The 144179-nt window shown below is 44.4% G+C and overlaps 2 protein-coding genes across 4 annotated transcripts in view; both read right to left on the reverse strand.

Moving 5' to 3' along the window:
- Positions 1-1726: 1726 nt before the first annotated feature.
- Kcnk9 (potassium two pore domain channel subfamily K member 9) lies at positions 1727-41674 on the reverse strand. The gene is made up of 3 exons (XM_035439168.1): positions 41392-41674; positions 1891-2793; positions 1727-1773 (listed from the first exon to the last, which is right to left on the reverse strand). Exons 1-3 carry the CDS (start codon positions 41672-41674, stop codon positions 1727-1729), a joined length of 1233 nt encoding a protein of 410 aa, XP_035295059.1.
- Positions 41675-86441: 44767 nt separating this feature from the next.
- Positions 86442-144179, reverse strand: part of Trappc9 (trafficking protein particle complex 9) — a 473194-nt gene continuing 415456 nt past the window's right edge. For all 3 annotated transcript variants that reach the window (XM_027403774.2, XM_027403775.2, XM_027403773.2), the window contains 2 exons: positions 87472-87695; positions 86442-87005 (listed from right to left, as the gene is read on the reverse strand). In XM_027403774.2, coding sequence (XP_027259575.1) covers positions 86838-87005; positions 87472-87695 — 392 coding nt within the window. In that variant the 3' untranslated portion in view covers positions 86442-86837. The remainder of the gene's footprint in view (positions 87006-87471; positions 87696-144179) is intronic.

Here is a 144179-nt window from a genome sequence, read left to right on the forward strand (position 1 = left end):
AAGGTCCCATGTCCTAGACGAAGGGGGATACTTCAACAGGGGCGTAGCCTTAAGTGCATGCATTGACTTTCCAGAGGAGTCCTGGATGCTCCCGGTTTCAGCCCAATGGCACACATGCTTGGGACTGGTGGCATTTGGGTGCTGTGTCCTTTAAGAAATCTTCAAGACCAGTAAGTGCGTTCCTTGTGCATGCGTAGTGTAGCCAAAGCCCATTTCCATCCAAAAGCCAGGAACTTCCAGTGTGCGAAGGAGTGGAAGAATGAGTGAGTGGGTGACTTTTAGAGATGAAAGGGATGGCAATGAGAGAAATTAGAGTCCCTCTGTGAATGTGGAGGCTGAGCTGCCCTCAGACCCCTGCGATTGAAAGGGTCTACATACGATGTGCCATATACTCTAGCCTAAACTAAGGGGTTACCCTTTATTGAAAGTGGGGAAGAATTTCTCCACTACCTAGACAAAAGCATCCCCTGAGATTGACAATTTCTCAGTAGGCCAAGATACAGCCTCTAAACTCTTCCTGAGACCAACGTGAACTTCTCCCTATTTATAGAGCAAATGCATTTAGAGAATCTTCCCTAAAATATATATCTCTATATATCTCTTTCTCTCTCTATATATATATATATCTTTAAACAAGGAATGCCCTGTCACTTTGTTATTAGGAAAAGAAACCACATTGTCATTCTGATACCCATTCTCATCCAAGCATTCCAAAACTAGAACTCTTATCCATGCAGGTAGAGGCTTCAGAGTCATCATCGTCATAGTCATCATCGTTAGGAAGAGGGAAATAATAAAATAGATACTTTTGGGTCCCAACAATTTTCCTGTTTACCCTGACAACTCCAGCTGCAGGGAAAACTGTTGGAACTGGAAATGCTGAAATTAAAAATGTCTTGAGTAAGTTGACACTGGTGGCTTTTGGCTATTCCTTTGCAACCTTTGCTTTCTTGTGTCAAATGATGCATACGTGCTTCTTAAGATTTAATTTTAAACTGGAAATCTAACCTGATCCCTGTGGTCTTGCCCACCTATACCCTAAAAAGTAGCGAATGATATTCAGAAGCCATCCATTTGAAACTATGGCCATATGACACATCTTGGGTCAAAAGTGCTTTTATGGGGTGTGCTCAATTTGGCAAGGTGATCAACCTTGCAGGATTTAGTTTGTTTGGAAGCAGCCTCGAGGAGACTGTTAATGAAATTGTATGAGTGAGAAGGGAAGTGAATACCTGATACTTTCCACCTTGTCGCACAACACACCTGCACACAGAAGCATACATACTCATTTTGCACATTCGCACATACAGCCACCCAGTCCTTGGGGAAGAAGAGAGGAGTTAGGTCTGAGACATCACTACAGGTAGGCAGTCAAAGGCTTCGGGTTGGGCATCCTCTCAACTCTTGGTGCTCTTGTTCTAGGAAAGCCATCCCAGGGTAGGCAGAAATGTAAGGCATAGCTCTGCTGGGGAGAAAGCAAGGAATCCATGCTACATGCTCAGGTGCAAGTTTCAGAGAGGATTTGGGCCTCTATTTTCCCTTTGGACAGCTCTGCCTAGCTGGAAAGGTGGGAAGGAAATGAAACCAGGAAAGGAGGGAAGAAAGGAATGATGATGACCATAATCACAAAAGAGAGTAATAATAAATAAGGAGGGAAAGAGGAGTTGGGCCAATGGAACTTACATCTGCATGACAAATGACTCTTCTGTTTACTTCCCTCCCACACTTAGATGGAATTGCGACGAAAGGCCAGCCTGTGGTTCTCTCCGCAGATGTGCATCCCGTGCATCCCGTGCATTCCGTGCATTCCGTGCATCCCGTGCATCCCGTGCATTCCGTGCATTCCGTGCATCCCGTGCATCCCGTGCATCCCGTGCATCCCGTGCATCCCGTGCATCCCGTGAGCGATGGTTCCAAATTGGGTACGAAAGCAGGTGTGCATCAGTGCGTTTGGGGAGATCTCTTGAACTCTGCAGGAAACGGAGTGGACAATGGCCCGGACTTGTCTGGTATGCACAGCAGGAGCAGGAGCAGGAGCAGGAGCAGGAGCAGGAGCAGGACCAGGAGCAGGACCAGGAGCAGGAGCAGGACCAGGAGCAGGACCAGGAGCAGGACCAGGAGCAACAACTTCTTCATGGACAGCATCTTCATCATCCTGGTCACCAACACCAAATGGGAAGCAGAGATAGCACAGGGTCCTGCCATATCTCTTCAGGAACGACTGAGCCTGGAACCTACGGCGGGCGCCTGGCACACCGATGAACATTCTGGCTGGGTGTCCAGCAAGTATCTGTGCAACTTCTCCCTCCAGCAGCTCCTCATCGGTGTTCATAGTCAGGAATCGCAGGACCACGAGATTGAGAAAGGCACCAATGACGGTCAACCCCACCAGGATATACATGAAGCTGAAGGCCACGTAGAATGGCTTCCTCTGCAGGGCACCTTTGGCTTGCAGGGCCACAAAGTCCCCGAATCCTATAGTAGTCAGTGTAATGAAGCAGTAGTAGTAGGCGTGAAAGAAGCTCCAGTCCTCGCACTTGGAGAAGGCAGCGGCCCCAAGGCACAGGGTGCCCATACAGGAGAAAAAGCCGACGGTCACCATGTTTTCCATAGAAACATCAGTGTTGCGCATGCCACAGCACTTCTTGAAACGCTTCAGCAGGCAGCGCACGAAGGTATTCATGCGCTCACCCAAGCTCTGGAACATGACCAGCGTCAGGGGGATGCCCAACACAGCATAGAACATACAGAAGGCCTTGCCAGCATCTGTGCCAGGTGCAGCATGTCCATAGCCTATGGGAAGGAAAATAAGAGTGGGGACAGTAGTCAGAAAAAGTTCTGTGAGGTTCGGGAATAAAGATGGAAATGTCAGGCACTTCTAACAGTGAGGAGATTGGAGCATAGAAAGACAAAGAACCAGTTCAAAAGTCCCATGAGCACTGGGGTAGGAGAGATTTGCAGACATGTCAATACAAAGGGATTTGGCATACAGATTAAGCACCTCCCTGAACTCCTGATCCCCCTACCTCCACCTTCCAAGTGCTGTGATGACAGACAGGTAGGTACTCTCAAGACTTTTGGAGTATCAGCATGATGCCACAAATAGAAGATTCCATACAGCGAAACTTTGTGCTTGATCTAAAAATCTCCCAAAGTGCTTGCATTTGCAATGGAGTCACTTCTCTAAAATAGTTAATCATATAGATACAAATATCCCCAAATCTGAAAAGATCCCAAACCCCAACCACCAAAATGGGTAAGAGGATTTTGGATAAGGGATGCTTATTAGCCTTAACTACTTTACCACCTGGGAGGCAAGGAAGACTCATTTGAAAATTATCTCTTGTAACAGCTTGATATCTAAGAGGCTGAGGCTGTGGTTGATATCAGGGAGGCTGAGGCATGTCCATGTTCTTAGAGTAACAGCATATTTACCATTAAGAAAGTTACCAAAGTACAAAAACTCAAGAGAGAAAATGGAATCTCCCTACCACGAATCCACATAAAGGGTAAATGCTGAAAGAACAGCCACTGTGTGCCTGCAGAAGGCTGACTCCTCATTTGTGTAACTGTATAATGACCCTAATCAATTAGGGTAATGACTCCAAGCCCACAAACAAGAAAGCCAGTAAGTGACTTAGCAGGGTAACTAACCTTACATCTTCAGAACTGGGTTATGAGCCTGGTATGTTGAGAAAATGAGGCTAAAAGCAAATATTTAAATTGGGAGAAGTGGCAGAACTGGAAGAACTTGATTTTGTTCACTTTGTTCATTGCTGTATCCCACACCTAGGCAGTTCCTCAAAGGTGGAACATTGGTCTGGTAATAGAATGTGATCTTGTATCAAAAGTAACCTTGATAGAGAGAGAACACATAGCCCTCAAAGACTTTAGTACCTATTGGTTCTAGTTCAAGTTCTTAGATGATTATTGCCCCCAAAAAAGTACATCATGGACAGTGTTTGAACTGAGAATTTGAAGGCTAGAAGTCATCTTCAAAGCCTGTGCCATCAAGAAAGGTGATATGTATGTTTCCGGAGTCACATGTTCATGGTCACTTCACCACCTGTATTATGTTATACCACAGAGAGTCTCTGTCAGCTGACATGGGATGATAATGTTTCTAGGTGGATTGTTGGCAGATCTTCTGAGACCAGAAACATAATATGAACCTACCAAACTCAAGTATCCCTCCCATCCCAGTTTCTATTCTACACTCACTCATCTGCTATAGTTTATGGTCTCTCCAGAAGACCTCAATCTCTCTGGTCCCCATCCCCTCTAGCCAAGCCAGCACCAAACTCTGTTGTCTCTGATACCCATCATCCATTACAAGGGGAAATAAATGGCATGGCACAAAGTTAGAACCAGGCCAGAGAGGTTAAGAGTGGGGAGACAGAAAAGCAGAGAAGGACTGCAATGTATAGTTTGATAGAAATCAACCAGTGTGAAGAATGAAGAGAGAAAAAAGATTGAAAGAAGCAAGCTACAAAGCCTCATGGACAAGGAGATAGCAAGAAGATATTCTAGAAAGAATGATAAAATGAAAAATGTGAGAAATAATGGCCCAAATCAACTACATTTTGTGAAAGAGAGATTGACAAGTTCAATAATGTCTGTAAACTCTGAATAGAATAAATGTTTTTTTAAAAAGGCACATATCAGTTAAGTGATAAGAAAGCCAGAGAGGCCTGCTGGAAAGGCAGAAAGAGAAAAATGACACAAATACTACAGAAAAAAAAAACACCACTTGGACTACTGACTTCTAATCATAAGCAATGGAGGCCAAGAAGCAATTGTAGCCATGTCAGCACAGAGTCAAGGGAGAAAAAAAAAACACTAAGAATTCCACATCCAAAAGAGACAACCTTCATTTTCAGCTTTTCAAGGGTGGAGAATTCAACACCATCAGATCTTCACAGTACACTTATTGGAGGAGGACGCTCTGCCCAAAAGAAGACACCAGATTGAAATTTGGGTCTTCATGGAAAAGTGAATTGTGTGGTGGTAAATATAAAACACACGGGTGGGGATTCCCACTCCTTCTCTATGGAGCTCACCTGCATAGCAGATATCAAAGCTGCATGGGGTGGAATAACAGGGGGCTTCTGGGAACTCAGTAAGCACATAACCATTCTATATGTGATATATTTAATGGAGGAAATCAACACAGCATCATACAGGTCAAAAGCTGTGGGTTAGATCTTACTGTCCCTATCTGACTCTCATGTACAAGTCTAGTTCTAAGAGTGCTTCCAAAGCCTCCAACAGAAGCCTGTTTTCATTTAGACAAGGTCTCACTCCTAATACAGTCTGGCCTGGAACTCACTACATAGCTTTGCCTTGTGTTCACAGAAATCCCCCTATCTCAGTCACCTAAGTGTTTGGACGGCAGGCATGAGCTGCCACTTCAGGCTTTCAGGAACCATCTTTGAATTCTCACTACAATGCAGTCTTGCCTAGTAGTCAAGATTGGCACCTGACGTAGGCCAATTGAGCTTGAGCCCAGATTGCCACCTTAGAGACAACAGTCAGGATCCTCTATCCCCCAGCCTCATTCTTCTGTTTATCGTGTTTACTATGGTGCCAGGTGAGGGTGCCCTGTTGCCTCTTCCAGCTGCCCAGCATGAAGAAGATGGTGTTAGGGAATTTAATACTGGAAAGAAATAAAATATTTATGAATGACAGACAGTTTTTCATCACAGTAGGGATTAAAGCACAAATCCCAGTGAAGGATGACTCAGGGTGGCTTTGAGAAGAGACATGCTGGGGAAGGGAGCTAACCTCAGCCCCTTATGCTTCTGGAATAATTCCCACTTCTGCCCACAATGCAGCTAGCCTCCCATCCATCCTCCCACAAGCTCCAAAAATTCTCTAGACCTCACTTCCCTCTCCTGCAAAGAGGACATGAAGAGACACAATCTCCTTAAGACACGTAGCATTTTTATAGCTTTCTCTCCTGAATTTAGTCTTTCCTTTGGAAGACGGAGGTGTCAGTTTGTGGTTACCACATGCTAATCCATCTCTTATTCACAGAGCCCTCTGTGTTCTGCAGAGGGAAACCTGGCAGGTTGTCTTATATAATGAAAAAGTGCACACCCCTCTATGTGCTTCTCTGATGCCCGGGAGAAACCTGGCTTCCTGGTCAGTTACCTTTAACTTTGTGTCTTAAAAGTGCAAATGAACCCCAAATACATTTTGTGATATGTAAGAGAAAAAGCATGATTTTTTTTCCTGGAATTTGGACAAAGGAAAGGACTGAGATGGCTTCCATCCATAAAAGGTCCACAAAACCCTGTTTCATAGGGCAATGTGGTGCCGCTGAGACACCTGTCAATGTGAACCCCAAGCCACACATCAAGTTGCCTGAAATGGGACACGCTCAAGGCCCCAAGTATCTCAGGCTTAGATTCACAGCTTCTCGCTGCTTTTAAGAAAGGCTGGGGCTCCATATCGTCCTCCACACAAGCTTGCTTCTAGAAGCAGCTCTGGAAATGCTGTCCACAAAGAGCCCACGGGGTGGCAGGATGGTGGAAGCGTTGGCCTGTGATTGTCCTCAGCCTACCACCAGAGGTACAAGGGTGCCCTCTGGCGGTCGATCTATCAATGCAAATCATGAATCGCAGGCACAGGTCCCAAATGCCCAGTTTCCCTCCTGGGATATGTTCAAGAATCACAGGGGAAACTCACCAAACTTTTTCTCTGGCAAAACAGTGGATTTTTCTCTTGGAAATCAACAGCATTTGGGCACAGATAAAATATAAAAACAGTGATGACTAGTGTTTATTGAGAGCACATTGTACCAGGGGCTGAGCTAAAAAACCTTTTTACACTCAATAACTTATCTCCTGGGGAAAGAGGGTGCAAACAAACACCAAATACATTCTTAACCTTTCCATGTAGTCAATATTCTCCTCAGCATAGATGAGGTCAGGCCCACCATGTTGGGCATTTAGCATGGTGATTTTCTAAGTTTCCATGCCAAACTGATCTAGGCCTTGATCCCAAGCCCCCACTGTCAGCCACAGCCACAATGCAAATTAGGTGTCCACATTGCCCCCTTGGTCAGAAAATGGAAACTCAGGTCCTCCCATTGCATCCACACAAAACCTTCTTCACTTCCTGCCATTCTTTCCTGTACTCTCCACCATCCAAAAAATCTCTACAAGAAAATGTGGAGAGACAAATCAAAGACTCATAAGGGAAATAAAAGGATAGAAATCTGGCTGATGTTTGAGAAGTCTGTGATAATTTTTTTTTAAAAAATCAGTACTAGTTGGCAGCCACTGAGCCTTAGGTTGGCATGGTTCAGCAGGAGGAAGTGCACACTGTTTCCCTCCCTAGACTAATGGCGTCAGCTCAAATGGCTTTGTGTCAGCTATAGTGAAGCAAGACTTAGGGGTGATCAGAGGTAAGAGAAGCTGTGACCTTGACAGGGAAAGCCTGATCTGTTTGAGTGTCAGCCTTGATATTTCACATGATCTCTGGCCTCTGACATCTCTACAGTAGTCTATTCTGGAAGCTAGCCTGGATTATTCACACTGATCTCTAATGAGGACTTAAGCTCACAGTCTACTGTGTGTTGTCTTATGATACAGTGTGCCTTTGTGGGCTGTGGTGAAACAGGGAGTTGGATGGATTCCAAGGGGCCAACAAGGTCCCCAAAGACAAGTATCTACCTATTTAAGCTTCTTGGCTGAAGCTTCACAGTGAGAAAACCATGCCATAGTGCAGCATTGTCCTTGATATCCTCCATAAAAAGGCAAGGATAACAGTCGCTGGGGTGGACACTTGTGCATCTGTCACAACCAATTCCCATCATCCAGCATTGGGAGACACCACAAGCAAAGGGTACAGGCAGGCATTGCCAGGGGTTGCATGGTTCCATAATTACTGCATGATAACAGTTAAAGATGGATGACCCTAGTCCTAGTGGTCTCCACCCTAGCTCAGCTTTACGGCCTGGGCAAATCACCTAACCATGCAGGGATGAAGACACCAAAACCCAAACAAGAAAATAAGTGAGACTATCCCCACCCACCCAATCCTGATTATCTTCTAGACTTCCAGCCAATTCTTTTTAGTTTCCTTTCTGATTTTTAGAAACTTGCTGGCTATAGGAATAATAATTTCTCCCTGGAGAAATTCACATAATAGAAAGAAACAAGAGAAAGCAGAAGAGAGATAAAAATTCAGGAACATCTACTCTCCATCTTTCCACTCAGACCTGGGAACCTTTCTTATGTTTCCCAAATTCTATTCCTAAATGCATTTTCCATGGCTTTGAGAAAACTGCACATAAGCAATTATAAGGAAATGCTAACACTATTCTCTTGCCAAAAGCATTCTTCATAAGAATCATTTTTAATTCATCAACTCCAAGTAGAGGCGCCACAACTTCTTCACCTAAATAGACTAAATGGGGAATGTGTTGGACTCTAATTTGCTTCTGTTGCTAACAACCATTTGTATTTTAGCCAAAAGCACACTGTCCCTGGTTTTACTTCAAAAAAAAGATGAGAAACCAAGTAAGAGCAAGCAATTGGGCCGGACTAGATCATAACACCAGTAATACCAGTGTTCTACAGTGGCTTAGCCACAGTTGTAGATGACCACGTTACTTCCTAGAGGAAGATGTCCTTGGGGAGGTCAAGTATTTTCCCGGCTCCAATAAATTATAAGCAGTGACAGTAAGAGGGCTACCCTGAGTTCTCTGACCCCAAAGCCTCAGTTCTTCTCAGGGTGGGATGTACATGGGTGGATGGATGCAACCAGGACTAGAATCTGCAGGTGTGCAACATGTTCCTTAGGGAAAGAAGCTGAAAAAAGACAGGAAAAAAAAAAGAACAGAGCCTCGGGGACACATGTGCTGTATACTAAAAGATTAATGTTTGCTTCATGGGAGAAGAAGAGTGAAAATGGCAGAAAAGATTATCTAAAGAAATAATGGACAAAACCTTTGAAACCTTAACGAAAATGTTAATCTGAACATCTAAGAAGCTTAACAAATGCCAAAAAGGATGGACTACAAGAGATCCATGCCTAGATACATCATGTTTAAGCTACTATAAGTTCAAGATGATAATGCAATATTAAAAACAAACAAAAGAACAGCAATTAATTGTTAGAATGACTCCACAATAAAGTTCATGAGTGACTTCCCATCCCAAACCAGAGCCCAGAAGGCAAGGGGATGACATGGCCAATCTACTGAAAGAAAGTGATGACCAAAAATTTTACATTCATTTAAACTAGTCTGCTAATTCACAAAAATTAAGATGATCTCAGACCGTGAATTGACATGGTTAAAGGTATGAACAAAAGTGGGAGTCGACTGAAAATTCTATATCCCTCTAAAAAACAAAGACATTAAGATATTCTCACATAAACAAACAACAACAAAAGAAAAACTAAAAGTATTCATTGCTAACAGAGCTATACCACAGTGAATATTTTTAAAGTCCATCTGATTGAAATGAAAGAACTCAGTAACTCAGATTCATAAAAAAGAATCAAAGAGTGGCAACAAAGGAAACTACATATGTAAATATACAAGAGCATCAGATCCTTTGATTCATAATCTTTCTCCATCTATGTAAAATGCGGCTACTTAAGTAATCATTGCAAAGCAATGTTGAAGGCAGCTACTTAATAATAAAGGAATGATAAATAGGAGCCTTAATATTTTACTAGTACAACAATAATGAGAAAAGGAATGGATCTATGTTAGAAAAAACCTTTTGTAAACAACTGAAGTTGTAAGATAATATCAAATCCAACTAGCTGTTTTTAAAGATGCCCATTGTTATTTCCAGAGACTAAATAAAAAGCATAAAAGAAATAACACAAGAATCAAAATGACACACTAGAAAATACCTACTTATCACAAAAGAAACCAGTAATGGAGAAATGGAGGAACAAAGCAACACAGAACACAAGCAGAATAATGGCAGATTTAACACCTTCCAGATCAGTAGGTACATTAAGTGTGAATTAACCACACACTCCAATCAGCAGTTGGAAGTTGGCAGATAGACAAAAACAAAACAAAAGCTATGTTCCAAGAATGTGCTGCTGTCTACAAAAGATATACTTTAGATTCAAAGACATGAGCAGACTTAAAAGGATGGAAACAAGGCATGTCATACAAACTGGCTAAAAAATCTGGCATGTCAGTATATAAAATTGGGTTCAAAACAATACATGTCACTAGAGGGGGAAAAAAAAGCTTTGAAGTGGTAAGAGAGCTGGTGTATCAAGAAGGTGCTACAATCAAAAATGTGTGTGTGTCCCAAACAGAATGTTCTGATGCAATAGCTACCTAAACCTTGTCACAGTCTCAGCCAGCAGCCACACCATTGAGGCCACCCTTCCCATTGTCCTTTGGGGAGATCTGGGTGTTATAATTTATCATTCCCTCTCCAGGGTCCTATAGAAGACATGGATCTAGCAGGTGCTTCTCAAGCTAGAGAGGAAACACAGAGGCTCAACCCTGGGTCATAGCTAGAACAATTCCTAGTGACCAACAAACTTGATTTCTCTCCCCTTATTCTCCAAGGCCCAGAATAAGGAGGTGTGCGATATCCAGCAGTGGGTAGGATGAGGCCTACAGCACAGAGCAGCTGCCCTTGAGTGGCACCTGGATCCTCTCCCTTCTCTGAGGTGGCCATGGGACTCCTCTGATCCAAGGTTTAGCAGCAAGCCTGGTTCCATTGCTGTCTCCTTAGCACCATGAGTAGCCAAACCATACATCTATTCATCTGCAGCATCATTCTGATATATGTATACCTTTTCGGCGCTCCGTCTTTGAGGCTTCTGTCGCACCTCTACCCGCTCTGGAGCAGGCAACAAGAGAATGTGAAACTTGCCATTGCAGCAGATAGGAGTAAGTTAAACCCAGAATTGCCATGAAATGCAGCCTCCCCACTCCTAGGAATATAACCAAAAGAGGCAGAGAGCAGGAATCTGGGTAATAAACATACATGCACGTTCACAGAAGCATTCCTACTGAGGCCTGTAAACCCTCAACTTCCTCGTAACCAGATCACACAAGCAAAATGTGGCACATTTCAATGGGCTATCATCTTGATATAAAACAGAGAGAGGAGCTAATGCTCACTACGTGTGTAAACCCAAAGAATACTCTGCTAAGAGGCCAAACCCCCAAGGCCAAATGTCACAGGATACCATTTGTAGTACCCAGCCCCACAGAGACAGAAAGTGAAATCATGGTTGTGGAGGTAAAGGAAGAGACAATGGGAGAGGGTGACTGGTAATAGGAGTAAGACGTTGCTTTAGGTATGAAATGCATAGAACAAGACAGATGTAATGGTTGCTCAATGCTGAAGGCTAAATACCACTGAACTAAGTGCTTTCCAATAGTTCTATATTATCTATTTTTGCCTAAATTCAAATAGGAACATGAGGTTGCCGGGAGTGGTTTCTGAAACACATTGTTCCCAGAAGTTTTCATTCTAGGTCTCCTGTCTCCAAACCCATGTTCTCTTCTCAACTTCTCATCACACCACCAGGATTTGGCTGTAGAATGCAGATGTCCTACTAGTGATGGAGGTGCCTCCAAATGAACCTAGTGTGAGTCAAAAATATTGAAAGTCAAAAGTGCATTGAATATACCTGCTGAGCAGCAACAGTGCCGCACACGGCTTTGTCTTTTTTGTCCCGTTGTTGCCATGTGTCTTGGGGGAGCTGCAGCATCTTTCACTGTCTAGACTACAGACAGAATACCACTGTGCAGAGCCCTAGTCCAGAGGTCAGAATTCCCCCTTATGTCCACATGACATGAGGGAGCTGCAGCATCTTCCACTGTCTAGACTATCAGCACTAACTCCAAAGAAGTTAAAAATTCAGAATTTGAATTTTTCCTAAACGTACATTGCTTTTTATCCATGACAAAATTGAGCCATCATAAGCTAGGCCTATCTGTATGTCTGAGGAAGAAAAGTGGACTACATATGTGTAAATGGGCTCTCCCCTGCTCTGTCCTTGGCCTGGGGATGCCTCGTACTGTGACCTCATCCCAGTCTTATAGAAGGAGATTCTACTAATGCTGTCTGCCTTAATGTTCTTCCAGAATGATGGCTTCATACTGAGAGTTGAGGGCTAAATGGCCACTTGTCTATCTTCCAAATGGAGGTATATGGGACTTACAGGTCTTTTGGGGGTCCTAAGTATACAAAGCATGGGTACTGCCAAATGCTACTGACTACAGTGGCCAGGAGCTCTAACCTACATGTAGCAAGGTCTGAGCCCTGTCTAAACCTTGCTTTCCAAACCTCAGTGCTCACCTGGGGCTCTCTAATAGTCTGATGCTGCCAAGCTTGGCTGAGCCTGGTCTGGGCTCCTGCTCTCGATTTATGTTAGCATCAGAATTTGATGTGTCAGGATAGAGCTGGAGATGAAGCCAGATGCCCATATACATGAGTGCATTGTGAGGATGGCTTACTGCTGTATCTCATGACATTTGTAGGATCCCCATCTGTTATCTCCATAAACGCATTCTTCAGCTACTCACAGGATATCCATATAATAAGACACAGAAATAATGGCCCCAATGTCCATCATCATGCCCAACACATACCAGCTACTAATGGATATGTCAGTGGAGTCTAAACTACCAGCCCTGTGGTTTCCAGGGGGACAGGGAGTCACTCTCTTAAAGTTATTATATCTCAAGTATATAATTTGGAATGGTAAATATCATGAACATATTTTGTGTTCATTTTCTTTTATCATAACATAATGAAAAGGAAACAGAAAATGTTTTATTTTTGTGCTCTATCTGCTTTGAGTCTAAGGAAGACTGAGGTTTCTGTTTCCTCTCTCATCCCCAGGCCTGGACCAGTCTTAACTTATCCACTATATACAAACTCTTATTTAATCAACACTCAAAACTCAGATCCAAAGACTTAAGAGGACATACTTTCAAAACCTGTAAAGATCTCTGCAAACACAAGGCCGCATTATCAGCTCAGGAAAATCCATCTTCTTTAGCACATAGAAGCCTGTGCTAAGTTCATACCCTCCTGTGACAGCCAACTCCACTCTCAGGTAATAGACACCTGATTATCTGGAACCTGTCTGCTCCATGCTGTTCGAGAACTCACCTAATGCTGTGTTGTTCAAGAACTCGCCTAATGCCCAAGTCCTAGAACCTGAGAGCAGAAAGGGAAAAACTAAGCTTTAAGTTCTCTCCTATCGCCCAGAGTAGCAAGGCAATGGCAGAGGCCACATGACAAGCTAGATATAGGGCTAGATGTGCCTAACCCAGTGTCACCTGAACAATTAATTCCCTTAGGAAATAGATTTCTAGTTTCCTACCCTGTGGGGGTAAATACGCTGTTACTAAAGAAATGAAACCACCAGAAGGTTAGGAGAAAGCTCAGGGTAGCTGAGATTGACTCAGATTTTCTGCATACAGCAGGGAAGGATGGGACTGTTTCCAATATTTACATGAACAGCATAAGCTGCCAAAACCTTGGTGCCCAGGGCCCATAGCACTGAGCTTCTCTCCCTGCAGTGCTCAAGGAACAGAGCTTCCAGAAAAGAATCCAGCTCCATAGCACATCCAGATCCTTCCAGGAAGCTGGGCCATCAAGTGTGTCCAATAGAAAGACAGGCAGACATTCTCCTACCCCTTGACCTGACATTGTCTAGCCACCCCTCATACTTCTTCCCTTTTTCATCAACCATCTTGTCCCATACCCATAGTAAGCCTCAGATCCCTGGCTTTCTGGATGGGCCCACTAAGACCACAGAGCCCTTCCACCTCAGGCCATGCCCCAAAGCTTTTCCCTCAGCTAGAGTGACAGAAGAGGGCAGAAAGACTTCTCAGTGGCCCTCAAGCTGATTCACACAGTTGACTCTAAGTGCCAAATTCATTGTCAGTGGTGGTCTCTAGTAGGGAAATCAGATTATCAGTGTAATTTGTCTACCATCTACTTTGGGGCTCAGTACAAAAGGAAACACTAGATTACAGTATTGGGGCAAAAGAGTAGATAGATGATGGATGAAAGAATGATTGCTTGGAAATGGATGGGTGAGCCAGTGGATGGAGAAATGGATGAACAGATAATGGAAGGAAGGATGGATGGATGGATGGATGGATGGATGGATGGATGGTATATGAATGGAAGATTCATAGATGTATGGGATCCAGGTAGAAAATTTATAGATGGATAATGTATAGACAAATAGATTGGTAGTGGATAACGAAGAGATGAACAGATTTGTACATGGAATGTGATGTGAGATGGATTGGTGGGTAGATAATGGAAGATTAAAAACAGACATATGGGAAAATGGATATATGGAATATGAATGGGAGATGCATGGGCAGATAGGTGGATAGATGATTAGCTAATAGTTAAAATAAGCAAGTGTAGGGGAGGAAGAAAATGGGTAAACAAATAGATGGAGGTAGGACAAAGGGTTTCTGGAAATAGTCAGGTGATAGGTAGAAGAGCTTGGATTAGCCTAACATGTCAGAATCTGAGTTTCCTGCTCTCCTCCATTCTCCTCTCAGATACTGCTGGTGGGCAAGCTGACAGTGGTAAGGGGTGAGGGTTAGACTCCTGTGGCCTCTGGCTGTCAGGCAGTAGATCAGTCCATCTCCTTCTCTGCTCACTAGGTGTCTAGGACAGGTGCGCTGGGCTCCACCACCTCTGGTAGTCACAAGGAGAAAACAAAACAAAGCATTCACTCCTTCCCCGACTCGCTCCCAAAATAGCCTCTCAAGGCCCAGACACAAGTCTGGCTGGCTCTCCTGCATTCAAACCTGACTCAGCAGATTTCCAGGGCCCTGAGCTGGGCTGGGGGACAGATGAGGCATAAGGTTCTATGACTCCCAGCAGGTCCAGGGAAGAGAATACCAGAGGATGTCACTATCTTTGGAGGGGTAGACAGAGCCAAGAGTTGCCTAGCTCTGTGTTGGGGACTTTATGATCATCAGTACTTGAGAAATCCTTTCTATGGCAAATCTCTTGTAAGTAAACTGAGGCTCAGAAAGAAGAATCTGAGAAAGGTTGTACATGCTTGAATGCAAGAAAATGTAGCCAGCCCCAACAGCACACTGTGAACCTGGAGAGCCATCCCAAAGCTCTCCTGGTGAGAGCAGCCATCCTGGGTCACCAAAGAGGGTCTCCCTGAAGAGAGAGTGGAATTTTCAGAGAAAGACTACTACCTACAGCAAGTGAAAGACAAGCCAATGACATGGGACCTTGGAAAAGTCCCTGGGGCCCTTTGAGCCTCAGTTTTCCTCATCTACAGAATGGAAGCAGGAGGGAAGAATGTAGGCAGATAAAGTTGAAATCAGACCTCTGCTTCACACTCAGTGCCCTAGACTCCTCTATGCCGTATTTCTCATGAGCATAGTAAGGGAAGTTGGAGACAACCTCTGAGTGTAGGTTAATTAACCTCACCTAGAACCTGGGATTAAGCTGAGCAGATGATAAAGTCAACCAGGAGATGGTGAGAGTCTGAATTTGGAGCCTAGCAACCCCCACCTACCAGCCTTCCCCTAAACTAACTCCTACTCTCAGAAGTCACCAGCACCCCCACTTCTGGCCTTTGCTATTCTACTCTCTCTGCTAAGGCCCTTCCCCCTCTCTTCTGGGGCATCCACCACTCCCTTGCCATCTGTAGACAGGACCAGCCAGCAGAAGTCAGCTGAGTGAGCAGCTAGGAGTGCTGAATCTTGGCAAAGGACACCTCCATTCAGGAAGGCATCCCCCACCTCACCATCCCCTGGTCATGGGGATACTTATGGACCACTAGCAGGTGCATACTGGTCAGACTGGATGCTCATCACCTGCCCTCCACATCAAGGAGTACTATCTCTGAAGCAAAACCATTCCAAACTCTCTAGCTAGTCATTGGACAAACAGTGAAACTAACAGGCAGCCCAGACAGAACTAAAAATCACACTCTAACATGATCTCAAAATAGACTCCAGCTCACAATCCCCATGGCAACACCCTGGGTCTGAGGACTGTCTCTAAGGAAGGAAGACAGGGGTGTGGGACAGAGGTGGCCCAGACTCTGGACACTCCATGTACGAGTCCCACTGTCCACAGCTGACACAAGGACAGAGGGGTCTGTGGGGTCTCAAGCTCCACTGAACCTCCAGGGAAAGGGGCAATATCAGAGACAAAGCTTGTTGAGTCCAGTGACTGGGGAATCCCTGTATTATAAGTATATGACACTGGGAAAGGACTCAGGCTCTATGGCATCTGCATCCTCTTTGCCCCATCTTCATTCTCCTCAGCTTTAGGGTATCCGCATGCTATGATTAACCAATTCTGGGTTCAACCCGCTCACCACTAGCTAAGTCTTGCCTATTCAGACTAGGGTGAGGCCCAGGAGGTCATGGCTAGCAAGTCTTCCTAGGCACTTGAATATGAAGAAGTAACTGTTCACCCATACAGGTTCAAAACATCACCTTACCAACACAGAGAGCAGCCTTGTTCTTACTTGTAGTGCCTTTGGGTGGTAAGATGTCAACTCTGTCTGTCTCTATCTTGGAAAAGGACCTTCTGCTCTTGGCCCTGGCCTTCTAGACTCCAGAACTGTGGGACATAAGCTGCTATTTTTTTATAAGCGTGTTACTATAGCTTAAACTAAGCCCCCAAAACCTTACCTTGCCCAAGTTGACCCCTGCTTGGAAGCATGTGTATCTCTCATGCCCATTTCCTGGCCTTTCTCATAACCACCCTATGATGTCACAGCCATATGGAAGAAGTGAGTGTCATCATTTGCTAACACCAGACACTCCCAGGCACAGACCCTACCCCACTGATCTCTTGCTTTGAGCCACCTGGTCCCCCAACTACAGAGACCTGGGAGTTGTGCCTGAGACTAGCGGGAACTGGCAAACTTCCCTTCCTGCTGGCAGTGCCTCTGCCTAGACCAGCCAAGAATGATTCAGGATCAGCATTGGACAGCAGTGGTTGGGAGCAGTAGCCTGAAGTTGCAATGTCTATGTCCTGAGGGTGACAGAGATGAAGGCAACCTAGCTGCGGTCAAGAGCCTCTGCCAGACCCTGTCTCTAGAGCACCCTGTCTGGTCTCCTGCCCTACTTTCTACTACCCTAACCTAGAAGATAGCCGCTGTAAGGATCTGAAAGAGGGGCAGCATGAAGCATCCATCTCCCCAAACACACTTGTGGCATTCATGTCTGTTTCACTACTCTTGGTGCTGCGGCATGTTCCACTGCAGATAATGATATGAACGATAATGAGCCATCCGCTGCCTTTCTCCCTGGCTCTGACCCAGAGACCGCCCAAGTGCCTCATCCACACTGTCTCATCAGAGCTCTCAGAGTCTCTTGGAAGCATCCATTCCTACCTACTTTATAGCTGGGAATACTGGATGGGGATGGGGGAAGGAGGAAATGAGAAAGTATGACAGGTGGTCTGTACATGGCATATATTTGAACCTGGCCCTGCAGATTTCCTGATGGCCCTGAAGGTTTGTCTGGGAGCTAAGTCAGGGCTGCTGGTAGAGGAAGTTCACCCCAAGCAGAGGAGCTGCATGAGATATATAGCCACTGACTGCTTTCTGACCTCAGAATCAGAACCTAGAAGCTTGTTGGAGTCAACCTTGCTAGGGACTCTGCAGAGTCAACCCTCCATGGTCCCCAGCAACCTAGTACTGCCCTACCCCTCTAGATTCCTCCTACTTGGTAGAGATGTCAGGGTCACCTGGAATTGAACCAAAAGATGGACAGCCAACAGCAGGACAGTTAGACAGCACAGTGCCAAGAACTCAGAAAGAGGAGCCCTAGTGGGAAAAGGGATCCTTTCTTATGATTCCTTCTTCTAAAAGTTCCAGAAGAACCTAGGATGCCAGGTGTCCTGGGACTCAAAGAGAAAAGAGTAAAGCCAGCAGTCACCTTGGGCCATACAGAGAGCCAGAGGAGCACAGGATGAACCTGGGCCTCCTGGAAACAGACAGCCTCCTGCTAGACCACCCAAAGCTTTCTTGTAAACACCTGCTGTTCAGATTCATGGGCTGCTGTTTTTCAAGGATTTGCTTTTCTGAAAGACCTGGAGAATATTCTAGAACAGTTAAATATAGCTCTCATGAAAGCTGTCCCATTTACATGTTCATTCAACAAACATTCTGAGGGCCTGCTTAGTGCTAGACACTGGTGGGTGGACAAGCCAGCCACTGGAAGGTAATAACATGGTCTCTGGCCAGAGGTGCTGGGGGCAGGAGACAAAGACTGGCTTTGGAAAAACTAATATAATACAGGTTGACAGATGCTTAGCTGGAAGGATCCCTAGGGCTGCAAAGACACAAAAGAGAGGCATTTAACACCAAAAGGATATACAGGAGAGGGATGTTGAGTGGTGAGGATGTCCACCTTAGCCTGTGACTCAGTATGCATGGGGTAGGGGTGAAGTGACAGTCAGGGCTACATGTCAGCAAAAAGTTGGACTTCAAAGATCATGGTAAGCATTCATGAGGCTCACAAAGAGCCACTGATGGCTCTCAAGCAGGGTAGTGACCTGATGTGTATCAATACCAGCCTTGAGCCACCACTAATGCAGGCAACTAGGAGGAGACCAGGTGTGGAACACTGTCAGAATACAGTGTTGCATAATGCCTGTGGCCCTCCTCCCCTGCCAGCCCTTTAAACAAATGCTTATATCATCCCCTAAGGAAGCCAAAAAATCAGGCAGGGGCCTTGCATATGCCCAGAATGGATCTAGGCTAAGCTGGAGAGCAAAAGCCAGAGATGAAAAATAATCCTTCCCAATGACCGAGTCTCCTGAGTGTGGGAGAAGGGAAAACTTCAGCCAAGATCAGCAGAGACCAAAGGGAGCACAGTAGCTCCCTTCTGATGTATGGATAGAGCAAGATTCTAGCACTGAGGGCAAATGCCACCTGTAGGAAGGAGAAAGCATTTGAAAAGTAGGGTGCCTAGTATCCTGCTTTATAAGGAAATAGTGCTGGGCTCAGGGCAGGTGCTTCAGAGGATGGGAACAATGATATCCTGATGGCTTTTGAGTCCTCTTCTGAGGGATGGGATACAGAGCAGATATCCAGAGAACAGGAGGAAAAGAAATCATCCAGAGAGAGGTTCACCAGCCCCCCTACCTCCTCCCCTCTAATAGCAGGCATTCCCGGCCATCGCCAGGGATGATCCTGATCATCTTCCTCCCCTCTTCTCTAAGAAATTCTAAGAAGTCCTACCCTAATGGACTTCTAGCTTCCTCTTTTTTCCATTTTTATTTAAATTAGAAGCAAGATTGTTTTAAATGTCAATCCCAGTTCCCTCTCCCTCCCCTCCTCTCAGCCCCCCACTAACACCCTATCCCATACCCTTTCTGCTCCCCAGGGAGGGTGAGGCCATCCATGGGGTATCTTCAGAGTCTGTCATATCATTTGGAGCAGGGCCTAGGCCCTTTTCCATGTGTCTAGGCTTAGGGAGTATTCCTCTATGTGAAATGGGCTCCCAAAGTCCATTCCTATGCTAGGGATAAGTACTGATCTACTACCAGGGGCCCCATAGATTTCCGAAGGCTCCTCACTGAACCCCATGTTCAGGGGGTCTGGATCAATCCTATGCTGGTTTCCCAGCTATCAATCTGGGGACCATGAGCTACCCCTTGTTCAGGTCAGCTGTTTCTGTCTGTTCCACCAGCCTGGTTTTGACCCCTTAGATCATCACTCCTCCTTCTCTGCAACTGGATTCTAGTTCAGTTCAGTGGTTCTACTTCCATCAGTATCTGTTTCTACTTCCATCAGCTGCTGGATGGAGGCTGTAGGATGGCATATAAATTAATCACCAATCTCCTTATCAAAGGAGGACATTCAAGGTAGCCTCTTCTCTGTTGCTTAGATTGTTAGTTGGTGTCATCCTTGTAGATCTCTAGACATTTCCCTAGTGCCTGATTTCTCCTTAAACCTATAATGGCTCCCTCTATTATGGTATCTCTTATCTTGCTCTCCTCTATTATTCCCCTGACTCAACCTTCCTGCTCCCTCATGTCCTCCTCACCCCCCACTTCTCCCCTTCTCATTCTCCTAGTTCCCTCTCCTCACCCCATGCTCCCAATTTGCTCAGGAGATCTTGTCCCTTTCCCCTTTTCTGGGGGACAATGTATGTCTCTCTTAGGATCTTCCTTGTTTCCTAGCTTCTCTGGCAGTGGGGATTGTGGGCTGGTAATCCTTTGCTCTATGTCTAAAATCCATATATAAGTGAGTACATACCATGTTTGTCTTTTTGTGACTGGGTTACCTCGCTCAGAATGGTTTCTTCTAGTTCCATCCATTTGCCTGTGAATTTCAAGATTCCATTGGTTTTTTTCTGGTGAGTAGTACTCCATTGTATAAATGTACCACATTTTTCTTTATCCATTCTTCAGTTGAGGGGCATCTAGGTTGCTTCCAGATTCTGGCTATTACAAATAACGCTGCTATGAACATAGTTGAACTTCTCTAAGAAGTTCTAAGAAGCCCTCCCCTGATGCCAGCTTCCTCTTGCTCACACCTTCTTCTATCCATCTAAGGGACAGACGTTCCCCTCCCAGCACTGATTTCGGCTCCATCATCAATTCTCACTGTTATGGGGTCCCTGAGGATATCCCAAGATAATAAAACAGCAACTGATGGCTTGTCTTTGGGAGCAGGCCCTAGGGTTTCATCATCAGCCTTCATACTTAATAGCCAACCTGTGACCAGACTCATTTCACACTCTTAATTCTAAAGCCCAAAGAGAGAAGGCAGATGCAGCAAGGTGATCCACAGGGATAGAGGGGAAAACGTTGTTGTGTGGGTCTTCTAGAAAAGTGTTAGGGTAATCCTGGCCAGAATAACCCTTCCAAATTTTCCCCACCCTTCCTGTAAGAACACAGGAACATGTCAGGAAATATGAAGTAGAAAAATTAAAGGAGCTAAAGCTCAAAATGATCCTGGGCAGTGGACCCTGGAGACTTGAGTATCACCATCATTCACATGGGTACTCCAAGGCCACAGCATCTTCTGCATAGCCAGGGCTCAGTGTGGTCCTCATCTCATCCATGTTCTGAATATGAATGCAATGTCATTCATTAAAGCCACAAGACTACATACCTGTGCAGCTCAGTGACATTTGTTCTCAGTGATGGCACCTAGAGCATTTACTTCCTTTTTGTCCCTTCTATCCAAGAAAACATGAACTTCTATAACATCCCTACAGAAGTGAGTGTGCATGGGTCCCCAGATTATCACACTGGCTTTTCACCTATATTTGTATCCTTTGTTACAACCCATGCCGAAATATTCCTAGAAGAAAAAGTGTAAAAATAAGCTAAAAACATTAACATTTATATAACAAGTGCTAATGAAAGAAAGCTGGCTCCAAATCACTAGGATGGAAAGGGAGGTTCAGACAAAAAGCATCACACAATAAAGAAGCTTGTTATCTCTTCCAAGAAAAATAATAACAAATATGAACCTGTATGCGTCTAACCATATGGCTTCAAAGTGCATAAAGTGGAGGAGACAATGATAAATCACAATAGCAAAGCACCGAATAAGACTCCAGTGGATCAGCCAAGCAGAGTTTTAACAACAATAACAGTATAAAGCAAGGAACACGAACTGAAGAATGCAGGGAGCCAAATGACTGAGGTATGTGAGTGAAGGAACCTAATTGTGGTGTTTCCAGGGTGGTGGTGAGTTGGACAAAACACATGTGCCAATGAGATATACAAGTCAACATGATGATAGCCTGATACACTTTGTGCTAAACTCACTGTTTTCCAACCCTTGAGAAAGAAAATATACATGAGTTTGAATTACTAGAATTATATAGAACATTACATACAACAGAGAAATAAATGTTCTTTTCAAATAGCTATAGGACTCAGCAAAAGGTAAATCCTTAAGCAACAAAGCAAAACTCCCCAAAAATTTAAAATATAGAAACTGAGTGTTTGGAATGTGCTTATAGACTGTGACACCCGGCATGTGTTAGCTGTTCTAAATTTTTAGAATGCAATAAAAAACACCTTGTCAGCCATTTTTGTAGTTTTGCTGGGGAAATAGCATTGGAACGAACCAAGCCCTCTGACTGTGGGTGCCAGTTGGAAGCCAAGACAGTCTATGGGACTTCTAACAGTGGAGCCAGTCTTTAACCCTAGAGCACAAATGGACTTTGGAAGCCCATTCACTATGGAGGACAATACTGCAGCCCAGATACAGCAAGGAGGACCTAGGTCCTCCCCCAAATGATATGACAGACTTTGAAGGTCCCTGATGGAGGGCCTCACTATCCCTGGGGAGAAGTTTGGGGATGGGTTGGGGGAAACATGGGAGGATGGGAGGGCGAGAGAATGGGGGATGGATATGTAAATATGAGTAGTAATTAAAGAATTTAAATAAAAAACTGAAGAAAAAAGAAAAAGAAAATTTGAATAATAAGAATTTTGAAAAAGGAAAATACATATTAGGAAAGAAAGAAAGAAAGAAAGAAAGAAAGAAAGAAAGAAAGAAAGAAAGAAAGAAAGAGAAGGGCAAAATATAGAGCGGTCAATCACATACCCAAGGTTGCTCAACAAATGGCAGTCAATGGTAATCAGATCCAAAGCTCATGTTATCTCTCTGCTAATAAGCTTTCATATGCATGCATGCTGTATGTCTTTAAAACTCACCCACTTATCTCTTGAATTTAAAAAATAAACTCATAAATTTATTTATAGATAATTGATGATGACAATAAAAAGCTCATTTAAATATCATTTGCAGATCATTGATTGTATGGGAAAAATCTTACTTACAAATTCTTTACAAATAATTGGTCATAGGATTCAGCCAAAGTAGCATACAGAGGACAACACATAGCCTTTGGTATTTTAAGGGAAAGGAAAGCCTACTGACTAGCACATGGAGCTTGGGGGAGCTAAATAAAGTAAAACAAGTGTTTATAAATAGAAAAGCAAATATCAATGTAACCCACCATAGTAAATCAACAAATGTTGTTAGTTAATGCTTCATATTTTCAAACAATGTAAGAGCCAAGTAAAACACATATGTCAGTCAGAGATTATGAGCTAAGCTAGCTGAGCTAAAAGATATGAGCTTAAGCTTTGCAGGAATCTATCTACCCAGACTTCCTAATTTAGAAAGATAACCACTGTTTCTTTAATTCACTGTTTCTTGGGTTCTACACTATAAGCAGCTATGTATAATTGCTGGATGATCCTAGCAGCATTCATGAACAATAGCAAGAAGAAGAGGTGCAATTTCTTTTGTATATTCTGTAAGCTTTCTCTACCATCACTTACTACTTCTCATTCCCAGTGATGAAATAGTGATTTTGTAGAACAATATATGATAGCTTCTACTTCTTTTGTGTTTAGGTTCCCCCGGCCTGAACATCATTCCCAGCAAACACCATACTAAGCTTCTCAGCTGCTAGACTTCCTCATTTCCCTGGTATGTCAGAAAAAAGCTTACCTTCAGGACCGCCCAGTGTGGATGCCTCCTTAAACCAGCCTCCCAATCCCCATTGCCTCTCTATGCTAGGATTCCAGGCTCTGCTTAGCCTTCCCTGTCCTGCATCAGCCGCCATCATACCCCACTCAGAAATAGGACAAGTGAGTGACCCAAGCACCACCTCAGTTTGTGAAGGAGATTACCTGGGTGCACCATGGACTAAGCGAATGCAGAAGTGAATGAGAGGATCCTGGTGACAGAATGACTGAATGGTGATGGTAGACTGAACATATGGAGGGTTAAATGATACAGAACTGACTGTCAGATGAGTGACAGGTACCTGAAAGCATGATACAATTACAAATGAGGGAAGGAAGGTCATAGGGGATCTTAGTGATTTAGTCACAGATAAGGAAATGGATGATGGGTGTAGAGTAGACCTTGAATACAAGGGAAAATCAGGGATTTGAGTAGCAGAACTATATAAAGGCAGATGGGGGATGAACAAAGGCTACAAGGAGGACTTGTCATGCAATGGTGGGTGCGAGTGAGGAATGAGTAGCATAATAGTAGATGGTAGATGAAAATGAGTCAGTGGAAAGAAGGAGTGACACAAAGATGGAAAGGAGAATAAATGGCAGGATTGTGGAGAAATGAGAAAACACCAGATAGGAGAATTAGTGATACACTTATGGAGGAAGGAGGGAGAAAATGGAAGATAGGAGAATGAATGCATTCATAAACACAATGACTGATGTGGAAATGAAGGAGATGGGGATAGTGACAGATACAATGTCAGATGTCAAAAAAAAAAATGGCAGGTGACCAGTGTGCTGAACGATGCACTAGTAAAGAATGAATGACAGGGCACTGACAACCCAGTGACACACTGACCGAGGGGAGATGAGTGGCATGTGCACAGAAAACTGAGAGGTGCTGTGTAAAGGATACATGGATGGCAGGGACAGGAAGACTTAGAGGTTCCCTGATAGGTGGGGAGTGGAGCCAGACTTTGAGGGTGTGATATGCAATGTCAGAGACTATAATGAGCCACAGATTTAAGGACTGAGTGAAACAAGGCATAAGGGTGAAAGAATGATGGGTGTAAAAAGAATTGAGTGACACTGGGCCCCATGAAGAAGTGAATGACATATGCATGGAGAAATGTGTGTGACAACGTCAGAGAGGAGAGTAAATGACAAGCATGTTATTTATCGATACAGTGAATGGAATAATAAATGGATGGCGCAGAGCAGACTGATACAATGGCAGAGGAAGGACTAAATCACAGGTGCAGAGAGCACCTGGTGAGGCAATGTCAGGGAGGAGTGAGAAAACGGTGGAAGGTTGGAGATACAAGGAGTAACAGGAAAATAGGGCAATTGTGCCGACGAGTCAGTGGCATCTTATCTAATGGAAAAGAGTGGTGAGTGGGTGGATGGCTGAGTGATGCAATAACTGATGGGTGATGAATTATGGTTTCATGGGGAACCACGTCACAAAACAGTATATGACAGAAGGAATGGCAGATGCATAGAGAATAGAGAATGACATGTGGTACATAGGTGACTGAATGGCAGGAAGATGGCGGATGGAGTGAAATCATTGCTTCTTAGAATGAATGACATGTTCCTGGAGAACTGAGTGGCATAAAGACATATAGGGGGATAGATGGCAGGCGCACGGAGAACTGAGAAATCTGATGACACATAGGGAAATGAATTAGAAGTGTGTGCAGGAGGGAGCGGAGGTCATGGAGAACTGGTGTGATACTGTACAGGATAATAAATGGCTGGGGCAGGAATGACTATGCAGTGTCATGGTACATGGGGAACGAATGGCAGGATTGATTGACACCATGTTGTATTGGATAATTAACGATAGGTGCGTAGAGGACTCACTGATGTGGTGATGGGGGAATTAATGACAGGCGTGTTCGGGACTGGGTGATATCGTGGTATAGGGGAGCGAATGATAAGTAGACTGAGGACTGAGTGATGTCATAGTTTCAGTGAAATGAGTGACAGTGCGTGGAGCACCGGGTGCGGTGCTCGTGTGGTCACTCGGAAACGAATGGCAGGTGTGTGTAGACTAAGTGACGTAATGGTTCTTAGGAAAATGAGTGACAAGTGCCTGGAGCACTGGGGAATGAAGGGCTGCGTGATGTAAGGGCGCACGGAAGAACGGATGGCAGCCGCCAGGTGAACTGGGTGATTAATGGTGGATAGGGAAATGAATGACAGAAGCACTGAGGAATGAGTGATGTGTGGAGCATCTGGGAACAGATGGCAGGCACGTGTGGGGTTAAATGATATAATTGTCAAGAGGGGAATGCAGGGAGCGTGAATTGAGGAACGAATGGCACAATAGCAGGTAGCAGACGAATGACAGAATGTGTGTGGGGGTGGCTAAAAGAAGCCATGCTGGGTCTGGACAACTGAGTAACACGGTGGTGGACGGAGGGAATACTGGAGGCTCTGAGTGACAAAATGGCATGAGGGGAATGACTAACGGGTTCACGAAAGCTTAGTGGTTCCGTGGTGGGTATGAAACAAGTAACAGACATAGGGAGCCCTGGGTGGCAGGACTGTATATAGAGAAAGAAAAACAGCTGAGAGCACGAACTGCCTGAACACTGGCAGACGGAAAATGAATGGCTGATACTTGAAAAAATGAGGCAAACAAGAGCAGGAGTGAAAATGACTTGTGACAGATGAAGGGATGACTGGTGAGTTTAGAGAGGTAGTGACCAGTGCATGGTGACTGAAAGAACAGTGGCAAGGAAATGGGTGATAGGTGTGAAGAACCGAGTTACAGTGGCAGATGGGAGGATGGTTATGTGTCAGAGGGAAACTATATGGGATCATGGAAAAAGACAAGGGTAGGCAGAGGAAAGTGGGCAGGTTTCTGGAGAACTTAGTTATACAAAGACAAGCGGGGGGTGGGGATGGCAGGAGAGTGGAGAATGGAACAATGAGAAGGCAGCTGCACAACAATTGAATGATAATTGTGGGGAAGACGATATAAAACATATACGCAAGGATGGAATAGTTGAATGGATAATGGTAGGGAGGAAGGTGAATGAAAAGTGGGTAGGGATTTAAAAAGTGGGCGGCAGATACATGGAGCCCTAAGTGAAAGAGGAAACGAATGGCCTGTGGGCAGAGGACCAAGTGATACTATGTGGGAGAGGAGTGACAGCTAGTTCTACGGAGGACCGCATGACACAATGGCAATTTAGAGAAATGGATAATAGGCACCCAGTAACCTTGTGATAGGTACAATGTCAGGTGCAAGAATGAATGACATTAGAATGGAGGTCCAAGTGACACAATGGTAGATGGATGAAAGAATTGTATGTGTGTAAAAAAAAAAATAAACTGGATGATGCAACAGATGACGGGGAGTGAACGACAGGTGTTCAGTGGACTTTAAAATGCAAGGATGGCGATTGATGACAGGTTATGTAGAACTGAGTGACACCCCACGTCAATAGAGGAATTTCATGGAAGAATGGGTGATATGAGAGTGGGTGTGACAGTTGAGAGGTCCCTGTGGAGCAGTCAATGGAGCAGTGGCTGATGGGAATGAAGTACAGGCACGTGCAGGACTGAGCGATCCGGTGGCTGGTCAGGGAATGAATGGCAGGTCTGGGTAGAAACTAGTGATGCTATGTTGAATGGGGGAATGAATGACAGGTTCACAGAAGATGAGTGGCACAGTGTGAGATGCTGAGCAAAACATGCAAGGACTGCAGTGCGCATCAGTAGGATGTTTTCAGGGCTGAGTGGTGCAACGTTGGGTGATGGGATAAATATCCAAGTGCATGAAGGACTAGATGGTGGCTGGCTAATGGATGACAGTGCTGGGTGAGGGAATAAATGGCAAGCCCACCAAAGATTTAATGGTAAAATGGTGGGGTGGTAGAATGGATGAGTGGCTGTGTGGTTACAAAGTAAAATGAGTACACAGTGCATACGCACGCATGGTTAGAGGTGTCCATAGTAAGTGCATGGAGAGCCATCACCAGGACATTCACCATAGCCTGACTCACCTCCTGATCCTACCCTGCCCTCTCTGGGCTTCCTAGGTTAGGTGAGCCAGGACCAAGCAATTGCATGTGACCAGTGCCTGGGGACCCTTGCTCCTCATCTCTTGTTTCAGAGCACTAAGCTGGAATGTCTCTGAATGTCTAGGGAGAAGTGTCTGTGATGCTACCCCAAATCAACAGCCCTGGATAATGGTAGGGAGGAAGGTGAATGAAAAGTGGGTAGGGATTTAAAAAGTGGGCAGCAGATACATGGAGCCCCTGATTCACCCATGGCATCTGTAGGCAGGATGCTTGCTAGAGAGCCTTAAGCTGAATGAGGAGGGGCCAGGGCCAGGACTAGGAAGGACCTGGGAAAGCAGAGCTGTCTACAGGCACTTCCTGTGTCCTCAGCATGATAGCCATGGAAATGAAGAGCCCCAACCCTACCCAGCACCTGGATCTGGCTCAGCAGGCTCCGAAAGTGAAAGGTGGGGCACACAGGCCCACCATGACCCCTGGAATGATATCCAGATACAGCCTACAGTAAAGAAACCCTATTTGCATATGGTCTTAGATGCACTCTACCTTGGTGTGCATTGCCTTATTTGCCTCAGTTTCCTCATCTGTCAAGCAGGACAAGGTTCCCAGGAGCTCAAGGGTAGAAGAGAGGTGGGGGGGGACAGAGTGGGAGGGAGGGAAGGAGGAGGGAGGGAGGGAGGAGGGAGGGAGGGAGGAGGCAGGGAGGGAGGCAGGGGAGTTTAGGCTCCAGGATTCCTCAGGCTTCAGCCAGTCTGACCCATTGGTCCTGCGTCAGCTTTGCAGCCCTTTGTTAGATACCTGCCGCATGGCATGTACTGTTCTAGACACTGTAGGTTCAAGGAACAAAGGCAGTTTAGACCTGAAGTAGAATGACCAGAGTCCACAAAGCTGAGGTTGACTGGAGGAGAGGAGGGCAAGGGCGGGGCTTGGAGGACTCAGAGAGGCGGGTGGGTTTTTTAAATTTTTTATTAATTTTTTTTTTACTTTTTACATTCCAATCCCAGTTCCTCCTCCCTCCTCTCCTCCTGCTCCCCCTCCCACTTCCCCCCACTTCCCTTCTGCTCCTCGGAGAGGGTACAACCTCCTCTAGGAAGTCTACTAAGTCTGTGAGGTGAGTGGTTTCTATGTTGGGTAAGGATGATCTCTCGTTCTCTCACTCTGTATGTGTGTGTGTTTGTCTTTCTGTGTGTGTCTGTGTGTTTATCTCTGTGTGTGTCTGTATGTGTGTGTGTGCCTGTGTGTGCCTATGTGTGTCTGTGTGTGTGCCTATGTGTGTGTGTCTCTGTGTGTGTGCCTATGTGTGTGTGTCTCTGTGTGTGTGTCTATGTGTGTTTATCTCTGTGTGTTTATCTCTCCGTGTGTCTGTATGTGTGTGTGTTTGTGAGTGCCTATGTGTGTCTGTGTGTGCCTATGTGTGTCTGTGTGTGTGCCTATATGTGTGTGTCTCTGTGTGTGTGTGTCTCTGTGTTTGTGTCTATGTGTGTGTCTGTGTGTGGGTATGGTTGCTTCTATGTGTGTGTCTGTGTGTGTTTATGTGTCTGTGTGTGTGTTTATCTCTGTGTGTCCATCTCTGTGTGTGTCTGTGTGTGTGTGTCTGTGTGTGTGTGTCTGTGTGTGTGTGTCTGTGTGTGTGCTTATGTGTGTCTGTGTGCCTGTGTGCGTATGTGCCTATGTGTGTGTGTCTCTGTGTGTGTGTCTATGTGTGTGTGTGTGTCTCTGTGTGTGTGTCTATGTGTGTGTGTGTGTCTGTGTGTGTGTCTATGTGTGTTTATCTCTGTGTGTTTATCTCTCCATGTGTCTGTGTGTGTTTGTGAGTGCCTATGTGTGTCTGTGTGTGCCTATGTGTGTCTGTGTGTGTGCCTATGTGTGTGTGTCTCTGTGTGTGTGTCTCTCTGTGTTTGTGTCTATGTGTGTGTGTGTGTGTGTGTGGGTATGTTTGCTTCTATGTGTGTGTCTGTGTGTGTGTCTGTGTGTGTTTATGTGTCTGTGTGTGTGTTTATCTCTGTGTGTCCATCTCTGTGTTTGTCTCTCTGTGTATGTCTGTGTGTGTTTATCTCTGTGTGTTTATCTCTCCGTGTGTCTGTATGTGTGTGTTTGTGAGTGCCTATGTATGTCTGTGTGTGTGCCTGTGTGTGGGGGAGGGTTGTGGGTATGTTTGCTTCTATGTGTGTGTGTGTGTGTGTTTATGTGTCTCTGTGTGTGTTTATCTCTGTGTATTCATCTCTGTGTGTGTCTGTATGTGTGTGTTTGTGTATGCCTATGTGTGTGTGTGTGTGTGTGTGTGTCTGTGTGTGTGTCTGTGTGTGTGTTTGTGTGTGTGTCTGTGTGTGGGTGTGTATGCTTCTATGTGTGTGTCTGTATGTGTGTGTTTGTGAGTGCCTATGTGTGTCTGTGTGTGTGCCTATGTGTGTGTGTCTGTGTGTGTGTGTGTGTCTGTGTGTGTGCCTATGTGTATCTGTGTGCCTGTGTGTGTGTATGTGTGTCTGTGTGTGTGCCTATGTGTGTCTGTGTGCCTGTGTGTGTATGTGTGTGTCTGTGTGTGTGCCTATGTGTGTCTGTGTGCCTGTGTGTGTATGTGTGTGTCTGTGAGTGTGCCTATGTGTGTGTGTGTCTGTGTGTGTGTGTCTCTGTGTTTGTGTCTATGTGTGTGTCTGTGTGTGGGTATGGTTGCTTCTATGTGTGTGTCTGTGTGTGTTTATGTGTCTGTGTGTGTGTTTATCTCTGTGTGTCCATCTCTGTGTGTGTCTGTGTGTGTGTGTCTGTGTGTGTGTTTATCTCTGTGTGTGTCTGTGTGTGTGCTTATGTGTGTCTGTGTGCCTGTGTGCGTATGTGCCTATGTGTGTGTGTCTCTGTGTGTGTGTCTATGTGTGTGTGTGTGTCTCTGTGTGTGTGTCTATGTGTGTGTGTGTGTCTGTGTGTGTGTCTATGTGTGTTTATCTCTGTGTGTTTATCTCTCCATGTGTCTGTGTGTGTTTGTGAGTGCCTATGTGTGTCTGTGTGTGCCTATGTGTGTCTGTGTGTGTGCCTATGTGTGTGTGTCTCTGTGTGTGTGTCTCTCTGTGTTTGTGTCTATGTGTGTGTGTGTGTGTGTGTGTGGGTATGTTTGCTTCTATGTGTGTGTCTGTGTGTGTGTCTGTGTGTGTTTATGTGTCTGTGTGTGTGTTTATCTCTGTGTGTCCATCTCTGTGTTTGTCTCTCTGTGTATGTCTGTGTGTGTTTATCTCTGTGTGTTTATCTCTCCGTGTGTCTGTATGTGTGTGTTTGTGAGTGCCTATGTGTGTCTGTGTGTGTGCCTGTGTGGGGGGAAGGGTTGTGGGTATGTTTGCTTCTATGTGTGTGTGTGTGTGTGTTTATGTGTCTCTGTGTGTGTTTATCTCTGTGTATTCATCTCTGTGTGTGTCTGTATGTGTGTGTTTGTGTATGCCTGTGTGTGTGTGTGTGTGTGTGTGTGTGTGTGTCTGTGTGTGTGTTTGTGTGTGTGTCTGTGTGTGGGTGTGTATGCTTCTATGTGTGTGTCTGTATGTGTGTGTTTGTGAGTGCCTATGTGTGTCTGTGTGTGTGCCTATGTGTGTGTGTGTCTGTGTGTGTGTGTGTCTGTGTGTGTGCCTATGTGTATCTGTGTGCCTGTGTGTGTGTATGTGTGTCTGTGTGTGTGCCTATGTGTGTCTGTGTGCCTGTGTGTGTATGTGTGTGTCTGTGTGTGTGCCTATGTGTGTCTGTGTGCCTGTGTGTGTATGTGTGTGTCTGTGAGTGTGCCTATGTGTGTGTGTGTCTGTGTGTGTGTTTGTGTGTGTGTCTGTGTGTGAGTGTGTATGCTTCTATGTGTGTGTCTGTATGTGTGTGTTTGTGAGTGCCTATGTGTGTCTGTGTGTGTGCCTATGTGTGTGTGTCTGTGTGTGTGTGTGTCTGTGTGTGTGCCTATGTGGGTCTGTGTGCCTGTGTGTGTGTATGTGTGTCTGTGTGTGTGCCTATGTGTGTCTGTGTGCCTGTGTGTGTATGTGTGTGTCTCTGTGTGTGTGCCTATGTGTGTCTGTGTGCCTGTGTGTGTATGTGTGTGTCTGTGTGTGTGCCTATGTGTGTGTGTGTCTGTGTGTGTGTTTGTGTGTGTGTGTTTGTCTGTGTGTGTGTCTGTGTGGGTGTCTGTGTGTGTTTATCTCTGTGTGTTTATCTTTCCGTGTGTCTGTCTGTATGTGTGTGTTTGTGAGTGCCTATGTGTGTCTGTGTGTGTGCCTGTGTGGGGGGGAGGGTTTGTGGGTATGTTTGCTTCTGTGTGTATGTGTGTGTGTGTGTGTGTTTATGTGTCTGTGTGTGTGTTTATCTCTGTGTATTCATCTCTGTGTGTGTCTGTATGTGTGTGTTTGTGTATGCCTATGTGTGCCTATGTGTGTGTGTCTCTGTGTGTGTGTCTATGTGTGTTTATCTCTGTGTGTTTATCTCTCCGTGTGTCTGTATGTGTGTGTATTTGTGAGTGCCTATGTGTGTCTGTGTGTGCCTATGTGTGTCTGTGTGTGTGCCTATATGTGTGTGTCTCTGTGTGTGTGTGTCTCTGTGTTTGTGTCTATGTGTGTGTCTGTGTGTGGGTATGTTTGCTTCTATGTGTGTGTCTGTGTGTGTGTTTATGTGTCTGTGTGTGTGTGTTTATCTCTGTGTCCATCTCTGTGTGTGTCTGTGTGTGTGTGTCTGTGTGTGTGTCTCTGTGTGTGTGTCTATGTGTGTGTGTGTGTCTCTGTGTGTGTGTCTATGTGTGTGTGTGTGTGTGTCTCTGTGTGTGTGTCTATGTGTGTTTATCTCTGTGTGTTTATCTCTCCATGTGTCTGTGTGTGTGTGTGTTTGTGAGTGCCTATGTGTGTCTGTGTGTGCCTATGTGTGTCTGTGTGTGTGCCTATGTGTGTGTGTCTCTGTGTGTGTGTCTCTCTGTGTTTGTGTCTATGTGTGTGTGTGTGTGTGTGTGTGTGGGTATGTTTGCTTCTATGTGTGTGTCTGTGTGTGTGTCTGTGTGTGTTTATGTGTCTGTGTGTGTGTTTATCTCTGTGTGTCCATCTCTGTGTTTGTCTCTCTGTGTATGTCTGTGTGTGTTTATCTCTGTGTGTTTATCTCTCCGTGTGTCTGTATGTGTGTGTTTGTGAGTGCCTATGTGTGTCTGTGTGTGTGCCTGTGTGTGGGGGAGGGTTGTGGGTATGTTTGCTTCTATGTGTGTGTGTGTGTGTGTGTTTATGTGTCTCTGTGTGTGTTTATCTCTGTGTATTCATCTCTGTGTGTGTCTGTATGTGTGTGTTTGTGTATGCCTATGTGTGCCTATGTGTGTGTGTGTGTGTGTTTGTGTGTGTGTCTGTGTGTGTGTTTGTGTGTGTGTCTGTGTGTGGGTGTGTATGCTTCTATGTGTGTGTCTGTATGTGTGTGTTTGTGAGTGCCTATGTGTGTCTGTGTGTGTGCCTATGTGTGTGTGTCTGTGTGTGTGTGTGTGTCTGTGTGTGTGCCTATGTGTATCTGTGTGCCTGTGTGTGTGTATGTGTGTCTGTGTGTGTGCCTATGTGTGTCTGTGTGCCTGTGTGTGTATGTGTGTGTCTGTGTGTGTGCCTATGTGTGTGTGTGTGTGTGTTTGTGTGTGTGTCTGTGTGTGAGTGTGTATGCTTCTATGTGTGTGTCTGTATGTGTGTGTTTGTGAGTGCCTATGTGTGTCTGTGTGTGTGCCTATGTGTGTGTGTCTGTGTGTGTGCCTATGTGTATCTGTGTGCCTGTGTGTGTATGTGTGTGTCTGTGTGTGTGCCTATGTGTGTCTGTGTGCCTGTGTGTGTATTGTGTGTCTGTGTGTGTGCCTATGTGTGTCTGTGTGCCTGTGTGTGTATGTGTGTGTCTGTGTGTGTGCCTATGTGTGTGTGTGCCTGTGTGTGTATGTGTGTCTGTGTGTGTGCCTATGTGTGTCTGTGTGCCTGTGTGTGTGCATGTGTGTGTCTGTGTGTGTGCCTATGTGTGTCTGTGTGCCTGTGTATGTGTGTGTGTGTGTTTGTCTGTGTGTGTGTCTGTGTGGGTGTCTGTGTGTGTTTATCTCTGTGTGTTTATCTTTCCGTGTGTCTGTCTGTATGTGTGTGTTTGTGAGTGCCTATGTGTGTCTGTGTGTGTGCCTGTGGGGGGGGAGGTTTTGTGGGTATGTTTGCTTCTGTGTGTATGTGTGTGTGTGTGTTTATGTGTCTGTGTGTGTGTTTATCTCTGTGTATTCATCTCTGTGTGTGTCTGTATATGTGTGTTTGTGTATGCCTATGTGTGCCTATGTGTGTGTGTGTCTGTGTGTGTGTCTGTGTGTGTGTCTGTGTGTGGGTGTGTATGCTTCTATGTGTGTGTCTGTATGTGTGTGTTTGTGAGTGCCTATGTGTGTCTGTGTGTGTGTCTGTGTATGTGTGTCTGTGTGTGTGCCTATGTGTGTGCCTATGTGTATCTGTGTGCCTGTGTGTGTGTATGTGTGTCTGTGTGTGTGCCTATGTGTGTCTGTGTGCCTGTGTGTGTGTGTGTCTGTGTGTGTGCCTATGTGTGTGTGTGTCTGTGTGTATGTGTCTGTGTGTGTGCCTATGTGTGTCTGTGTGCCTGTGTGTGTATGTGTGTGTCTGTGTGTGTGCCTATGTGTGTCTGTGTGCCTATGTGTGTCTCTGTGTGTGTGTGCCTATGTATGTGTGTGTCTGTGTGTGGGAGTGTCTTGTGCATGTGTTTGCTTCTTTGTGTGTGTCTGTGTGTGTTCATGTGTCTCTCTGTGTGTTTATCTCTGTGTGTTCATCTCTGTGTGTGTCTGTATGTGTGTGTGTGTCTGTGTGTGGGTGTGTTTGCTTCTATGTGTGTGTCTGTATGTGTGTGTTTGTGAGTGCCTATGTGTGTCTGTATGTGCGCCCATGTGTGTGTGTGTCTCTGTGTGTGTCTGTGTGTCTGTGTGTGTGTGTGTGTGTGTGTCTATGTGTGTGTCTGTGTGTGGCTATGTTTGCTTATATGTGTGTCTGTGTGCCTGTGTGTGTATGTGTGTGTTTGTCTCTCTGTGTGTGTCTGTGTGTGTTTATCTCTGTGTGTGTCTGTATATGTATGCTGTGTTTGCTTCTATGTGTGTGTGTGTGTGTGTGTGTGTGTTTATGTGTCTCTGTGTGTGTTTATCTCTTTCTCTTCATCTCTGTGTGTGTCTGTATGTATGTGTGCTTGTGCATGCCTATGTGTGCCAATGTGTGTGTGCCTATGTGTGTATGTGTGTCTGTGTGTTTGTCTGTGTGTGTGTTTGCTTCTATGTGTGTGTCTATGTGTGTTTATGTGTCTGTGTGTGTGTTTATCTCTGTGTGTGTCTGAATGTATGTGTTTGTGTTTGTGAGTGCCTGTGTGTGTCTGTGTGTGCCTATGTGTGTGTGTCTGTGTGTGTGTCTGTGTGAATGTGTATGTTTGTCTCTCTGTGTGTGTCTGTGTGTGTGTTTATCTCTGTGTGTGTATGTATGTATGTGATTGTGAGTTCCTATGTATGTCTGTGTGTGTCTCTCTGTGTGTGCGCGCGCCTATGTGTGTCTGTGTGCCTGTGTGTGTATGTGTGTCTGTGTGTTTGTCTGTGTGTGTGTTTGCTTCTATGTGTGTGTCTATGTGTGTTTATGTGTCTGTGTGTGTGTTTATCTCTGTGTGTGTCTGAATGTATGTGTTTGTGTTTGTGAGTGCCTGTGTGTGTCTGTGTGTGCCTATGTGTGTGTGTCTGTGTGTGTGTCTGTGTGAATGTGTGTGTTTGTCTCTCTGTGTGTGTCTGGGTGTGTTTATCTCTGTGTGTGTCTGTATGTATGTGTTTGTGAGTGCCTATGTGTGTCTGTGTGTGTCTCTCTGTGTGTGAGCGCGCCTATGTGTGTCTGTGTGCCTGTGTGTGTGAATGTGTGTGCTTGTCACTGTGTGTGTGTCTGTGTGTGTGTATCTCTGTGTGTTCATCTCTGTGTGTGTCTGTACATGTGTGTGTTTGTGTATGCCTATGTGTGCCTATGTGTGTGTGCCTATGTGTGTGTGCGTATGTGTGTGTGTGTGTGTGTTTGCTTCTATGTGTGTGTCTATGTGTGTTTATGTGTCCGTGTGTGTGTTTAGCTCTGTGTGTTTATCTCTGTATGTTTATCTTTGTGTGTGTGTGTATGTGTGTGTTTGTGAGTGTCTATGTGTGTCTGTGTGTGTGCCTATGTGTGTGTGTCTGTGTGAATGTGGGTGTTTGTCTCTCTGTGTGTCTGTGTGTGTGTTTATCTCTGTGTGTGTCTGTATGTATGTGTTTGTGAGTGCCTATGTATGTCTGTGTGTTCCTCTGTGTGTGTGTGTGTGTGTGTGTGCCTATGTGTGTCTGTGTGCCTGTGTGCGTGAATGTGTGTGCTTGTCACTATGTGTATGTGTGTTTATATCTGTGTGTCAGTCTCTGTGTGTGTGTCTCTGCGTGTCTGTGTGTGTGTGTGCCTATGTGTGTCTGTGTGCCTTGTGTGGGGGGGTGAGTGAGGGGGTGTCTGTGTGTGTGCCTATATGTGTCTGTGTGCCTGTGGGGGGTTGCTTTTATCTGTGTGTCTGTGTGTGTCTGTGAGTGTGCCTATGTGTGTCTGTGTGCCTGTGGGGGGAGGTGTGTGTGTCTGTGTGTGTGCCTATGTGTGTCTGTGTGCCTTTGTGGGGGTGGGTTGCTTCTGTGTGTCTGTGTGTGTGTGTGTTTATCTCTGTGTGTCCATCTCTGTGTGTGTGTGTCTCTGTGTGTCTGTGTGTGTGCCTATGTGTGTCTGTGTGCCTGTGGGGGGAGGTGTGTGTGTCTGTATGTGTGCCTATGTGTGTCTGTGTGCCTTTGTGTGGGGGGTTTGCTTCTGTGTGTCTGTGTGTGTGTGTGTGTGTTTATCTCTGTGTGTCCATCTCTGTGTGTGTGTCTCTGTGTGTCTGTGTGTGTGCCTATGTGTGTCTGTGTGCCTGTGTGTGTTGGGAGGTGTGGGTGTGTGTCTGTGTATGTGCCTATGTGTGTCTGTGTGCGTGTGGGGGTGTGGGGGTGTGGGGGGGTGGGTGTGTGTGTTTGTGGCTGACACAGGACAGTTAAAGGCTGTCCCTGAGCTTAGTTGTACCTGAGCTTCACACTGAACTACAACCAATTATACGGGTTCCCAGCACCTTCTGCCAAGGCCAGGCCTTTCCTTGCCATCTGTCCTGCTCCCAGAGTGTCAAAGCAGGCAGCAAAAGCAAGCCAGGGCAGCTGCTTGACAAACATGTGAAATCACGTACTGCCTCCATCCAAAACCTGCAATGGATGCTGTCCATTCTGTGAAATGCCAGGTCAGTGACCAGCTCCTACCTTGGGAAGGAAGGAGTTCCATGTCTGTCTAGAACAGGGCAGGACCCCTAGAGATTGTCAGTGGGCCCCCCTACCACCTGTAGACCCCAGACCTAAACCAATCACCTCCACTCCTATGGCAGCAATCTCAGCTTCAGATGGGCCCAGAGAGTTAAGAAGTGTGTGCTTTCCCCCTGCCCCAAAAAAACTGTAGCTAGAGAAGAAAGCCTACAAGCCAACCCTCCTTCCCCCATGGCAAACCAGCCTTTAAATTGTCCTTCACAGTTCCGCAAATGGCACCTGGTGTCTTCCTTTGTGATGATCCTGAAGGTAGCCAACCTAGATCACAGATGTTAGACTGAAAAAATCAAGTGTGACAGAAATCCCATCTCTGGTACATTGTGCAAAGAGGCTGACTGTGGGACAGTTTTAGCTTGAACCTCCCACTGTGGGAGGTTATAAGTTTATACCAGCGATATATTGTTCAAGCTCCAAGACCTTAGCCCCAAGTAGAGATAATTCTAATAAACCTCATGTGCCCATGCAGAGACCCCATGCCAGCACCACCTACTTCTCCCACCGGCATCAATAAATCTGGGGAGGGGATGCTTCAACTGCACAGCCAGTGGGGTCAGTGGGCGACAAGCAAGGGTGTCTCACACAAGTTGAAAACCAAACAGTAAAGCCCCTTTAAGGAGAACTACAAGTGTTAGCAACATGAAAGCCATTGGAAAACATGGGGCACCAGGACTAGACCTGAGTAAGAAGAGGGCAGTTGTTATGCACAGGACTCCCCAGAGAACTAGGACCAGAGTCAAGATGGCCTCCAACGTCTTTCAGAAAGGCATAGTCACAGATGCAAAATGAAGTCGTAATTATATGCATTTTGGAAATCTATTTCACAGAGTAATCTAGTAACTGCATCTAAGAAGCAACATTCTTTAGCCAGTTCCAGGGCTACTGCCTTAACCACGGAATCTTGGGTACAAAGCTGATATGCACACACACCAGAAATCACCCAAACTTAGGTGGAAAAGAATAGCTATGAAAGTGAAGCTCCCTTTTGCTAATATCATTGCCCAGTAGAAGACAATTCCTTTGAGGGCATAGCTTGGGGCTGGCTTTTATCCTGGGCATAAAAGCACTTTCATTTGCATTTGTTGTTTTTTTTTTTAAGAAAACAAACAAACTAAAGGAACTGTAAGGGTGGCTTGTTTCCTACAGATGCTGGGGCTTCTGCTGAACAGCTTCTTAGGACAGCAAGAGGCTCAGTCAGTCAAAAGCAAGAGTGTGGATTCAGCACCTACTAAGTGCTGCAATGTACAGAGCTGGGGTGGGGATCCTTATGCCCACAGCCTACAAGGAAAGGCCACTTGCCACTGGTTATTATAGAATAGCCATTCTACAGGTGGGGAAACTGAGGCTGGAGGTCAGAAAATGGCATCAGTGTGGAAGGCTCCAGATTCCACTTTTCCCACTCAAGCACAGCTGCCTTAGGACATGTGTTTGTGTGTGTGCAGATATATATGAGTGCATGTACATAAGTATGTGGATATATGTGCATATGAGTGTGTGTGTCTGGATGTTTATCTGCCTGCATGCATGTGCCTGCATGTGTGTATATGTTCATGTATGCATGTGTGCATGTGTATGTGTGCATGTGTATGTATGTGTACATGTGTATGTGTGCATGTGTATGTGTGTGTACATGTGTATGTGTGCATGTGTATGTATGTGTACATGTGTATGTGTGCATGTGTACGTATATGTGCATGTATGTATGTGTGCATGTGTATGTATGTGTACATGTGTATGTATGCATGTGTATGTATATGTGCATGAGTATGTATGTGTGCATGTATATGTGTGCTTGTGTATGTATGTGTACATGTGTATGCATGCATGTGTGTGTATGTGTGCATGTGTTTGTATGTGTGTATGTATATGCATGTGTGTACATGTATGTGACATTATTGTTTGTATGTGTGCATGTGTATGTATATGTGCATGTATGTATGTGTGCATGTGTATGTATGTGTACATGTGTATGTATGTGTACATGTGTATGTGTGCATGTGTATGTATATGTGCCTGTATGTATGTGTGCGTGTGTATGTATATGTGCATGTATGTATATGTGCCTGTATGTATGTGTGCATGTGTATGTATGTGTACATGTGTATGTGTGCATGTGTATGTATATGTGCCTGTATGTATGTGTGCATGTGTATGTATGTGTACATGTGTATGTATGTGTACATGTGTATATGTGTGCATGTGTATGTATGTGTGCATGTGTATGTATGTGTGCATGTGTATGTATGTGTGCATGTGTATGTGTGCTTGTGTATGTATGTGTACATGTGTATGCATGCATGTGTGTGTATGTGTGCATGTGTTTGTATGTGTATATATGCATTGTGTACATGTATGTGACAGTATTGTTTGTATGTGTGTGTCTGCATGTAAGTGTACTGTGCATGCACACGAATATGCATGAGAGTGTAGATTATGTGTGCATGTCCATGTGTATGTGTGTGTGTGTCCAGTCTTTTCCCCAAATCAGTAGAAAACTCAATAAAGGAAATGAGAAAAATCCACATATTTCTCTTTCTCAGTGACCCTGATCCTGTGCTTATGAGAGCCCCCTTGTCAGGAGGCTAAGACAACAGTTGCTTTTAGCTCCTCTTCCCTTGACACCATTTCCTTTGGGGTTTCAAATATTAGAAGCTTATTCCCAGAACTGTCAATCATATCAATAAGTGAAGCATACCCCAGTGAGAGCTTCCTAAACCTCAATTGGTTTTTAAGGAATGCTGCAACATGACTATGCTCATTTTTAACCCCAGCCCTCTCACTGTGTCACCCACATCATGGGACTAGTCAACAGTTTTTCTGTGCTGGTTCTACTACAGGGAACCAGGCTGAAAAGCAAAGCCCCCTGTTTCAGAGCTAGATCACAAAAGACACTTTTAGGGGACCATAAGATTTCTCTCCTCTGTCTGTGTCACGGGCATATTCTCGCCTTCCAGTAAATATACCTGCTACTAGATCCAATGACTTGCACATCTGTATACCACCACCACAATTCAAAGACAGAAATGACACAGTGACCTGCTGGTCTCTTCTCTCACCTAAATAGGGTGGGGTCTTTGGGGCCATCAGGGTCAAAACTGGTTATGTGGACAACATAAGGGTGACTTTTTTGCCCCAAACATAAAATCCTGCACCAATTTAGCACCTATTTTTAAAAGGCAATTCTTAAAAGTCCTTTCAAGCAAGAAGAAAAGACAGGCTGTCCTGGGTTGGTGTGTCCTGTTGTATATAATGCCCTAAAATCCTGCATCCCCTTTTTTTTCCTTCCCCTCCAGCAACACAGAGCTTTTCAGGGAGGAAAAAAAAAATGTATCATGGGAAAATTGGAGGGAGGTCCAGGAAAGAAAGATGAGTTCTCATCAGGGGCATAAGAGACCACCTTTGAGTCAAAAATTTGGTCCTCACAGGTCCAAGGAGATGGCCCTGGGCATTCTGCCATGAAAGGGCAAGTGGCCAGCCAGAGTCACCATTCTGCCTCCTGCCAAAATGACTTCTACCACATCCCCTGGGATGAAGTGTGGCACTCAGATTTCCACAGGTGCAAATCTAGAGGAGTCTTCCAACCCCCAGCCTCAGTGGGGCACAGCCATAAGGATCCACCAGAGACTGCTCTGTGAACAGTGACCTGAGCGTGGGAATCTATTGGCAACTCCATCTTGTACCACACAGACTTTTTCTGAGAGTGAATTAAACTCCCCGTTTTCAAACCACATCCAGACTCCTTTGGTTCACATTCACGGTCCACGGAGGGGCGGGGGGCAAATAAACACTGTCCTACTCAACCCATCAGGATCGCATTGCAGGTCACCTGCTGCCAACCCATCCCAATGGAAGAAGAGAAAACTCTTCTGGATCCTAACTTGATCCACAACTCAAAGGAAGGATAATGGATGCTGAAATCTTGGCTCCCAAAAGACCCCTGGTGAAAAAGAATCAGTACCACCAACACCACCTATAGCCCACAAGCAGCCCCCTGTCACCCGGTCAGCTTTGTCCCAAATTCTCCAAGAGGTAGTAAGTGTAAGTCTTGGAACCCACTCAGGGAAGTGCAGCCTGCACAGGGGCGTAGCAGTGGGTGGGTGTTGGCTATGAGATTATTCTTAGCGCTCCACTCTTTGAAAAAGTGGTGCATCCACCCTCAAGACAACAACCCTCCCTCCCTCCCTCCCCCTCTCCCTCCCTCCTCCTCCCTCCCTCCTCCCTCCCTCCCTCTCCTCCCTCCCTCCCTCTCCTCTCTCTCTCTCTCTCTCTCTCTCTCTCTCTCTCTCTCTCTCTCTCTCTCTCTCTCTCTCTCTCTCTCTCGGAGTTCACAAGCCTGGCCCAGACACCAGAGTAGTGTGGGACACAAGATATGATCCCCTGGAGGAGTGAAATCATCCCCTGAGGGGTGAGACACAGAAACATAGAGCTGTCTTGATCCTGGAAGCCCCACACCCAGCCTTTCATGGTGCACACTACCTCCCCTCCTGCGTCCCCCAGGAGCCCGGTAGCGGCGCCCACCCTTTACCTATAGTTGTGATGACGGTGATGGCAAAGTAGAAGGAACCGGCGAATTTCCACTGGACACCAGAGCGATGGGGCTCAGACTGCAGGATCACCAGCTCCAGCTGCTGGTAGTCATCGGAGCTGATGTTGTACTTGCCTCTGATGCGGACTTCTTCAGCTTTAAGTTTCTCCTCCTCGCGCATCTCATGGTCAGACTCGAGGGCGTCGAACACCGCCGCACCCACCAGCAAGTAGGTGAAGGTACAGGCGATCAGGGAGAGGGTACGTACGTTCTGCTGCTTCATGGCTGCGAAGAAGGAGTTGCCAAAGGGGAAACAACGTCGGCGCCCATTCCAATGCAGGGCGATTCCTGTGCGATGGAATCGAAGTTGTAAGCGGTGGTAACAGCAGAGCCCGCAGCTGAGGGTGGAAATGGAGTCATCTTCGGGATCCTCACTGTCCCGAACTTCAACACCTTCAGGCTGAGGAGCATTCTCGGGTGCGGCAGGAGCAGCCTCGGGCTCATCGGGCTCGATGTCCACAACGGACTCCCTGATCTCTGCGGGTTTCGCAGGCTCAGCGGACGGCCCGGGCTCGGCAGGCTCGGCGGACTCTGTGGGCGCAGCGGGTTCCGTGGGCGCAGCGGGTTCCGCGGGCGCAGCCGGTTCCGCGGGCGCAGCGGGCTCCTCGGGCGCAGCCGGTTCCGCGGGCGCAGCGGGCTCCTCGGGCGCAGCCGGTTCCGCGGGCTCCTCGGGCGCAGCGGGCTCCTCGGGCGCAGCGGGCGCAGCGGGCGCAGCGGGCTCCGCGGGCGCAGCGGGCTCCGCGGGCGCAGCGGGTTCCGTGGGCGCAGCGGGTTCCGCTGTCACAACGGGCTCTGCTGCGGGAGTAGCGGGCGATTCTGCGAACTCAACGGGGTCCGCAGGGGTGGTGACCACCACTGGGATAGGCAAGAGGGTAGGCATGTTTATGGCATCGCTAGTGCTCTGAGGCCAGTGGTCCTGGGCCCGGGACACCCTACGCCAAGCTTGGGTCAAGCGGCTTGCCCCATTGCGGATGGTCGTGAGGATGGATGGCCCACGTTCGTTCCGCGAGGGCTGCATGGCCCTAGGCCCCTGGCCCCTCGAGCCCGCGGGCTGGGCTGGGGCAGGATCAGAATCCGGGACAAAGGGCGACCCGGGGAGAGGTTGTGCATCTCTCTGGATGCGTTCCCCGGTTAACGGGGCCCAGCTAATCGCCTCCAGGGTGGCGGTTGCCCCGCGGGGACCAACTTCTCCCTCTAGCTTTCCTCACCCCCTTGGGTTGGGGGAACAGAAAAAGTTTGCTAAATGAAGATGTCTCTAGAATCCCCTGCAAGCAGGGAGAGAGTCTATCTAGCAGGTGCAACGGGCGAGGCAGCCCGATGCCCCCAAAGTCCGAACGCCTTTGCCCACCTGGGCGCGCGGGGCACGCGGGGTGCCCGCCGCGCGACAGCCGGTCTGCGAAGTTTGTTCCACTCAGCCTGCGAAGCTCTGGAACAGGGCGAAGCCCAAGACAGGAGCTACGACGGAGCTACCTCGGGGGCGAGGAGGAAACTGCGTGGCGGTGGCCGGCCAGCCAGCTCCTCCCGGGCAGCGGGCAAGGTGGCGGCGGCGGCGGGAGTCGTCCCGCTGGCCTAGAGGAACTGAAGGGTAGGGATAAGGAGTATCAGCCTTGGGAGGATCCCGAGACTCTGGCGTCCAGGAGTCCAGAGAGGCAGCCGCCGCTCTGGTCTGCCTGAGGCGCTGTGCGTGCGCGCCGGAGGGAGCCGGGAGTCTATGTATTCGCGGGTGTGCGTGCGCGCGTGTTTGCGTTTGACGGCCCGCTCCGGCGGGGGGGCGGGGGGACGGGGGGGACAGGCTACTCCGAGGACCGGCTTCCCTCCCTCCTCTCTTCTCCTCTCTTCTCTCCCTCCCTCCCTCCTCACTCCTGCAGCCTCCGGGTCGCTCCACCTCCCGCCTGGTCCCCAGCCAGCTGGCCTGCCAGCTCCTGCAGCAGACTTAGTGCTGCACAGGGTGCTAGCTATGGAGCCCAGGAGAGGTAGCCAGAGAGGGTAGGGGTAGAACTGGGTGCCGCCAGGGTGCGGGTGTAGGAACCCAGCCGCTAGTGGGTTTTGGCTAGGATGGGTGGACAAACACGAATGCTTGGGTTCCTTCTAGCACCGCTCCCCTAAGAGCTCACACAGCCTTGGCAAAGTGAAGAGTTTGAAAAACCCGCAACTGAAGAAGAGGAACGAATTCGTCCGGTGGAGGCAGATTGGGATCTTAATGGAGAAAATGAGATAGTGGGGAATAGAAGGGAAAGGGGCTGTGAGCACTTGGGAGTGCAGCAGCAGTGATCTGGCGGTCCCCCCCCTCCACCCCGTTAACACACTCACGAACACACACACACATCCAGCTGCAGCAGCCACATGGCACAGCAACGCCCTATTGCTTCCTAGAGTGTTGGGATTTGACATTCTCCTCAGTCCCCACGGTGGGATGCTGGATGCATCTCCCGGTGGTCCTGCACCTGCTGATCCCAGCTACTTTCCCCTAGAGCTCTATGGAATAGCGCAAACCGCCACTCCTAGACACACACACACACACACACACACACACACACACACACACACACACACACGCCTCAAGAAAGGAAAGACGGGAAATTCGCATTCGCCCTCTCAGCCAGTAACCTCCCTGTTTCTTTTCTAATCACTTCTTGTTTCCGTGGCAGAGGAGAACATCCCTCCAGCGAACACCCGGGAGGTTCACCCTCTAAATTCAGGCTTGGGGATGGGACAGGAGGATCCCGCCAAGAATCAGCTAGTCTTAGCATACAGAAAAATAGTCCAGATTTCTCTGTTTAGACCTTCCCCTATCTCCCACCCCACCCGTCTCACTTTAGGTCGCCCAGAGGGTTTCTTGCTTACAAAGCGCCCCTAGAGCAGTGTTGCCAACGGTCACGTAAAACCAATTTCTTGAGACCCCAGGACTTGCTTTCCTCAGCTAGGCTATCTTCTCTGTCTCTGGCCAAGGAAGAGATATAGATGGAGGAATCCGGTGACCCCCCCCCCACGGCCAGGCAATAGCTAAGAGGCCAGAGCTAGAAGCTAGAGCCTGTGAATCAGACCCAGTTGGTGAGTTCGAAGAACTCCTGAAAGAAGCCTCCTGTTCTTCAGACTTCCGGACCATAGCGGGGCTGTCTACCAAGACTCAGCCCGATGGGTTCGGGGCTTCGTGTAGGCTCCCAGATAAAAAGCTTTTCACCCAAATTCAAAGGCTTGTGAGTGCGTAGGGGTGTCTCCATGGGGTCTTCAGTACCTTGATGGAGAACCACACCAGAGCAGGAACGCTCTCCAAAATTCATTTTAGAATCCGAGTGTGTGTGTGTCCCCGACCCCCACCCCCGTGCTTAACAAGTGAGCGTGGCTGCGGGGTGAGTCACCACAAATGAGCGACAAGGATTCCCAGCAACTGGTAATTAATTGAGCAGTGGATCAACCCACCACGGAATCAGGCCTCCCGCAGCTCTGGCAGCAGTGGCACCCTGAGTCACCGCCGTCGGGCCTCCTAGAGGTTCGAAAGGGCTTGTGGATCTCGGTGCCACCAGGGGGCGCTGGACTCCGACCCACAGATCTGCCCACTTTGGAGCCAAACTGTAGTGAAGTCCAAGCTGTCCCCAAATGCGAGTGTAGGGTTGGGGGTGGGGGAATGGGCTGAGCTCCGAGGACCGGATTCCAGGAGACACTTGTATTCGGTTTAGGGAGCTTCAGTTACTTGCAGTCCTTAGGAAAAATGGAAGGGAACTTAAGCTTGAAATTACCCCAAACTCCTTGTTTTATAAGTAAAGAAAAGGGCTCCAGTCCAAGACCACCGGATTACTCTCATCTAGAACCAACTGTCCCCAGGGTTCTTTGCAGCTTTCCCTCCAGGACCCCAGTTATTTTGCAGTCCCCGCCCACACCCCACAACCCAGTCCTTGAATGTCTTTTGACTGCCTGTGGAACTGCAGCTCCTTGGAGGAGAGCTTGACTATTCTGCCTGTACCACCCATTCTCAAGAAAGATCCTCAGAATAGTGGAGACTGTGCCTGAACTGGCCTTCCCCTGTAATCAGATTGGTGGATACCCCAACTGTCATAGAGCCCTCATCCAGAAGCAGAGATCCACAGCCAAGCACCGGGCAGAGCTCTGGGAATCCAATTGAATAGAGGGAGGAGGGAATGTATGAGCAAGGAAGGTCAAAATCAGAACAGGGAAATCTACAGAGACAGCTGAACCAAGCTCATGGGAACTCATGAACTGTAGACAGACAGCTGTCTCCATGGGACAGAATTAGGCCCTCTGTATGTGGGAGCAGTTGAGAAGCTTGGGCTATCTGAGGGGGGCCCTGACAGATAGGACCAGGTTCTATGCCTGATGCTCGAGCCAGCTTTTTGGAACCTGTTCCCTATGGTGGAAAGCCATGTTCAGCCTTAATGCAGGGGGAGGGGCTTGGTCCTTCCTTAACTTAATGTGCCAGGCTTTGTCAACTTCCCATGGGGGGGCCTTACCATTTGGGAGGAATGGATGGGGAGTTGGGCTTGGAGGAGGTGGGTAGAGGGGCAAGAGAAGGGGTGGGGGAACTGTGGTTGGAATATAAAATGAAATTTAAAAAATAAATAAATGTTGAGAGAGAGAGAGAGAGAGAGAGAGAGAGAGAGAGAGAGAGAGAGAGAGAGACGCTCAGCTACCACTACATCTTGTGCCCAAAGAGCACAAGAACGGTGACAATACCTGCCTCTCTGCCCAGGGGTGATTCTGAGAGTCCCAACTCCCAGGGTTGGGTGCTGAGCCCAGGGATTTTTTTTAATGCTAGAAAAATATCTTTAATGCTAGAAAATTGTCATTTGGATAATTGGCAATTAAGCTCAGAAATTCTTCCTGCCACTGTGTGTCATGGGCCCACCGCTCCACATTTGAGTCAGTGACAGCTCTCCTCCCTGGGTAGAGCTGCAGATTGATAGGTGTAACCCTGGGGCTTCTTGACTAGACTTGGGCATGACTAAGCAGTTCAGGGAAGAGCTGAGGCATAGAGGGAGGGAAAGGCTCTGAGGACATCAATACAGGGCACAGCTATGACTGGTGAGTGGGCACACAGAGAATCAGTCCCTAGACCTTGCACTTTGGTTCTTTCTTTAATAAAAGCAGATGCATCTTATTAGCTAATGAAACACGTGATTTTATAACTCAGCCATCTACTTGTTTGTTTTGTTCTGTTCTGTACACACAGTTGGCATGTCTGCAGTCCTTCTCCCAGCCCTTTCACAAACAGAGGCCAATGACTCGGCATATCCTAGCACCACAATGAGTAAGGAAGGGAGGATGAAACTCCCAAGCCAGTACTTCTTCACATCCCTACAGTGTGTCTGCCCACGGGGGCTGCAGCTGGAGGAAGGGAAAGGGGGGGTCCCAGTGTTCTATGCCAAATATTCCAGGCTGATGCCACCTGCTAGCCCAAGGAGGAAGTCAGAGATGTCAATGGCTGCCTGGAAATTCTGGATCCTTGGCAGTACCAAATGCTTTGTCACCATCCTACCTCCATCTTTGAATGCAGGCAGAGGGTAAGAACCATCACCATTTTCTATGGGTGAGGGTGAGTTTTCTTACACCCCTACCTTGAAGGAAGAGCAGTGTGGCATCTTCCCACTGTGGAGCCCTGTGATGATTAATATTGACTGTCAACTTGATAGAATCTAGACTGAACTGGCCTTTGGGTACACCTGTGAGAGGTTACCTAGGTACATTAATTGTTACAGGAAGACCCACCTTAGTTCTGAGCAGCAGTCTTTGGGATGGAGTCCTGGGCTGACTAAAAGGAAGAGAAATGGCTGAGCATTAGCAGTTGTCCCTGCTGGACTATGCCTAGATATCTCAAGCTTCTACCACTATACTGTCCTTGTGATGATAACTATCTACCCTGGGACTGTGAGCCAAAATAAGCCTTTCCTTCCTCAAGTTGCTTTTCTACCAACAGGCAAAGTAACTAAGCCCCTAGAGCAGAATCCCCTCCAGCCTTTGGCAAGCTCCAAAGCCATGCAATTTGCAGTTAGTAGTTACCTTCATTTCAGCCTTCCATCAGTGTCAGATTCCAGAAAAAACCACCCCCAGTGTGAGGCAGGAAGCTTTCCCAGTATTTCCCAGACTCTTCTTGGGAAGAGCCATTGTGTTTTGTAGCTACACTGTTTCACCAACAGTGGGTTAAACAGTAGAACAAGGGTCTTCTTGGAGGCTTTGGTCTGCTAACAAGCATTGCCTTCCCACACAATAGTACTGTGATCAGGGTTTCCCCAACTCACTCAGTGATGGAACCGCCATGGGTGAAGCAGCACCAGGTCCTGGAAGCCCATTTTGGAAGCCACTGCCCTATGTTAAGGGCTGGAAGCAGGGAAGTAGGTAGTCTGGGTTCTGGGGAACTCATCTTAGACTTAGCATATCTGTGGAGTACCAGGGTCTGGAAGCTTCCCTCTTCCTGGGTTCCCACTTGCAGCTCAGCTGAACATGTCTATCTCTCTGTCAGGAAGCCAGAGCTCTCTTTGAACACACTGACCTTGTGTGTTCATGCTGAAAATCCACTAGTAGAGCAGACTCCCTCTTTTCATCATTCTTCCCTTAAATCCAGGTTCCTGTAGCCCCTCTCATCTGAACTGCTATTGTTTGCCTGCTAAGAATCCACTCTGGTGCCTCCAGGAATTTCTCTGTTCCCCAGGCTGGAGTGTCATGTCTGGGGGTGGGGAGCACTCATTGCTGTAGCTGGAGCAATCCTAAAGAAGACCCTGGAAAGCCACTCTTACTGTGCTTGGTTAGTGAGGAGCCAAGATTTCTGTACTTGGCACAATGGCGGGAGCTGCAGGCTTTTGTAGGCTGGGAGCTATATTCTCCCCTTCTCTTTTTTAAGCAGGCAATAGCCACAGGATGCAACCATGTGATGATATGATGGTATAAAGATTGATAAGAAAGATGGGAACATCCACCCAGCAGGTGCGCCAAACTGTTTTGTGGCACTGGGTTAAATCCTGAAAGATGCTAAAAATGAGTCGCCAGAATTTGGTGTCAATGATGTAAACACCAGAGGTAACAAAGAAAGGAACATGGCTTAGAGCTTCTGAGACACAAGCCAGTGATAGAAGATGGACACAAAGACTGGGTCTTTTAGAGGCTTAGGGAGCATAACCTTTGACTTGTCAAGCTCCTGGCTTCCAAGGATGTGGGTGAGTGACATGGGGCATTGACTCTAGACAGGTTGCCTAGTCCTGGTGGTCTCACTGGGGATTTCCAAGCTTCAAACTTGTCAGTACATTGTTCATGGTATCCCAAATAGGCAGAGAATATCCATATATCCATTGCAGGGATAAAATTCTTTGGGGATGGATGTGGTCTTCTCCCTGGGTTAAAAGACTTTTAATGGTATGAATATCATTCATGATAAATGGCATCTTCTCAGAGTCAAGGTCACCTGGCAGGTGAGGGAAATGACCAAAGGCAAAGCCAGCTCAGGAATCTGCCCACAAAGCTCTGCCATGAAACCAGCATGCCTCAGGGCATCATATAGCCCTATGATGTCCTTCTCCACTAGAGAAAACCAGATTCATGGAATTCAAGTTTCTTAAGGTGGCCTGATCCTCTGTTGGTCTCCTACCTGACCCATATAAAGCTGTGTTGCATTCTCCTTAGGTTCCTTCCTAACACAGCCATATCTGATGGAAACAGCAAAAGTCATAAGGCCAGCACAGCTGTTTGATAAAATCCATCAAAGCTGAGCTACATGATGTCTGCTGTGACACCTTTGGTTTTCATCTCCACCTGTTACATACTTGGGAGACTTTTAATATTTGTACAATTTAGGAATATTGGATTGGTGGAATTTCTTATGAATCAGTTATTCTTTCTCCCTGGAGTACTGCTTCTAAGCTTCCCCAGGAAAGTTCTGAACACACCATCCCTCCTACTTTTAGGGAGACATCTTTATATACTTGGATGTCTTCCTTACACCTTGGAGGTGGTGACACACATAAACAAGCCAAAGGTCTCTTTATGAGGCTATGAGACACTCTCAAAACATCTGCCCCTGTACTTACACAGGAATAAGATATTCAAAACAAAATAAACTCAAAAAAGTCAACAAGATTCGGTGGGCTAGAGGACTTGGCTACAGTTCAGATTGCAAGCCTCTTCCCATTATACACTCAGGCGATTACGTCGCATATACAGTCACAAAGTTAGATTAGCTGAAGTTACCTCTGTCCTACTCAGAGACATATGCTGACGGGCAAAGAATGATGTAGAAAGATGATAAAAGTATTCCATAAAGATATAAAATGTAAACATTGTATTATGCCAGAATGTGAATAATAACTACAGCATCTTTGGCCTGAGGATATTTCTTGGGCACTCTGACCATTAAGAGTTAATAATAGACTATTTGGGACATGGCAGTATGCCCTAGATGGCTTGAAGACTGTTCTGGTCTAGTGTCCTTGTACACACAAAAGTTACCAGCCTGAGAACAGGTTTCCATATGCTTCTCGATTCTTAAAAATTGGGTTATGGGTTTTGGGGCTGATGAGTAAAAATGGTTATAAAAGATAACTGTTTATCAATGGTGTCAAAACTTGAGGGAAAATGATTGGATATTATAACTCTGTTCTGTAATAGTTTATAATGATTAAAAGACAAATAAGAGAAAATGTTAAGCACATGTCCAAAACCAAAAATAATATGATCTATGTTTTGGAACAACATGAATGTAGCCCTACTTACTAAATTCTGTATAAATAAAGAAGCATGCTGACTGCGAATCAGTCAGGCAGCAAGATTTTCACAACCACCATGGCCTGGCTCATTTCCTTCCCTCACCTACTTCTTACATCCCCTTCTAGTACCTATATCTCTACAGGGGATGTGCTTCTTCTCTGTCCTTCTCTCCTAAAATGAAACTAAGAAGTGTCCTGTGTCTGATTCACCCAGTCGTGGCTCTTGCATCCACCCATCTTCAGACCTGCCCTTATCTGGAGCTGGACTCCAGCACCTTCCAGGATCAACCAGAAGCTGATTGACAGCTCTCAGGGGGACTGTTGCAGTCAGAACACCTGTGTCTATCATTGAGGTCTTCCTAACAGGCTGGAGAGGCAGGATCAGTACCCCTGGAAGCTGTTCTGCAGCCCAGCCAATAGAATGGAGGGCAATGTGTATTCTTACACAATGTGACTCTGCAACCCAGGCCTGTGCCTTGTGAGCAGCAGAGAATATACCTAACCCTAGCCTCCATTTCTGAGTGCCCAGCCTTGGCACAGAACAAAGATTAAGGAACATTTTCTGAAATGAGCACAGGGACAATGGGGACATTGATAGACAAAAAGAAATGACATTGGTGGCCTCTCTCCATCACCTCCTCACTACCCAGGGTCAGTAGTAGTTAGACAGTCAGAGTCAAGGGGCACTTATTGACTCATTCTTCTGTCTCCTTAATAAATAAAACTTAATAGGGCAAGTGAGGGGATTCAGTATATAAAGGTGTTTGCCTCCAAGTCTTTGATCTGAGTTCAATCCCCAGAATCCACACAGTAGAAAAAGAGAACTAACTCCCATAAATTACCCTTTGACATCTACATGACATCTCTATGGCATATACCCCCCACACACACACACACGTGTGTGTGTGCACAAAAACATACATACACACAAAATAAGATACATCTTTAATTTAAAAAAATCTTCTGCTCTTAAAAATAAGCAAACAAATCAGGGAGCTAGCTCAGTTGGTTGAGTGCTTGCCTAGAATGCACAAAGCTCTGGGTCTGATCTTCAGTACCACATAAACTAGTCGTGGTGCTACACACATGTAATCCCAGAACTCCAGAGGAAATTGCTAGAGAGATGTTGGGTACACAGTGTGTTAAAAGCCAACACGGATAACATGAGACTCTGTCTAAACAAACAAACACATCAATCTCACCCCACTATGAATCCTGACAGCTACTATAATGACTGGCCTGATACTCACACTGACATCCTCAACCAGTTAACAGGCAGAGAAAAAAAAAAAAAAAAACTGTGGCATGTTCACTCAGTGAGCCATCTAGGCCACACCCCTCCCCACATGGATCTTTTCAGAAGAGGGAGTGGGAAGACTATAAGAACCAAAGGTGGTGGATGACATCAAGGAAACTGTTTTCCAGACACAGCAGGGTAGTTGCACATAACTCACAGGAACTCACAGAATCTCTGTGGAAGCACGCACAAGACCTGTTCAAGCCAGATAAAATCCCAGCATGGAGTGGTGAGGTGCACACAAAATCCCTGCACTAGCTGAGAAGCTACTGGCATTTGACAGCTGCTGGAAGAGGAAAAGTCAGTTTTCTTTAATTGCATAGATAAGGATATCTCCCTAAAAGCGAAGAGGTAGTGTTTTCAGGAATTTCCTGGGGAAGCTTAGAAGTTTTCCTGCCACCTTTGGTTTACATCTTCACCTGTTGCATACTTGAGAGACTTTTAATATTTGTACAGTTTAGGAATACTGGATTGGTGGCCACATTTATCAGAATTCCAGAATTTCCTATCAAGCAACACACAGTCATCACACTCGACTAAGATCCTGAGAGGGCAAAGAAACCAAGGAACAAAACAACCACACAACGAAGACAAAACCAGAATTACAGCCCTCTTAAAACCAGATACCTAGAAGCCAGCATAAAAACATAAAAACAAGGACAGTATGTCTTCACTTGAGCAACTCTACCACAGCAGGCTCTAAGTACTGCAACATAGTTGAAACCTAAAACAATGACCTTAAAACAGTCTTTATGAATATGATAGAGGTCCTTAAAGAAAAAAATGAATAAATCCCTTAAAGAAATCTATGAAAACACAAACAGTGGGAGGAAATGAAGAAAACCATTCAAGACTTGAAAAGTGGAAATGGAATCAATAAAGAAAACCCAAACTAAGGGAAGTCTGGAAATAAAAAATGTAAGAACCTCAGAGGCAAACTTCAACAACAGAATACAAGAGATGAAAGAAAGAATATCAGGCATTGAAGACACCATAAAGGAAATGGATAGCTCAGTCAAAGAAAACCTTAAATTCAAAAGAACTATTGGCATAAAATATCCAGGAAATCTGAGAGACTATAAAAAGACCAAATCTAAGAACAGAGGAAGAATAAGAAACCCAGGTCAAAGGCATAGATAATCTTTTCAAGAAAATCATAGAAAGAAATTTTCCTAACCTAAGAAGGAAACACCTATCAAGGTACAAGGAGCATACAGAACACCAAGTAGACAGGACTAGAAAAAGTAAGTTTCCTCAGGAAATAATAATAATAATAATAATAATAATAATAATAATAATAATAATAAATTAAACATACAGAACAAAAAAAAAGAAAATTAAAGGCTGCAAGGGAAAAAGACCAAGTAATATAAAGACTGACCCATTGGAATTATATCTGACTTCTCAATGAAGATTCAAGAAGCCAGAAAAGTCTAAACAGAAGTGCTGCAGACTCTAAGGGACAACACATGCCAGCCCAGACTACTATACCCGGCAAAATTTCAGTTACCATAGATGTAGAAAACAAGATACTCTAGGATAAAACCAAATTTAAGAAACAATCCAGCCCTGCAGAATGTGCTAAAAGGAAAACTCCAATCAAAAGAAATTAATTATGCTTCAAATACACAAGGAATAAATGATCCCAGACCAGCAAATCAAAAGAAGGGAAACACACACACACACACACCACCAATACCACCATCACCACCACGAACACCACCACCACAGCAAAAACAAAACAAAAGGAATCAACAAACACTGATCATTGATATCTCTTAGCATCAAAGATAGACACCACCCCAGTGTAAAAACTTGAAAAAGGATAATCTAAGCAAATGAATCTAAGAAAGCAGGTGTAGCCATTTTAATATCTGACAAAATAGACTTCAAGCCAAAACTAATTATAAGAGATAGGGAAGAATACTATATACTCAAAAGAAAAAATCCACCAAGAGGACATTGCAATTCTTAACATCTATGCAACAAACACAAGGGTACCCAAGTTCATAAAAGAAATGCTATTATAGTTTAAATCACACACTGATAGTGGGAGACATCAATACAAGGAACAGGTCATCCAGACAAAACTAAACAGATAAATGCTGGGGCTAACTGATGTTATAGATGCAATGGACTCAATATTTACAGAACATTCTACCGAAACCCAAAAGAATATGTCTTCTTCTCTACACCTCCTCATGAAACTTTCTCCCAAATTGATCATATCACTGGACATAAAGCAAGTCTTAAGAGATACAAGAAAATAGAAATAATACCCTGCATCCTATCTGGCTACCACAGATTAAAAGTGGGTATCAATAACAACAGAAACAACATAGCGCTTATAAACTCATAGAAAATTAACAACACTCTACTGGTTGAAAATGGGTCAAGGCCAAAATTAAGAAAGAAATCAAAGACTTTCTAGAATTAAATGAAAATTAATATACAATATACCCAAACTTATGGACATAATTAAGTTATAAAAGGCAAATTTATAGCACTAAGTACCTATATTAAAAAATTAGAGACATCTTGTACTAGTAACTTAACAGCACACCTGAAAACTCCAGAACAAAAAGAAGAAATTGCACCCAAAAGGAGTAGATGGCAAGGAATAATCAAACTCAGGGCTAAAAGCAATAAAATAGAAACAAATAATGCAAAGAATCAATGAAACAAAGTGTTGGTTCCTTGAGGAAATCAATAAGATTGACAAACTCTTATCCAAATTAATTACTAGGTAGAGAGAGTATATCCAAATTAACAAAATTATAAATGAAAGGGGGACATAACAATAGAGACTGAAAAAAATCCAGAGAATAGTAAGGACATCTTTAAAATCCCATATTTCACCAAATTGGAGAAATCTAAAAGAAATGGATAATTTTCTTGATATATACTACTACCAAATTTAAATTAAGGTCAGATAGCAGTTTAAGCTATAAGCACTAGTGAAATAGAAGCAGTCATTATAAGTCTCCGAAACAAAAATAGCACAAAGCCAGATGGTTTTTGCACAGAATTCTACCAGTCTTTGGAAGAAAAGTTAATGCCAATAGTCTTCAAATTATTCTACAAAATAGAAACAGAAGAAACATTTCCCAATTCATCTTGCAAGGCCACAGTCACCCTAATACCAAACCACATAAAGATCCAACAAAGAAGAGAATTACTGACCAATCTCCCTTATGAACAAAGATGCAAAACATCTCAATAAAATGCTTGCAAACCGAATCCAAAAACACATCAAAAGAAAGCAAACAAGCAAGAGAGAAAGAAAGACAGAAAGAAAGGAAGGAAGGAAAGGAAGGAAGGGAGAGAGAGAAAGAGAGAGAGGGAGAGAGAGAGAGAGAGAGAGAGAGAGAGAGAGAGAGAGAGAGAGAGATCATCTGCCACGATCAAGCAAGCTTCACACCAGAGACGCAAGAAATCAGGGAAACAAGACCTTTCATAATAGCCTCATATAATAAAAATTATCTTGGGGTAGATTTAACTAGGCAAGCAAAAGACTTGTATGATAAACAACTTCAAGTCACTGCAGAAAGAAATTGAAGAAGTTATCAGAAGATGGAAAGATCTCCCATGCTCATGGAACAATAGGATTAAAATAGTAAAAGTGGCCATCTTATCTAAAGCAATCTATAAATTCAATGCAATCCTCATCAAAACTCCAACACAATTCTTCACAGATTTTGAAAGGACTATTTTCAGCTTCATATGAAAACATAAAAACCCAGGATAACTAAAACAATTCTCAGCAAAAAAAAAAAAAAAAGAACTGCTGGAGATGTCATAATCCCCAATTTCAAAGCTATTATGATTAAAAACTACCACCAGCATGGTGTATTGGCACAAAAACAGTCATGTCAATCAATGGAATGGAATAAATCAGACATAAATCCACACACCTAAGGACACATGATTTTATATTCTTAAAAAGCCATAAATACATATTGGAAAAAAGACATTATCTTCAAAAAATGGTGCTAGTGAAGCTGGATGTCTGCATGTAGAAGAATGCAAATATATCTATACTTATAACCCTGCACAAAATTCAACTCAAAATTGATTTTAAAAAAACCTCAACATAAAACCAGACACACAAACCTGATAGAAGAGAAAGTGGGGAATAGCCTTGAACTCATTGGCACACACACACAAAAAGACTTTCTGAATTGAACATCTATAGCACAGGCACTCAGATCAACAATATATCTACTTCAAGATCCAGCTATACCACTCTTGAGCATATACCCAAAGGATGTTACATCCTACCAAAAGGACACTTGTTCAACCATGTTCATTGTTGCTCTATTCATAATAGCCACAAACTGGAAACAACCTAGATGTCTCTCAACAAAAGAATGGGTAAAAAACTATGATACATTTACATAATGAGGATTACTCAGCCATTAAAAACATGAAATAATGAATTTTGCAGGCAAATTGGTGGTACTAGAAAAAATCATCCTGAGTAAAGTAATCTGGACCCAGAAAAACAAATATGATATGCATTCACTTATATGTGGATGATAGCTGTTAAGTCAATCAATAGTAATCACACTACAAGCCTTAGACCCACTGAGGTTAGGTATCAAGTAAGGGACTGGGGAGAGGGGGCAGGTAAATCTCCCTAGAGAAGAGAAAAGAATAATTATGGATTGATGGTTGGTAGAAGACTGGAATGTGAGGCTCACATAGAGAGGGAAAGGGAAGGGTATGAAACAAAATACAGTAGAAGCTTCCATTTATATGAAGCAATCTAAATGAAACCTCCCCGTACTGGGATTGGATTATATCTAATTGAGTTGTGGAACAAAAGGGTGTCACAGGAACCAGCAAACAACCTAGGCCTTTGCTCTAGGTTACTCTCCACAAACTGACAGCAAGGCCCTATTGCTGAAGACAATACCTATACAATTCATTGGGCATGAAGAAGACAAGTGGGTATCTACACAGAACTTCACCCCTATGTGTTAGCATCTTTGGTACAGGAAAGTTCTCTGGATGCTACAAAAGTAGAAATGTAAACACTAGTCCAGCCACAAACCCTTTGATTTACAATAGTATCCTGCCTGAAAGATATGCTAATGCCATGGTGTCACAAAATTTGTGGGAGTAACCCACCAATGTCTGATTTGAATGGAAGCCCACTACATGAGATGGAATCAATGCCTGACACTGCTTGGTTAAGCAAGATAGCCCAGAGATCTAGTGGAAAACCAAATACTACTGTTCTAGAAAAAAAAAAAGAAAAAAAAACAATAACATAGCAATAGAGTGACTCCTTAGTGACATCCTGCTATACTCACAGATCAGTGCCTTGCTCAGTCATCATCAGAGAAGCTTCCTCTTGAAGCAGATGGGAACAAATAGATACCTACAGCTATATGTTGAATAGAGAGTGAGAGATCTTGGAACACTCAGCCCTAAAGGGGATATCTCCATCAAATCCTTCCTCAGGGTTCAGGGAATCCCTAGGAAGAACCAAGCTGACTCATATATGAACTCACAGAGAATGAGGCAGTATGCACAAGGCCTGGATGGGTCTGCACCACATGGGAGCCTAGAGCTGAAAGGAGTGGAAACAAACCCCATTCCTAACCCAGAAGCACTCTCTCATTGGTAACCACTTACAAATGAAAATTGAGTTTCCTTCAAGGGAGTCTCACTGGGGAAACAAACTCCTCTTAAGGGCAGTAGATGGCTAAGAGTCTATGAACTCAATGGGATCTTTGAAGGTTCTTTAGCTCATAATGTCATGTCAGGGTTTTCCTTTTTTTAAATCATGTTTTTCTTCCCTTATTTTATCCCACAGTCCTTTGTGTATATATTGTGGCTCCAGTTTAGTGTTTTTAATGGGGTGCATAAGTGTGTAAATGAGTGAGTTTCTTGTGCCCTCTCCTGGGCTCTTTTCCTTCTGTTTGTATTGTCCAATTTTGACAGGTTAGGCTTTTTCTTCTTTTAATTTTATTATATTTTATACCATAGAAGACATTTTCCTCCCTCCCTCCTTCCCTCCCTCCCTCCCTCCCTCCCTTCCTTCCTTCCTTCCTTCCTTCCTTCCTTCCTTCCTTTCTTCTTTCTTTCGTTTTTGTTTTTTGAGACAGGGTCTCTCTGTGTAGCTTTGGAGCCTGTCCTGGAACTCGCTCTGTAGAGCAGGCTGGCCTGGAACTCACAGAGATCTGCCTGCCTCTGCCTCCAGAATGCTGGAATTAAACGTGTGCACCACCACTGCCCAGCTGATATTTTGTTTTCTAATGAGAGACAGAAAGGGTGTAGATCCCGATGGAAGGAGAGGTGGGGAGGAGCTGGGAGGAGTAGAGGACGGGGAAAGTTGTAATTGGAATATATTGTGAGAAAAAAATATCATCAATTTTTGAAAAAGAAATTATCAAAGAATTAATAAAAACATTATTAATTTAGGTTAAAAAATAACCTAAAAATAATTTATTGGGAAGTTACTAGGAGACCCAAAGAAGATAACAAAATTAAGTTTCCTGGTCTTTAACTTGGAGATGAAATCGGATCCCCTCAATGAGCTAAGGCCACTAGATGATACCATCTGGAAAGGGACAGAAGGAGTTAAGAGACAAACATGCAATTTTTTTCCCTGGCCAGTGGATCCTAGCCTGTCCCCAAAGCACCTCCCAAGATGACTGGCTCCTTACCATTAGAATCACTGTTCGTTGAACAGGACTTCAAAGCCCACTCAGACTGTGAAGCAACGAAGGCTTTTGTGTCAGGCCTCAGCTGTGGTCCCCTCCCGTCCCCTGCTCCTCACATGATTTGGTAAAAGAAGATCCCCCCTTCTCACTTTCTCTATGGCTAAACAACAGGGCTGGGCTGGTTCCTGATGAAGAGGAAGGTTTGGAGGCTTCCTGGGGGTGGGGGTGGGAGACTCTAGACAAGATAGAAATCCCATCCTGTCTTTTGTTTGCTTTGTTTTTGTTTTGTCAAGCTGACACAGAGTCATCAGAGAGCAAAGAAACTCAACTGAGAAAATGACGTACAGGCAAGCCTGTGAGGCATTTTCTTTATTGATTATTAATGTGGGAGGGCCCTGCTCATAGTGGGTGGTGCCACACCTGGGCAGGTGACCCTAAGTTGAATAAGAAAACAAATGGAGAAAGCCAGTAAACAACATTCCTCCATGGCCTCTGCATTGATTCCTTTTCGGAAGCCTGATTCTCTGCTCTGCCATTTTCACTTTTGAGTGGCAAAAGGTATTTTTGTCAATACAGCTGAAGTGGCTACAACTTGCAGCATGACTCTCAACATCCCTGAATATTCACCCCTGCTATTCTGGGGACTCACGGGTGTATTATTTACACCTTTATGGGAATTTTCAACTTCCAAGGAACGAGAAGAGGAGGAGTAAAGGTTCCAGAGGGCTCCAAAGGCTCCTCTTCCTCCAATTCTTTGGTTACTTCTTCCAGGAAGCCTTTTGCGCTCCCAAGTTGGTTCTGAGACACATGGTTTCAGAACAGCTTCTGCCTTCAGTGTAGCAGTCACTTCCCTCTGCACTTCCAAAGGACAGGGAGGATTCACCTGTGTCCCCATCCCTAGTACAATGTCGAGGCTAAAGCAAGAGAAACACTGACCAATCAGAATTGAGCCCCAATGGTCTCTAGGAGTCCAGGCACCGTGTCTGCTCTACCTTCCCCATCTTTGATCTGCTTTCTGCCCCAGATGTCACCTATGGGGGATACAAGGTGGAGGGTGATCATAGATTCAGGAGTTAGAGGCATGAGGGATCACATGAGGCTAGCCAGAATGCAGCTTAGGCTGTCCCAGAGAGCTCCTCAGCATAGAGAATGTCAGCCTGTGGCCCCCAGGGTGCAGGCTGGATGAATGCCCAGCTCCTGGGGTTGCTGTAAGCAGAGCCAAAAGAGGTGTCTGCTAATGGCAAGAACTTGCTGAATCTTTGTCTCTTTTCTCATCTGGCCAGAAGCCAATTGCCAGTTGAGTCTCCTCCCTTTGACAAACCAGGCCAACATAGCACACAGAAGCCCAGACCTGCTTGCCTAAAGTTGAATACAACTGCCCCAAGGTGTCCTGAAGTCCCCTGGGGTGACTAAGCAGTTCAACAACACATTTTCCTTAAGTATCTATAGGAGGGTACTTATCTGCCTTTATGGGGAAGGTGTTCTCATGGAACAGTGAACAGTAATGGAGCTTTCCAATTGGGTAATTCCTAAGAGGCCTGAGGTAGATGGAGCTTGTGTGCGGCATGTATAGGTGACAGGTAAGCTAGTGAAGGAATTCCCTGAGGAGAAAGTGCTTGAATTGAAACTTGAGACCAGAAGGAAAGTCATCTACCAGAGAGGGATAAGCCATTGCAAATACTCTGAGCAGGCACCCAGCATGCTTACAGAGGAGCATGAAGCACATGGGGCCAGGATGTGGGCATCTTGGGAAAGTGGTAAAAGAAAGGGTCAGAGGTCAGGCCTTTTTTGGCCTCTGAGAGGACAGGAAGCAAGACTAGATAACACAGTTCACAGTTAGCATGGGAAGGAGCCTGGATTTATCTACATACACCAATATCCACAAATGCTGCATATGGAGGAGGGTGACCAAAGTATAGGCACCTCTCTGGGTGACTATGGCATCTCAGCACCCACATTCCTTAGTCTTGACAACACTGCTCAGGCCTGGAGAGCTCTCCGATAGTATTTCTGACTGAAAAGGACAAAGGGTCCTAGAAATTGGTGGTCAATTCAAGCAGCAAAGGTTCTAATTCAGATGGCTCTAAACATGCTGGAGACAGTGTGTCACAGCAGGGGATCCCTAGCCACCCTGACCTCCATGGTGCCAGTTACAGGGACCAGAGCCACCAGAGCCACTGAAGTCATAACAGCCATGCGTGATGATGATCTTTCATTACCTAGGTCAGGCCTGGTGGACACAAAATAACTCATATCCCAGAGAGAATACAGGTCTCCCAAACACTCAACCACTTGGTGCTTGAAATCTCTGGACCCTTTAAAACTTTTTCAAATTGCTAGGCAGTCATGATGGTGCCTGGAAGGCTGAGACAGGGGGATCAACAGTGTGAGATCAGCCTGGACTAAACAGGGAGATTCTGTCTCAAAAGCTAATCATAATTACAAAATTAATGATTTTCTTGTATAAAACCCCAAGAGGGAGATGATTCTAAGGAGTGCTCCAGGGAAATCTGGTGACACCATCTCAGAAGTGGGTTTCGGTTTTGGGAAACACCAATCATCACTCCCTGAAGTCAGTGATGCCAAGGACCCATCATTAAGAGTTTAGTTCGGAAGCAATGGATGTGCAAAGGGCTCACTCAGGACAGGAGGGAGGAGACACCTATACTGACTTGCAAGCAACCAACGTGGTTCTCTCTCAGCTATGACTTCTCTCTCTCCAAGAGCACCATGGAAAGACGTCAGGAAAAAGATTCACAGCAAGGCTCAGGAGCCAAAGCCTATGTGAGGTTCCATTCCCTGTCACTTTCTACCATGATATGGTACCCACATTACTGGCCTCCTCCAGTGACCTCCTTGTTTTCTCTCTCATACATCCTCCCTGGTGCTTATTCATCTTCTCAGCATCCTCCCCCAAGCATATCTAGCAATTCAATCTGAGTCCTGGGATCCTGTGAAGAATGTATACAGTGCTGGATGGGCCCAGAGCCAGACAAGAGAACAGAGACTTGTGAAAAAGAACAAACTATATCCTAACTAGTTCTCAGTCAACTAACATGGGTAGATGATGCAACAGTAGCAAAAATTGCTTAAAAGTCAAAAATAAGTGGCTTAACGGGGCAAAGATGCATTTTTTGTCTGTGTATCAGCAGGTGGCTGTGCTCATGGAGACGCCCCTAGGTTCCCCCTGGCCTTTGTTATCTCCAACTGGGAAAGGGAAAGTGATAGATCTGGCATTGTTTCTAGAAGTTTCTACCCCCCCCCAAACACCCAGAATCTACTCTGAATATAGTCCATGGCTACAGCATGTCACATGGCCAGGTCTGGTCTATACAGTGTGAACTTTGTGAAAGAATCCTGTCTTCTGGTGTCACATACAACAGGAAGCCAATGGGAAATACTGAGAGTTCACATCCTTGAATGTGACCTACATCCACATATGAAGAGCCAGGAACATGTGAGACAGATAACAACCAGGGACCAAAGAAGGATGGAGTGAGAAGCAGACCTTGGCACGTGGAAGAATTCAATCAAGATGAATAAGAGTAGACTTGTCTCCAACTGTAGCAAAAGTGTAAAGGGAGGATTCTAGAAATAAAAGTGAGATTCTAATGATAGTTCCACAAATGTCAAAACTCAGCAACCTTTGAGATGTGTGTAGGGACTGATGAGCACACAGATTTCACCTAAGCAGGGAGCAGGAGAAGAAAATAGGGTAATTCTAGAACTGTCATCTTTGAGGACCAAGGAGAAATGATAAGGGAGAAATAGAACACCTTGCCTTATGAACAGTTGGAATTTTGCTCTTAAATAATAGTGAGAATCTGGTTGATTACATAAACAAAGAAGAAATGTGATCCTTAATGTAATAGAAAGATCTAGAAGGGGCTTCCCAGTGAAGCGGGGAGGGGAGTGAAGACAGTAAGATCAAACTATGAAAAAGAAAAGGAAAGAGAAAGTATACATAAACTAAATGATTGGTGAGAAGAGAGTATAGGAATTACTTTAAATGAAGTCATTAAATAAATTTAGCAGGGTGAACCACACTTGTAATCTCAGTACTTGGAGGGTTGAGACGGAAGCATGGTGAGTTCCAGTCTATCCAGGGATCCAAGCACAATGCTCAAAAAATGAACCAATCAATAGGTTAGGATGATCATGGAAAGAACTGAAATCTTCCATTAAACAATAGACAGTGGACCTATAGCAATGGTACAGTCACTGGAGTGCTTGCCTTGCAAACATAAGGACCTGAGTTCAATCTCTGGAACTCACATTTTAAAAAGCCAGGCATAGTTGGGAATGCTTGCAATCCAAGAGCTGGGGAGGCAGAAACAGGAGATCCTCAAGACTCACTGGCAAGCCAGCCTGGCCCATTTGGTGAGTGCCAGGCCAGTAAGAGACTCTGTCTCAAAAACACAAAACACAAGGTAGATGACTCCTAAGGAGCAATGTCTGAGACTGACCTCTGTCCTCCACACACATGTCCACACATGCACATGACATCCATGCATACACAAAGAAAACAAATAATAGAAGACAGATACTTTTATATAATAAAATAAACAAACAAGCAAATGCATTTACAGAAATACAGTCAATAGTTTCTTTAAAATGTATCACATAGATGGCTTGGGAAATATTTGCAAGAATAAAATAAATGCTGGATGTGGTGGCACATACCTTTAATTCCAACACTTAGGAGTCAAAGGCAGGCAAATCTCTATGTATTAGAGGCCAGCTTGGTCTACAGAGCGAGACAATGTCTGAAAAAAATTAATAAAGTAAGTGAAAGTAAAGTACGACTAGCAAATACCTACCTCAAAAAATGTCAAGCACATTTAAATGTATGATTTAATTAGAATATTCTGCAATGAAGTAATACAGAGCCTATTCTTAAAAATAGAAGAACTAAATATAAAAAAATAAAAGCTTAGGAAAGAAAAGACAACTTGATAAAAATAAAATCAGTCCAAGATAACTTCAAATTTCCTTTGTCTGTGGGCACAAATAATTCAGCCTGGTGGCACACACCTGTAATCCCAGCACCAGAGCAGTGACAACAGGAGGGCCAGAAATTCAAGATCACTGAACATACATAGTGAGTTCAAGGCCAACCTGAGCAATACATGACCCTGACACAACAAAACAAAAATAAAGAAATCATCAAATGAAAAAGAGTGTTCAATCACTAATAAATATCCAGAATGTGTTGCCTGGCCATTCATTATATACCAGCTTAAGCAATTCAACTTTTCAAAGTCATTTTTGAGATGGTTATGGGGTTTTGAGATGGTCTTTAGAAGACTAAAGACATCAGTGTAATTTTCTCATGTACAATAATGCTATGGCAGCAATATGGGAAAGGCCTTACCTTATTAGAGGGGGGACATGAGTATTTAGGGATGAAATATTATGAATTCTACACCTCAGGAAAGCAAACATGGCTGAGTGGGCAACGTCCCTAGATGACAATGGAGTGTTCATTATACTCATCTCTCTACTTTTCTATATATTTGAAAACTTCAAGACAAACAAGAAAACCTAAGTGAATGACATAACAATTGGAAAACATAAACAGTGAATATGTGGTTATGGGATGTAGAGTGGAGAATGTCACACTTCCCAATACGCAATAGAACACACAACTTTTTAAAATTCAGAAACACAAAAATCATGGTTTTCAGAGGCTGCATATTCTGACTACACTCTGCACACATAACAATAACTAACACAAGGGGGAGGAAAACCTCAAATATTTACTTCAAAATTTTAACATCTCTACACAACCGTGCATCAGAGAGAGAAAATACAGACTTTTGAGGAAGCAAAGAAAAGAGAACACTATGTTTTAAAATATAAGGAACAAAGTTAACACTATGTAGGTGCAGACTCAAATGCCTTCACTGAAAGAGACTGAACATTATTACTGCTTGTCTAAAGAAATTAGGAGAATCAACAAGAAATAAGAAGTAAAGGATTCATAAGGATGAGGACTGAAATTGATGGTAGAAAGGAACTCAAAGAGCTGGGCGTGTGGTTAATTCCAACACTCATAAAGCAGAAGCTGGCTGATCTCTATGGGTTCAAGGCCATCCTGGTCTACATAGAGAGTTCCATGACAGCCAGAGCTACATAGTGAGACAATGTCTCATTAAAAAGTAATAAAGTGGAAAAATAGTAAAAGAGCTGGTTCTTCAAAGTGGCTAATAAAATAGGAACAAAAGCTTTCTCATGAGTATAATTAGAGAGAATAAAGAAAGAAGGAGAGTAAAATTAGTCAGGATTGGAGTAAGAAACAGACACGGTCAGCTTATCTGCAGAGACTGGAAATAAAATAGTTATGAGAGGAGAAATAAGTAAATGTATGATAGCACATTGGAAATCTCAAGGAAAGGGACAATTTCCAAGTGAAAGTATGTTGGCAAAATCAATCCAAAAGGAAAAGGAAAAATTTAATATACTAACTATTATAGACCATATAAGACAGTAAGTGGAGGTCAGCAAAGGGACCAAGCTCAGACAGATTCACAGTTCAGTCTTATCTAACTTCTAAAGACCTAGTAGTCACTTTTGTGATGCTTAAGCTATTTTAACTCCTGTAATTCCTTATTCGTTCCATATATTAGAATAGCTTTCATATAAGTAAGGCAAAATAATGTGAATTACAGGCCAATGTATTTATGAATATATGTGAAGAATCCAACATAAAATACCAGCATAAGGAATCCAGTGGCTTATAAAAAGAATCAATCACCCTGTATAAATTTACTCTGGGAATTCTGTGTGCAGTCAATGATTCTTTTGAGATAGTTTGAACTTTTTTATTTTTGAAACAGAGTCTCATTGTGAATGAAGTTCTGTGGTCTGGAACTCATTATGTAGATCAGACTGGCTTCAAACTCAGAGATCTGTCTGCCTCTGCCTCCTGAGTACTGGGATTAAAGGTGCGTGCCACCACATACAGCAGTTCCCCTTGAGGTATTTTTTTTCTGGCTTCTATTAGCACATAGGACCTCTTAGACAATGGTCACTGGACCATTGAAGATCTGAAATAAGTAGGACTGGACAAGTAGCTAGGATATCCTCTGAGGTTTAGTAGTCACAAATGCCAATGTTTTGTATGGTCATTTTCCTGGCTTTATTTCCAAAGAAGACAATATAAGATTATGTTTTAGTTACCTCTCAAATTCAAACATCCCATAAAAACCGTTCCTTTCTGATTTGATATCCACCAAAGAAACAGGCTTTGAAAATTTTTCTGTTATTTCATCACACACATTGCTGTCTTCTACTTTGGGTTGCTGAATTCTCCCAGCAACAGAAAGGTGACAATCCATACTGGGGTATCCCAGGTGTCCACTTCGATGGTGAGAGCAGAATCTCCATCTGACCTGGCAAAGCTGTCTTCAAAGCCCACCCTTCCATAGGTTGATAAGAAAGTCATTTGTGCCTTCTGGGGACCATTCCTTCTCCAATTCTGGTGCATAAGAACAAAGCCAAGGAAGATAGGCTGAGCAACAGATCACAGCTGTATTTGGAATAGAACCCGATTTCTATTTCATGGTTGTTCACCAGTTTTGTGGGAGATGGTAAAGGTAACCTGGATATGTATTGACTTGTGCCTTTCCACCACCTCTAGAAGTGGTTGTTAACCTGTTAGTTGCCATCCCTTGAGAGTCAAAAGACCCTAAGACCATTGGAAACACAGATATTTGCATTGTGATTACTAACAGTATCAATGTTACAGTTATGAAGTAACAACAAAAATAATTTTATGGTTCGGGGGGACCATGGGGGATCATCACAACATGAGAAACTATATTAAAAGGAAGGTTGAGAACCACTCTAGGGGTTCTCTGCTTGGGACCAGCCTCGGATCTCTGTTCTCGGTGCTGAAACTGGACCCGCAGGTCACTGTCCACAGTGCTGACAGCAGAGATGCAGGTGCTGTCCGAGGTTCTGAAGTCTCTCCGGCTTCACCCATTTGGGGAAGGCACTGGCCTAGGTGGCTACCAGAAGCAAGATGTGATTGATGAGTGAGTTTGAAATGGCAAAGCAAATATAAAAGTGAAGGAAGAAAAGAAGAATTCTTTAAGGGTTTACTGAGTCTGTATGAAAGGACTTCCTTTCGCCCAAAGCCACGTCTGTAACAATGATTGTCACCTGAATTGAGTAACTCAATTTTCAGACAAAGACAGCATTAAGTTTCCACTATGTAAGTAAAGAAATGAAACATCACCTATGTCCCCAAGACAGTTTCCTCCTCACAAACCCGATTCTTGTTTCCCTCGGTGTGCTAAATTTTGTATTCATTTATCTTTTCTTTCTCTCTTTTTTAAGTTTTTTCTACTTGTGTACAAATCTCTTGTAAATGTATCAATTCACTTTTGGAATTCCAAGTACCCTCAATTAAACTAATTGTACCTCCTGTCCTCTTCTTTATGTCTTCAGCATCATGGTTTCATCATGGAGCCGGTTGTTGCATGTGCACCACTGTATAATATTCTACCACATGGGCATGTCACAATCTAGCTAAGCATCTTACTCTCAGTATGGCATAGGATTGTGTCTTTTTGTTAATAATTCTGCCAATAACATTATGTAACTTATTTCACATGTATTCTTCTTATGACTTTATTTCTTCTTTTATTCTATGACTTTAAAAAAAACATAACAAAAGCAACCAAAAAAAGGGAGAGGTTTACTCTGCATCACAGTTCAAGAAAGGGTTGAGTCCATCATGGTGGGGAAGGCATGTGGGATAAAGGCCCAAGGAGAGGGGTGCTTGCTCTCTCTCGGGATTCTGGTCGGGTCTCGGAGAGCTGCCCCTTATGTGCCTGTGGCTACGCCCAAACAGTACTTGGTAAGATCTCTCCCTACACACACACACGTGTGTGTGTGTGTGTGTGTGTGTGTGTGTGTGTGTGTGTGTGTGTGTGTAGACCAGAGGTCCCTGTCCATTGTCTTTCTCAATCACTCTCTACTTTATATTTTGCAATAGCATCTCTCACTGAACCTGGAGCTCAGAGTGACTTGTCTAGATGGGCCAGAACGCCCCAAGGATCTTCCTGTCACCACTTCCCCAGCACTCAGATTTTAAGTGTGTATTCCCATGCCTGGAGTTTTAAACTGGGTTCTGGGGGTTGAACCCAGGCTCTTATGCTTGCATGGCAAACACTTTACTAATGGACCCATCTCCTCAGCCCTATTCCAATGAACTTAGAATTTCATCAAGAATACTATCCAAGTGGCTATCACTGGACCTCTCTGCATGTCTGTAGAAATTTTAGAATCAGCTTGTCAGGTTCCACCTTAAAATTACTAAAGTTTCTATTGGCACAGCATTCAATCTATAGATCAGCTTAGCAAGAATTTGCATCTTTATGAGAAAGAGTCTCTCAGGCCATTTACTTAGCCCTGCTTTAATGTACTTCAATAAATTTTTATAGCTTTCCCCTTAAAGCCTTACATATAAAAGAAACGATTTATTCTGTGGTTCTGAATCAGTTTCCTGTTGGTGCTGCAATCAGCGACCACAAACTTGGCTTAAGACAACACAAATTCATTATCTAATTGTTCTAAGGATCTGAAGATAGAACATGACTGAGCAAACATTGAGGTGCTGGTGGGAGTGTATTCACTGCAGAGAATTCTATGGACAGGAAAGGATCTATTTTCTTGGCTAGCTCAGCTTCTAGGGTTTGAGGATCTTCTTGGCTCATGACCAATTCCTCCATCTTCAAGGCCACGGCTATGGGTTAAATTGTCTTCATATCACCCTCTCTGGTTCTCTTTGGCCCATTTTTTCCTTTCAAAGACCCTTCTAATTCCCTTGATCCTGTCAGGATAATTTATCTTAAGGTCCAGTGATTGTCAACTACAATTTTATGTATACTTATAAATTCTCCTTTCCAGTGTAATCTAATATATTCATGGGTTCTGGGAAATAGAGCTTAGCTGTCATTGGGAAGGCATTATTCTGTCAAACACAAGCTCAATTTTTTAAAAAATGTAGATCTGTATAAGGTCAATCTTATCATTTTATTTTTGTAAAGTTTGTGGGGAGATATAAAAACTCTGAATTTTGTAAATTGACTTTTTGAGTTTTTTTCTTTTTATCTTTTTTATTTTAAAATAATCTCAGGGCCTGGTCTACAAGAACGAGTTCCAGGACAACCTCCAAAGCTACAGAGAAACCCTGTCTCAAAACAAAACAAACAACAACAACAACAAAGAACAATCCCAGTTCCCATTCCCTCCCCTCCTCCTGCTCTCCCCACCTTCCCCCACTTAGCCCCCCGGTTCACCATTTGCTTCTCAGAGAGGGTAAGACTTCCCATGGGGAATTACAAAACTCTGGCACATCACTTTGAGGCAGGACCAAGGCCCTCCCCCCATATCCAGGCTGAGCAAGGTGTCCCTCCAAAAAGAATGGGCTCCAAAAAGCCAGTCAAGCACTAGGGATAAATCTTGGTGCCACAGACTGCCCAAGCCACACAACTATCACCCACATTCAAAGAGCCTAGTTTGGTCCTATGCAGGTTCCCCCACTGTCCGTCCAGAGTCAGTGAGCTCCCCCTAGCTCAGGTCAGCTGTCTCCATGGGTATCCCCAAAGTTATCTTGACTCCTTTGTTCATATTATAGCCCCTCCCTCTCTTCAACTGGAATCTGGGAGCTTAGCAGTGGATCTCCACATTTGTTTCCATGAGTTGCTGGATGAAGGTTCTATGATGATAATTTAAGTAATCATCAGTCTGATTACACGGGAAGGCCAGCTCAGGCATCCCCTCCACTATTGCTAAGAGTCTTAGCAGGGGTCATACTTGTGTATTCCCGGGAATTTCTTTGGTTCCAGGTTTCTCTCTAGCACCATAATGACTCCCTCAATCAAGATATCTCTTTCCTTGCTCTCCCTCTCAGTTCTTCCCACATCTCAACCATCCCAAACCCTCATGTTCTCCTTCTCTTTCTTCTTCTTCCCTTTCCATCCCCTTCTACCTTCCCTTCTCCCCACCCTGCCTCCACACACACACACTCCCAATTTTCTAAGGAGATCTTGTCTATTTCCCCTTCCCAGGGGGATCCATGTATGTCAATTTTAGGATCCTCCTTGTTACCTATCTTTTCTGGGGTTGTGGGCTGTAGCCAGGTTATCTTTTGCTTTACGTCTAATATCCACTTATGAGTGAGTACATACTGTGTTTGTCTTTCTGGGTCTGGGCTACCTCACTAAAGATGTTTTTTTCTAGTTCCATCCATTTGTCCCTAAAATTTCAAGAGGTCATCATTTTTTTACTACATTTTTTTAGTACTCCATTGTGTAAATGTACCACATTTTCTTTATTCCATTCTTCAGCTGAGGGGCATCTAGGTTGTTTTCAGGTTCCAGGTATTATGAATAATGCTGTTATGAACACAGTTGAGAAAATATCCTTATGATATGAGAGTCAATCCTTTGTGTGTATGCCCAAGAGTGGTATCATTGGGTCTTGAGATAGATTGATTCCCAGTTTTCTGAGAAACCGCCATACTGATTTCCAAGTGGCTATACAAGTTTGCACTCTCACCAGCAGTGGAGGAGTGTTCCCCTTACAACAAATCCTTTCCAGCATAAGCTATCATCACTGATTTTGATATTAGCAATTCTGACTGATGTAAGATGATATCGTAAGAGTTGTTTTGATTTGCATTTGCCTGATAGCTAAGGATGTTGAGAAATTACTTAAATGTCTTGCAGCCATTGGATTTTCTTCCATTAAGAATTTTCTATTTAAATCTGTACACTATTTTTTAACTGGATTATTTGGTTTTTGATGCATAGCTTGGTGAGTTCTTCATATATTTTGGAGATCAGTACTCTGCCTGATGTGGGATTGGTAGGCTGCCCTGTTGTCTTATTGACTGTGTTCTTTGTCTTGCAGAAATTTCCCAGTTTCAGGAAGTCCCATTTACTAATTGGGCTCTTAGAGTCTGTGCTACTGGTGTTTGTTATATTTAGGAAGTCTTCTCTTAAACCCATGCATTCAAGGCTACTTCCCACTTTCTTTTCTATGAAGATCAGTGGCTGGATTTATGTTGAGATCTTTGATCCATTTGGACTTAAGTTTTGTGCATGACAATAGATATGGATATATTTGCATTCTTCTACATGCTGACATCCAGTTATGCCAGCACCTTTGTTGAAGATGCTTCCTTATTCCTAGGTATAATTTTACCTTCTTTGTCAAAAATCGGGTGTTCATAGGTGTGTGAATTAATATCAGGTTCTTCAATTTGAGTCCATTGGTCTATCTGTCTGTTTTTATGCCTATACCAAGCTGTTTTCTTTACTATAGCTCTATAGTAGATCTTGAAGTCAGGGATGGTGATGCCTTCAGAAGTTCCTTTTTTGTACAAGGTTGTTTTAGCTATCCTGGGTTTTTTTGTTTCTTTTTCCATATGAAGTTGAGTATTGTTCTTTCAAGGTCTGTGAAAAATTATGTTGGGATTTTGATGGGGATTGCATTGACTCTGTAGATTGCTTTTGGTAAGATTGCCATTTTTATTATGTTGAGCCTACCTATCCAAGAGCATGGGAGATCTTTCCATTTTCTGTTATATTCATTAATTTCTTTCTTCAAAGCCTTAAATTTGTTGTCATACAGGTCTTTCACTTCTTTGGTTAGTGTTACCCCAATATATTTTATGTTATTTGTGGCTATTGTGAATGGTGATGTTTCTCTGATTTCTTTCTCAGCCCTACTGATTATTATGAATTGATCTTGTATTCTGTCACATTACTGAAGGTGTTTATCAGCTGTAGGAGTCCTCTGGTAGAATTTTTGGGGTCACTTATGTATACTATCTTATCATCTAGAAAAAGTGTGACTTCTTCCTTTCCAATTTGTATCTCCTTGATCTCCTTTTATTGTTCTAGCTAGAACTTCAAGTACAATATTGAATAGATATGGAGAGAGTGGACAACCTTGTCTTGTTCCTGATTTTAGTGGAATCACTTTGAGTTTCTCTCCATTTAATTTGATATTGGTTGTCTGTTTGCTGTATATTGTTTTTATTATAGTTAAATATACTCATTGTATCCTTGATCTCTCCAAGACCTTTATCATGAAGGAGTGTTGGATTTTTTCAAAGGCTTTTCAGCATCTAATAAGATGATAGTATAGTTTATCTTCAGTTTATTTATATGGTGGATTAAATCGACAGATTTTTGTATGTTGAACAATCCCTGCATCTCTAGGATAAAGCCTGCTTGATCATGGTGGATGATTTTTTTATATGTTCTTGGATTATTTTTTTAAGATTTATTTATTTTTATTTTATATGCATTGGTGTTTTCCCTGCCTGCATATATGTGTGAGAATGTTAGATCCCCTGGAACTGGAGTTACAGACAGTTGTGGGCTGCCATGTGGGTGCTGGGAATTGAACTCAGGTCCTCTGGAAGAGCAGACAGTGCTCTTAACTGCTGAGCCATCTCTCCAGCCCCGGATTGGTTTTTATTGAGTATTTTTGCATCAATGTTCATGAGGCAGATTGGTCTGTACTTCTCTTTCTTTTTGGTTTTTCGAGACAGGGTTTCTCTGTGGCTTTGGAGGCTGTCCTGGAACTAGCTCTTGTAGACGAGGCTGGTCTCGAACTCACAGAAATCCACCTGCCTCTGCCTCCCAAGTGCTGGGATTAAAGGCATGCGCCACCACCGCCCTGCTTGTGCCACCACTGCCCAGCTGTAATTCTCTTTCTTAGTTAAGTCTTTGTGTGGTTTGTGTATCTGGGTAACTATAGCCTCGCAAAAAGGATCTTGGCAATATTTCTTCGATTTCTATTGTGTGGAACAATTTGAGGAGTATAGGTGTTAGCTCTTCTTTAAAGTTCTTGTAGAATTCTCCACTGTAACCATCTGCCCCGGGCCTTTTTTGGTTGGGAGACTTTTGATGACTGCTTCTATTTCATTCAGGATTATAGGTCTATTTAAATTGTTTGTCTGGTCTTTGTTTAATTTTGGTATGTGGTACCTATCCAGAAAACTGTCTATTTCTTTTAGATTTTTGAATTTTGTGGAGTACAGGTTTTCTTTTTTCTTTTCTTTTCTTTTCTTTTTTTTTTTTTTTTTTTTTTTTTTTTTTTTTTTTTTTTTTTTTGGTTTTTCGAGACAGGGTTTCTCTATGTAGCTTTGGAGCCTGTTCTGGCACTCGCTCTGGAGACCAGGCTGGCCTCAAACTCACAAAGATTCACCTGTCTCTGCCTCCCGAGTGCTGGGATTAAAGGCGTGTGCCACCAACGCCCAGCCAGGAGTACAGGTTTTCAAAGTATGACCTAATGATTCTCTGGATTTCCTCACTGTCTGTTATTATGTCCCCCTTTTAATTTCTGATTTTGTTAATTTGCATATTCTCTCTCTGTCTTTTGATTAGTTTTGAAAAGGGTTTGTCCATCTTGTTTATTTTCTTGAAGAACCATCTCTTTGTTTCATTAGTTCTTTGTATTGTTTTCTTTGTTTCTATTTTATTGATTCCAGTACTCAATTTGATTATTTCCTGGCATCTCCTTCGCTGAATGAGTCTGTTTCTTTTTGTTCTAGAGCTTTAAGGTATGCTGTTAAGTCGATACTGTGAGGTTTCTCCACTTTCTTTATGTTGGCACTTAGTGCTATGAACTTTCCCCTTAACACTGCTTTCATAGTGTACCATAGGTTTTGGTATGTTGTGCCTTCATTTTGGTTGCATTCTAGGAAGTCTTAAATTTCTTTATTTCTTCCTTGACCCAGAAGTGATTTAATTGAGCATTGTTCAATTTCCATGAGTTTGTAGGCTTTCTGCAATTAGTGTTGTTGTTGAATTGTAACTTTAAGTCATGGTGATCCAATAAAATACAGGGGAGTATTCCAATTTTTTATGTATCTGAGGGGTTTGCTTTGTTACTGAGTATGTGGTCAATTTTAGAGAAGGTTCCATGAGGTGCTGAGGAGAGGTATAGTCTATTTTTTGTGTGTGGAATGTTCTATAAATGTCTCTTAAGTCCATTTGAGTCTTGACATGTTAGTTCCCTTATTTCTCTGTTAAGCGTCTGTCTGGCAGACTTGTCTAGTGGTGAGAGTGGGGTGTTAAGGTCTCCTACTATTAGTGTGTGGGATCTGAAGTATAATTTAAGTTTTAGTAATGTTTCTTTTACTTATGTAGGTGCTCTTGTATTTGGGCATAGATGTTCAGAATTCAGACTTCATCTTGATGGATTTTTCCTGTGATGAGTATAAAGTGACTTTCCCCATCTCTTGTTGAAATCTATTTTGTTAGATATTTGGATAGCTACAACCACTTGTTTCTTAGGTCTATTTGATTGGAAAAAAATCTTTTCCCTTTACTCTGAGGTTATGTTTATCTTTGAGGTCGAGGTATGCAGCAAAAGGGTAGATGCTACTTTCATATCCACTCTGCTAGCCTGTCTTTTTATAGGTTAATTGAGTTCGTTGATATTAAGATATTAATGACCAGTGATTGTTATTTTCTGTTATATTGGTGGTAGTTTTTGTGTATTTCCTTTCTTTGGAGTTTGCTGGTGTGAGGTTATCTGTTGCCTGTGTTTCCATGGGTGCAACTAACTTTCTTGGGTTGGAGTTTTGCTTCTAGTACTTTTTATATTTCTGAATTTGTGGATAGGTATTGTTTAAATCTTGTTTGGTCATGGAATATCTTGTTTTCTCCATGCATGGTAATTGAAAGCTTTGCTGGTTATAGCAGTCTGGGGTGGCATCCATGACTGTATATCCTCTAATGAGTCTTAAACACCTGAGGTTCTTTCTTCCATCTCTTGTATTCTGTTGCTTATGCTTGCATCTGTAGTTCATGTTCATTTACCCAGATTTTCCATTTCCAGAATTCCCTCAGGTTGTGTTTTCTTTATTGCCTCTATTTCAATTTTCAACTCTTAAACTGTTTGAACTGTTTGCTTCACCTGTTTGTTTTCTTCTTGGTTTTCTTGGCTTTCTTTAAAAGATTTCTTTCAATTTTTTGTCTTTTCCTCCATTTCTCTAAGGGATTTTTTCATTTCCTCATTAAAGGTCTCTATCATCTTCATAAAGTTAAATTTAAGGTCATTTTCTTCTGCTTCTTCTGGGTTAGGATGATCATGTCTTCTTGTTGTAGTGTTCAGGTGTTGCCACATTGCTCTTTAGGTTATTGAATGTATTCTTGCACTGGTGCCTACCCATCTCTTCCTCCAATTGGTGCCGGCTCTTGGTCCAATCCTTACAGTAGGTGTCTGTGTCTCAGATATCCTCTCTAGGACAGATCACTGCAATCTGTATGTCGAGGAGCCCCTGTTTGTCTGCTCTATGCAGTCTCTGTCTATGCCTCAAGGAGCCACTGAGGTCTGGGCAGTGGGTTTGGGGGCAGAGTGGAACTTTTAGATTACAGGGTCTGATAGGTGCCTGCAGCCTGCCTGTAGGAGGCTTGCCTGCTAACCTGCTAGTGTGGCTGAGGTGGGTGGGATGTAAATTGATTTTATAATCTAATAAATATGAATGTTCCTCCAGACTTTTGTGTTGTTAGTAATATCAATACACAACATTTGGAAGAGTTTTATTGCCTCCTTTGGACTTCAGACTTTTGTTATTTTCCTTTCCTTAATAGGATGTACTGTGAATGCAACAAGAAATGGGTGCTTTGGTCCTGATCTTAAAGGCAATGCTTAGGGGCTGCTGGAGAAAAGGCTCAATGGTTAAGAGAACAAACTGCTCTTTCAGACAACCCGACTGTGCTTCCTATCACCCATGTCAGGCAGCTCACAACTGCCTGTAATTTTAGCTTCATAGGAATCTGATTCCCTCTTCTGGACTCTGTGGGCATCTGCACTTATGCGGGGCACACATGTGCATACACACACACAAATAAGAAATGTATTTTTTTTTTTAAGGAGAGAGAATGCTGGTGACAGATCTGCATTAGGCATTCTTGTTTATTTTGGTTTTATGTCTGTGGTGTGAGCTATTGAACATAGCAGGCCTTGTGAATGCTAGGTAAGCACTTTACCACTGAGCCTTCTTTTTAACTTTTTATGTTGAGACGGGGTCTTACTAAGTTGTTCAAGCAGGACTTTCCACTCTGTAGCCTAGGCAGGCCTTAAGCTTGCAACCCTCCCACCTCAGCCTCCCAAGCAGATGGGCTGACAGGCCTATACCACCAGTCATGGCTCTGTGCATATATCTTTTATATATACTTTTGCACCGCTTAGGAACCATCTTCCAGCCTTAGCTTAAGGGAACTCTTCTGAGCCTTGGGGCTTCTTCAGTCATGAGAGGATGTAAACTTGAACCAGAGGCTTTTCTCACACCCATAACAGGGATTGTATGACATTACTTCTCTACTTTATTAATATGATAGATTCATTAGTTGATTTTCTAGCATTCAACCAACCCTGTATCCTCTGAATAAAGACACCTGGTCATGTTAGGCCATCTCTATTTGCCATCAAGGAACCTTTGCTGCCATCATGCCCTAAAGTTTTGGTGTATAGCTATCCTGAACTTTCCTTTCACATGCTATCTTTCTTCGGTTTGGGTATTAACATATCTCCTTTATCTACATTGAGAAATATTTTATGTAATCATTATAATTATTGGCTCCTGTAATGTTTATTAGAATTTACCATTAAAAACCACCAAGCAAAGTGAGGAAGGCAGAAGGCTGGCATGTAAAGCACGATATAGCATTGTGCTTCTGTAATCCCAGTGTTCCTAAGGCAAGATGGGAAGTGGCAACTGAAAAATCCCTGAAAGCATGGAGCCAGGTAGCTTGACATACATAATGACAGACAGCAATGAACCCTGTCTCAAACAAGGTGGAAGGTGAGGACTGGTACCTGAGATTGTTCTCTGACCTTAACAAATGTGTGCGCGCGCGCGCGCTCACACACACACACACACACACACACACACACACACACACACACACCATGTACACACACATATATAAACACACACTGTGTGTGCACACACACACATATATACATCACACACACATATATACACATCCACCATATACACATGCATACTCGATCTGCAGATATAATTGCTTTTGGAAAAGAATTTTTAATCCTCATTTGATTTCTATAAAAGCTTTATAATGATTTACTCTTTCCATTTGTTACCATACTTTTTTTTTGTTTTTCAAGACAGGGTTTCTCTGTGTAGCTTTGGAGCCTACACTGGCACTCACTCTGAAGACCAGGCTGGCCTCGAACTCACAGAGATCCGCCTGCCTCTGTGTCCCGAGTGCTGGGATTAAAGGCGTGCACCACCAACGCCTGGCTGTTAGTATACTTTTTATCCTTACATTTTTCATAAAATTTATGTTTTCATTTAAGTTTACAAACTATCTAGAACAGTGGTTCTCAATCTGTAGGTCACAAACCTCTTGAGGGCTTAATGACCCTTTCACAGGGATCACCTAAGACTATTGCAAAACACAGATATTTACATTACAACTCATAACAGTAGTAAAACTATAGTTATAAAGTAGCAACAAGATTAATTTTCTGGTTGGGGGGATCACCACAGCATGAGAAACTTATTAAAGGGTTGCAGCATGAGGAACGTGGAAAACCACTCATCTAGAATCAGGTTCTTCATAACTTCTTTCCATGTTTATAATTTCCGTGAGTGGTTGTCTACCAGCAAGGCCAGACATCCCCTTTTTATCTGTGCCTTTTATTTTTCATTAATCTAGTCAGACGTTTCTTTATTTTGTCAGCTTTCTCCAAGGAACAGCCTTTGGCTTTCTGCTGTTGTGAGTTTCTTTCCTATTTTATTAATTTGTGGTCTTATCTTTAATTACATCATTCTATTTCCTTTAATCTCTCCACCCAGTGTTGTCTGCTCTGTGGATGGTAATCAGCTCATTAGGTTGACATTTTCCTCTTTTGATTAGATGGAGTTAAGTCTATAAAGCATCCCCATCAGATCTGAATTAACTTTATCATTTTCAACATTTCTTATTTTCCATGGTTATTTGTTCTTTTGATTGTAAGTTATCTAAAAATATTTCTTAATGTCCAAATATGAGATTAACTTATAATTTTTTGATGATTGGTTTTTTTAATTTAAACACTCTGTTTTGAGAGGCTGTCCTAGTGTTTTGTTTTGTTTTGTTTTTTCTCTATGTGTCATGATCTAGAGTCATCTAGGAAGAAGAACTTCAGGTAAGAAAGCCAATTTTCTGCAGGCAAGTCTGAATCTCGTTTCTTTTTCTTTTTCTTTTTTTTTGATTGATGATTGGTGTGGGAGGGCTCCGTTCACTGTGGCCTGTATAAGAATGTAGGGTGAGGAATCCGTGAGAAGCAAGCCAGTCAACCGTGTTCCTCCACAGCCTCTGCTTCCATTTCTGCCTGGATTTCCCTTCTTGATAGACAACTTTAAGTTGAAATAAACTCTTTCCTCTCTAATTTGTTTTTGGCCAGAGTCTTTACCACGCAATAGAGAGAAAACTGAGATACAACATGGTATCTATAGGACAAGTTTCCTTCAGCTACTCCATGGGCCACAAGCCAAGTCATACTTGGGCTGGCTACAAAGGTCTCCACAAACGCAGAGTGAACTACTTTTCTAAATGTTCACTAAGCCAAACACATTTATTGAAGTTTTCAATCATGTATCACACACACACACCTACACACTTTAAGACTGTGTGTCACTGTATAGTATAGGTTGGGCTTCAAACTATACTCACTGGTTAACCCAGGTTGGCCTCTGTTTTACAGGACTATCCTCTAAGCCAAACTATCATTGTGGGGCATTCAGCTGTTCACATTTGCAAAAGATCATACGAGCTGGGATTGTTAACTATTTCTATCCCCTCATAGAGGGGTGGGGAGGGTCATCAGACCCTTACCTGCATATCGAGTCACTCCCTACCACCTGTTGTTTATAATGATGCCATAACTGCATATGACCTCAGAGAGGGACTGAAATACATAAGCCAGAGAAGACTAGGGTGGAGGCTTCTGTTATGCTATTATGAGAAAGCCATCAACCCTGCTGGATAAAGATTTTCTGGTGTTGCCTGTTGGGAAGGAGCACTCACACCCCTGTAAGTAATCCCTTACCTATGCTCAGTAAGGAAGCCCATTCAATTCACTGGGTCACCAGAGTGAACTTTGGTGGAATTGTGCCTCAGATTGTTGCTGGGACTTTGGGAGAAAGGGAGACATTGTTTATGCCTTCCCCTTAGGAAGTAATTCTAGCAACATCCCCAAATTCACAGTCCTCCTGTTTCAATTGTTTCAATCATCTGAGTGTTGGGATTATTATCATGTGACATCATACCTAACCAAGTCTTCTATGTTCTTCATTGTGTTTGTTATTCATTCAATCACACTCAGGGTGTGTGTAAACAGTCTCACCATAACTATGGATTTGCTCCTCGGAGACTGACAGGTCATGCCTTAGTTTTTGAGGCAGGATCTTGGTCTTTTCACTGAATCTAGAACTTACAGATGAGGCTAGACTGGCTGACCAATGTCTCAGTAGTCCTGAGACTGGAGGTACACAGCTGAGCCTATGTGGGGACTATCTTATGTGGGTGCTAGATATCACATTCAGGTTCTTTTGATTATGTAGCAAGCATTTTATTGACTGAACCACCTCACAGGTCCCTAAAGCTATTTTTTTTCTTTAAAAAGTATTACCTTCATTAATTTATTTTGCATAGGTATAGTGTATGTACGTGTGTGTGTGTGTGTGTGTGTGTGTGTGTGTGTGTGTGTGTGTGTGTGTGTGCCTTAGCACACATGTAAAGATCAGAGGACAGTTTACAGGAGTTGGTTTGCTCCCTCCACCATATTAGTGCCAGGGATCAGATTCAGGTGATCTTGCTTGGCAGCAAGTGCTTTTCCTGCTTAGCAATCTTTCCAGCCATTTAAGTTTTTTAAAAGAAAAAATATCTAAAGATTCTTGATTGTATGCAGATTTGGAGTGATTACGTTTTTTTGGTAAATTATCCCTTTAATCATCATGATGCTATTGTCTATTTCTAGATATATTTTTTCTTGGATTTTTTTAATTAAAATTTTTATATAATATATTTTGATCATGTTTTTCCCTCCCCCAACTTCTCCCAGACCCTTTACACCTTTCTAGGGACCCAACTTTGTGTTTGTTTTTCTCCTCCTCTCTCTCTTTAAACAGACTTTGTTGAGTCACTGTGGGAGGCCTCACCTTCTTAGATAGGAGGTGGGGGTGGTGAAGGTGGGGGAGTGTTAGGAGGGGAGGGAGGGGGAACCGGGATTGGTATGTAAAATAAAAAAGATTGTTTTAAAAAATAAATAAAATATAATAATAATAGTAAGTGAAAAACAAACAAAAACAGTAAGACAAAAAATGCTACAAAATGAAACAAAAAGCCCATACAACAAAACACAAAGGCCATTTTGTGTTGGCCAACTGCTCCTGTGTGGGTCCTGCCCTGGAATGTGGTTAAAATTTGCCCACTGACATTCCACTGAAGAAAACTGATTTGCAGAGATCAATCGCAACAGCTTCTTGGTTAGGGATAGGACCCCAAGTCCACATTTCTTCTTAACAATCTTTTCATCTTCACTTCCACAGAGATCCCTGAGCCTTGAGGAAAGAGGCTGGATGAAGACATCCCATTTACAGTGAGGTGCTCCAAAGTCTCTCACTCTCTGCATATCTTCCATTTGTGAGTCGCTATGCTAGTTCCCATCTACTGCCAGAAGCTTTTCTGATGGGGTCTGGGTGAGAAGCCGGCCCGTGTGTAGTGCAGGATGCCATCAGGCCTCATTTTATTGCTATGTTCCTTTAGCAGAGTAACAGTAGTAGGTTTCCCCCTAAGCCCCTGAGTTATCCAGTGTCAGATTCTTTGCCATTTTATCAGTATCAGGAGATATTCCTATTTCACGGGGAGGGCCTTAAATCTAATTAAAAAGTGGCTGGTTATTCTCATATTTACACCATTATTGCACCAGCATATTCTGTGAACAGGCTACTGGTGCCTGGTAAGAGCCTTGTGGGTGGGGGTGGGGGATGATTTCCTGAGGAAGGAGAAATAGAATCTAGTGTTAGGAAGAAATAAAGAGGAAAGAAGATTAGGATTAAAGGTGGGGTGAGAGGGTAGGGTAGTGGAGGAAATGTAGAGATAAACAATACTAAAAGCCTTTTTGAAAAGCCCCATGGAAACTACTGTAGAAGCTTCCCACAATATATATACACATATCAAAGGAACTTAAATGAAGCCACCATATCATAGTGGAGACAATGCCCCAATTAGACAGCCTATGCCACCAAGTAAACCCTCCAGTGCCAGGAATGGGTTACATCTTGTTGAGTCATTGGACAAAAGGGTCCCATGAGTCCCCCTAAACATCACAGGCTATTGCACGGCTATTGGTTATTCTCTATAGCATGGTGGTGAGACCCTATTGCTGAAGACACAGCTTACTAATGCCATTGAACATGGAGAGAGAGAGAGCTGGTGCCCAAGTAGAAGCTTCGCCCCACTGACAAGCATTCAGTAACACTGCAGGTACTCTGCATGGCCCTGAAGGAGAAAAGTAAAAATCAATGTCCTAAAGTTCTTTTATTAGGTTTCTGGCACATCTTACGTTCCCATCTTCTGTGGTCTTATCTTTTGTTCTCTAGTGTAGGCATCATACCCTAGATTTTGCAGGATTATCCTAGTATTTCATATGTATATATATTTGCTGGTGATCATATTTTAACCATATATATGCATACATATGAATTGTTGTATAGATTTTATGTGTCATATAGAACATACTAATTATATAAGATCTTAGAATAGCGCCTGATATATCATAGTATATTTATGTAAGTATTGGGATTATTTATGCCATTGTGATTATGATTTATATTCTATCATTTCTATTTATTTCTTATTTATATTTCATCATGTGATACTGAGGTTAGAAACCAGGATTTTGTACACACTAGTGAATATTCTACCACTAAGTCCCTAAGCCCTTCTCTCTCTTTTTTTTTGGGGGGGGAAGTAAAGTGTTTAATAGGCTTACAAGTTACAGTCCATCATCACAGAAGGCCAAGGCAGAACTCAACATTCTTTGTTTTTTCTCCTCTCTTTTTAAAATTTAAATTAGAAACAATCTTATTTTACATGTCAATCCCAGTTCCCTCTCCCTCCCCTCTTCCTCTGCCCCCTACCAACCCTCATCCCATCCCCTTTCTCCTGCCCAGGGAGGTTGAGGTCTTCAATGGAGGAATCTTCAAAGTCTGTCACATCATTTGGAGCAGAGTCTAGGTCCTCTCCCATGTGTCTAGGCTGAGAAAGTACCCTCTATGTGGGTACTTCATACACTAGGGATAAATAATGATCCACTACCAGAGGCCCCATAGACTGCCCAGTCCTCCAACTGACACCCACATTCAGGGGGTCTGTGTAGGTCCAATACTGGATTCCCAGCTATCAGTCTGGGGTCCATGAGCTCCCCCTTGTTCAGGTCAGCTGTTTCTGTGGGCTTCTCCAGCCTGGATTTGACTGCTTTGCTTATCATTTTTCCCTCTCCAATTCCAGGAGATTGGCTCAGAGTTTAGCTGTGATTGTCTGCTTATGCTTCCATCAGCTACTGGATGAAGGCTCTAGGATGGCATTTAAGATAGTCATCAGTCTCATTATAGGGGAAGAACATTTAAGGTAGCATCTCCACTATTGCTTAGATTCTTAGTTGGGGTCATCCTTGTACATCTCTGGACATTTCCCTAGTGCCAGATTTCTCTTTAAACCTATAATGGCTCCCTCTATTAAGCTATCTCTTATCTTGCTCTCCTCGATTATTCCCCTGACTCAGCCTTCCTGCTCCCCCATGTCCTCCTCTCCCCTCCTCTTCTCTCCTTTTCATTCTCAGAGCTCCCTCTACCCTCCCCCATGCTCCCAATTTGCTCCAGAGATCTTGTCCATTTCCCATTCTCCAGGGAACCATGCATGTCTCTCTTAGGGTCCTCCTTGCTTCTTAGCTTCTCTGGTGGTGTGGATTGTTGGCTGGTAATCATTTGCTCTATATCTAATATCCATATATGAGTAAGTACATACCATGTTTGTCTTTTTGTGACTGAGTTACCTCATTCAGAATGGTTTCTTCTAGTTCCATCCACTTGCAAGCTAATTTCAAGATTCTACTGTGTTTTGTTTTCCGAGTAGTAATCCGTTGTGTAAATGTGCCACATTTTTCCTTATCCATTCTTTAGTTGAGGGGCATCTAGGTTGCTCCCAGGTTCTGGCTATTACAAATAATGCTGCTATGAACATAGTTGAACAGATGTCCTTGTTGTATGAATGTGCATCCTTTGGGTATATGCCTAAGAGTGCAATTGCTGAGTCTTGAGATAGACTGATTCCCATTTTCCTCAGGAATCAACATACTAATTTCCAAAGTGACTGTACAAGTTTGCACACCCACTAGGAGTAGAGGAGTGTTCCCTTTTCTCTACATCCTCTCCAGCATAAACTGTCATTGGCATTTTTTATTTTAGCCATTCTGACATGAGTGAGTTGTTTTGATTTGCATTTCCCTGATGGCTAAGAATGCTGAGCACTTAAGTGCTTTTCAGCCATTTTAGATTCCTCTATTGAGAATTCTCTACTTAGTTCTGTACCCCACTTTTTAATTGGATTATTTGGTGTTTTGGAGACTAGCTTCTTGAATTCTTTTTATATTTTGGAGATTAGCCCTCTGTCAGATGTAGGGTTGGTGAATATTTTTTCCCATTGTGTGGGCCGTCGTTTTGTCATGTTGACTAAGTCCTATGCCTTACAGAAGCTTCTCAGTTTCAGGAGGTCCCATTTATCAATTGTCAATCTCAGTGTCTGTGCTACCAGTGTTATGTTCAGGAAGCAGTCTCCTGTACCAATTCATTCAATGGTACTTCCCACTTTCTCTTCTAAGAGGTTCAGTGTGGCTGGATTCATGTTGAGGTCTTTGATCTATTTGGACTTAAGTTTTGTGCCTGGTGATAGATATGGATCTATCTGCAGTCTTCTACACTCCAGCATCCGGTTACGCCAGCACCATTTGTTGAAGATTCTTTCCTTTTTCTTTTGCATAATTTTACCTTCTTTGTCAAAAATCAGGTGTTTTTAGATGTGTGAGTTAATATCAGGGCTTTCAGTCCAATTCCATTGGTTCACCTGTGCCAATACCAAGCTGTTTTCAGGATTATAGCTCTATAATAGAGCTTGAAGTCCGGGATGGTGAAGCCTCCAGAAGTTCCTTTATTGTACAGGCTTGTTTTGGCTATCCTTGGTCTTTTGTTTTCCCATATAAAGTTGAGTATTGTCCTTTCAATGTCTGTGAAGAATTGTACTGTGATTTGAAGGGGATTGCATTGAATCTGCAGATTGCTTTTGGCAAGATTGCCATTTTTACAGTGTTGATCCTACCTATCCAAGAGCATGGGAAAACTTTCCTTTTTCTGATATCTTCTTTAATTTCTTTCTTTAAACATTCAAAGTTCTTGTAATACAGGTCTTTCACTTGTTTGGTTAGTGTTACCCCAAGGTATTTTATGTTGTTTTTGGCTATTGTAAAGGGTGATGTTTCTCTGATTTCATCCTCAGCCCATTTACCGTCTGTATATAGTAGGGTCACTGAATTTTTTTAGTTAATCTTGTATCCTGCCTGGATTCTTAGTTGGGGTCATCCCTGTGGATCCCCTAACATATCTCCTGTGCAAGACCTCTCTCCATACCTGTACTGTCTCCCTCTATCAAGGCATCTCCTATCTTGCCTTCCTCTGTTCCTCCCCCATCTCAGTCCTTTTGTTCTCCCCCACTCCCCTTCTTCCCTTCCCACCTCTTTCCTCTCCACCCCTGCCCCGTGCTCCCACTTTCTTTGTTCAGGGGTTCTTGTCCCCCTCCCCTTCTTTGAGGGACTATGTAATCTTCTCTTGGGGTCTTCCTTGTTTCCTAGCTCCTCTGGCAGTGTGGATTGTAGACTGGTAATCCTTTGCTCTATGTCTAAAAATCATATGTGAGTGAGTACATACCATGTTTATATTTTTGTGACTGGGTTACCTCACTCAGGATGGTTTCTTCTAGTTCCATCCATTTGCCTGCAAATTTCAAGATTCCTGTAGTGATATATTTTCCTGTGAACCTGTAACAGTGGCCATACCTTTTGGGCTTAGTTACAGGTGCAGACGTGATCGGTTAAAGGGAAAGGAACTGAGATGGGGGTGGAGATTCCTGAGGTTGCAGAGAGCATCAGGGAGTCAGAATCTGCATCCTTGGAGCAGGAACCCTGTGACAGTCACTTACTATATTCTATGTAAGTTCTTTCCCTAATAAAACTCCACTTAGCATTTATATGGGTCTGGTGAATCCATAATTTCTACACCTACACTTTGTCCTTCATGGTTTGATATTTCCTGCTCTCTGTGGGATGACTTTGTTAAATAACACCTTCAGTTCCAACTCCAAGTTTCCAGTCCTGTACCAGTTCCCACCTACTAGAAGACTTAGCTGCATGTGTTCTAACAAGGGGCACCCATCCTAACAAATAAGGGGAACACATCCTAACAAGGGGTACCTATCCTAAAGCAGTTCTCTGGCTCCCTGTCTGCTCACAAGAAGACTCCAAATATCCTCAGCACCCTGGCCTTCTTGTCTTGACTCTAATCACCTCCTCTGCCAGGACAGGGCAGAAACCTGGGCAGCACAGTCAGTTCCATGGGTGGTTTTGCAAGGTACATGGGTTATTTCTGTATCTTCTCCAAGAGGGATGCCTTGCCCTTTAGGTTGCCTCTCTGTTGACATTCAGTAGACCTTCTGAGAATGTGTATTTGGAATTACTGGGACCAATCTCTAACATGCTTCTACTAAGAATCAAGCTGAGCTACATCCACAGAAGCCTTCTCTGGCCTGCAGTGGCTACTGTGTCTGTCTGTATTGCATTCATCAGCATCATGTACTTTTCAGAAGAAAGCATAATGTCACTGCAATTCCTCATGGCCTCTGCCCTCATACTGACACCAAGCATTGCTTCACTTGTAATTTGGCATGATGACACTCTAAGGTAGGTGTGTACCCTTCCATCTTTCAAACATGTTTATGCAGGCATATTTTCATGGACAGAACACCACAAGTCGTGAGGAGCTGTTGATGTGAGTGGAGTTGGCTGTACCCCTGACCTAGCAGGCTGCTTAGCTTAACAGTGTATTTCAAGGTTATAATAGTATTAACAAGTAGGGCTATCTCAGAAGCTGCTGGGGCTGTTCCTGCTTTGAACTCATGGAAAGGAGGGCAAAGAGACTTCTCCTGGGTCACCACTTGGCCAGAAATAGCAAGCCTTCTGGAGTCATTTCCCCTGAATGTACTTGAGACTGGGGGAGTGGGGCTGTGACTAGTGGGGTACTAGATGCCTCTGGCCCAGCATATTGTAATATTCCCTTTCTCCCTAGTAGATATTAGGAGGCTGTGGGTAGGAAGTCTAGAGACTAACACATTCTTTGGGTACAGAGCTGAGAGCTAGAGATCCAGATCATTGGGAATAACCCTGAGGCCTGGTTATTCCCTGAGAACTAAGGGATATCACTTGTCCAGATGGGCCCATGGGCACCTTCACCAGGACAGCTCCGGGTAACTTGGGAGTTTGCCCATGCATATCTTCTGTCTCTCATTTGCTCCTTGGGTGGACAGTATTGGGTTTTCCTAGAAGAGTTCAACCCTAGCTGTCCACCATGGTAGCAACCCAGCCCAGCTATTCCCTGCTATGACTGCATCCTAACCTCCCACATCCAAGAATACCCCCTCATTTCCCAGATAAACTGTGTATCCCAGTGCCTGCCTTGGTGTTTGTTCATGTGGCAAGGTGAAGGCTTGGACTCAGGAGTCTCTGAGAAAACAAGGACTTCTCCATAGGACCACAGCAGGTATCCACTTGCTCTAGACTGCAGGCAGAAAGTGGGGTTTGTAAGGCTAGGCTGAGTTGAGAACGGCCTAGCAGCAGGGCCGCCACAGCCCTCCACTCCTAGAATTTCAGCAGATTTTCTACATGAAATCAAGACTGGGCAACACTGGGTGACAAGAAGCTAACAGAGCCATAGGAGGCATGAGAACCTGCTCTGAAGGGGAAGCAAGTAGGGCCCCTGGAGCCTTAAGTGTTGAGGGGGTGACCTGGAATCCCTGGATATATCAGAAACAGATGCAACATATCCTGCCAACCATGGGACCCATGAGTCAGATGCCTTACCTGGCAGGGTGTGGCTGGGTAGGTTTGGTGACTTCACTATCCCTGTTTCCCACTAGCCCACAGCCTGAAAACGACATGATGTGAAGTAAGCAAGGCAGGCCTTTATTGGAGAACATGGCAACATAGATATACAGAATACATGGGGCAGGAAACATCCTGAAACCCACTCACCTTGGTCACCCACACTGTCCCCTCCCTTGCTTGGGTTGTCAGTGGCATTCGTAGGGGTGAGCCAGACCAAAGGAGATTTTAGGGATGGCTCAGCATTTCTTCTTAAGGCCACAGGGAGATGACACACTAGAAAGGACCCTTCACAGTACTGGCCATAGAGCAGGGCCACCCAGGCTGGTACTAGGTGTGAGGTCGCTCAGCATAATAGGCCAGAAACAGAGCAGGCAGCAAACAGGGTGACTTCTGGGAGGAAGGAAGAAAGCTGGGTATGGTGCAAAGAGGGCACAGCCTTTGGGGCTGAGGGGTTCAGGCCTGTGCCTCCAGAGCCCGCACGTGCACGCTGGGTAAACAAAACCAGGACGGTGGCAGCTCCTTGCTCTTGCAGTCCTCGTGGAAGCGGATGTGGAGGAAGAAGTCACCTGTGTAGAGGAAGAGGAGGGCCCCAAGGCAGGTCGACTGGCCTGATGGCTGCACCTGGAGCAGGAAAAGGAAGAGGTGTCATACTGGATCTGTAGTTCAAACCCCAAAGCTACTGGGAGAGCCTCAAACCTGCCTGACTTCAGAATAATGTGACAGGGTGGGACACACTGCTCTACCCTCATCCAAAGCTTTCTGGCTGTGCTTCTTTGGATGAGGGGCTGCATGTCCCGGAGAAATCCATCTTTGGAAGGAACTACCACGATTTCTTTCCCTGAACTGTTTTGGGTTTAGTGAGAGAGGAAGTATAGCAAATAATGTCCATGGCAATTAATGACAAGAGTCTGAACCAAGTTCTAGGGCTCACTGATTCCTCTGAGGCTGGATGCGTAGTGACCACTGCAGGGAGGAACTGTGGGTACATACTGCTAGGAGCACCACCTCTGAGTGATCCCTGGTTGCAGGACTCTATAGGTTGTCACAGTGGGTTGGACATGGAGACTGTGCCCCAGTTCACACTCACCGTGTCAAGGTAGAAGGTGCTGGAACCCACAAAGGAGATGACATCATGCAGATCATAGTTGTGCACACCATTCTTGTGGTCCTGGAAGGGGACCACAGTGAGGGCAAAGGGCCCCACGCTGTAGGGACTCCGATTCGTCAGCCGCACCTCTAAGTGCACAGGGTCACCAACCTGGCAGGCAGCTGCCACCTCACAGTCACATGGCTGCCCATCCACCAGCACATCTGCAAGAGACGGAAGATTATCAGATGTAACCAGTCTGTCACCTGACTTCTTTGTGTCAGAGCACTGGGGAACACATGGGAGCAACTGGACCCTATTTTCCTGAAATATTTTGGCAGAGATAGGCACCCCCAGATCTGTGGTGTTCCCCTTGGACATTCTAGCCACAGCCACTTTTTCCTCTGCTGGTGAAGAACTTAGAAACTGAAGGGGCAGGACCATGGATGTGGCCCTGCCACACACATCTTTTGATACCCACAGTACTGGAGGTCACAGTCAGGTCTCATCACACAGAGGGTCTTGGGAGAATGACCTGTACAGAGTCCCTGAAGGAGGAGAGTATGGGGAGGATGACACACTCTGAGAACGCCACATTCTCTCAACCTTTCCCAGGTGCAGACGCATCTCACCCCTGCCTTTTATTGCTACTCTCTGGAACTGCACCCATCCTCCATCTGCAGGTAAGCCAGAGCTATAGAAACCCCTCAGTAGCCTCATTCAGCCAGGCATAGTGATGAGGAGCACAGAAGTAAACAAACCCCAATGGAGGGAAACTATAATCCACCAAGGAAAAATCGAGGTCAGCCAAGAATGGGACCATATTGAGACTCCACTGATGGAGTACTCAAGAGGGTTCATCACAGGCCTGGGGAAGTGGGAAGGGACACTTCTCTAATCAACAACCTCCAGGGTATTATTTGTCTCTAAGAGTCTGGTTTAGCTACATCTTCCATTTTTGAATACACAAGACTTGTGGCCTGAGTCTGACCAGGATAGGCTTTATGGTGATCCTGGGTCCCTGGCCACTAGTCTGTCTTTAGTCCACATAAGCACCCTGAAATACTGCAGGCAATGCAAGCATGGGCTGCTCTTTCTACTAACTGTTTAGCTCTCTTGAGCCCACAGTGAGGATCCAAGGGACCTGAGTGTGCCTGTTCCTGCCTATGAGGCTTGTCACTCTCTTGCTGAGCCCCAGTTCTCTCTTTTGTGCAGTAGATCAGATGCAGACACTAATGGCTATGAAGAGAACACACCAAGGTCCTGCTGCACAACACTGTGAGCAACCGCGTTGAGAGCTGTGTATGCAGGATCCAGAGATAGCCTTCTGGAAGGACTCTGTGGTAGCCCCATCCCAGCTTTGATCATAGCACCTGGTAAGTCTGCAGGGCAAGCTCAGTGACTTCTGTCTGCAGCCTCAGTTTCTCCATGTAGCATGGGGCCTCATGCAGAAAGATATCCAACAGTCCTCACCCCTTTCTCAGCTCCACATGGGCTGGGCCCTCACAACTATTCCCTGAGCAGTAAGCCCAATCAGGTGAAGTTGGAGCTGTTTGAACAAAGTGGGGAGAGCAGGTGGTGGTGATGGCTGGTTCCGTTAAGGGAGAAATGATTATAAGCAAACCAGCGAAGGGTGGCTGGTGGCTCATTACAACTCTTGCTTTTTTTTCTCTCTCTCTGCAAGGACTATGTGGGCTGTCAGGGCGGCCAGAATAGGGCTGTGGCTCATCTTCCAGCCCTCCCTGCCTGCCTGCAAACCATTTCTAGCCCTGGCTCGGCACAGCCCAAGGCAGACCAGCTGGGATTTCGGCCTCACCTCCACCCAATCGTGTCACTAGAAACCCTCAACATATCCAGCCTCCTTCCTGTCCTGACAGCTGGCAGGAGCTTCTCTGCTTTCTGGGGAGAAGAAGAAGAGGCTCTCCCCAGTTGTAGCTAGCAGCCTCCTTCCAGGGCCCTAGCACATCCACACCCAGAAGACAGGAGGCTCCCCAGTCCCCTGTGGCCCAGAGCCAGTGTGCTCTACCCTTTATGCCATACCTACCTCAACTGATCTCTCCTGGTGGTCATCTGGTCAGTAAATCCATGGAGAATGAATAGGGCTGAGCACTCAGCTCAAACCCTGGCCCCATTATTTCCAGACACATCCTGCCATTTCTGACCTCTTAACTCCCCAACCCCAACAGTAACATGACTGGAAACACAACCTAGAAATGCCTTTCCAGTAGAGAACTTGTTCCCACTGTGGTCCTACCCAGAAAATAAGTCTGTCCGTGGGGGGTGTGGTGAACAATAAACCCCAGAGAATCAGGAGTGTAACTGTCCTGGGGTTGATGTGTCTCTCTTCTGAAAACATTAGCTGGACCATGGATGACTGTCCCCTCCTGCCCAGTCAGTCCTGTAGCTTTTCATCTCTGATAGCAGCTGGCCCAGAGCAGCACCTGCAGCTGCTGCTACACTCACACCAATGCATGGTGCTGGTTCTGCAGAAACCAGTTCTATACACAGAAGACAGTAAGAGGACCATGGGTTAGTGGGGTCCATCTTGAAGGCCGCAGGAGACAGGAAGGTGGCTAGTCATATGCAGCCCTGTGGCCTAATTATTCGTAGGCTGCCAGGCATTCTATATGTCTTATGTGTCCCCAAGTCCCCATGTCTTCTAAGGAAGATGGAAAGTAGCATGGGCCAGGCAAATCAAAGACTACTTGAGAGGAGTAAGAGGCAAGTTGGGCACAGGAGTCAAAGGGTCACACAGCAAGGTCATCTGGACCCAGTCCTGAGAACTCTAGATCCTCATGGTCCTCTAAGTTTATAGCTGTCTTTCCCATCTGGTCTGCATGGACTGGGTGGGCAAAGGGGCCATACCCCTGGGCATAGTAGAACAATTGGATCACTCAGGAGCCACAAGACAAAATGGCTGCATCTATCCAGGTCGTCCCTATCAGTGGCTCTGAACCACAGACTCCAGAGGCTAGGTTAACCATGGCCCAGAGAGTGAAGTGTCTTCCTATCTAGGATGGTGTCAAGTAACAGGTTCCAACAGGTCCATGTCCATAAATCCAGGTCCAACTCACCAATCTCCTGAATCACTCAGTGGACGGGAAAAGGGCCAGGAAAGGGCAGGATGGAAGTATGTGGGGGCTCCTCAGGACACATCAACTTACCTGTTCCCCCAGGGGCTCAAACACCTGCAGACCCAGGACTGCATGGTGGCTGAGAATGACCTGTGGTTCTCTGTCCAACTGGCCACCCCTGCCTAGAGTTCATCCCCCATTAGTACAGAGCCCCCACAGCCAGGACCAGAAGGGCTACTTTTCATCCATGGCTACGGATCTAGGGAGGCCATCAGCCCTGCCTCATACACACCTCCCCTCTTTTGCATCCATCCCTGGAAAACAGAGGACTGCTAAATATAGTTCAGAAGCAAAATTTGCCTTTAGGATAGAGAGCATGTCTTCAGGAACAAGGCAGGGACAGCGGAGGGGTTGGTGCTCCAGCCTCCAAGCCTATTCCAGATGAGGAGGTGGACCTAAACTGGACATCCAGGGTTGATCTGGGAGGCACTGGGCTTCAGAAGGGGTCAAGGAGCAGCATCAATCCATAGATGAGGTAAAAGATGGGAAAAGAAATAAGCAAGCCCCAGGGGTGATATTAGAGCTCACCGAGGTGTTCCATGCCTCAACACCAATCAGCTGTCCTCTGAGGGAAGCAGGGGGAAATTCAGCATAAAATCTTCTCATTTCTGATCATCCAGGACAAACAGCCCCATTTTCTCCAAAGCCAATGGAGCTGGTTGCTAGATGCCTAGCCATCCAAATACACTAGTCAAGTAGCTGCTATGCTCACAACCAGACACATTGGTGCCAGTAACTGTAATTTAGTTCCCATAACCCCACACCTGCCCCATAGTCCTCACGTACACAGACTCGCCCCATGCACATTCATGGACATCCACTCCTCTAGGCCTGCCCACTTGCCAATTCCACTAGCCTGCACATTTAGGCAGAACAAGGCTTTGACTCAGAGGCTGTGCTTCCGATCCTTGAGAAAGTGATGTCACATACCGCATTCCTACATCTGCACTCTGGGGCTCCTTGCTACTGAGACAGTGGCCTCTGTCAGAGTGCTGAAGTACCAGGTAGGCTCAGAGGTAAAGGGGTGGTAAGAAGGACAGAAGAATCCAGGTGGTTGGGTGCAAATTCCTGAAGAATAAGCTTGCAGTGACCTGACTGAGACCAGACGGTGGCTTTATGCCCCTGAGTCTCTGCCAGGGCCTGTGCTCTGTGGAGCTGGTGCCACACACACCATCCACCAAATGGCATGTATTTTTAACAATTAGTGAGGTAGCTAATTAGTTCATAAACCAGAATGCCACTTTTGGCATGGAGGCTGCTCAAGACCCACATGTATAATTACCCTCAAGTCAAGAACAGCTCCTGAGGAGCCACTGCCTCTCCTGGGGAAATAATTTACTTTTATAACTTTTCATTAAAGATTAAAGAGAATTAAATTAAGATTAAGGCAAATTGGAATTCAAGAAGAGGGCTGTGTGTGCGTGCAATCCTTTTGGAGGCTCTCTGGCCTCATCCTGGCTTATGGACTCCAGAGAATGAAGGCTGAGCTCCCATGGTCAGGGCTCCTTAACCCAAAGCCTCTGGCCACTCACAACCTCCTCCATACTGATTGGGGACTGTGGTCATTGGATTCACTGCCTCCAACAATACTGCCAATATCCATGAGAGGCCACACTAAACATGTAGGACAGAACTTTGCTATGTAGGTGTCTACAACAGAGGCATGTGCCAGAATGTTCTTCTACATCCCCAGAAGCCAAAGGCCCTTTCCCTGCACAATCCTTGAGATAGGGCCTAATGTATCCCAGACCGGCCTTGAACTTGCTATCTAGCAGTAGATGACCTTCAACTTCTGATCCTAATACTGGGATTATAGGCAAGTACTACCATGCCTTGACTAGCTGGTACTGGGTATCAGATCCAGGGCTTTGCACATGTCAGGGAAGCACTCCACCAACCAAGCTCGCCTTCCTCACTCCATCCTCTGAAAATAGAAGCATGGGACTTCCTATATCCTTCTTTATGGTACAGAGCCCAACTTACACTCCCACTAGTAGGAAAGCAACTTGGACTCCTCCTCATCTTACTCCACCCAGTTACACCCAGTCTGGGCTGGTTCTACACATCTTGCACCAGGACCTAACCTGGACAATATCCTAGAGTTTCCCCTGCACGCACTCTTCTAAATATAGCCCAGAATATAAACACAATGCCCTAGCATAATCAGGTAAGGCATTTTTCTAACCTCCAGGCTTGGGTCAGGATATAGATCCTGATCACTATTCCAGCCCCCTATATCCACCTGACTTCATCCCACCATATATATATTTCTCCAACCCTCAGGCCAAACCTGTCTCACATCTCACATCCTGGCTCTGTCCCAGCCCGTTGTGCCCATATCAAGCAGCTCTAACAAAAAAAGTCCACATGCCTATGTCTTCTCACAAAAGTATAATTTGAAAGATCAAGACAGTATCTCCACATACACAAACCCAGGGCATGGGGTAATCCAGGGTAACAGTTAGGCTGCTCCTGGTTCCAACAGATCAATATGCCATTTAAAATGAGCCCAGCCCAGCCCAGGAGAAAGGTCACAGTGGTTAATGCAGTCCACTGACCTGGCTTGTGTCTGAAACCTCTGGCCCAGTTCTGTCAGGCATTAGTCTGGAAAGTTCAGAGCATTGCTCCACCACAGCAGGCTCAGGGGCCAGCCCTGAAGAAAATGCCTCTTCCCAAGGGTCTGGAAGCTAGATGCCCAGAGGCCAAGCCTTCAGAAAATAGGATTGAACTTAACCTTGACTTTTAAGCAAATCTGACTTTTCAGAAGCCATATGAATTGTGAGCAGCTCCAAGACTCACTTCTCTGCAGTTCCCACTCACTTCTAATACTGCTTAGAGCTGTGAGAAGCCAGACTGGGGACCTTACCTTGTTGTATTCCAACTTAGGAGACCCATACAATTTCTTTTTGCCTACCTATTTTCTCTGCAACAACAGAACAAAAGTTTGGATAGTATCTTTCCTCCCTCCAAAAATTCAAAGAACACTAGACTACAGGTCACCAAGTGAACCACTACCCATCTATCCCCTCATGCACCCCTGATATATAGACCAGCTAGTCTTGAACTTGAGATCTTCTTGTCTTAGCCTTCCATTGAGATGTGGGGATGTATGACAACATCTGGCCACCATCCATTCTTCTACCCATCAACTATCCTTCCATCCTTTCACTGCCCCCATCTATCATCTATCCAGCTAGCCAGTATCCATCCATCATCCACTTTCCACCTACCCATTACCAGTCCATCAACCCACCATCTATATAGCCACCTTCCACTATCCCTGCCATCATCCATTCACACATCATCCATTATTCCATCTTCTATCACCTATCTATTTATAACTTAGTCATCATCCATCTACCTATCTATTTTTCCATCATTCATACATCTACCCATTATCCATTGATCAGCATTTAGCCATTTATCCATCCATCCTCCATCCATCCAATAGCATTGTCTGTGTTTCCTCATTTTGGCACAGTTTGTCTTTTACTTCTCTTGGAATGGAAAGGTTCCAGAACCTGCAGAACTCTTTTATCCTCTTAGCTATGGATTCCCAAATGTCACTACCACAAGCCTTCCTTAAACCTAAGTTTCTCCATGATTCCCAAGGGACCTGGTGGTACTTTTACTTGCTTGCCTCATTAAGCCTGCCATCTACCAGTTAACTATCTGTTCTTTGGTGAGTCAGGAATCTTCATCAGGACTGAAAGTTTCTATGAAGATCTGATGGGGTCTGCATCCCCAGTATGTTGTTATCAAGACTGGGCCTCAGGGCCAACTCTTTTTTGACTTTCTGCATTTGGAAGGTGACAAGTACTTAGGACTCAGAATTAGGAATAGCTGCAGGGACCATGTTACACTGGACTTGTCACCTACAGCCAGATCAAACACCACAGAGAAAGGTGGACATGTCTTTAGAGAAATGGGAATTAACGGATTATTTGTGTGAGGCTCTGTGTGTGTGTGTGTGTGTGTGTGTGTGTGTGTGTGTGTGTGTGTGTGTGTGTGTGTAGGGTTTATCTCACTATTTTCATAGTCTGGTCCTTGAGGCTATTCCCAATGTTACACAGTGTTGCTCCTACAAACTGACCCTCATATGTTGGACAGTAGATTAAAAATACCCTGCTTCATGTTCACTGGGTTCTCGTAGCAAGGATGAGAAGGCTAAAGGTCCCTGAAACAGCACCTAAGAACTTTTGCCTATTCTGGGAAGTCTAGCTTCACTCTTCTATCCATCATTCTCAGTCAGTCCAAGCTTTGCATCCTTCCACCCACTCCTGGAACCCCACAAGCCCATGGACAAAACAACACTGCCATTTCCATGCTTAGTTCCTTAGCCCTTGCCTATGAGACCTGAAGAAGTACCAGCAGTTCTTTCTAGGACCTTCATTCATGGATGCAGCTCTTTTAACAGAGCCCTAGCTATCCACACAGAACCATAGATGTCCACACAAAAGCTCAGTTCTCCACATGAGTCATAGTTTTCCACAGTGAAACCTAGCTGTTCACAGTGGAGACTCAGCTCTCCACACAGACCCCATTGAGACACCTACCTGGCATGCCATGGAAGGAACATACCTAACTAGACCACCTCTACCTATCCACTACTCTCCCTATCAAGAGGAACCATATAATATAGGCATATACTACCAAATTAAAAAAAAACAATATCACAATAGGTAACATCTTTTTAAGTTGTTAGCCAGTGGGGTGCTATAGAACCCCCCCAAAAAATTATAGGCTATTGCCAATGCTATTTGTTACCTTCTACAACTTGACATCAAGACCCTATCATTGAAGATACCACAAAGTTGAGTCACAGAACATGGAGAAATCTAGTAGGTACTTGACTGGAAGCCTAACCCCTACCGGCCAACAATTACAATGCTTGAAGGTGCTATACACACTACTGAAAAATAAATATAATAATCTCATCTGAGTGACAGAATAACAATTTGTCTGCATGATAAGTCCATCTATGCAATGATGGCACAAATATTATAGGAATAATCAACCACTTTTAAAAATCTGATTTAAGGCTTGTTGTTTGAGATGGAGCCTATACCTGATACTGTTAATGAGGCCAAGACCTTGAGACTAGATAGATCATGGGATATAGGAGAGAACCATTACTATTATTCTGCTAAAAGAATATAGCAATAAAAGAACTCCTAATAACTTGTTGCTATACCCACAGATCAGTGCATTTTTCAACACTCATCATAGAAGCTTCTCTTCGCAGTAAGTGACAATAAACACAGAAAATCATAACTTGCCAATATAAAGGAAATAAGCAATTTTGGAATGCTTAGCCCCAACTGGGATGTCTATTTTAAACCCCTCCCCTCAAAGCTCAGTTATCTGTATGGAAGAGGGGGCAGAAACACTGTAAGAGCCAAAAATAGCAAATGACTTCAAGGAAAGTGCTTTCTAGACACATCAGGGCAGATGGACATATGAACCCAGAGACCATGACACCACGCAAGCTAGACAAAATCCCAGATGGAGGCAGGGAAGTAGATATAAAGTCCCACTCCTAGCCAAGAAGCTTTTTATAAATGAGAGCTGTTGGGAGAGGGAAACATCAGCTCTCTTCAATGGAGTGACCCTGGGTATGTCAGCCACACTCCAGAACAGGCCCCCACGCTCACAAGTGGTTGGCCAGCACCAATGTGACTTCATCTTTTTTGAAGAGAAGAAAGAAACATGAAGTTGGGTGGGTAGAGAGGTAGGGGAGGATCTGGGAGGAATTGATTGAAGGAAAAGAGTGTGATCAGAATATAGTGTATGGAATTCTCAAAGAATAAATAAAAATATTATTTTATAAAAGAGGGCCCACTGACAGAGGGGCTCCTCTAGGCTTCTCCCTATTCACCCCTGCTGTCTCAGGAGAGCTGAGAGGTGGTCTCTGTGCACTGCACCATCCTTTACTTCCCTGCCATCTAAGTTGCTGCCTTCTTTCCCACAGTGTAGTATGTCTTGGTTCTGTTTACAGACCTCCAGTTTGTGTAAAATGAGACCAAATCCTTTGCAGCCTCCATAGACCCCCACTTTGTTCTTGGCTCCTCCTATAACCCAATGGCAACATGAGTCTCAACACACTGGGCTTATTCCAACCTCAGTGCCTTTTCATGTGCTGTTACTCCTAGAATACTGTGCCCAGACTGTCATACAGATTCAGTGATCGTTTGATCCTAGCTCACACTCCCTCTATGGACAAGTCTGGCTGGGTACCCTGACCCTTGGTGGCATGATGTTGCTTCTTATCCTTGTAGCACCAAGTGAACAGTCTTTCCAGACAACCAAAGACTCTGGGTTCCACCTGCTTCTCCAGCTGAAGCTAGTTAAAGGCCTAAGCAGATTTTCTTTTGAAGCCCCAAGCAAACATTCACCTTGGTCTTGAACTTGTGGCCTCCAGTTCACTTCTGTGTATAAGCCAATGAACTGATGACATTTGTCATGGCAGCCTCGGGACACAGACACATCCATTCCCTGAAAATGTGGCCAAGGCACTCTGCTACCCAGGCAGTGGCTGATGGGCTGACCAGTGGAGGGAAGGAGACCCCACTTTTGGGCTGCCTGAGACCTGCCTGAAAGGTAACCCAGAGGTACATCTAAGGCAGCAGAGGAGCCTGAGAGAGCTTTGCTTTGAGACCCAAGAACAGCTTGTCACCTGCATGTTATGGCTGCTATGCAAATGAGAGTTCTGGAAAACAGTCTGTTCTTTTCAATAATTTAATCATCTCCATAGTCACCTTCTGCCCCAGCAAAGCACAAGTGCTCAGGAAAGGGATGGCCAAGCAGGTGAGAGATCTGGGACCCTGTGGAGGGACCTCTGGCCTCTTCTTTTCTCCTATATCTCCGAGCTCCAATGATGGAGCAATACCTACACATGCAGCAGGTATTAGGCAGGGTTGATATCTCCCACATTCTTGAAAGGAGAGTATGCATCTCAGGCATGGGACTGGCCAAAATCTCCCCATTCTGCCACTGACTAGGAGAGAGAATGATCTTTCCTAGGACCTGGATATGGCCCTGATAAGCACTAGATACAGAACAGGCTTCTAAACACCCCCTTTCTTCCTTCCCAAATAAACCATAAGCTAAGCCATTGGTTATAAAGCAGCAGTAACTCAAACTGGGCATTGTTATTATCTGAGTGAGCTGGAAGTTCTGAGCTTGAGTGGAAGGATACACAGACTCCCTCCAGTTGCTGTCAGCAATGAGGAGACCAGGGATGTGGAACAAGGGCATAGGGGAGGGAAGAGTGGCTTGGGAAAGAACAAAGATTTTTCTGGCTATCTAGGCATCCCTGAACCCAGTCCCAGTCACAAGTGGAAGGAACCTACGAGTCATTCTCAGACGTGCAATGGCTAACACAAAGTCACCCAACAATGCAGTAGAGTGTTTGGCTTGCTTTCCTTTGTCTGACAATGCTTTGGGTAACCCATCCAATTCCTGTGGCTCAAGATACCAGTAGCATAGATGGAGGAAATGAAAGAAAAAAAATCCCAGGTTGGTCACCGTGTAAGGGAAGAACTGAAATGCTGCAACTCTGCATAAAAGGGACTAGTGGAGAACTTGGGCAGGCTAGGGAGGGGCAGAAGATTCCAGAAAGAAGAGAGATGAGCCATAGCACAGTGGTGGAAAGGAGGGTTGGAGCTATGGAATGTGGCCTTTCTGGCTGGGGACTAGGGAAATGATAAACATGACTGGTGGGCACGTCGACAAAGAAGAAACAAGAGCAACCAGTAAGCATGGGGCAAAATGCCAAGCCTGTCCAGGAATCAAAGAACACACAGAAAGGTCTCAGAGCCATCCTTTATGGCAGAGGAGACTGGCACAGAGTTTTAAGGGAAATAAAAGCTGTTGCTGGCAAGGGGTCAAGGGGGCATGGATTTTCACATATGGCTGCTTGGAGACTAAGGGTTGGAAGGCTCATGGAGGCTGGTCTTGAAACAAGGAGCACAGCAAATGGCTTTAGAGAGTACACATGGCCTTGGACTTGGTGATTTCATTCCTGGAAAGTTAGTGTTGTGAACTGATTCCAGTTATAACACGGAAAGTGGGCTGAATAAATGATGGAATATTAGCACAGCAGAATACTACATAGCCATTACAGACCCTACCTTAGATATACCCTCAGCATGCAGGGACATGATGACACACAGTGAGTTAGAGCAGGTGACAGATAGTATTTGCCTTAAAATACCTGTCCAGAAGAGAGCCTATAGCTACATACCTACTCCTTAATAGCACCACCTTGGACAGTGAGGATTGCAGAAGAGTCCACTCCTTCTTCACTTTACTATGATTTTTTTCTACAGTAAGCATAGGTTAATTTGTCAGCAAGGATCAACTCACCTCTAATATGTGCTATTTATAGGAAATACTCAATAATATTTACAGGTGGGTGGGGCCATGTCTTCTGGATTTATCTGTCGAAGCTTTAACCCTGAGTATCTGAAAAGAAGCATGACCTGGTGTGAGGCCTTCCAAAATGTCTTTACAGGGCCCAGCAGGGAAAGCACTTGCCACAAACATGAGGACCAAGTTCTAATTCCCAGAGCTCACATAAATCCTGATGCTGTGGTGGGTACATTTGTAATCCTAGCACTCCAAAGAGGAGATGGGAGATGGAGACAGGAGAAATCTTGGAAGCCAGATAGCCTGATGTGCATTGCAGAAAACAAGAGACCCTGTCCCAAACAAAGTAGAAGGTATGGACAGACCCCCTAGGTTGTCCCCTGAACTCATCACATGCATTGGGGACATGAGTGCACAGTTAATCCCGCCCCCGCCACACACACACAGAGGAGGGGGTAGATTTTTTTAAGAAAGAAAGCTGTCATTACAGCAGCATGAGGCTCTGGGCAGGCAGGTCCTATGTGACCTGCTGTCCTTATGAGAGTAGGTAAACAAGATGCAGACACATACAGACAGCCATGTGAAGACACCCTGACCATGATGTTTGGTCTCCAGTACCAAGAGAGACTAGAGGTCTGCGCAGTTGCCTGAGCAGGTATTATATTCTATAATGTATTTGCATGCATCAATTTCAAAAATAAAAATAAAGCTAAAGTTACAATTAAATAATGTGCTAAATACCCAAAGGCTCAAAGTAAAAGAAAAGGATACTGTCCACACCTTTGGGGGAGGGAGTAAGGACAAATATTTAAAGTATTCACTATATTTTAAGAAGAGGATGAGATACTTTCATAATGATATTTTGTTAGTGTAAGTATTGTTTTAAAAAAATAAATATATAAATTGCATTAACCTGGCACATATTGGAAAAGTATCTCTAGGTAGCAGGTAGAGCGATGGGCACTCGGACTGCTGTGGGAACCTTGACAGGTCCACAGCCCTCTGGACATTTAGGGAACCATTTTCAGCATGCTCGAAGCAAGTTCCCATGCTAGCAGACTGCTGCCCGTGTGCCTGCAGATACCCAGGCCCAGGCCCCATGCCTCTCAGCCGCGGCCTATAGCTCTATTGCTAAGTCTCTGAAGCATCCTACAGGCAGGGAGATTCTCCTCCTGGCAGGGATCGGGACAGCTGCCAAGACTGGGTGAGCAGGAAGATGACTCAGCTAATGGTGACAGCCCTTTAGTGGAAACTTAATTATTCTGTAGCCTGGCCCAGAGGGAGGGAAGGGTGTGTGGCTAATAGTGATCGATTCGTCCTGCCAATCTCCTAGGCTATTTATAGCCTGCTTATAAAGTCACTTGGGATCTGAATGGAAAGGTATCGTTTATCAAGCCAAATGGCACATACAAGTGTGTGAGTGTGTGTATGTATGTATGTGTGTGTTTGTGTGTGTGTGTGTGTGTGTGTGTGTGTGTGTGTGTGTGTGTGTGTGTGTAACAGTGAGTGCTACCTATATGCATGTGTGCTAGGTGAGTACATCAAAGATAGGTTGGCACATGGTCATGAGAAGCCATGACAGAAAAGAAGAGGCCACAGCAGAGCACTGGGGATTGGCACTATAGGAGAAGCTGTCTTCCTCCTTCATAGGCTTAGCACTGTGCACTTCACAGAACAGGAAATAGAAGCTCAAAGCTCAGTGAACAGCTGTTGGTGCCCACCCAGCTGGGAACTAGGTATACCCACCACTCCTTGCCTCAGAAGAAGCCAAGGGTGTGTGTGTGTGTGTGTGTGTGTGTGTGTGTGTGTGTGTGTGTGTGTGTGTGTGTGTTTCAGAGCAACCTCTCTGCCCATCTCTGCCTAGGACAAGACATAGCACTAGGAATGTGAGAGCATGGGGACATCACTGTAGCTCTGGCTCTCAAGATCTAAGAGGGAGGTTTGCAGGGCAGCCTGAGTCAGGTTGTTATTGAGCTGACACCCCAGATCTCATTACTCCACCTCCTTGATGGCTGCTTCATGAGCCCCACATTCGGGATACTGTCTACACTATTTCATAGGTCCCCAGGTGTCTGGTCATAGGAGTCTCCCATGGTCATTCGTACCATATTGCCTAATACCCCTTGCCTGGAGACATCCAGAGTCTCCAGAGCCACAGGGGGGCCTGGGTATATCTCCACATGTTTCTGCAGAACAGCCTTATGACTCCAGGGGCTGAAGTCACTAAACCATGTCTTGGCCCAAAACCAGATCTCTCCAGCATCACCCCTCTTCCTAAAAGCAGGTAATGTATCAGGCTGCAGGCAATGAGAATCAGAGACCTACAGAGCAGGTAGAAAAAAGTATTGAGGGAGGTGATGAAGCAAGTCCTTCTTTGTGGGTAGACTTCAGAGGTCACGATGACATTCAGGTCCTTAGACAAAGCTATGTGGTGACAGCAGCTGTGGCCACTCCCACCTCTGAGACATCTTATTTCTACTCTCCTTAATACTTTATCCCTGATGGAATTCACAGCTTAGGAAAGGAGCAGTTTCCCATGGGTGAGCACAGATAACACTGGGGGAACTGACTCAGCTCCTGGCCCACACCCAGAACACCATGCAGAAGCAAATGTAGAGAACACCCAGGCAACAATGTCTGAAAGTCACAGAAAAGCAAATAGGGTTCTCTCACAGCAATGCTTGGTGACAAGGCAGGTGAAGGTTGCCAGGAGGGACCATGGGATGCTGCCTGAGAATGTCCTAATGCCCATTTTGGGTCCAGGAGGCACAACAAAGTCACGGGATAGAGTGTGTAGAATGATCTCTGGTTCAGATACACAGAATTATACATGACAGAGAGGAGGGAAGGGGGGGAGAGAGCTAGGTGGACCACAAGGCCAAGCCACAAGAGAGATGGATGGGCAGGGGGATCCCAGGCTTTCCTTGACTTTATTGGAGGAGGTCTAATGGTGACTTGAGATCCCTGCATGAGCTTTCCTTGGCTCAGGGCTCTCAGAACAGCAAATGAAACTAGAAATTTGGTAGCTGGGTATTAAGAACTAGACAGTCATTATTCATTTGCTTTGTCTCTTCTATTCCCATAAATGTTTCATCTTTCATTCACTGATAGGTTTGCTTTTCCCAGAATCTCTCAGAAGAGGGCTTCTGGCCCAGGCTGGACAGGGCTAAAAGTTAATAACCATTCTTCCACGGCACTATGAATTTGAGAGACCAGGTCTACTTCATGAGGGACAGATGCAGAGTGGCTTGGGCCAGGCTTCCTGAAGGCCAGCCACAGGTATTTCCCCAATGTAGATACAGGCTGTGCTTGCCATAGCATGAGCTTAGAGCCAGGGGCAAAGTCCTGCATTCTGAGTCATGCCTGTATACCCTTATATGTCTTCCTTCTTTGCCCACATCCATGCAAGGTTAAAGTATAAATGCTGGGTTCTTTTGAGGTGGGCCTGTCCCTAGACCAGACAATCACTCTCTCTCATGGTTCCCTGGGTCTCCTGTACTGGCACTTAGGCTGCCCTTGTTATGCCCCACCCCCCATGTCCTCTATTTACATTCCACTTTGCCTTTGTGAGTTAAGGCCTTTCCTGCTAACAGCACTTCAGTACATGCTCCTTTCTTATCTGGTCCTGGGTACTAGTCAGCCCTGACACTTCATCCCAAGGATGAGAAGACAAAGATGGGTAGACTCAGCAGGAGCCATGTGATCCTCTTCGGAGAAAGGGGTTGGGGTGGGGGTCTCTCACAACTCCAGACCTCCCTGGATCAGATAAACTCATCTGATAAACCCAGGGACCTGAGTCCAGATGGACAGATCTGTTCTCTGTGACCCAAGGAGAGGATAAGCAGATCTAAAAAGGACAGATGACAAAGGTGAAAGTATCCTCCCTGCACAGGTGGTGAGACTGGTTTCTACATAGCAGTTGATCTAAGAAGCCATTACTTGGTTACCAAATCTCCAGTCAGCTGGGCACAGAGGCTCTGTGCCCTAATTTATAGCTGTGTTCTGTTCCTGGCCATCACAGGGCCTTCTGAGGATTTAGAAGCTGCAGGTCCCATCACCTGTTTGCAATATGTGTGTGTGCACTCACAAACAGAAAGACAGGCTTCAAGAGCTTGGCTTCAGTGGGCTTTCCAGCCAACCAAAGTAACTCTGAATTTTGCTGGGGAAACCACTATAAGCAAAGCTTGTCAAAGGAATCCAGTGACATGAGAACTGGTTTTCCTCAGATGCAGATTGGTGGAGGTGGGTTGCATCTTTAACCCATCAGCTCCTATAAGACAAAGCTGCCTCAGTGATCTTCATGAAGCTTCCCCTTGATCTGGTCCCTGGATAGCCCAGAATGCAGCCTTCCACTCTGGGCTGATTTCTGATATTCATGACCTTCCTCAGCCTCTTGGTCACCTTTCAAGCTTCATTTACAGTGGCTTTCCCTGGAGAGTGCTCTTTTCCTGAGGCATGGTGGCATTCAACAGTCTGCCCTTCTGCTACTTCTCATTCAGCATTTAAGAGAGTTATACATCTGACTGTCACACATCCTCTACTACTGGAACACAAGCCCCTTAAAGGTGACATGAGCAGAGTCTGGCAGATGGCAGGTACTTTATTTTTCTTAAGTTTACTCAAGACATCTATTTGAACTCCTTAGTTCTGGATCCAAATAGGCCCCAGTGGAAACAGTGTGCACATCGACCTACTGTGTCATCCCACAGCCCTGTAGAAAGTTTCTTGGATGGTGGTGGAACGTGCCTTTAATCCCAGCACTTGGGAGGCAGAGGCAGGTGGATCTCTGTGAGTTTGAAACCAGCCTGGTTTACAAAGAGCTAGTTCCAGGATAGGCTCCAAAGCCACAGAGAAACCCTGTCTCGAAAAACCAAAATAAAAAGAAACTTTCCTCGATGCGTGAATGATTTTCTCCTCAACAAGGGTGATTTCCTAGATGTACACTCAGCCTGGCCATGATACATATTGTGAAACAAAACCACAGCAGAGCAAACAGCATGCATCCAACAAAGATGGAGAAACAAGCCATACTCACTCTCCTTTGGAACAAAGAAAACACAGGCCAGAACAGATGATATATACATGTAAAATATGATTGCCATGACTCTGACCAGTGGGCAGAAAAGAACAATGGCAGACAGGACATAAATAGATGAGGTGAGTTTCCCATTCCACAGCCTTAAAGAACAGTGAGGCCACACGCAGGGTCAGGAGGGAGGGAGCAGTAACAAATCAGACAGAACATGGGATGGGTGAGGGAGGAACCATAGAGATCTGTCTGAAAGTAGTCAAGGATGACAGGGAAGCGGGTTAAGGATGCACAGGCTGAGGCTCAACATTTGCTCCCAGAAGTTAGACAGTGAAGCATCAGCTTCACAAAGCACTGGGTAGCATGACTGGGGACATCTTACATTCAGAGAAGAGCCAAGTGGTCCTCAACTATATGCTATTTTTGCTTTTAAAAATATCTTAAAGTGGTGTCTGAAAAGATTTAATTATTTCTATGAGATCTGCTATGTCTCAGGGGCATGAGGATGTTCACACCCACAGCCATCAATGGAAAAGTGAAGTCTGGGATCTGGTGAGAAACTATCCAGGCAAATACTTATGACCTCTTACAACTGAAATATTTAAATTAACAACATTTATGTTAGACTTATTACATGTGTATAATGTAGTTCTATACAACAATAGTATTATGCCCCACGTGGAAGGGTTAGAATTAACCTATGGTAAGGTTTTTTAGAGTATATGTGCACTTCAAGACAGACTGGTAAGGTATAGGCTATACTCTATTTTACGAAGTGTTCACTAGAAATAACCAAACAATTGTCACTATTAACTCAACAAAAGAGATTGTCTTTGTTGTGCTAATTTTGGGTGACAACTTGACTGGACTGGACTGGACTAAAACCCAAGCTGTTGGGCACTCCTGTGAGGGATTTTCTTGAAGTTGATTTGAAGCAGGAAAACTCACTTTAAATCTGGGCTGCACCTTGTGATGGCAGCTACATAAAGGGACATGGAAGAAGGAAACTTTGCTTTTTGCCTGCTTGCCCTTACTCTCACTCACAAGTCCATCTATGCTGTTGCTGCAGCATTCCTTTGCCTGTATTAAAACCTACTTCTTTGGGATTCCAAAGTAGAGTGAAGACCAGTAGCTCACCAGGAATCCTCCAGGACTCTAGCACCAGATTGAGACTACTGAGACATCCAGCCTCAAGGACCAAACAGCTACTGAATTCTCCATCTTTCTAACATGAGACAGCCATTACTGGACTACCCAGATTGCATCCCATAAGCTAATATAATAAAAATGTCATTCCATCATTCTATCAGTTTTGTTCCTTGAGAAAACCCCGACAAATGCAACAAGATTGTCTATTTAGAAACTCTAAAACAATCAATCCCATCAACTCCCCCCTTAGCCCCTCCCCTCAAAAACAACAACAACAGCAACTCTCCTGAGATCTATCAACCATAAATATGGTTAATGCATAAAAGTTAGACTTGCCTATATACCAGCAATGAGCAAGGAGAGATAGAAATCAGAAACACAGCAACATTAATGTCCTCACAAAAATGAGATGTTGGAACCTAACTCTAACAGGATATATAGGATTGACATCATAAGAAAAACTACAAAACTCTGCTGAGAGAAATCAAAAAAGAGCAAAGTAATCAGAGAGCCATCCCATGCTGGTAGATAGGAAGGCTTGGGGCAGCCAATCCTTTCCAACTGGATCTATAGATTCAACACAATCACAAACAAAATCCTAGCAGGTTCTGATGAGGCCATTGAGATGCTGGCTCTAAGTGATACAGGAAGAATAAAGGGACCTCAGAATAGCTACCCCATTGAAGAAGAACAAAGTTAGAGAGCTGGTACTATCCAAGGTCAGACCTGCTTGTAACACTAGAGCAACCATGTCAGTGTGTACTAGTGAAAGAATGCAGAAAAGATCAATGGAGCACAGCAAGGAGCTCGGAAATACACTAAAGCAGATATGGACTAGGCCTCTGTTAAAGAGAAAAGGCAATGAAATAAAATCAAAACAATGGTAGCCTTTTCAACAAGTTCTGTGAGAACACAGAATACACAAGCAAAGAAAGTAATTTATATGTAGACTCAGATACTTCACAAAGTTTCCCTCAAAATAGACCACTAAACTACATGTAAAATGTAAGACTATTTAACTCTCAAAAGGTAACACAGGAGAAAATTCTAGACATCAGTCAGTGACACTCAAGAACAGTTGTACCAAAGGCCTGATCCAAGACCTGAGCCATAAATGAACTTGAAAGGTGAACTTTAATAGAGATGAAAGCTTACACTGTCTGGATATTGGGGAGATAAGCCACAGGCTGTACACAAAGAATTTCCAAAGACTCATCCAGTCAGGGATGCTGTTCAAAATATACAAAGACCTCTAAAAACTCAATAATAAAACCAATGATTTGACATAAGAAACAGGCCATAACTGAACCAAACCCTCCAAATGTGGGTGCCAGTTAGGAGGCCTGTGCAGTCTATGGGACCTCTAATAGCGGAACCAGTATTTATCCCTAGTGCACAAATGAATTTTGGGAACCCAATCCCTGTGAAGGGATACTCTCAGCCCAGATACATGGAGGAGGGCCTAGGCCCTCCTTCAAATTATGTGACAGACTTGAGGGTCCCCATGGAAGGCCTCACTGTCCTTGGGGAGCTGGTGGGGGTGAGTTTGGGGGGTTGTCATGGGGCAAGGAGGATGGGAGGATGGGAGGATGGGAGGGAGAGTGATGGGGGATTGATATGTAAAATGATTGTTTCTAAATAAATAAAAGAAAGAAACAGGCAACAGACCTGAAAAGGCACATCCACCAAAGTAGAGAAGGTGTCATGAAAAGCTGCTCAATGTCACATGTCACTATGGAGTTGCAAACTTAAACAACAATGAGCTACCATCACTAATTTGCTACAAAGACCAAGATCTCACACACTAATGCTACCAAATACAGTGAAGACCTGCAAGAGCAGGAGGTAGCTCAATTGTTACTAGTGGGGGTATGACAGCCACTGTGGAAGTTAAAAAATGAAGATATTCCTGTCGCAGGATCTGGCAAGCATGCTTCTTGTTATTGCCCAAATTATGTGGGAAATTCAAGAAACCTTCTGGTGGATGTTATAGTAGGGGTTCCAGTTTGGCTCTGGTTTGACCCCCATTTGTGGAGTGCTTGGCTCCCAGCAGGTGGCGCTATTGGGAGGTGGTGGAAAGTAGAAGGGGAGGCCAGTTGTAGGATGCAGGTCACTTGGAACATACACTGGAAGGCTATTTTGTTCCTGGTCCCTTCCCCTCTCTGCTTCCTGCCTGCCATAAGGTGAGAGGCTCTCTTCTACCAAACCTTTCCACCATGGTGGTTTGCCCTTGATACGGGCTAACAAGTAGTACAGCCAGGTGACCATGGACTCAAAACTATAATCCAGCATGAGCTTTTCCTTCTTGATGATTTCAGGCACTTTGTTAGAGCAACAGATAGCAAACCACCACAGTAGCTTAATCTGTTCACTGGGTGAACAGGCTGACGACTATTCAGCACCAAATGGAAATGAGCTATTGAGAAACCAGGGCATGATGGGGGGAAAACTTAGATATCACTATATGAAATGAACCATTCTGAAAGGCTATATGACATACTGGAATGAGTGAAACCAGAGAGTAGAAAAGAAAAATGAACAGGCAGAGGACCCAAGGGTTTGGGGGCAACCAGACTATTCTGTTGTGAGGCTCTACACTTGGACAAGGGTGTGGAACATACAACACTGGTAGTGAGCTCTTGTGCAAATGGCGGGCTAAGGGGTAAGTTGCTATCCCAGCATGGGCTCTCTGGCTGTGACAGATACTCTATTCTAGGGCTGGATGTTGGGCACTGAAGATAACTCTGTGTGTTGGGGGTGGCAAGGGTGACTGAACCTCTTCACTTTTTGCTCAATTTTCTGTGATCTTTAAAAATAGTATCTATTAAAAATAAGGGACCCATAAAGTCATCAATGAATTGATTCAAAAGAGGGCAGGAAGAGAGAAAAGTAGAACAAAAAGCAGTGAGAGCAAATAGAAGATGGAAGACATAAGCCCAAACATACCAATAGCCACATAAAATGGACTCAATAAAAGCCAGGCATTTCCAGGATGAGAAAAAGGCAAGCATTTACAAAAGATCACCTTAAATATACAGAATTGAACAGGCCAGGATTGAAAGTATAGAAAAGGGCACATCATTTTTACACAGAGAAAGTCACAGTGCTTCATTAATATCAGAGCAATTGGAAGTTACAAAAGTCATCTTCTACATAACAAGAGCCAATCCATGAAGAAGGAATAAGAATCCTAAGGTATGTGCCTAACTACAGAGCACTAAGATTCATGGAGTTGAATATGACAGAACTGAATGCAAACAGACAAATCCACAAAGGCTGTTGAATTCTTCAACTCTTCCTCGTTGAACATTACAAAAAAAGAAAAGAAAAAGAAAAAAAGAAAAAAGAAACAGAAAACCAGGCACAGCAAGGAAGACTTGAGTGGCACTAACAAATGACTTAATTAATGTTTGCAGAACCATGGCCCCAACAGTGGTAGAATATACATCATTTTCAAATACATATTGAACATTCGTCAATGTGAACCATTTCCCCAACTTTAAAAGAATGTTCACAAAGTATGTTCTCTGGCAGTGATGAAATTAAATCAGGCACCCATCTGGACAATCTCCAAATGTTTAGAAACTGAACGAGACATTGCCAAATAACTCCAGGATCAAAGAAGAAATTGAATTGGAAGTTATAAATTATTTTGGAATAAAAATAAAAGCACAATATATAAAGGTCTGTGAGGCATCACTCAGGCACCACCAACAGGGACATTCATGGTACTAAATTCCATTAGAGGAAATAGTATTCAAATATATGTTTTCTGCTTCTGCTTTAAGAAACTAGGAGAAGAATTGGAAACCAAAGTAAAGTAGGGGAGTAAATAATGAGCAGCAAAGTGGAAATCAATGAAATAGAAAACAGAAAATATACAGAGAAAAATCAATGCAACCCCAGCTGGTTCTTCAAGAAGTTCAATAGAATTAACAAGCCTCTAGCCAAAATGAGCAGAAAGGCTGAGAGGAGACATGGATTATCAATTCAAGAATGAATACAGTAACACCACTACAGGTTCTATAATATTAAAGAAAAATAAGAGACTATCATGAAAAGCTTTATTTCATCAGATTTAACAACTTAGAACAGAACACATTCTTTGAAAGACACTATCAAAGTTGATCAGAGTAGAAATGCATGACTAGACTGTTCTTTATTACATGTCATTAAAGAAACCAAGTATGTTGACAGCCTTCTCACAAGGACACACGAGGTCCAAATTTACACTGGAAAATTCTACTAAGGGTTTAATAAATATACACTGAGTTTTCATAAACTCTTCCAGAAAAGAGGGTGGAGGGATACTTTCAAACACATTTGAGTCCAGCTTTATCTTGATGTTAAAATTAGGTAGGTAAAATAAAACTACAGATACTCCTTGCAGCTGTATAGATACAAGCATTCTTTCCTTTTTGAGGAAATGGACACACACACACACACACACACACACACACACACACACACACACACACACCACAGCTGTTTCATGACCCACAGATGGCTGATTTCAGGAATGCAAGGCTGGCTTAGCATCTGAAAATCAATCATTGTAATACACCATGTTCACAAATTAAGAAAGAGGAATCTTATAATTATCAGAATCCAGGCAGAAAAGTTCTTTTGCAAAGATGGATAATCATTCCTCACAAAGCCTCATACCAGGAATCGAAGAGAATGGCTGAGACTGGGAAAAAAAAAAGCAGTGATGAAAACCTATCAGCACCACACACCAGGCTTCCCAGAGACTCAGTGCTTCCCTGAGACCAGGCAGTGGGGAAGGTCTTGTACCCATCATTGCTATTCAGCTCAGCACTGGGAGTATGAGACTGGAAAATAAGTGGAATTGTCTTTATCCTCAAGTGACATGAGAAAATCCAATGGAATCTATGAAAGCAGCTACTAGAAGAACTTAGGGTACATGATCAACTGAACCCTAGGATTTCCACTTTGTTTTTATATGCTGGCAACAAACAATTGCAAATTACAATTCAATATGCAATTGTCATTCAGTAATACAAAGAATATGAAGTAGCTAGCAGTAAGTCCAACAGATGTACAAAAGTGGCTTGCTGCACAGAAATCTACAAATCACTCCTTAGAGAAGTTAGAAATGACTGGTGTCAGTAAAGAAATATACCTTGCTTGTGATTAGGAAGAGTGCAAATTGAACTATTTATAAAACATAACTCTAAGTGAAATCCCAACAAGCTTGTTTTAAAAACTGAAAGTAACAAATTAAGAGATTCATATGAAAATACAAAAGGCCCAGAGCAGCCAAAATGTCATTTGAAATCAAGACAGCTCTATGAAATCCACACAGCTCTAATGATGAAGACTTGGTAATGGTAGCCTCAAGACAGAGAGATGAATGGAAGAGAATGAATTGACCAGAACTAGACCCACAAATGATTTTTGTCAAAAAACAACGGCCATTCAGTCAAAGCAAAGAGTGTCTTTCATAACTGATGTTATAAAGACTGAATGTAGACATGCTGAAGTTAACTTCATTCCACACTATGTACTGCATACAAGGCAAAATGATCCAAACAGACCACTCTACTCTACAGTAGCAGTTCTCAACCTTCCTAATGCTGTGACCCTTTAAAATAGTTCCTCATGTTGTGGTGACCCCAAACCATAAAGCTATTTTCATTGCTACTTCATAACTAATTTTGCTACTTTTATGAATCATAACATAAATATCTGTGTTTTCTGATGGTTGTCCAACCCTCAGAGGGGTCACAACGCATAGGTTGAGAGCCATTGCTCTAAAGCTTCAGAAAGGAAACAAATAGGAAGCTTTGTGGCCTTAGGCTAGGCAAGATTCCTCTCAGCTTAGACACATGGGAAAGGGCCTAGGCCCTGCCCCAAATGATGTGACAGACTCCGATGATTCCCCCATGGAAGGCCTCATTCTCCCTGGGGAGCAGAAGAAGGATGGGATATGGGAAGGAGGGAGTGGGGGGGCAGAGGAGAGGGGAGGGAGAGGGAACTTGGATTGATATGCAAAATAAGATTGTTTCTAATTTAAATAAAAAAGGAAAAAAAGAATTTCAAGAGGGAGAGAGAGAGAGAGAGAGAGAGAGAGAGAGAGAGAGAGAGAGAGAGAGAGATTGATTTCTTAGATTCTGCCCTCAGAAGCATCTCCCTCAGGCTGGAGACATGGCTTGGTTCATGAAGAGTTTGCTGTGCATGCGTGAGACCAGAGGTTGATCCCTAACAAATGGAACTTTTGCCAAAGCATACAGCCAAATTAATAACACACCTTAAGATCATTTAAGACTATGTGCTTTACCTGTTGTCCTACTGTGTGTGTTTACACTGCTAACTTTAATCTGCCTGAAGAGAATAATATAAGCAATCCTACTATGCCTTGGATTTCCCATGTAACCTGCTTTTACCATCTAAATTAATGCATAGCTTTAATATTTTTAAATTAAATTTATTTTTTAAGTTTCATTTTACATTCCAACAAAAGTTCTCCCACCCCTCCTCCTGCCCCCGCCCCCCGCCCTGCTTTTAATCTTAAACAATGCACTCTACCATGTCCCTGATCCAGAATGAGCTGTATGTGTTGGTGTAATTATTTGTTGAAAAGAGTCAGCAGGCTGAAAGAAACCTATCAGATATCCCATAAATGCTGGAAGCAACATGTGGATATGGGTTAACAGCAACTGTGGTTTTGAGTGCTGTTTTTGGTCAACTGGGGTCAGTAAGTTCTTCCCTTGTAAAACTACTAAAGACTTCTATAGAATAGCATCATCCCTCATTCCTTCCTCATGTCTTATGTTTCTGTGTTGTTCAGTAAATACAGAACAAATCCTTTCGTGAAGGACAGTCATCACAGGCCATAGGGGCAGATCAGACACACAAACAGACAGGTCATGAGCAACAGAATACAGACAGATGGAAGACACAAGGGGAGAAGTGAAGAGTTCAAATCTGGGTTCACTCATAGTCCAAACTACTCAAACAGGTCTTTTTCATTCCTCAGTGTGTTAGCATACAAGCACCCATGCAAAAAGCCATGGTGCTGTAGGCTGGTAGTATCAGCCCTTGGGAGATAGAGAAAGGGTAGATACCTGGTGCTCTCTGGCCAGACAGCCTAGTTGGTGAGCACCAGGTCCCAGTGACCCCCATCTCAAAAACAAAACAAACCAGTGTGGAACCAGTGTGGATGGTTCCTGAGGAAACACACACACACACACACACACACACACACACACACACACACACACACACACACACACTTAAAACAAAAACAACCACAAAAAGCATAGTTCTTAAAACCAAGGCTTGGTTCAAAAATTAGCACTCTGAACTTATAAGACATAGTTAGAAGAGCTAAGAGTAAATAAATAAATAAATAAATAAATAAATAAATAAATAAATGGTGTAGCTCCAAATGATGTATTTAAAAACCACAAATTTGATGAAGGACTCTTAAATTCAGGATATATTTTTCAAGAGCTAATGGCAAGAAAAGAGCACAGTAAAATGATGGACAAAGGAGAGCAGACTCCTTACCAACAAAGAAAACATGGATAGAAAAATGGCCATCAGATAAGATGCTTGACACTATCTGCAGGAAATGCAAGCAAGAGCTATAGAGCATGTCCCTCATACCTGCTATACTTAGCAGATGGGAAAATGACCAAAGGCAGTAAAGGATATGAAGAGCAGGAATCCCCACACAGGGCTGGTGGAATGTGGAAAGGGTAGAGCCACAATGGAGAAAGGTTTAGTATCTTGTTCAAACATACATACATACATACATACATACATACATACATACATACATACATACATACATGGCTAGAATGCAACCTAGCAACACCGCTCCTCGATGATTATTCCAAATAAGCAAAACCATATGTCCATTAGAGATTTAAACAAATGACCATGGATTTTTCTTTTCTTTTCTTTTCTTTTTTTTTGTAATAGCCCAAAGCAGGAAGCAAGCAAGCCAAGTATCCATCAATAAAGAGGGTAAGGAACATGATATACAGGTACTATGGCTTCATATTCAGTAGTTAAAAGAATAACTTAATGATATACTCAAAAATATGAATGAATTTTAAAATGATTAGTATAAAAGCATCCAGTGGAAATGAGGGATGTACAGTACCTGAGTCTACCTCTATAAACTCTAGAAAGAGAAAAATAGTCCATGTGATAGATAGACAGCATGCCTCTGGTAGCAGGAGAAGCAGTGGCAGACTGCAGACGTTATGAAGGTCCAAGAGGAAACCTGGGTGCTGGGGTGCTCCTTGTCTTGACTATGGTGAGGGATTCATCATTTGACAAACTTTAGTGAAATGTTGTCGAACCACATATCTAGCTTGTTATCAGTTGGAGCCCAAGTTTTGAAATTGGTTTTTAGGGCTTAATTACTTTTTATTATATGTGTGTGAGTGCTTTCCTGCATGGATGTATGTATACCGTGTGCATGACTGGTGCCTGTGAAGAAGAGGTTGTCAGATACCTTGTAACTAGATTACAGGAGGTCATGGGTGGACTGAACCAGTATCCTCAAGAGGAACAGTCAGTACTCTTAACTGTTGAGTCACCTCTCCAGCCCCTTCAGCCCGAGCTTCTCAAGCTATGGGTTAGAACCCAACATGAGATCCTGTAAGTGAATGTGGAGGCTGTGAAAGACATTAAAAACAGCAGAAGATTTCTGATTGATAACAAAAAATTTATTCAAAATGAAATATATAATGACTCTGAGGTGTTTCTGGCTGTGCTGGGCTGTACCTCAGGACTTCACTGCAGCCTCACTTCTGAACAAACAGACATGTTCCCTTCATGCGGGCATGCTGCCACACCACACAAAGCCAGCAAATGTAGCCTGAAACACCCTGACTCGGAGTAGAATTTACAGCACGCTATGAAGTGCAACATTTTCATTGTATGTATCAAGTTTTCTGCTCTTATAGAAACAATGATTTAATTACAGAAAAAAATAGAGGTTGACTATTTCCCTCCCAGCATTCATCATCATGTATCGAGTTTGTGTGTTTGGTGACTGTATTATGTTAGAATGTTTGATTTTTTAAAATTGTTATTTGAGCTGCCAAGTTCGGTTTCAGAAAAAAGAAAACTACAGGTCAAAATCCATGATAAACATAGATGTAAAAATCCCCAATAAAATAATAACAAACTGAATTGTTTGCCATAATCAAGTTGGCTTTACCCCAGAGATGCATGGATGGGTCAACATACACAAATCAATAAATGTAATAAAGTAAATAAATGGATAAAATAAAGACAAAAATCACACAATCATCTCAATGGATCAGAAAAAAAGCCTTTGACAAAATCCAATGTGCCTTCATTGGGTGTGCCTCCTGTCCTAGAGAGTAGGACAGGAGGAACTACCTCAATATAATACAGTCTATATATAAATAAAATGAAGTCAGTGTGGAAAACATATACCATATGCAAACCCATAGACAACATCATCCTAAATGAAGAAGTAATCCCACTGAACTCAGGAACAAGTCAGAGCTGCTCACTGTCCCTGCTCCCTTTTAATATAGCACTTAAAGCACTTGCTAGTACTAAATAAGGCAAGAGAAGGAAACTGAAGAGAAACAAGTAGAAAAAAGTCAAACTAGTTCTATTTGTAGATGATATATTATACACAAGATCCCCAAAATTCCACCGGAAACCTCTAGAAATAATCAACAATTTTAGCAAAGTGGTGGGATACAAAATCAACTTATAAAATCTTATTTTTTTAAAGTTACAAAAAGTTTACAAAAGTCAGCAGCTTTTGTATACATCACCAACAAATATGCTGAGAAGGAAATCATGGACACATTCCAATTCACAATAAAATATCTTGGAAATAGACATTACCAAGAAGGTGAAAGACATCTACAATGAAAACTTTAAATTTCTGAAGAAATGGATTGAGGAAAATAGTAGAAATAGAAAGACATCCCAAGTTCATGGATTGGTATAGTTAATGTTGTGAAATCAAGGCTTCTACCAAAAGGAATTTTGGGATGCAAACTCAATCAAAATCCACAACATTCTTCACAAAAGACAGGAAAAAATTATAAAATTTATATGGAAGTAAAAATATGCTGGATAGCCAAAGCAACACTGAGCAAAAAGAACATGCTGGAAGGATTACCATGCCAAATTTTAAAGATATATTATAAAGCCACATAAAAAAAAGTATGGTACAGTTACAGAAACAGTCATGTAGGCACAGTAGAAGACCCAAACATGAGCACTTGTAACTACAGCCACATGATATTTGAAAAGATGTCAGAACCACACAATGGAGAAAAGAAAGCATCTTCAATAAATGATGCTGAAAAATTAGCATGTCAACATGCAGAAGAATGAAATTAGATCCATATCTATCACCCTGAACAAAAATGAACTCTGAATGGACCAAAGAGCTTAATGTAAAACCTGAAATGATGAAATGGCTAGGAGACAACACAGACAGCATCCTATAAGATATAAGTGAGGGATAGGACTTTCTTATAAGACACCATTTGCCTAGGATGAAGGCCAACATTTCACAAGTGGGACTTTATAAAACTAAATAGCTTCTGCACAGCAAAGGAAGCAATCAACTGGAAGAAGCCCATAGAATGGGAGAGAATCTTGGCCAGCTATACATCTGACACAGGATTAATACCCAGAATATATAAAGAACTAAGAAAATGAAAAGAATCATTAAAAATAGGCTATCTATCTAAACAGAGAGTTCTCAAAAGAAAAAAATGGCTAAAAAATTCCAAAAAGTGTCCAATATATTTATCAATTAGGGAAATTCAATTTAAAACAGCTTAGAGATTTTGTCCCATCCTAGCCAGAATAGCAAAGATCAACAAAACAGCCAAGAACAAACACTGGGGAAAGAGGGCTTGGGGGAAAGGGAGCCTGCATCTACTGTTGGTGGATTGCAGACTGGTACAGTTACTCTGGAAAAAACACTCAAAAGCTAAAAATAAAGATGCCATATGCAGCTATACTACTCCTTGGCATATTCTTAAGGGACTTGGCATCCTACTCCACAGATACTTGCTCAGCCATGTTCATTGCTGATCTATTCAGAATAGCTAGGGGATGGAAACATTATCTTTCAACTGATGAGTAGATAATGAAAATGTGGTATATTCAGCTGTAAAGAAATGTGCAATCATGAAATATACAGGTAAATGAATGGAACTAGAAAATATACCAAGTAGGGTAGCCCAGACCCAGAAATAGAAATACTACATTCTCTCTTTAATCTCTGTTTGTTAGCATTGAATCTTTAGTGCCTGAGTATATAAACTGGAGAACCACAGAAACCAAGAAAGTAAAGAGGGAACCATGGCTTTTGGAAGCTCTATAAAGAGGAATAATAGCAGGAAACAGATGATATGAAGAGGGACATGGAAAAATTGGGGGCACCTTTAATTGTAGAGAAGGGAAAGAGAGATAACATTAAGGATGCTTGAAAACCATAAACTATCTTTTTACCAAAAATTACATATAATACTAGCGTGTGTGTGTGTGTGTGTGTGTGTGTGTGTGTGTGTGTGTGTGTGTGTGTGTATGTGTGATAAATATTTTAAATGAAGTTACACCACTTGGGGTGTTAATACTCCCCACCAGAACCATAGACTATCTTAACAAAAGCCCCAGTACCAGGCATGAGAAACCTCCTTTCAAGTTGTTGGTCAAGGAAGTCCAAGAGACTCCCTAAACAACAGACTATCACTGTTGCCCTTGGATGCCCCCAGGGGTTGAATATAAGTCCATATTGCAAAAACAAACAAACAAACAAACAAAACACCATAGTGTGCACTTCAGACACCACACTCAGAGGTATTGAGCTGGGTCTAACCTGAAACCCTCCCCCATGAGGACTAGCTTTCCTAGTACTAGAAGTTGCTATGCAAACTGCCAAGAGAGGCACACAATCAATAGTCCTACTTAGCTATGACAGCTATGACCAGCAAGGCAAGACATCCCTACAGGTGCAACAGCGGCACAAATATCTTTTCAGTAACAAACAGCTGTCTAATTGGACTTTCGGCCCACTCCACAGGAGGGAAATGGTTTCTGGTACTGTAAACCTAGCCAACTATGTCAGGATAATGAGGTCAGGGATCTTAGAGGAGAGCCTATTACCATCACTTTCCTAAACTAATACAATTCTTAACTGCATTCTAAATGCGTATCCTTACACCCAAAGTCAGTGTCACTCCCACCCTCATGGAAGAAGCTTCCTTTGTAGCAGATTGCGATCATTACAGAAAGCCACGGCTGGTCAAAACACAGAGAACAGCTCATCATGGGGTGCCCGGTGCCAGCTGATAATATCTATGATATAACCCCTATATCTAAAGCTCAGGGACCATGGCTGAATAGGGGACAGGAAGACTGCAAGAACCAGAGGATCAAGAAGTCTGCCTTGGGATTGTGCTCTCTTAGAAATGACAATACAGTCGCCTGAACAAGACCTGAACAGTGACATTAGTTGACTTGCCAATGAGGAAGGGAAAAATCTGACAGGGCCCCGCTGCTAGATGAAGAGCTATAGGCAATTAATGACTGCTGAGAGAGGGAGAGCTGGCCTTCTCCAGGGATGAGCCCTCTAATTGGTTATCCAATAGCAAGTTCTCAGCCTTAAAAATGTATCAGTACAAACTAAATGGACTCAGCAGGTTGCATCTGTACATTTTTGGATATATCTTTTTAACAATAATAATTGAAGGTAAAGCCATGATTGACAAGAAGGGATAGGGAGAGGAAATAAATAAAATAAATTACAAGAAATTATTAAGTAAATTTTGGTTTGGAACTAGAACAGAATCTCCAACAGTTTCTGAAATGGCCCTGAATGTCTTCCTACCACTTGGTACTATGTGTATATGTGAAGTAGTGCTCTTAGCACAAACAATTACAAAATCCAGGTATCAGTCAGCTCTGAAAAACATTGAATATGCTCTATGTCCTGCAGCAGTAAACAATCTGCCAAGATTTAATTCTTTCTGTAAAAATAAACAGCCATGCCTACCTTCTCAAATTTGCTTTTGTTTTTAATAAACGGTAAAATTATATGTGTACCAAAAATTGCTTTAAAATAAACTTCTTTATGATTATCAGTAAAATTTGTATTTATCTGTGTGCATGTATGCATATGTATATGTATGTATATATGTATAGTATTATGTATGTATGTATGTATGTATGTATGTATGTATGTATGTATGTATGTGTGAGATATCTCCTCCAGGATCATATAAGAGTTTAACAGGCAAAAGAGGCTATGAGCAGAAAAAGGGTAAGACAACTTGACTTTGACCATGGCAAAGCCCTAAAAAGTGCCAGATGCCAAATGAGCTCTGATAGGACTACACTCACAAAGGCTGTGGTTGTCCTCTGAAAGGGCACCAAGCAGACAGGTGTGAGTGAGTATGACCTTATAGTGTGGCCAAGGCCTGGGACCTCACTATCTGATTTGAATTCTAGGAGGAAACATCTTGTTGAGAGGTAACAGAACTGCTCTGTGTCTCTAGCATGGTCCAGGTTGGGAGAAGGGGGGGGGGGCAGGACAGAGCTGTGGGCAGTGGTGATGCTTTAGCCTTGCCACAGCCCCGAGTATTGTGGAGGATGCTGCTCTTATTTTCTGAAAGTCTTTCTATAGGGCAGAGCTGTGGAAGCCAGGACTCAGGACTGCCTAGCTCCCCATTCTCTGCTGCTGTGACTTGAAAGAGGCACTTTCAAACTCAGAATGAAGAGGGTCCCACTAAAGCTTAAATGCAAATAGGTCAAACTAAGGACATTGATACCATACTTTTTTTTAAATAAGTCTCAGTCAAGTTCATTGTTATGAAACTAATGACTAACCTTGGCTTTATGTTTTTTTTCTTTTCAAGTTGACTGTTTCTTCAGAGGTTCCCTGCACTGGGTTAGGTCCTCCATGTTAATGTATTCATGGCCAGTTTCTGCCCAGGGACCTGTCTCAGGTACCATAGGAAATCTGTTCTTTGATTTCATCACTAGACAGCTGGAGCTGGTTCCAGGGAGCATAGGAGGTGAAAAAAATCTTGATTTGGCCTTTTCCCCAGGGCTACTGTCAGGACCAAACTGATTGGGGTATGAGCGCTTTGGATGGCTGAATGCACTTGGGGTTCATGAGAAGGCACCAGTCCTCACCCTCATGGTAAACATGCCACCAACCAGCTACTCATGGGACCACCTCTCAACCACCTGCAAGAGCACAGAGGTTGCCAGATTTCAATCAAGGCTGTGGTCAGGCAAGCTGCTTACTGATCTGAACTTGTACCACTGGTACCCAAAAGACAAGACCCAGAGCAGAAATGAACAGTGTGGTCAGCCTGCAGCAGCCTTCCCAGCCCCCTTCTGCCCGCTGCCCCAGTTGAGTTCCTCCCCGGTGGCTGGTTTATATATTAGCACACACTGGAGGAGGGAGGGTGGTGGGTTAATTCTAAAATTTAACTTACTTTCCTTTTCCCACAGGGAGAGGGAGTGGGGACAGGTTTCTAAAAATAGGCTGGCCTGTCAAAACTGTTAAGGATCAGGCAGGGCGAAGATGCTGCTGGGGAGAGAGCTCCACGTGGGACCTTCCCCAGGCTGCAGCCTGGGGCTCATGCCCCTGGCACAGCCAGTCAGGACAGACTGCTGTCCTGTGGGCATAGCAGCCAGCTGGGTGATGCTGTCAGAGCCTGGCACGAGACCCACAAATGCCCCTGATGGCCACTGTCATGGCAGAAGGATGGAATGGTTGGCTTGTGTCCCATGCTGCCTGCCCACAGTGTGCTTTCTCCTCCCACCTCCCTCCTCACAGCCACTCGAAGATGAAGTCACTGTAGCTCCACTATCAGGTGGCACAGAGGGGCTCAGAAATGAGTCTTTCTAGGCATCTACCTGGATCACAGGCAAGGGAGGCTGCAAGCCTAGATCCTCCAAGGGTACCTGAAGCTGCACTGGTACTATTTGTGTGTGTGTCACCATGGCTCCCAGTCCCTTCTGGGAGATCCTGGGGGTTATGCTAGACCAGGACTCTACTCACAACCTGTTTGAGTAAAGAAGACTCTTCAGGATGGAAGAAGAGAAGCGGGGATGCAACAGGCCAAGGAGAAGAAGGGAGTTTCAAAGGCACAGCAGCTGGAGAAGCCCCAGCAGACCCAATCAACCCAACAGAACCTACAAGTCACAGTAATGGCCAAAGCTCTCTTGCCTACCAGGGATCAGAGCCCAGCAGGAGGCTCCATGCAGATATTCTACAGGTCACACTAGGTCCAAGAACCTTGTTTATAAAAAAAAACCTCAAACACAGGCTGGAGAGATGGCTCAGCAGCTAAAGTGTAAGGACCTGAGTTCGGATCCCTAACATCCACAGAAAAGCTAGGTGTGACATAGCTGTAATTCCAGCTCTAAAAGGACAGATATAGGTGGATCTTTGAGCTTACTGGCCGTCTAGCATAATGGAAATGGTGAGCTCAGGGTTCAATGAGAAACCTGTCTCAGACAATAGGCTGAAGAGCAATAGAGGGAGGGCACTTTGGCATCAACCTCTGGCTTCCACATATGTGCACTCAGCTGAATATGCTAGCAACATGTGTGCACTACACACACACAGAAAGAAAAGTAAAAGCTCAAACATTCAGCACTTGGTCAGTTCTTCTTGAGGAACATTGGATGCATAAGATGTAAACAAACTGCAGAATGAAGAAGACACTGTGAAAAATTAGCACACAGGCTGACCTGCATATCACCAGAGCATGCAAAAGCCCCCAGGAATACCAATCTGGATCTTTTTTTTTGGGGGGGGGTGAATCATGAGTCTCTTCCTAATGAGTCAGCAGCCATCCCTTCCATTCCGATAGGGTACCCAAATAAGAATATGGCCTCCCCATCTAGTGGGAGGTGTGACCCACATCTGCCCAAATAGTACAGGACAAAAAGTGGGGAGGACTCTGCTCTCAGGTCCCAAACCCTATCCCAAGCTCTGAGATGCCTTTGAGCAGCTGTGAGCTATGGGTGAGACAGCAGGGACAAGGACACAACCTTGGCCAAGCACACAGGGGTCACTAGTCATTACAGTGGCCTCACACACCTATCTTCATAGGTGTGATTGGGTGGGATTAGATCTAGCCACGGCATGCCCAGGTTAGCTATACTTCCTAACTCCACTTTACAGCAGGGACTTCTCTGACCTCCCCACTTCAGACTGTCAGCCTTTGTGGCTGGGATCTCCTACCTAGCTTGGGGCTGGAGACAGGGATGGCAGAGTACACAGTCTCTGCTCACTCTGCTTGCAGGGATCATGGCTGAATATTCTGGAGTCTGAGGACCCAGATCCCCTTCTTGGAGCCATCCACAGCTTTAGCTCATGGCTTCTTCATCACCTAGGCTAGGGTAAAGGATAAGTATACTCAAGACTCTGGGAGCAGGCAGGAGCTGAGAGCCCTGCCACTGAGGGAACAGAAACAGCCACCATCCTGAACTGAGGCCTGTCAACCAGCACTGTGTTAACCATCCTCCTTTTGAAACTGGTAATCAGATTAGGGCAAAATCGCCTGCTGCTTCGTTCTTCCCAACCTGTGGGGAGGGCATTTGGAGTGGGTTCACCCTTCTCTGTAATGGAGTTATTTGGGGGCCTAGCTGGGCTAGAGAACATTATTACCACGTGTTACTGTCCAATTGGGACAGCAGGTGTCTGCTGATGCATCTGTGGAAAATGCCCAAGGCACAGTCTCTGCATCAGGACACACGTATGGGCAAGGACACCGGGGAAATTGAATCTTATCGCTAATTAATGGCTTTAATGCCCATTATTAGGCCTCAAAACCAGTCTATTTCTGAAAGATAAGCTTAGCCCCGTTTGAACAGGAACTTGAGCGTCCTGCTAATGCTCATGCCAAACGTCTCATCTCTGCTAATCAGATTCAGAAGTTCTGAGCCTATTGATCGCCTACGGTTTTCACAAATTGATTGGAGACTGTGAAGGTACTTTGTTTTCCAGCAAGGCATGGCACAGTGGGGACATGGGAGCCTGTGGCCCTATTGTGTCCTCTGCTGATGCCACCTGGGTTATTTTCATTCACCATGGATGTTACCCTGGGTTGGGTACACAAAAAAAGCCTGGACAGAGCTCCAGGCATCTCTGTGCTGTTCTAGCTTTTGCCACAGAGATTTAGCTTAGGAATATCTACAACGTGAGTGGGTGGGGTTGCTCTAAAAGCCACTGTCCTTGCTCTCAGAGGCAGTGGCTGTTACCCTCTCCTTCTCTTCTCCAAAGTACTCCAAGCCTGGAGAGAACTCCCAGGCTTCAGGAGCGCCTGGATCCATGTGGTTTCCATTCAAAGGGTTAAGTACATAGCTTAGGCAAAGGCTGAGGGTTCAGTCAGGTCATGGGTCATTAAATACCTATAGGTAACCAGCCAGGCCATCTTGGAACCTGGAAGAAGCCCTCCTTATTCTGTGAATCACCTGTCACCACCACCACCACCTCCACACCTTCCTAAGATGCAGGGAGCTCCCCTGTAAACCCAAGGTAGGAATGTCACTGGGAGTAGAAAGTCAGGAAGTAGCACTTATGCAGCACAGAATAAATGCTATTCTGTGCCAGGAACTCTCATAACCTAGCCAGCATAGTCTTTTCAACTCCCCAGAAAGAAAGGGGATATATACAGGACAGAAGTAGGTTCAGAAGTTGACTCTGTTCAGGAGACATTTCCCACTTGACCCAGGACTCAGAGAAGTGAGCAGCTGGCTCCATTCTTCCCCCAGGCTGTGGTGGGGTTAAGAGAGGGCCTTGGGTGGATGTCCAGATCACTGCTGATCACATCTTTTTTTTTGTAAGATCTGCAGTCTGCCCTGACCTGATGCACTCAGCTATCACCTTTTCAGGAAGGAATGGGGGACAGTGCTGAGAAGCCACCCCAGGTCTGCAGGCAGCTCTGTCCTTGCCATAAATATGGAGACTTCCAAACAGTGTCCACAAGGTAGGGAGTCTGGCTGGATGAGCTGCAGGACCCTCTACCTCCAGCAACCTGGCCTTCCATGCTCCAAACACTGCCTTTCCCAGGAGCCCTGGGTTAATTGCTAGACAATGCAGCTGATTAGATCTGTAATCAAAGCTAGCCAGGGAGAGCTGCTGGAGGTGGCAGGAGGAGGAGGTTCATCAGGAAGGGGACATTTTGATGAGCACTTACACCCAACATTCTGCATCAGAAGACAGCCAGTGATCTGAAAAGCCATCCACAAACCAACCTGGCACCCTAAAGCCCACAATTAAAATGCTATAAAAGACTGTAAGATGTGCCAGGGGGCTCTCCTTGGGCCCAGAAAATGCTGGGGTAGGGCACAGACCTTACTAGACTAAGATGGAGCCTCAAAATAGCATGTACGGAACTGGGATCCCAGAACTTGGGGTTTTATCTACTGTGAATAGACACTGAATGAACACAATGTGGAGAAGGAGGCCAAGTTTAAACTGCTGTCATTAAGAATCTGACATCCTCACTGAGGGCATGAAATGGGCTTAGAATAAAGAGGGGAGCTGGGCGTTGGTGGTGCACACCTTTAATCCCAGCACTTGGGAGGCAGAGGCAGAGGCAGAGGCAGAGACAGAGGCAAAGAGGCAGAGAGGCAGAGAGGCAGAGAGAGGCAGAGAGAGGCAGAGAGAGGCAGAGAGAGGCAGAGAGGCAGAGAGGCAGAGAGGCAGAGAGAGGCAGAGAGAGGTAGAGAGGCAGAGAGAGGCAGAGAGAGGAGAGGAGGCAGAGAGGCAGAGAGGCAGAGAGGCAGAGAGGCAGAGAGGCAGAGAGGCAGAGAGGCAGAGAGGCAGAGAGGCAGAGAGGCAGAGAGGCAGAGAGGCAGAGAGGCAGAGAGGCAGAGAGGCAGAGAGGCAGAGAGGCAGAGAGGCAGAGAGGCAGAGAGGCAGAGAGGCAGAGAGGCAGAGAGGCAGAGAGGCAGAGGCAGAGGCAGAGGCAGAGGCAGAGGCAGAGAGGCAGAGGCAGAGGCAGGCATATCTCTGAGTTCAAGGACATCCTGGTCTACAGAGCGAGTTCCAGGACAGGCTCCAAAGCAATACAAAGAAACCCTGTCTCGAAAAAATAAATAAATAAAATAAAATAAAGAGGAGAGAGAAGGAGGGAATGGGGAGAGGAGAAAGGAGGAATAAGAGGAAGGAAAAGAGAAAGAGGAAGAGAAAAGGAGGAGATAGAGGAAGAGGAAAGAGAAGAAAGAAGAGAAAGAAGAAAAGAGAAAGTAGAAGAAGAGAATGAGGAAATGGAGGTGGAAATGAAGGAAGACAGAGAGGAAGAGGAGGAGGCAGCAGCAGCTTTGTATAAGGCACTTTCTGTGTCTATTCATAAAACCTGAATGTATTTGAGCAGCAGGACCCTCTTCTGCAGTGATTGTGGGCCCCTGGGCCATTCATCGAGTGATGCTGGGTTCAGGATCTATACCAACAGAGGAGAACCACCAATCCAGTGGGCTACTGGCTCTGTCCCGGACCACTGATTCGGCTGTACTCATGAGCAGCGGGGCAGCAGTGGCCCCACAGCAGCACTTTCCAGCCAGCAGACACTTCCTGAACTGTATCTCTGTATTAGGCTTGCATGTTTTAAACATTTAACTGAAATGTAGTCATAAATATGTGATTTTGTATAGCCAGCTTCTTCCACTCCACATGTTTTCAAGGGTCCTTGGTGTTACAGCATGTGTCACTCACTGCATGTGTCCCTTCCCATGGCTAACAATAGCCCACTACTTGGGCCTGACAGCTTTCCTTTATCCATTCATCAGCCTGAAGAGAGACATTTGCACTGTCCACTTCTGTTATGGCTGTTATGATTAGAGCTGCTACCACTATCCAAGTCTGGGTTTTGTGGGAGCCTTCCTTTATTCCTCTGTAATGGAGCAGCAGGACTGCTGGGTCCCTATGGTGGCACTATGATGAGTTTCTGCAGGGCTCCCCATTTGTTTCCCCACCAGCATTGGTGAAGACACCATGATTTCCTCAGCACACTTTTCTAGTGTCTGTCTCCTGGATTCTAGCCATTTCAGCTGCTGAAAGCCATGAGCTGGTTGTGCTTGCTGTTTGAGTTTCCCAAAGGCCTAATGAATCATTTTGGCTCCCTGGCCATTTGGAATCCTCTTGGGAGAAATGTCTACTCAGGCACATTTTCACAATGGTTATTTGTCTTTTCTCCTCCTGATGGGTAAGATCTGCCTGCCTGCCTGCCTGTCTGTCTGTCTGTCTGTCTGCCATCTATCTTATAAATACCATGTTTTCAAATTTTACTTTATCTATCCTTATTGTGGGAGAGTGTCATGTGTCATTGGGGTGCACATATGGAGGTCAGAGAACAACTTTGTGGAGTCAGTTCTCGTCTTCCACCTTTTCATGGGATCAAATTTGGGTCATCAGGTTTTCATAGTAAGTGGTTTTGTGTGCTTGTTTGGTTTGGTTTTTATTTTTACCAGCTAAGCCATCTCTCTCAGACTTGATAACAGATTTTGGTCACTGTATGATTTGATTGAGTTGTCTTTCGTTTTCTTGATGGTGCCCATAAGTGAGAAACATGGACAAGATGGCAGTATCTTTTCTACCAAAGGGTTTGAGGAGACAAAAGAAATGGCATTCTAAATATTAGGTAAAAGGACCTCCGGAGCTGCAATTGCTGACATCAAAATGCATGCTCAAGTTTTGTTTTTTTCTAAAACCTGTGCCACTCTATTTGACCAGTTACATTAAAATGTGAGGCCCAACTCTGACCAATCAGAATAAGACAGAGGTTCCCCTTGCTTTAGGTATAAAAACCCAGCAGACTTTCCACTCTTTGTGTGCTTGCCCACCTGAACTGCCATGACTGAGAACCCTTCTGCAGAAATAAAAACTTTTTGCCTTATTGGAATACTTTTGATTGTATGGTGATTTTGTTGGCATCCTAGACACATTCCTAACACCCGGTGTCCAGTGAAAGGCATTGTTCATAACCAAGGGTCTTAGTAAGCCATGCCCAACCTGGGAAGTACATGCTATTACCTTGCTTTGGTATCCCTGGGTGTGGAAACACTCCCTTTATGGAAGCTAAATAGCCAAAGTAGACCAGCAACTTGAGGATATGGCCCTTAAGTGAGGACGTGGTGCCTGGGTAATTTTGTGCACAAAACAAGGTAGGAAAAAAAATGAACTTTTAGCAGTGTCTTGGTGGTAAGGACATCCTGGAAACTATGTGAAAGTGACTGAAAGAAGTATTCTAATGTGAAGTAAATGTAGCCTCCTGCTCCACAGATTTGGGCAGAGTGCAAGAAACCTCCAAGTGGAATCCAGCTGTTCTAGAGAATATCCTCAGATAGTATAATGCTCTTCATAGACTCTGTTTGGCAGCGACCTAGTCCAGAGCTTACACAGATCTCCCAATAGCTAAGAATGGTTTCTGGGATGTTTTCTAAGGGTTTTCATGATTGGGGTGAGGGGAATGGAGATTGAGACATCACAGATACAAGACAGAGTTGAGAAACCAGCCTTCCACTTTCAGCAAGAGGAATGACTGGAGATTAGAGGCCAGCAAAAATAAAAATCCCCCTAGACAGTCTTCTGAGGTACATGATCAAGTACTGGGGAGATAAACCCCAATCAAAAGAGGGAAAGCAACAGCAAATGAGTGCATGCTGTTGTTGTTTGTAGATGCAGGAGCCCATTCTTAAACCTCTAATGCTTTTGGCTAAAATTTGGGTCCAATGAAGATTGGTGTGTCATATTTTCATAGAATATATTACATATAAAAGCCCTATGGACCAGGAAGAGAGGTTGTATGTATGCTTTTCTGGGCAAATAACCTTAAAAAAGAGGAGAAGAGTCCACCTGCTCAGTGGGATTCTCTTGATCATCACCCTTCTCATCTTGTGCTGGAATTTCCCATTACCTGACCCTCCAGCCCCACCCTGGGCACGTCTTGATCCCTTTCCCCATCCTTTGAAGACCTCCCTTCCTTCTCCCTTCTCTGTGAAGCTCCTTCTTACTTCTCACTCCTCAGATTAAGGAAGGAATTTGAACAATGTCAGAAAGATATTCAAAATCTTCTCTTCCCAAAAGAAGTCCCTTCAAGGGCATTCCCATTCAGAGAGGTTCCCCTCCTTCAAGAAGGAGTAGGATTTCTCGACATCCATCCCCTTCACCAGTTCAGAAGTCCAATATTTAAAAGTGGGGTTGAGGCCTCTGACTGAAGATCCATATGAGGTGGCTGAGCAGCTGGATCAACTCCTTGAGTCCCAACTCTGTACCTGGCCCAAGCTGATCCCTATATTGAGTATGTGCTACTCTGATGAAGAGAGGAGGATAATGAGAGCCACCATGGCTGCCCGGGAAAGAAAATATTAAACTGGACCAGGTATAATAGCAAATGAACAATTCCCTAAGCCACAACCCACATGAGACAATAATGAGTCAAGTGGGGCCATGTGAGGGGATCTCTGATACTGCATCATAGGAGGGGTGAGAGAATAAGTACCCAGCCCTAGAATATAAACAAAGTCTTCAATTACAGCAAGGGGAAAAAGGAGAGGCCTACAGAGTCTCTAGAAAGATTGACATCAGATGAGAAAACAATTGAGAAAATGCCTCCGTAATATCAGGCTGTAGGGCAATTTCTTAATTAGTGATTGATGAAGGAGAGACCAGCCTATTGTAGGTGGTGCCATCCCTGGACTGTTGGGCATTTCTATAAGAAAGTAGGCTGAGGAAGCTACAAGAAGCAAGCTACAAGAGTAGCACTCTTCCATGGTCTCTGCATCAGTTTGTATATCTAGGTTCTTGCACTGCTGGAGTTCCTGCCTGACTTCCTTCAATGATGAACAGTGATGTGGAAGTATAGACAAAATAAAACCTTTTCTCCCCCAAGTTACTATTAACCAAGCCAATGGGAGAAGATCAGGACATAACTTAAGGTCCAGGCCAACAAACAAAGGGATCCACAATGAGACCATGATGAAACATGGTCAGAAGAGAGACAGCCAAAGCTTCTTTCTGCCAGGACCAACTGCCAGGACCAGGAGACACTCCAGATCATACATGTGGACACTCTTATTCCACAGGCCCTACATGAGCCAACATATTTACAGCCTCTGAAGGGCTGCCTCATCAGTTGTCATGACCTCCCTATGAAGTCAGGGTACTCCCCGCTGAGGAGTGAGGGCCTGATCCTTAGAGAAGTCTGGGTGCTAGGACCCTCCTGTGGGAGTGGGAAGTTGGGAACTTTATTATCTGGAAGACTCACCAAGAGCTCTCAATAAATTTAGTGAAACCACGGAGAGAAGAAACACCCATTTTGATAGATTCTGGGGCAAATTGCTCTTGCCTGTCTCCCCCCTCTTCTCTCCACAGATAATACCTACAATTTTCAGGAGTTAAAAGCCAGGGTTTTAGAGTTTCTGTACTAGATGATACGATAGTTAATGGTCAGTTGTTTCTAGCCCCAGAGGAGGAACAAATCTCTTAGGAAGAGACCTAATGATTCAATTGATAATGGATTGAAGATGGATAAAGCTGACTGTGTGTCTTCATAGAGCATCTAATTCTAAAGACACAGACAGAATAAACCATGAAGTCTGGGTAAAACCAGGGAACAGAGGGAAAGAGCCAAAGGTTGCCCAGAGGAAATATTTAAATAGTACACTATTCCTCAGGGATGGAGGAAAAGATTGCCTCTGAAGGGCTCCAATAATCAAAGGTCTTTATGATGGTGGACTTCTCAATCCCTGCATGCCCCTCTATAGCACTACCAATACTTCCTAGAAGAAAACCAGATGGATCTGGCCCAGGATCTGAAGGTTATAAACTAGATCATCCAACATGAGCATCTAGTAGCCCAGTCCCTAAACCTTCTTATCAAAGAGTTCTCATGATCACAAATGGCTTCATATGATCAACCTTAATGGTGCTTTCTGGACTTGGCTTTTGGCAGAAGAAAATAAGGCTTTATGTATCTTTGTATAAAAAGATCCAGATGCCAGGAGAAAGAAACAGTATAGAGGGGCTGTCCTCCCTTGGGGGTTTGCAGAAGGCCCTGGTTTCTTTGGTTAAACGGTAAAAGGGTAAAAGGAATATTAGAAAATTTTCTGGTTGTGGTAATTGAATGTAATTGGTCCCCATAATCTCATAATCTCATGGGGAGTGGTGCTGTTAGTAGGTGTGGCTTTCTGGGATTCGGTATGACCTTGTTGGAGGAAGTGTGTCACTATAGAGGTGGGCTTTGAGGGTTCATATACTCAGGATACTACCCAGGGTGTCAGTGGACACTCTGAGTCAAGATGTAGAACTCTCAGCTCCAGCACTACATCTGCCGGCATGCACCACTCTCCCCGCCATGATGGACTGAACCTCTGAACTGTAATCAAGGCCCCATCAATTAAATGTTTTCTTTATAAGAGTCACTGTGGCCCTGGTGCTTCCTCAAAGCAACAGAAACCCACACTAAGACACTAGTTAAACCTCAGAAACCAACCTCCTTTCAGTCTGTGGATGATTCGCTACTGTCTAGAGAATGAAAGATTGACAACATTAATTTAACAACATAACTGATAAACTTCCTGGGAGAGGAGGGACTCAAAGTCCCCAAAAGAAAGTCATGATTTACAGAAAAGGAGGTGGAGTCCCTTGGTCATCTAATCAGTGAAGAGTCAAAACGTAAACCCAGAAAGGGTATCCAGAGGAAGTAAAACACCACTCCTCCAAACTGAAAGAGAACTTAGAAAATTCTCAGGGCTAGTAGGATACTGAAGACTCTGGATTGACCCCTAAATTACCAAAACCCTATAGTGGGAACTTTGCTCTCTTCTTGTGGGAGGAAGAAGAAATGAAGGCTGCAGAAGTCTTCAAACGGGAATTAGTAACTGCCCTGACACTGGCCTTGCCCTCTCTACAAAAGCCCTGTCACCTTTTTGTGAGTGTGGACAAAGGCACTCTCTTTGGGACACTTGCTCAGGACTATGAAAGCAGCAGATGGCCTGACTGTGAAACTGCCAGTGATTCCCAGAATGCACTCGGTCAGTAGCTGCCAATACCCTCCTCACTGAACAGTCATGAGTTAACTTTTGTGGCTGTTTAACGGTGATCACTCTTCATCAAGTAAGAGGGATCTTACAGCAGGACAGGAGGTAGTTAGCAGACTCTAAGATACCAGAGCATGAGGCTAGTCCTCTAGGAAAAGGTGATTTAATTGCAGACACTGATAACTATTTAAATCCTGCTGAACTCCTAACCAGAGGGAATCCCTCTGTACCCACTGAACATCATTGTCTAGATTTGGTTGAACTAAAATGAGATCTTTCCTGAGCTGTGAGAGACCCCTCACTCTGATGTCATTCAAAGGAAAAGACATAATGAGTGCTTTTATTGAATGTAGCAACTGCCAAATAACTAGTCAGCTCAGACATGTGAGTTATACAACTTATACAAAAGTAAAGGGAAAGAAAGGGCATGTACACACTAGTCCCAGGTATGCATCTGGAGTGGTTCAGATGCAAATGCTGTACAGAAAGGGGCTAAGTGAGAGTAAAGAAAAGGATTTGCCACATAATGAACTAACTCCCCAGTTATTAGAAACTTACAACTACCTGAGGAAACTGCCCTGTTCTATGCCCTGGTGTCAAAGGGGACACAGCATTGAGGCACAGACTGACTGATGAAATAGCAAAAGAAACTGTGATGGAATCTGAGGGGTTTTTTGTTACTCTCATATTTCCCTTCCCTGAACTTATAACAACTCCAAGAGAGATGCCACCAAAACAACAGAAGGAAAACAGGTTGTTCCCTATGGAGGGAAATGGTGTCCAAACCATAAACAAAGATACTGAAGTCTCAATTGCATAGAGCAAGTACCTGGACATCAGATCATGTGGAAAGCTATTTTGAGGATGAATAGGGATCTATACTACAATAAAATAAATCACAAATGCTGTGTGGCCTGTTGCAGAGTTAATAATCAGAATGTCTCACAAGGAACAGTGGGGGGCAGGGAATCCTGGCTCATCCCTTCCAACCTGGGAGCTGATTGCTGATGAGAACTGAAATGAGAATACTTTGGTGATTACTTGGGAGGGGCACTTTCTGGTCCTATTAACCATTGGCACCTGAAGAAGTTTAGACATATTATACAAAATTAAAGGTTTCTGACAACAGTGACCAGAGAAAGTGGGAAACCTTAGCTCAAAGGAGTCCTTTAAAATTAAGACTTAGAAAAGACTGGTTTGGGGCAAGATGATGGAAAACTTGTTGACTAATATAATCATTCTGCTAATTGTTCAGTTAAATAGTTTTCCCCTCTAGAAACATATATACAGAAAACCTTCTGGGATCGACAAATCCCAAGCTTCTCCCCTCATGAGTCTTCTCCATGTCTAGAATTAGATGACACATTAGTGGATGGCTCTATAGCAGGGAGGGACCTACTCCCTAGGGATATTCTTCCCTCCTTTCTCGAACTGATCTTAGGCATCTCCAGGAAAATATTCAAATAGTAATGGAGATACTCCAAGAAATTTCCAGAACCTCTGATACAATTAGACCAAGAGCTGCCCATCACCAGAACACAGGCCTGACCTCCCTTGTTATGGTCCAAAGAGCCATGAGCACAATCAGTTGTGGAATCCCATGTGTACAAGGATTAATCCAAAGACTAACTAAAAACAGCGGTAACAGCCAAATCTCCACATTGTCTCAAATAATTATTAATGAATACCCCAGGACAGGGGAGTCTGACTATGTTAAACAGGGAAGAAATTATACGAAGTGTGAACAAGATGTAATATCCTTTCTATCAAGGGGTCAAATAAGACAAAAGGGCCCGAATTTTGAACAGGGTGAAAGTCCCTCCTCAGCAGCAGTTCCTGGGATCAGCATGTGTACTTGGATCCATTCTCTCCCTCCCTCAAAAAACAAAACAAAACAAACAAACAAACAAACAAAAAAACCCAGTATGCTCTTATTGACCAGTCACATTAGAACATGAAGCCAACCTCTGACCAATCAGAAGGAGTCATAGGACCCCTTGCATTAGGATAAAAGCCCAGCAGATGTCTAGATGCTAATTTGCTAATCTGAATCTCCATGGCTATACCCCTCTGCAGAAGATGCCCTGCCTTGCTGAAATAGTCTGGAATGAATGGGCATTTTCTTTAGTCCCACACCTACTTCTAGCACCTATAAATACCCTTACAGATTTCCATGACATCTAAAGCTACTTTTCTTATATAGTTAGTATCTACCTAGGAACTACTATTGAATCCAAGGCTATGAAGCCATTACACCTATGTTTTCTTCTGAGAGTTTTATACTCTCACAGTGTAGATTGGGGTGTTTGATTAACCTTGTTCTTCTGCAAATGGATATTCACTTTCTCAAGCACTGCAGAAATTCCTCTTCTTTCTCTATTAAATTGTTTTGGCACCCTTGTAGAAAATTAATTGAGCATAAATGCAGGGCTTATTTCTGGGCTCTGACTTGTTGAATTGATTGAAAGCTCTACCTTTATGCCAATATCACACTTGGTTATTGCAGCTGGAAGCAACAACTCTTCAAGACTTGGAAGAACAAATTGTCCAATTTTGTTCTTCTTCAAGATTATTTTGGCCATTCTTAGTCCCCTGAATTTCCATATGATTTGAAGGGTCAGCACTTTGGACAGGGATTTGGCTGAGTCTGTAGGGCAACTTGGGTAAATTTGGACATCCTTAATAAAGTGAAGTCTCTCAGCCATTTTAGATTCCTCTATTGAGAATTGTCTATCCAGTTCTGTACCCCACTTTTTAATTGGATTGTTTGGTGTTTTGGAGACTAGCTTCTTGAGTTCTTTGTATATTTTGGAGATCAGCCCTCTGTCAGATGTGGGGTTGGTGAATATCTTTTCCCAGTCTGTGGGCTGCCATTTTGTCTTGCTGACTGTGTCCTTTGCCTTACAGAAGCTTCTCAGTTTCATGAGGTCCCATTTATCAATTGTTGATCTCAGTGTCTGTGCTACTGGTGTTATGTTCAGGAAGCAGTAGAAAGTGTTCAACATCCTTAGCCATCAGGGAAATGCAAATCAAAACAACTCTGAGATACCATCTTACTCCTGTCAGAATGGCTAAAATCAAAAACACCAATGAAAGTTCATATTGGAGATGATGTGGAGAAAGGGGAACACTCCTCCACTGCTGGTGGGAGTGCCAACTTGTACAGCCACTTTGGAAATCAGTATGGCAACTCCTCAAGAAAATGGGAGTCAGTCTACCACAAGATTGAGCAATTCCACTCTTAGGAATATACCCAAAAGAAGCACATTCATACAACAAGGACATCTGTTCAACGATGTTCATAGCAGCACTATTTGTAATAGCCAGAAACTGGAAGCAGCCTAGATGCCCCTCAACCGAAGAATGGATAGAGAAAATGTGGTACATTTACACAATGGAGGACTACTCAGCAAAGAAAAAACAATGGAATCTTGAAATTTTCAGAAAATGGATGGAACTAGAAGAAACCATTCTGAGCGAGGTAACCCAATCACAAAAGGACAAACATGATATGTACTCACTCATATGTGGATTTTAGACATAGAGTAAAGGATTACCAGCCTACAATCCACACTGCCAGAGAAACTAGTAAACAAGGAGGACCCTAAAAGAGACAAACATTGTCCCCTGGAGAAGGGGGAAAGGTCATGATCCCCTGAGCAAACTGAGAGCATGGGAAGAGGGGGGAGAGAGCTACAACAATGAGAAGGGAAGAAGAGGAAGGATGCAGAGATCATGAGGGAGCAGAAAGGTTGAGTCAGGTGTAGATTAGAAGAAAGGATATGTGATAGGTAGGGTTTTAGTTGGGGGGGTTGGTAGGGGAGGAAGGGAGGGAGAAGGGAACTGGGTTGTCATGTAAATCAATCTTGTTTCTAATTCAAATAAAAAAATGATAAAAAACAAAAAAATAAAATAAAGTGAAATCTCTCAACCCATGAGCACAAATCCATCTTCATCAGAGGAAATGGTGCCACTCTCCCCAGGGCCTGGTTCTTTCTCAGGATAAATGTAACTGCTACTCTCTCTTCTCAGAACTAGACCACTATGCTGTCTTTCCTGGGATGCCTATCCCATGCTAAGACTGTAGATCAGTACCTTTGGGAACTGTTAATATTGGTTTTAATAGTCAACTTGACAAAAATCTAAATTTACCTTCAAGATGAGCCTCTTCCCATGTTTATGGGGAGTATTAGGTGAGAAGACTTTCCCACTGTGGGAGGCACCATTCCCTAGGCATGCACTGAATAGGCATGTGTGCATTCATTATTCTCTTCCTCTATCTGTGGGTGCAACATAACCAGTGGCTTCCTGATGCTTTGACTTCCCTGTCATATACAAAACTTTCTTCTTTCAGTGCTTTTGTCAGACAAAAGGAGAGAAACCAAGATCGCAGTCATCAGAAATAAGTGGCTTCCAATTTGTCACTGGAATTTCTGTGGAGTTGATCATAAGACGCTCCTGATTCACTTTCCTGCTGGAGGTCTCAGGTCTGCAAGCACTCCCAACAAGCCCCACACCCATCTAGGCTTGGCTTCTCTGGGATCTTTGACCACAGTGCTGTACCTATACTACTTGCCTTTAATCCCAGCACTCAGGAGACAGGCAGGTGAATTTCTGAGTTTAAGGCCAGCCTGGTCTACAGAGAAAGTTCTAGGACAGCCAGGGCTACACAGAGAAACCACCTGGGGCACAGTTGGGTGGGATGATCAACCACAGACCCCAAGAAGCTAGTCTCAGAGAACTAAGTGTGAACTACAGCCTACTGAGTGAGGAAGAATGCCCTTTGTGTGCTTTAAAGCAATGGGAGGTCTCCCCCAGATTGGACTGAAATCCAAGTCACTAGGTATATCAATGAATCAGAGCCTTGTTAAAGCTAATCAAAACCATGTCACATCTGTATGGTGACACCTTTGTAGGTAATGTGTGTGTCATTCTGGGCAGAATAAAGTCTAGACTCCTTATCATCAGAGCTCTGAGGTGAAGTTCAAGAAAACAGAATTGCAGGGCCTTGTTCTTCTAGCTGGGAATCATGGCAGATACCAAACAGACATGCTTATGATTTGACCACCTCTAGACAGTGATATGGTTGGTTCTACTCCCATGACACCAAGAGGGAATTGTATACTTTGAATAATCACCTATCCTCCAAGGGACACTTGTCATTCTGTGCACAGGTACAGTTCCTGCCCAGAGCAGGGCTCAGTGGTTGCCTCCTTTGATAGCAGAAGTGTAATGAGGATGCTGGCTGCTTCAGTGATTGGGGGCAAGGCAGTCTTGACCATCTCCTGTTCCTGGAGGTAGCATCAGGTTTAAAGAGAGATCTTTCCTCAAAATAGGTGGAGGAGAGTAGGGATTGGAGAGATGGTTCAGAGGTTAAGAGCACTGGCTGCTCTTCCAGGGGTCCTGAGTTCAATTCCCAGCAACTACACAATGACTCACAACCATCTGTAGTAGGATCTGATGTCCACTTCTGGTGTGCAGCTTTACATGTAGACAAAGAACTCATATACATAAAATAAATAAATAATTTTTTGAAACTAAAAAAGAGGAGAGTGATCAAGAAAGACACTCAATGCTGACTACTAGTTTCCTCATAAGCTTACAGATCCACATATTCCCACAAATAGTTGCGCGCGTGTGCGCGCGCGCACTCACACACACACACACACACACACACACACACAATAAAAAGGGAACAGAAAGCAAGAATGAACTTTGTGTAAATTTAATACACTAGAAATTAAATGTAGACTATTCCCAGAAAGGCAAAATAAGCTTTCTGAAAGATTTAAAAAAAGAAAAAGAAACTCAAGGTATAGTAAGATCCAACTGCAAATCACAGACAGTAAGGAAGAGGGAGGAGAAATAGTGAGGATAACATAAAAAAAAAAAACATATCCTTTTCCAGAATAACCCACTGAGGGCCTAGAGGTGAATTGAAAAAGAACATCATCAGGACATTTTTTATGAAACTGCAGAATACTAGACATTGAAGAAGTAAGTAACATCTGATACTCCCCCAGAGAAGAAAGCCAGGTCACTTACAGAGCCCCAATCATCATGGTGGGAGGGACTGTACAAGACTACAGCATGGTGAGGTCTTTATATAAGCTATTCATTTTGAAAATTAAAAGATGTAATTTTTGGAAGATACGGGTAACATTTTTAAAATCCTAAGTGATAAAGGATTCTATACTCCAAATTCAGCCAAATGATCCATTAAGTTCAAGGGAGAATGTGAGTACTTTTCCCAGATATCCAGATATTTCAGAAGTATATTTTTTCATGCATCAGAGGATGTACGCCAGTAAAGCGGAATAAGTAAACCTATGAAGAGAAAGACCAGAGTAAACCATGTGGACTGGCACAGAGGAGGGAACAAGGAAAAACACTGAGAGGGAGGGCGTGTTGGGATCAGCATTTTGATGGCAAGCCCAAAGGACAGCAGTTCCCTAGGATCAAAATCTGGGAGAATTAGGGCCAGCTTAGCTGATGGGTGGTGGCAGTATTGTGGGGGGGGGTATCATGGCTCTTTTGGGAATTTCAAGGAAAGTAAAACTCATAGAAAATGAACAAGAAAAAACCGGCAGTTAATTCTATATAAAAAAAGGAATAGGAGTTCAGGATATAACTCAGTGGCAGAGTTCATGCCTGGCATGTGCAAAGCCCTGGGGTTTCATACCAGTGTAAACTGAGCATGGTTGCACACTCTTGTTATTCCACTATTTGAGAGATAAAGCCAAGTGTATCAGGAGTTTAAAGTTATCCTTGGCTACATAGTGAGTTGGAAACTAGCCTGGGCTACATGGTACCCTGTCTCAAAAATAATTTTTGGAAATGAACAACAAAAATTTCAAATTAAACTGCAGTACCTGCTGGGCTCTACTACAAGAAAGCCACATTGTGATATAAGAATAACCAAAGGACTTGGATGATTTGAACAAACATTGTTATAGGGATGTAGGAGAGTAGAGTTATGATGTCAATGGATGACATCTCATACCCAAACACTGGGTGAGACCTGTATTCATGTCAGCTCCTCGGAGATCAGCATCTACCCATCTTCTGGCCTCGCCATAGCCAAGCAAGCAGAACCAGATTCAGCTGGTATCTGGGAACATTCCTGACAAGGCTTCTCATCTGTCTGACCTGGAGTGAATCATCTACCTCCTTGTATCCCAACTTTCTTCTCAAGTTTTGTCATAACTGTGCCTGTGGGGTGAGTGCAAAGCTCACAGAAGAGGCCCCTGTGGGAATCCTGCCCCAATAGCTACTTGCTGTTGTATTTCTCCCACTATGCTCTAGAGAGGAGACAACCTTCTTTCTGAAGGATGACTGATACCAGTTTTCAGCAGAGCTCATGGTAATAAGTCTGAGACTTGGTGCTCAGCACGGCTAGGCCAGAAGGTAAGGGACCTGCCCATGGTTTTTACAGTCTCTGAGTGGAGGAAGGCAAACAGCCACCCGTAGGAGCTGAAGCCTGCCTCTGGGCCCAGGATTACCCCCCCTGCCTCTCCCCCCCCCCTTGAGTTTCCACCTCTGGAGCAGAGACTAGAGAAGCTGAATTATGTCCCTCCAGTGTCCATGACAATTGTTTGTTTCCAAAAAGGTAAGGAATGTCAAATGGGGAGACCACAGCCACCAGAAGCAGTGACAGAGTCAAAGCCTGCAGTGCCTTTCCCATGCCAATGGTCTTCCCAGAAGAGATGGGAGAGGGAAGCCAAATGGCTGCTGTCCAGTACCCTGCTCAGACATGGAGCTCCCAAGGAAGGATGACTTAGCTCATAGGGCAGGAAGGAAGAAGGGTGCCACAGAGTGCCAAGGGTGCCAAGGTCCTGAGGCTTGGTAACACAGGAAAATAAGGGGGTCCAGCAATCAAAGCTTCATCAGGAATTAGGTTTAGACTTCAGCCACTTCCTGGAGCTGTAAAACTGAGGTTGCAAGTGACCAATGTGGCTGGTCCATGCAGCTATTGAGTTGCAGACCTAAAAATCAAAATGCAGCAAACTTCTAAAAAGGGTCAAAGCCCTTCACCACTGCTAGAAAGAGTGAAGTGTGCACCAGTAAGTGACTCAGAGCCAGGCACTGTGGCACCTCTGCACCCATGGCCACTGTGACTCACAGTTTGTGCCATTCAATTACAAATCCATCCTGGGTTATACATTGGTTTGGCCTAATAACGTCTCTAAAGTCCCACTTCTGAACTAGCTGCACTAAGGACTAAAACTTTTATGGATTAGCCTTTTGGGTGCACACTTCATCCGCAAACCACAAGAATGGTGTTCCAACGATTGCACTGCCCCATGACAGAACAAACCCCTATCATGGGTGATGTATACAACTGCATAAGAACTAAGTAACAGCATCAAAATGGCATGTTCATTCAGAGAAGAAAGAATGTAAATGAGTACTAATATAGCCAACTAAAAATATTATTAGATGTTTTATCTTAGTTTATTAAATAAGGAGTCATCTTAATCTATATGTACAAATAAATTTCAGATATGTTAATATTCTAAGTGAAAAACATAATAAATGACCCAAACTTTTGGGAAAGCCATAAAAGCAAAGTCAAAAAAGACAATGGACTAGGGAAATGGGCTGGAGCACATACAGCAGGGCCAGTTCCCAATCTGGGTGATGAGTTCCTTCCAAAGGACAAGGAAAAAAGACACATGATGGAGTAGAAGAGTAAGAACATAAATAGGGCAATTGCAGAAAGGCTTCTGCATGGTCTGCTGCTGAGCGATGCCTGACCTTAGCAGGAGTCAGAGAAATACCAGCAATGATAACTGTCATGTCCATCAGATGGCAAGCCAGGGAGACAAGGATGAAACACATTTTGGGGAGAAGCAGGGCACAGGCAGACCAGCAGGTAAAAGCTACCATGGAATCTTTGGAAGCAGGCTGGGGAATGCCCGAATGGCAAGCAGTGTGTGGGCTGACAGCAGCAGCACCCCATTTTAAAAAGCAGACATGTTTCATACAGGCAGACAATTCCCTTTGTGTGTGTAGGAGACAGCCAGGAGCTAGGACTGAGTTTCTTCTCTGAAGGCAGACAAGGGAGATGGTGGGGACAGCGGGATGGCTCTATTTTACATGGCTTTGTATTATTTCACCAGTTACCACGAGTGCAGATCTTTTTCATAATTAAAAAGTACAGCTAGTAGTGAATGCCTTTTATGAGCCTTGTAGGCTAAGCATGCCAGCAGAGCTAGGCTTCCTGCATGCTATGAACATCACCATTGCTTATGGGCCTCTGAGCCTGGTGGATCTTCTGAGGAAAGAGTAGCAGCCACAGGCACCGGAACAATGTGGTAAATAGGATTGAAAGTGGGAGCAGCTGTCACTCTCCCAATGGAGCACTGCAGTGAGAAAAAGAATCACAGAGCCATGCTTGGCTGTTGGCTGGGTCCAAATTGTTCCTCACTCTGAGAATTCATTAAGTGGCTGAGCAATAAAGAAGAGAGATTTGAGAGTTCTTTCTCAGCACAATGACTTGGCTTCTGCCCTGGCAGCCAGGATGGCTTTGTCAGAGCCTATGAACTGCTGCACAGAGCCTGAAGCTCTGGCCCTTACTTGACCAAGCCCTGTTCATCATAGCCCAGCCCAACCATGTGAGCCTAGGGGAGGACAAGGATCCACAACTACATCTACACCTTTTACACGTGAAGGACATTCTCTGAGTGCATGGTAGCCTGGGCCACAGGCCGGATAGTTGCTAGAGGTACACCACCACTACCACCTCCAAGCAGAGAGATTTGAATAGACTGTGAATAGGAGAGCCTTTGCCTCAACTTCAAAAAAAAAAAAAAAATGAGTGGCCTACTGAATTTGAAGCTAATAGTACAGGTGTTCTCTCATGAACACTACCTACCACTAGCAGAAACAAATCCTTAGACCTGGAGCCACATGCTGGGGAAGGCTCGTCCTATTCTGCCTGTCTTGCTCATCTTGGACAGCCATCATGGAACACCATAGGCTGTGTGGCCTGGAGACACAGGGTGAATGTCTGGTGAGACCTTCCCCTTGGCTTGCATAATGCTAGCTCACCCTGTGCTCAATTTATGCTGGGCTTCTTCTTGAGGCTTCTGTATCTCTGAGTCCCTTATCTTGCAAGGGCACCAGTTCTGTTGGTTCAGGGCCCTTACCCTGGGACCTCAGTTAAGTTCAGTGACTTCCTTAGAGGCCTGGTTCCCCCAAATACAACTGTGATGGGTACAACTTCAACATAAAATTAGGGGGGATGATTAGGGGGAAGGAAGAGCTTCACATGATATAGAAGAGATGGGGTACTAGGTGCAAGAAGTGGTCTGAGATGGAGAAGGGAAGGGAGGGGCAGATGGAGACAGGGAGTCAGGGATCCATTGGGCATTTAAAGTGAGGTCCGGCTGAGTCTTTGTCAAAACACGGGTTGATCAGAGGGAAGTCATCAAGGTGCCCACAGCCAGAAGTGGGTGAGGAGAGCAGAGAGATATTAAGGAAGTTCCAGAACATCATGCTAAGGAGTTTAGGTTTCAACCTACAGCCCTGGGGAAGAGCTGAGACTCAATTAGGGACCAAGATAACTGCTAAGATCAGCAATGTCCACCATGTATATGGCTTTGGTCTGGGCCATATATGTATATGGACTGGGGTCTGTGGCCTAATATAGGCCCACCATGTCAGGAAAATGCAGGTTTGAGCTTTGAGGACCTCCTCTGGGCTGAGTTTGGGATCTGTATCTACTCATTCCTGAGCACCCTGTTCAGACGCTTCTCCAGCAGATATGGCTCCAGAAAATAACAGAGATGGTCATTTGTCTTCAGTGGCTGCACTTTGGAAGCGCCTCTTCTGCAGGGAGAAGCCCAGGATGGGTCTCCTCAGGAGAATGGAACATTAGTAGGCTGGCACAATGCCTCCATGTACTCAGTCTGGCCTCTCATACTGACTGCTTCACACAGGCGCTCTCTGGGAGAGTTGAGGAGAGTCAGACTGGCTTGTAAAGCTGAGATAGCCTGTTTTTACTGAGTCCAAAGCCTTGTGGAGACAGGTGTAGTCTCATCATGTCAGAAACAGATTAAAGACCACAGAGGCTGCTGGGGAACTGGCCAGGCTTCAGGCCATTTCTCTGGATTTTGGAAATGGCTTTTAGATACTAGAAAAGGCTGGGCAGTTGTAGGGATATGTTATGCAAACTCCTAAACTCAGTTTCCTTGTCTGCTGAATGGATGGATGGCAAAGCAGACAGGTCACTGTGATGTTTCTGTAGCTGGGTTCCTGTGCATGCTTCTGAGGCTGGGGGTGGGGTGGGGAGACATACCTGCTACTGTACCACTGTCATTAACAGGTGCACTGGTTTCATCTTTGCTGTGGTGATGAAGTACCCTGACAATAGCAGCTTAAGATAGAAAGAGATGATTTTAGCTTTCGGTTCTAGAGGTGATGTGGAACATCATGGTAGGGAAGGCATGGGGGTGGTAGCATGGGGCTGACCCATCATATAGCATCAGTTAGTCCATAGGCAGGGAACAAACAGGCCAAGGGACTGGGCTGTACAACCTCAAAGGATTCTAGAACCTCCCAAGTAGTACCACCACGTATTGAAATAAATAAATGTAGGTGTAGCTTCCACAGTCAAACCACATTTATCCTCTACGGTCACCTCAAGAAGTCTTGAGGGCAGGTAAGGCAGTGGGAAGACAAGTAGATGTCACAGTTTGCCACAGGAAGCTCTGGTCTTAAAGAGTTCCACCAAAGAATGTGTTTAGAAGCAAATGGCTCTGATTTAATGAGTAGACTTATTCCCCTCTGGGATCCTCAGAGCCCTTCCTATGTGTACTGAGTTCTCAAAGGCATAGATGTGACCCTCAGAAGGATGCTGAGGCTATAGCAAGAGCTGTCCTCACTGAGGTGAACTGAGAGCAGAAGGCAGAACTATTAGTCTTGGGAATAGGTAAAGAGAGGGAGACAGCTCTTGAAGCTGGGGTCCTGAGAGACTAAAGAACACTGATGTGACCCTCATAAGGTTGCTTCTCTTAAGGCTATGACAGTCAGGAAGACCGAAGGCTGACTCCACCATCAAGATGCTGTGATTTGGGGGTACATCATTTTATGCCTCTATGGTGTTTCTCCTCATCCCCACTCCCACCCCCATAGAGTTAGGGAGAGGATCAGAGAGAAAGGTGGACACTGGAAACAATTCATCACTGGCTCTCTGGGATGGAAGGGTTGACTGCTGCTGGGTCACTAACTCCGATGCCTGTCCACAGCAAAGCTGCCTACTCCCCTCGGATGGCACTCTCAACACACGGGCTTCTGACTCTATCTTCCTTCCCACGGAAGGAAGCTCCAAACAGCTTTGAGTAGCCCAGCTGAATTTTGGGAACAGTGGCCCAAGTCTGAGAGGATATCAAGGATCTCATCAATGGGCCTGGGATCCTGACACATGGCCAGTCATGTGGGTCTCAGAAGGGCTCAGAAGCCAGACTCCTCCAGCAGTACTGGTGGCTGGAGCAGCCCTGGAGCGGCAGCAGCACTGTTGCCTTCTGGAGCCAGGGTCTTTCCATTCCTGGTAGTTCACAAGATAGGAAACCTCTGGTACTGGATCTTCTGTTTGGGAAGATCATTCTGGATGATGGAGGGTAGGGCAGAGGCATGGCATCCGTCCATGGATGCTCAGGCTGTGGAAGGGCAGCATGGCTGAACACAACCTCAGCCCCCTGGGACCTGAAACTCTACACAAAGACACTCTGCCCTCAATTCTTTGGGGATCAATTAATGTTCCCAATAAAAATGGAAATTTAATTTCCTTAATAAGATCTGAGGAGAAGGTCACTTCCACCCACGGGAAATTTCACAGCTGGTTGGCTTTTCTAGAGCCAGATATCCTATAGGGTGGGGCTGACAACTAAATGCTGCATCAGAAATATGTAGACATCCAGCTTGCAGAGGACACAGAGCTCAGCAGCCTCTAAAGAAGTATGTCCCCTCAGGCTGCTATGGGGGTTCCCGTCTGGAGAGGCTCAGCAACAGACCAGGGCCCTGGGACCAGGGATGTATAGCCACATCTCTATTCCATTACCTGCTCATAAAGACATTTGCTGGGAAACTAGGGACCCTGCCAAGAAGCCCTGGAACACTTGAGCTTGTAGTTAAAGGCACAAATGAGAAGGCAATTCCACCTGAATTGGGTGGTCTTCGTGCTTCTTCTCGACTTGCCCACTAGGAGTCTCCTTAGGCACCTTCTACCTCAAAATTTCAGAATACAACATGCAGCTAAGAAGAGCTTTGGTACCCCAACTGCATTATTCATGGGACCAGGTCCATGGCTGAAGTCAACTGCCAGGACCAGGAGACACTCCAGATAATATGTGGACACTCTCACTCCACAGGCCCTACATGAGTCAACACCATGACCTCTGTATGAAGCCATGGTATTCCCCACTGAGGAGTGATAGCCTGATCCTTAGAGAAGTCTGGGTGCTGGGACCCTCCTGGGGGAGTGGGGAGGGGGTGTCTTTCAATATGATCGGAAAAGAGGCTAAGATTTGCCCAAATGTCAGAAGAGGAGGTCAGGGTCAAGGCTGCAAGGTGGGAGAGAGGAAATGGCAGATTCAAGAAACCCAAACAAGACCTATGGGATGTTTTCAAAGATAGACAGAGATAGGGTCTGGGGAATCCCTGATTTCTCACAATTCCAGATTCAATTGAAGATCCCAGATCTACTCACCCATCTCACCCTGCCACTGTTTTAGGTAAAAGAGGGCCAAGCCTGCCTTCTATTGCCCTGGCCTGTGACTCACCCATATTACCTGCCACTGGGACCCCTTAGATGCCTTCCCCAAACCAACGAATACATCAGATGAGACTCTTTGGTGTTGGCAGTTGAGCCCAAGGCCCAAGACTCTGAGCTGTCACTAAGGACATAGTCCCACAGGTGATGGCGGAAATGCAGTCTTGCTTTCCCGTGGAGGGATTTTATTCATCTGTCA

Source organism: Cricetulus griseus, chromosome 2 (genome assembly GCF_003668045.3).
Source record: "Cricetulus griseus strain 17A/GY chromosome 2, alternate assembly CriGri-PICRH-1.0, whole genome shotgun sequence".
In the NCBI taxonomy this organism is placed as follows: Eukaryota; Metazoa; Chordata; class Mammalia; order Rodentia; family Cricetidae; genus Cricetulus; species Cricetulus griseus.

Bases quoted from the DNA above. Each gene is read 5' to 3' on its own strand.
- Kcnk9 (XM_035439168.1), bottom strand. From the start codon at position 41,674: ATGAAGCAGCAGAACGTACGTACCCTCTCCCTGATCGCCTGTACCTTC. The intron at 2,794-41,391 runs GTAAAGGGTGGG...TCCTTCCCATAG, and splicing joins CACCGTCATCACAACTATAG to GCTATGGACATGCTGCACCT. The intron at 1,774-1,890 runs GGATGCACGGGA...ACGGGATGCACA, and splicing joins CATCGCTCACGGGATGCACG to TCTGCGGAGAGAACCACAGG.